This window comes from Strix aluco, chromosome 4 (genome assembly GCF_031877795.1).
Source record: "Strix aluco isolate bStrAlu1 chromosome 4, bStrAlu1.hap1, whole genome shotgun sequence".
NCBI lineage: Eukaryota > Metazoa > Chordata > Aves > Strigiformes > Strigidae > Strix > Strix aluco.
Genome location: NC_133934.1, coordinates 31,062,967 through 31,204,385, shown reverse-complemented (window position 1 = coordinate 31,204,385; position 141,419 = coordinate 31,062,967). Strand labels below are relative to the sequence as shown.

The 141,419-nt window shown below is 42.1% G+C and overlaps 1 protein-coding gene across 1 annotated transcript; it reads right to left on the bottom strand.

Annotated features, from left to right (window-relative positions):
• Positions 1 to 61,925: 61,925 nt before the first annotated feature.
• KIT (KIT proto-oncogene, receptor tyrosine kinase) lies at positions 61,926 to 119,281 on the bottom strand. The gene is made up of 21 exons (XM_074822564.1): positions 119,160 to 119,281; positions 100,311 to 100,550; positions 96,449 to 96,727; positions 92,824 to 92,960; positions 89,970 to 90,129; positions 86,940 to 87,129; positions 86,357 to 86,472; positions 80,842 to 80,956; positions 79,443 to 79,636; positions 78,261 to 78,367; positions 78,042 to 78,168; positions 77,675 to 77,779; positions 77,477 to 77,587; positions 75,688 to 75,838; positions 73,792 to 73,880; positions 73,322 to 73,449; positions 69,614 to 69,736; positions 66,293 to 66,404; positions 66,096 to 66,195; positions 65,340 to 65,445; positions 61,926 to 64,182 (listed from the first exon to the last, which is right to left on the bottom strand). The coding sequence occupies exons 1-21, from the start codon at positions 119,224 to 119,226 to the stop codon at positions 64,057 to 64,059; spliced, it is 2,883 nt and encodes a 960-aa protein (XP_074678665.1). The 5' UTR covers positions 119,227 to 119,281; the 3' UTR covers positions 61,926 to 64,056.
• Positions 119,282 to 141,419: the final 22,138 nt, after the last annotated feature.

The window sequence follows — 141,419 nt, the reverse complement described above, 5'->3', positions numbered from 1 at the left end:
CCACAAGATACCCAGCTTCCGGCGAGAGGAAGGAGGGTGTGGGACAGCCAGCATAGGACAGAGTTATGTCAACTGATTTGCGTGACGGATGTACCACAGCATCAGCAAACATCAGTCAATGTCAAGACCTGACTTTGCTGGCATCTTCTCAGCATTGCTATTTTTGGTTGCTGAAATGTTTCCAAGGGTTGGGCTGGACTTGTCTCCTGTGTGTGCAGTGTCGCCCCATTCCCAGGCTGTTTGTGCTGGCTCCTGGCTGGCTGCGGGGCGGGATAAGATGCAGAAAGCACAGGCTGTATGGCTCAAACACGGCACAAACAGGGGCACCATTTACCACCGCAAACTAGCAGAACAGAACGAAAGCAGGGCCTATCTTATCAGTTACTTACTGAGTCAAGACTTGGGGGTATAAAAACTCTCTTTAAACTCTGGGTAATACCCATAAATGGAGCCCTTAGGAGATAACTTCACAAGTGGAACTTTTTGGCTGCACTTATGTGTAGTTTTAAATTACAATCACAAAGACATCTTTATATTGTCTGATAAACTTCTTAAACTGGCAACAACTATTTAACATTACAGTTTAGTTAAGTACTAAAACAGCAGGGAGTGTGCAGCTAAAGCGATACAATTATTAACGTATGGTTCAGTAACGCTATCAAAACAATGGCTTTAGGCATTTCAAGCCTGCTCTTAGGCTAATGTCACTAATTTTTCAGGAGGATTATTAAGTTTTATTAGCAATTTGCATCTCAGTATAATTATATGGATATTAAAGAAATCAATATTGTATAATGTGGAGTCCCTTAACGGCTATACAGTTTGTTGAGTCTGTTATGGGACCAGCTTTGAAGTCAATTTAAGGAGGAATCTTTATAATTCTGCTGGAATTGGGCTTTGCATGATGAGATAGATGCCTTAGACATTGAAGAGAGGATTGCAAAATCTGTCCTCAGTCTTGAATCTTTGCATTCAAGTGACAGTTTTACAAGCAGACTACAGAAAATCATTGCTGTATGTTTAAACATCTTCTCACCATTCCAACTCCTAAACATCATTAAAAATCCTGACCACTATATAGCTTTCAAGCAAATTGATGTATTCATATAAATATGTATATTTAAATCACTACATCATAAACATGTTTGTCACTCATTGCAAAAATTCACTGACCTAAGGTCATCTAAGGTGGAGAACTGTCTGCCACAGAAGCATCTGTGAGAGATTTCTCATCTGAATTGATTTTTAGTTTTCATTATATAGTGTTTTTTCTTTTTTAAGAGCATCTCATTAGGTCTGGGCATGTGACAGCTAATCAGAGCTTAAATATTGTGACTTTCTTTTGTGTAAAAAGTATATATGCAGTATATATACTTACAGCATAGCTCAGACCGGTGTTTCTCTGACACTCTGACATAAGGTGACAATGTCACCAAACTGCCCTACCTTTCCTCAGGATCCTCAGGCTTAACCCTTACCCTGTGCTGCATGTTTTTTGCACCAGAAAAGCAGCTGCCTGACCACAGAGTGAATCCAGCCAAACAACAGAGCTGACTGAAAACAAATAGGGGTTTTTTTTGGTTGGTTGGTTGGTTGGTTTTCTCAGGTTACTTTGAACTCAAATTTAAGTCCCAGGACACAATTTGCTAAGCACCGCAGCTACAAAAGGACATGGCAGCCGCAGCAGGGAAAGCATTGGGTGCTGGCAGTGGTGGAGAGGCTTCATTCCTTCCTCCAGCTAACACTGCTTGTGAAACTAAAGCTGTTGTGGCCTTTCCCAGAGACAGCACAGTGTGTCTTGTGGCTGTAAGCAGGTACCAGCAGAGCTGCAAAGGGGGAAAGTGACCTGCTGCTCCATCTGGAGTATTTTTCAAAATGTCAAGAAAGGTATCTTTCCCTGTTCACTATGTACTTCTTTCTTCTTCACTGGCTGCAAGGATTTCAAATCAACTTGGACATATTCCTGCAGATACTTAAAGTCCTCAGCAAAACAATTCTCTGAATGTCTTTTATTTGTGTTACAAAGAATGATAACACTTTGCTAGCTCCTTGTGTAACTTGTATCTCACAGAAGGAGAAGAGTTGTAGGAAAAAGCTGTTTTCTGTCTCCCCCAGCACAAGAATTATGTGGTTTTGTGAGAATAACAGGGGACAAGTTCAAAACAAATACAAGAATATAGTTTTCATCTGTACTCAGTGAACATGTGAAATTCTGTTCCAGGGGCTGATAATATTTACATCAGTTCAGAAAACTGTGAAGCAAATTAATGGAAAAGCATTCAGAGGTACTTAATATAAAGATGCTATCACAAATTCAAGAAATGTCTGAGCTGCAAATCGTGGGAAACTGAGTTAGGATATTTGGGAGAAGTGTTCTATGTGCTTATCCTACACTTTTCCTTAGGCTACCATTATCAATGGCTAAAGCTCATAGAAGGATGCTTTGGTATACTGTGGTATGACCCCCCTGAAGTTTTTAAGTTAACTTGTAAGCTCTTAACAGTTAACTAAAACATTGGCTTATTAATTCTCTGCAAGAGTTACAGTTTTCAGGCTGCACGTAAAAGATCATAAGTGTGTGTTTTTCATAAACTGCTCTGCACTGAGCACCATGTAGGTTAGTAAAGGGAATTCTGCTAAAATTACTCTGAATGGTCCTTGGAAAGTTTGTTTGTCTCCAAAGAGAGAACGAAGGGGCACTGGATCAGACACAGTACCTCACATGTGTGGCTGCAGCCCGCAGCCTGATTTCAGTGATGCTTCAGTGCCACTGTGTACCAGCTGCACAGCTCATACCTCATGTCAGCAGCTTGTTGAAGAGTCTTGCAACCTCTGGGTGAGAGACTTTAGGCCCTGATTTTCAGCCTTTTTGCTGCAAATAAACAATGCATTCCTGACATTTCAAGTACACAGTCAGAATATCCTCAGCTCCAGCAGGCTGCTGACAAGTTGTGCAGAGGAAATCTACTACAGCCTCAGGAACTGATGGGTTTCCTACTCATTGACTAGTGCTAAATATATATATCCTGTATTTCCACATAATCTTGGTGAAGAAGTCAACCTGTTTACTCTTTTTTTTTAAGACAGCAAAAAACATAAGGTGAATGTAAAGTGGTAATTAATAAAGGAAAAACTAAATCACATTTTCCTTACCACTCCATGCTTCTAGCTCAACTCGTTGTTCGAGTGAACAGTACAAAAAAGTTCGCTGAACACTACATCAGTCTGTGCTCAAGCAATGCACAGAGAGGGAAAACTCATTGTCATCATTGGGAATGTGCAGTTAGTAATTTTACAAGGAAAAATTTTCTGGAGACTAAAGCATGGACGTGCTAAACAACTGCTGAAAGTCCGTGAGATGTACTTCGGTGTCTTTGGATGTTGCCTTGCCATATTAATCTTTAATTGATACTCAGATATTCTGGCCTTGGGAAAATCTCCAGCGACAAAAAAAAATGTAGCTAGATATAGTGAGCTCAGTCCTGAAGCTGCTGGGACTTGCACATCCACAGTTTCTCTGCAGGCAAATAACTGCGCTGAAGATGAGACTGAGCAGAAAAACATCATCAGATCTGGAGCTTGGTAGTTGGTGCTTGGTATGTGAGCTCAACTGCACCAAATTCCTGGCAGTATTGCTACATCTCTGTCAGACAATCCAGGGATTGTACAAGCTGTGTGTGATGCATACGAGTAAGAGAACTTCACAGGACTGTAACACAGCAATTAACCTGTATGACTTCTTCCAAGCCTTTCTTGTAAGGCTTAAGAAACTGAGCGGACAGCCTAATAAAGCTGCACTCCAGGAAAATCCAGCTCCCTGTTTCAGTTTACGCCTTGCTATCTGTGTGCTTTTCCAGCAAGCCACTGTCTCACTTGAAGTCTTGTCCTGTGTGAGAGATATATGAGCTTGTATACAAGCTTCTTCTGCAAATATGGCTGTAAGTCTGGGGTGGGGCCCCAGGAAATTTCAGAAACAACTTACTTTGCTCCACCTTTAAAAAAACTTTACCTTTAAAAGTTTAAGATTAGCCCTTAGGTTGTTACTATTCAAATATTTTTTTCTTGCTTACTCCCTTGCTTCACATACACACTGACACCTTAACATTTCAGTCATCCTTCGCACTATCTTTAGACACAGCCTTTAGAGCAAGGCTGTATAAACTTGGTCTGACTTTCCTTAATTGTTGCTGGGGATAGATGGAGATGCAAGTAAGGCTGATTGGCATTGTCAAAGCAGGAGCTAATCAGCCCCTGGGAACAAATGTTTACTGTTCTGCTAGGAAAGCAGTAGAGGAAACTCAAGTTACAGCTGGATTTCTCTAAACTCAGTCCTTCCCAGATAAGGGTGTTTTAAAATAAAACTCATTAGAGGAAGAATATATATACTATTACCTGAGATTGGAATAAAAGGGGAAAGCAGACATGTCTGCCCTCTCTGCCTGGAACCAGCAAAGGCGAACTGGCTGTGACTCCCTGTCTTGTGGTCAGATTTCTTAGTGCATAATAAGTCATAAACTCCATTCGAAGCCTTTGACGAGCACTGGAGTATATATAAAATAGTAAAATGGAAAACTAATGGATTAAAATGGTCAGAGGCTTAAAAAGTTACTGCAGGGGGCAGGAAGGGAGGATAGGCAGACAGTGTGGTTACATGACAGTGATTTCCTGCCTGGGGTCTGCAAGAATCATCAGAGCAATGTTAGGCAAAAAGTTAAATGCCATACATAACATGCCAAAACCATTGAATACTTTTTTTAGAGAGGCCAGGGAAAACTTAAGAGTTTTCTCTGAAGTTCACTGGATTTTTGCCCTCATACAAACCTCCTCCCTGTAAGGAACATCATCCTGCAAAAGGAACTGGGTGAAACTCTGTCCTTATTGAAATCCAGGAGTGTTTCACCTTTTATTTTAATCCACCCAGGATTTTACTTGTTGCTGTCTCTGCAAGATCTCACAAACTGTGCATAGAAAAATCACCTTTCTCACAGTTTCTGAAGCCCATGGGATGGTATCTGTGGAAAAAAACAAGACGAATTAGACAACAATAACCCAGGCTTCTCCCTACAAAACAGCAGTCCCCTCCCAGTGCAACTAAAGGAAGCAACAAGCCAGATGAGGAAGGTAAACTTAGGATCTGAAAGGAAAGAGTCTCTGGTATTTATAAAAGTCAGAGGTTCACACGGAAACTTAGTTACAGCACTGATCCTCTCCAGTCTATTTCAGGACACACAGCCCTTTTTCAGCTATAGTATTTGACTCATTAGTGTTGGAGTATTTCTCCTCTTTTTAACTCTTTGAGTAGAAAACCTTGTACTGATTTGAAACCGTATTGACAGCTAGAATATATGAAGTGAGAGATGAGCACTGAAATTCATTGCCTGAGTAGTAATGGAGAGAAAAATAAATCACAGCTTCAGCATGTGATCAGTAAGCAATGGAGCCATTTGATCCATCAAGGACTTCTGTGATTAACAAACCCATGGCATGGGAAAAGAGAAAGGGAAACTGCCTGAAGCAGGTACTGTGATGAAGTGCAAAGAATGCTGATGCATACTGTATTTCAATGTTAATATCATCTGAAGGAACAGCATGGGCTGCATTTAATGCCTTCTCACAGGATCAAGGGGTAACTCAGGTTTGAAGGGGCTGCAGAAGGTCTCTAGTCCAGGCTTCTGTTGAAGTAGGACCAGATCTGAGATCAGATAAAAGTACACTTCACCACCCTCTTTGGGTCATTGATAAAGATGTTAAACACAAGAGGTTCCAAGATAGACCTCTGTGGTACCCCCCTCGTTATCAGCCTCTAGGTGGAAGATGACCCATTAACCCTCTAAGCCTGAGTATCTGACCGACTTTTTAGCCATCTAGTTATCCAACCATCCACACTGTAATGTACTAACTTGGAATTCAAGAACATTGTGAGCAACAGTCTCAAAAGCCTCACTAAAGTCAAGGTAAATGACATTCACTGTTTTCCCCTCACCCCTAAAGCCAGTTATTTTACCACAGAAGACAATCAAGTTGGTCAGACATGACTTACCATTGGTAAATTCATGCTAACAGTTCCCAGTCACCCTCATTCCCTTATACGACCAGAAATATCTTCAAAGAGGTCTTGCTTCAAGATTTTCCCAGGGATCAAAGTGAGACTGACTAGTCTGCAATTCCCTAGATTGTTGTTTTGGCCTTTTTTGAAGATGTGTGTAGCATTTGCTTTTCTCCAGTCATTAGAGAGAGGCCTCTCCCAATTTCAATGACTTTTCAAAGATGATAGAGAGGGACCTTGCAATGACAACAGCCAGTTCTCTCAGCACGTTCAGATGCAGTCCATCTGGTCTCTTGGTATGACCATCTTTTATCTGGCAAACATTTAGATTCTCTATGTATTGGTTGTTAGTACTAGCAACCTGCACTACCAGTGACAGTACTGAGAAAGTGCTAAATAGGGTGCTGGAATTGGAAAAACATACACAAAAGAATTTTTCTTGTGACAGTAGGTGAGTGGGGATAGCTTTCTTTATCATCAAAGAAGTCAAACTAAAGCAAAGGTTGATGTCATCATCTGTTCCTTCAAATTAAGAATGAATCCTCTACCAAGGCTTCAGAATGGTCTAAATCTGTAGTGGCTCCACATTTTAACCAAAAGCTTTTTCACATGTTTTCACCTCATTTAGTGGTATGGGTACCCTCCCATGCAAATGCTGTTTAGGCATAAAAAAGATGCAGGCTCAAATTTAATCTGTTGGAAGGTAGGTAAGTCTTTCATCATCCCGGAGAATATCTCTTGGTTTTTCTCCATTGTACCTGGGCAATTTCATGCGAGTAAGTACTCTTGGTTGTGTCGACCAACAGAAATTGTCTATAAGGCTATGTTTGCATTAGCATCAATGCAGCTCTGTAGAGTCAATCAATTGGTGCCAAGGACTCAATGACCACATTGTATGTGGGGAGAGGAGTTTACTTTGAATTGTTTCTAGTCTGGTCTTGCAGCTTGAATACCCATTAGTGGCTGGGACATGTCAGCTGTGTTTCTAGAGCTCACCTTTCTGTCCATTGTCATCTGAAGGGACCCCAGTTTGCACACTCTGTGATAGTGCCCCAATGTGACCAAGGTGTTCACCAATCAGGGGAGTGGAAGATTTGTTTCCAAAATGTTCCTTCAAAAAGGAACAAAAATAGTAATGTCAGTGCAGCCTGAGTCACCCACTGTTAATTTTGTTCTTCACTGTAGGACTTTCTATATCACTGTTAGTCCAGGTCTCTCTCCTTGCCAAGACCCTTCCTGAGACTTGTTAATATAAGCCTTTAGCTTTTCTCAACAAATTGGTTTGAACTTTCTAACCTCAAAGGTTAAGCCTGCTACTCAGTGAGTATCTTATATTATCTGCCTTTATAAACTGGAAGAGGGCCTGTGTCATCCCAGCTGTAGATGTTTGCTCCACTCCTGGCAGGTTTTTAAAATTGCAGGTTACACCTGTTTATCATCTGGAATGAGAAAAGCAACGTGACTCTCTGTGGCAGCACTGTGTTTATCTGAGAGCTCAAGCTCAGGATCGTGAGATCCTCAGGAGACCATGTTTCAACTTGGTGTCCTGATTTGTGGGCTCTAATTGTTTGTTTTGAAAACAGAACTGTCACCAGCATCCCTTGAAAACAGAGCTCCGGGCTTTAACTATGTTGTAGCAGTCACTTGATATTACTGCTAAAATGAGAGTGCATGTCAGTGTTAATTGAGGTCAGCATCAGATGTGTTTTATTGGCTTCTGATTGCTACCATTACAACAGTTATTACTACTGCTCACCTTTCTATAACCTCCTTGCACATCCATAAGGTTGGATATCAGTTAAGCTGTTTTTTTCCCATCATAATAAATGGTAAATGAGAGATAATAAGAAAGTTAGGTTGTGGTCCTTGAGATTAATGGAAGTGTTGTCATTTCACCAGCATAATATCAAGCTAATAGTGCTGAAAGAGATATTACAGCATTTTCCCCAGTTTAAGAAAAAAAGAAATGAAAGAAAAAAAGGGGGGAAAAAAAAGGAAAAAAGGATTATGCACTTAAACCGGTCCTAAAACTTAAAAGCCAGAATCCAAAAAAAGAATAAGGGAGAGGGGGGCACCTGTCAGCATCATGACCTTGAGCAATCCTGCCTTCTGGTCTAACAATAAGCACTTTTCTCTGCTTTAACTTTGGGAAGACATCCTAGTTTCTGTATGCCTGAAAACAGTCACAGGGCACATACATTCAGGTATGGTTGTGTTGTAGGGAATTTGATATATAAGTTTTTATTATATTTTAATTAAAATATTATATATCAAATATATTTTATATTTGATATATAAATTGATATATAAGTAGCGTGACGTGTTGGACAGAAATGCTGGGGACTGTCATACCATTCCAAATCATTCCAGGCCATCTCTAGAAAGATCCTGAGATGGTGGAGGAATGAGCTAACATGGGCTAACAGAAACCTCACAAAATTCAACAAAGACCTTCAAAGAACCATGATGTCCTGCGTCCTGGTGCAGTAACCCCACACAGTAGCACAGGCTGCATCCAGTTTTAGGGAAAAAGGGAGACTTGCTGGATGAGAAATTGAACACAAGCCAGCAGTGAGGAGATGCTGAGGGAGCTGGGTTTGTTTATCCTGTGGAAGCAAAGGCTCAGGGACACCTAACTGCTGTCTTCAGCTGTGGCATAGAGAGAAGTTAGAGCTAGGTTCTTCTTGGAGGTACAGTATGAAAGGACAAGAGGCAATGGTCACAGGTAAGAGCAAAGGAAATTTCAGATGGGTATAAAGAAAAGCTCTTCACCATGAGCACTGGAGCAGGTTGCCTGGAGAAGCAACCTTGCAGATTTTACAAATCTGATGGAGACAAGGCCCTGAATAATCTGATCTAACTTTGAAGTTAGCCCTGGTTTGAGCAGAATGATGGACTAGATGACCCCCACAGCTCCCTCCAATCCGAATTTATTCTATGACTGAAAGTGTTAGGCTGTACTGGGAAAATATTTCAGCAGAAATCTTTCCATAGAACACTTCTGCTCTAGTAAAAATGAAACTATTTCATAGGACCACGTGTATTTTGACATGAAGCTTTTCAAAAATCTCAAAAATGCTTTTGAACAACTTCAAACTGAAATAGGACATATTATTTCATAGTTACATATCATTTATTGTTACATTATCTATATGAATTTTTTACAAATTCATACTATAAATATGTTTGTATATTTTCTATTGTAACACTGAACTACTGTGGAAAGGATTCTACATTATCAAATGTCTGTGATAAGGTCTGGCTGTTGTTTCCAAATTCACACCATTTGAAATACTTTCTGCAAAAATGTACACACTTTTAGTTATTTTCTGAGAAAAAAAGTCAGACTTACCTGAAAAGGGAGAGATAGATAGAAATTCTATCATCTATCAATCATATGCTAACACACAGAAGTGATAAAATGTATCACACCAAATATATCCTACTTGTATGTTGCCTCACACAGAAGCCACCCATGTTTTTGTTCCAGAGAGAAAATCTGCTGTTATTACCAGTTGCTTTCAATTCTGATCTCTGTATCATCTGAGCGATAAAAGGGATGTGCCACCAGACTGAAGCAGGAAGTCTTTTTCTACTTCATGATTCAGAAGCTATGCAACATCCACTTTTCAAAACATTTAGTGAATTTCTCCAAAGGAATAAGATCTGCTTTTGCATCAGCTAGTGAAGTCCCAGGAATGCATCCTTAAAGGGAATGATGAACTCATCTCTTTGTAAGCAGGGCAGTTTGAACAGCTCTAGGTTTTGTGCATGGCATTGGCACTCTAGCAGTTGAAAGTGCTTCCCAACACTGCATTCCTCATTCAGTAAAACAGATGATTTCTTCTCTTTCTGCTCCTGCTAGCTTGCATTTATCTGATCATCTGGTTTTGCTTCCATTTTTCTAAGTCAAGTTCCTGTTGTGTTTTTACTCTTAGCAGTAATTTTGATTTATTTTGATTCAAGATTTTATAACGGAGCATAAGAGGAGACAAGTTTTGCAATAACCCAATTCACATTTGCAGGGTCATAATGGAGTTTGAAATCATGCCTGAATGTTCACTTCTCTGTCCCTGGTAGGTAAGGCTGAGAAGTCACCAACCATGGGCTCAGAGGCGGAGACAACTGGCCTGGGAAAATTATGTCCTTCACCTCCTGGATGAAGTGAGGACAGGTAAAGATCAGTAGGCAGGGTAGCAGATATGTTTCTGCCTGGCTGGCCCTACTACCCAAAGAGACTGGAGGAGTGCAGTGAAAAGGAGCCAAAAACAACAGTGGAGTGAAGGCTGTCTTGTTGCATTGGTCAAGATGAACATTATAGTTAGGACAATCTCTTCAAGAGGCTTGGGAAGAGATAATAAAGTGCAAGAGAGAGCCCTCTCATTACCTTTCACCCAGCCAATTTGGGTAGTTGGAAACCTAAATTTTTTTTGCCTTTACTGTCTTTTCCCACACAGCACTAGCAGCAAATTAACCGAAAAGTGTGACCAGGATGGAGCTCTCTCTGGCTGGTCAGGGCTTTATGTCCTAAGCAGAAGGGACAAGTCCCAGGGGCTGAGGGGTGTGAAATGAGATATTCTTGGAGGGACGAGATTTTAACACTGAGCCATGTCCAAGCACTTCAAGGATAAGGGTTCATAGACTTGCATGTGGGTAAACTGATTTTACCATCGCCATTTAGATGTCATTAGCACTCACCTCATCTCTCCTGGAATTAAGCTACATGTTTTTAAAATAAAACATTGTGTTTACCTTGTTAATAAAATGACTGGCAATGTCCTAATCTTGAGTTGTAATGTTTTCACAGGAAAACTGTGAAAAATAAAAACTGGTAATTAATGGGAAGAAACAAGTAATTCATACATAGAACAACTGAGCATAACTGAAGAATGGCACCTTAAACTGATCTGTTGAAAGACCCTTGGAAGTAGAAAATCATCATTCATCTTTGCATGTCTTTGATTGAAGTTACTTTAGGGATCATCTTTCAGAAGGAAAACAACCTTAGCATATAAACCACTTTAGCCAATGTTTATTCAAGACAAAGCATGAGGACACAACTTAGGTGTGTATAAACAGTTAATTTCATGGGGAATTAGTCTGTATTTCAGGGATCAACAGGGCAGCAAGGTACAAAGTGCTTCAAGCTACCACTGAAACTCAGAAATGTCTATGACAAGAGTTTTAGTAGAATATGTAATGTTATTCTGAATATTTATCTTTGTAGTAATTTTTCCACTGTGATATAAGTTTTTATCTGCAATGACACCCAGCAACAGCTGAGGTAACAGCAAAAACAAAAATAAAATGAAAGAAGTTGTACTTGTGCAGGCTCCCATGAAGCCATTCGTGTCAAGGTTTGAAAAGGTCCTCTCCCCCTTTCTACAGGTGGGAAAATGAAGTGCAGAGATTAGAAATGACAGGCTGAACCCACCGCTGTTCTGGCAGCCGAGCCCCACACTTATGTCCATGCCTATTCTGGAGCTAGATGTATCTCGGTGACTGAGTGAAAAGACTCCCACATACCAAACTCCACAGCCTCTTTAGCGACATTTGCAGACTGTTAGGTTTTGTAGGCTGGAATGTACTAGGAACCACCATTGTCTTCAGCGGTAAAAGAACTCTGTACTGCAGAAAAAGTTGCATGAGAAATGTCTTCCTGCTTCCTTATGGGTCTTCTACACGGTGATCTTACTGGGAGCAGGAGAACCCACAACTACCCAGTGGCCATAGGAAAACTCAGAAAACTCACTTTTCTTGCCTTGAAAAACCTGAGAGAAGGTCTTGAGTAGAAACTGAAAGAGGACAAATGTTTAAGACTAAAATAATTTTTAAAATAACATTTTAAAGAAAACCTTATATTTAAAGAAAACCTGTATCTCTTTTAGGAAAAAAATATCCTTCATTTTAATCCTTCCCAAGTAGAAAACAACACGGCATGAATAACATCTTTATTGATTTTTGGCCAAAAAAAAGGTGTATTTAAGATATAACCAATAGACAAGATTATGTCTGAAGGGACATAAATTTTAGGAGTGTATTTTCTATCTCCACTTTTTCAGAGTAATAGAAGTAGTTGATAGGAATTAGAGCCAAAAGCCACCTCCAGGTTCTTCCTCTAGCTGCTCTGTTTTCACTTGTAATCTTCGGTACTTGGGAAGGCAAAAATCAGAAGAAAGAGTATACAATTCAATTGGGAGCATGACTTTTCTCTGCCTCGTCTCTGCATTTAGGTGACTGTTACTCACTGGGCATTTACCTGCTAGTGTGTAAGTCCTCATATGTTGCTGATTGCCCCAATTTATAGCAAGTTTGCACTGTATTTGTTTGTTGTGTCTATGAAATAGTAATGAACTACTACTGGGATGAAGTGGATTTTCCACTTCAGCTGATGCTGAGAGGTAAGATTTGTCTGCTGGAATCTGCACGTGAACTTCACAGTTGCAGAGAAAGAGCTGCCCTCCCATCTCTGAAGGTGACCTTTTCCTTCAAGAAACCTCTGCCAAGAGCTCGCAATTACCCAGTGAGGGGGCTGTTTCTCGCATTCAAGCTTCAGGGCTTTGACATGAAACCACACATCCGAACCTGCCTTTTGCTGGCTAGGAAACTGATAGCGACAGTGGAACACGAGATTGTTGTGGTCTCAGTGGCTTCTGCTAGCTGGGGTGCCATGCTGTAAAATCATAATGACAAATGAGGTGGCTGTATGTATTTGCATACATACCCTTGATGCATATTTTAAATTGGAGTGTAGCCGGTATTTAATGGTTTTTACATTTTTGAAAATCTCTGCCATTTCCAGCAATATTCCTTGTGGGGAATTCCCCTGGAAATACCCAGCTTTTCAGGATGACACTTATTTTCCTGAACAGTAATTATCCAGGGGAATATTTATCTTGTTCCTACTTATTTATTACTTTTAAGACTAAGATATTCTCTGGGGTTCAGTCTTTCACATCGTATCCTATAACAACAGTAGCTTTCATAGAAATGTATTACATAAAAATAAATACAAAAGAATCAAAAAAAGCATAAAATTTACCATATAAATTTTATATTTCAGGCAAATATCAAATAAAATCTGGAGCTGACCAACTGTGCTTCTGTATGATATGGCATTTAACATGAAAAAAAACAAGTCAACAAGACCGTCAGGGTTCTTACTTCCAGGAAGCAATCTATTTTTAATATTACAAATGCTTTCCTGTTTTCTTTTCTCCAAGATTTCTCCAGTACATATGAAATTCAAGGGTTTAAATATTTATTTTTTCCCTTGGCCATGGTATGCAATCAGGGAGAGAGATCAACATTTGTTATTTATTTTAAGAAAGTCTCTGCAGTATATCAACTGAGTAGGATAACATTGATAGGCTTTATGGTTCACAAATGTCACCCTTGTTCTAGGTGAAAAGCTACTGCTGCTAGAAAGCTCATGCACTGCATGTGCATCTAGTGTACGTGGGATACATGTTCTGAGTCTGAGAGCAGTCAGGATATCTACTGATCTGCAATTAGATTATCCATGTTATTATTTTTAGTTCTTATTGAATTGGAAGCAAAGTTAGCTCAGAAATAAACCACCAAATGGCTCCAACTGAGATCAGTGATAAACAGTTGTTTTTACACACAACAAAAAGCAAAGTAAACACAGCCCAGTTTTGCTCTGGTAACGATGCTAGTAATACAGCAAGAACGTCCTTTTCAAATTCTTGTCCAGACTGCTGCAACAGGCAGAGAGCAGAGTGCATTTAGAGCGACTTCTCCAGGCTTTACGCAATCTCCATGGCAGCTGCAGCACAGTCTGAGGGTGTCAGGGGTGCAAAGAGAAGTATGGATATGCATGGCTGCATGTACAGCAGGTACTCTTCTCATATACATGGTTGGCCAACGTGTGAGGTCCTGCAGACTAGGATGAAAATACAGTGATGGAGTTGATTGCCTTTGCTGGATACTGAATATCTGTAAGAAAATCACATTCCTTGTTTCAGCTCCACAAGAAGTCCAGCTGGCAAAGCCAGCCAAGATACTGGTGTCAGGATGCATCTTGATCATTCTCTGATTTTGCTTTGCAAAGTATCTTTCTCAGGGAGCAGATGCTATAACAGTTTCCAAAAGCAGGTTAACTGGTTTTGCTGAAAATTGCCCAAACATTGCACAAACCACTTTTTAAAAATAATCTTCATGTTTGGATTTGCTAGTGTGTTATACTACTCGTGGGCTTTATTGCAAAGTCAGAAGCTGTAATGATGTCCAAATGGATTTTTGAGTTCACCTCCGCACTGAGTAATGAGATGTCTGGTTTTCAGCCCATTTTTGTCAGAATCCTTCAGTATCCAGAAGATCTTGCATGTCTTGTCTTAGGACTACAGTGTTTGCTGTTCTTATGTATTGTGTACTCGGTAGAGAAAAGCCTACATTTGTTCTTTACACATCCAGACTTAACCATAAAGCTGATTTTCATATCCTCAGATGCTTCTCCTTCTGCTCAGTGTCCACTACAGAGAGTGATTTGTATTTGTGATGCTTCATCCTCCTCTGCTTTGTTACCATTTCTTTATTTTTGAAACTGAATGGTTGCCCATTACGAAATGAATTTGATTGTTTTCTGGTTCTTCGTGCTTTGTCATGAATCATACCAGAACTGCTGATTCTCAGCAAGATGCAGAGCTGGAGTTACTAGGCTCATAATGATCTGCACCCATCTTCCTTGCTAGCACCTGCTTCCTTTTCTGATGCACTACTACAACAAAAAATGTAAGTAATGTGGCAAATTCCAGAGCCATTTGGAGTCATCTGGCATCCATCCACTGACCTTGGTCCACAAGCTGAAGACCAGCTGAAAGCCTGTGAGTTGGTTCATTGCCAGTATATCCTGGAAATCCTTGGTAGCTTTCTTATCCGTTATGAATACGTGACTTTGGTGGTCCTCCAGCAGCTCAGATAGAGTCATCTGTTTCCCTCCCAGCCCTAAGCCCCCATGCCTTTGTCTTCACCCTCAGCTGTTTCCCTGGGTTGTTCATATTGCTGGCTGTCTCCAAGCCACACGCTGATGGTCTGTACACAACCTAGGTGATTCAGTCTGTTTTCCAGGGGACTGTTCTGCAACACCGTGAACACAGGCACTCCTATTTCTGTTAATCTTCCAACAGATTACAATGAACAGAGATTAGCAGATTTCTCATCTTCAGGAATGACCTAGATGATCTGACAGAGTGCACACTCAGCAAGTTTGCAGGCAGTACAAAATCAGGAGGGGTGACTGATACACCAGATCATTGTGCTGCCATCAGAGGGACCTGGACAGGCCAGAGAAATGGGCTGGCAGGAGCCCCATGGAGTTCAACAAGGGGAAATGCAGAGTCCTTCACCTGGGGAAGAATAACCCCAGATATAAGTACAGACTGGGGACCAAAAGGATAGAAAACAGTTCTGCAGAGGTGACCTTAGATGTCCTGGTGGACACCAAGTTGAACATGAGCTAGGAATGTGCCCTTGCAGCCAAGTTCAACAGCCTCCTGGACTGTCTGCACTGGGAAGACTCTCTCCAGCAGGTTATAAGGGAGATCTTTCCCCTCTACTCATCACTGGTGAGACTGATCTGGAGTGCTAGGTCCAGTTCTGGTTTCCCCAGTACAGGAAGGACAGGGACATACTGGAGTGAGTCTGGAAAAGGGCCATGAAGATGATTAAGGAACAGGAGCACCTCTCATATGAGGAAAGGCTGAGAGAGCTGAGAGTCTTCATTCAACCTGGAGAAAAGAAGTCTCAGGGGGATATTTGCTATGTGTATACATACCTGATGGGAAGGAGTAAAGAAGAGGGAGTCAGGCTTTTCTCAATGATGCTCAGTGGCAGGACCAGAGGCAGTGAACACAAACTGAAACATAGGAGTTTCCCTCTGAACATCAAGAAACACTTTTCCCCTGGGAGGGTGACCAAGCACTGGCCCAGGTTGCCCAGAGAGGCTGTGGAGTCACCATGCTTGGAGATATTAAAAATCTGACAACCATGGCTGTGAGCAACCTACTCTGAGCAGAGGGGTTAGACTGGGTGATCTCCAGAGGTCCCCGCAAGCCTTGCCCATTCTGTGATTCTGTGATCTTTGCAGTATCTGAAGTGGGGTGATTCAGTCTGTCTCCTTTTCATGGTTAGAAACAGATTGGAAAACAGTCATAACAGCCATAAAACTGATCTGGTCCTTTATTCTTGTGGATAATGTCTACAGCAGCTTGCAAAACTGCTGGCTTCCTTTGAGAAATATTTCTGTTTCTTTCTTACGTCCTTGTAGGAGCTCCTTTCTTCTAGCAAGAGTCGAGCTGGGTAAAGGTTTCCTAGTGCCTCCATATTTCTAGTCCATATCAGCCAGACTGCTGTCCTTGCTTTTCCAAACTGGGAGTATTGCAACTGGGCTTCTCATTTCTCCAAGAGTTTGTTGATTTTATCCATGTTTAAAAAAAGCATCCCAGGCAAAATAACTTTTCTGTGCTATTTTCGTGAAGCCTTCGGATTCCATTTGAATCTTTTTTGCTAAACAGGTCCTTCTTTAAATTCATACATCATGGACCAATTTTAAGGTATGTGAGAACCTCTACTATTTGTTCATTCTTGGTTCAAAAGGACCACAAAGTCCTGTTATTTTTCCACAAGAGACCAGTCACAATTCTTGACACTAGCTAGTATTAGCTGAAACTCAGGGTTCCTCAGGAAGAGAAAACCAAGGGATGGAGACAGGTATCAGATAAAACCTTGGTTTCTCTCAAGAAATGCATTGCTCTCTTTTCCTGAATTTTCCTGAATTCAAATAGGAAAGAGATTAGGTCTTTTACCCCGAAGTCATTCCTCAAACATATGACTCATCCAGTCAACTTAGCTGCTTCTGAGGGCAGTGATAGGAAACTTCAGTGTCTAATGCTCCTCTATCTTTATTATTAGTAGCTCTTGCCTTTCTGCTGCTCTTCTCCCAATACCAGTTCAAAGAAGCAATGCTTGGCCCTTGTCATTGCTAGGTGACTTCCTAGGACAAACAAACATACGAGGTGAGCCACAGAAACAGGTGAATGCTTTGGTTAAAGCCGCCTGTGTCCTCCTGTTTCACTAGTGGCTGCTTTGACTTGACTGCCTAGAAGAGTTTGATGGCTTCTTTTTATTTTTCTTCATTAAAAATAGACCAAATCTAGGGAAATTATCCATCATATATTAAGGTGTACTTTACTATCATGGACCTGGGTTTGACAGACTCTGGACTTAGTGAAACCCAGATGTCACAAGCAATGCTCTGTTCCCCAGACCTCACCTACTTGTGTAGCATCTGACAATCTCCAGAGAGACTGCACTTTCAAACAAGAAATCACTAGCGACTAGATATACCAAGCATTCATGATTAGCACAGAATAACTCCCAAACAAAATACAATGAAATAGCAATTATTAAGCAATAATATGGACCTTTTTTCTTTTCACTGCTCAGGAATTTACATGGTAGAAGTAACCCATGGCTCTACCTGGTTTTAAATTACTGACCACCTAGCTGCAAAGATGTAGGCACTGACTATGGCTATTTAATACAAAATACTGCTCTGCACTGGCATTTGCAAGCAAGTTTCTGTGGCTGACATTCTCTGCTGTATGCATTAATTTTTAATTCCTTCACTTTCATTATCTGCAAGTAGTGATTTTTCCATTATATTTGTAAAGGTGCAGCCAAAAAAAAAAAGTATGAAACAACAAATGGCCGCTGGGCAGGAAATGAATCACTCTGGCTTTGAGTGTGCTAACTACAGATACTGCAAATATACAGAAACACTTTGAAAACTTTCCAAGGACAATGCTCTGTTAAAACTATAATATGTATTCTGGGGATCTGGATGTATTATTACACAACTCTGAAAACAAAAAACAAATGAAGCACGCAGTAAAAAACCTGGGGATGTGTTTGGATGGAAACTTTTGTTTCAAATAGGCTGACATCTACTACTCTCAAACAGCACTCTATAGCCAGATCTCCATTCTCCTTTCTAGGAAGGACTCAGCAGACTACTGAATGAGAGTCAGATTAACTCTTGCCAGAGAACTGTCTTTTTTTCTGCACATCAGTATCATCCCCAAAGGATGCTGCAGTAACATGTTGACATGTTTTGTCAGAGAATATGTGACTATTTTTTTCCAAAAGAAAAAGCAAAGGGTTTCTCCATACCCTGTTGTGACACTTGGCATTTTTCAGAGCACGGCTCTGGTCATTTGCCATCACATTGATGGTTTATGTAATGTCCCCAGCTTGATTTGCTTGATGGGATCCCACTTGCTCAAGAGGGCTGAAGATATGTAATTAAGATCAAAGTTTGTCTTGGAAACTTTTCAGTCTCCTCTACTCCTACATTGTAACCAGAGTAGAATATTTAAATAAAGGCTGCAAGCTATGGGCAAAATTTAATCCTAACTCAACCTCATTGACTCAATTTAAGTGATGGGGAACATAAGCAGTTTGGGTAGGATCCATTAATTCCCAACATTTTACACCACGTCATTAGTAGAGATTATGTTTATTTCATTATCTTTTTAGGTATTTGCAGAGGATTATCTAAAAATCAAATAAACTATTGACCTTCTGGAGACTTCGTTGTGACTCCTGTTTGAGCTGCCCAGATCTGGCCTGGATAATAGGTGACTCAACCAGGGGGGAAAAAACCAACAAAGTAAAACATCTGTGGTTCATTTTGAAAACATCATAACAAACAGTATAAAGTGTGAAAGTTCAAGCAGCTTTATTTGAACAGCCTAACTGAGACCAACCTTGCTGTGTTTCTTTCCCCTCAAATTGCAGCACAGAATTAGGTTTGTCATAGCCGTTTGGCCTTCACTTGGGGCTGCAGCTGGGTCAGCTCTCAAATGCAGAATTGCTGAAGAGTTTGTTATTTAAAAAAAGCCCAAGGGGATAAAAAACAGTAAGTAACAGCTGTTACTTAGTCAAAAGAAAATTTTAAACTAAGATATTTTGGCCATGTTTCAGACACAAGCATGGCAGCAAGAGTAAGGAGTATGCGGGTTTGGTTGCTAGTCCAAGATACGGGACAGTGTCCCTTCCTCACTTGACTGCATGCTTCTCTGTCACATGGAGTGAGGAGTGTTGTGTGCTACACAGCCTGGGTGGAGATGGCCAAGGAACCATCACACAAACTAGCTCAGGTTCTTTGACAGACGTTACCTTAACCTCTATCCAGCTAGCACTCCTGGCTACTCAGCAGGATGCAATGGCTGTGATGCCTCAAGGACCTTCAATGACTCCTTTGTAACCAGCCTGGCTCTACTAGTGAGCTAGAGAGGACCATTACTTCATGATAATAATTTGATACATGTATGAGAACCTCAAGTTTCACTGAGCGATATTTACATGGAGTCTGATACTCACGGTATAGCCAACATGAGGACTGATAGACCTATGTGGGTGGGAAGTGACATGCCATCTGCCTCTGGGTGCTGCTGGGGTGCTCCCTCTCACTCATCGCATCCCTCAACACAACCCAGTTGAGCAGGGGTCAGTCATGCAGCACGTTCACCTCCACTCTTGCTGTGTGGCCATTTCTTCTCCTGAGGGTGCTCCTGCCTCAGCAGTTGTCAGAAGGAGTACAGCACTTATGTGAAGTCAGCAAGAGGTGGAGAATTCACCACTTCCCAGCAGTCTGCTGTCACTGATAATTGCCCTTGATCAAACACTGTGATCAGATGTATATGACTTTGGTTTCCAGCTGCCAGTTCTTGCTATGCCTCTGGACCCTAGATTTTTCTCACTGTGAAGGTAAATTCACCATAATCAAAACACCTTTCATTTTTCCGTTCTCCCTCTTTCATTGCAGTCCTCTTCTGCACTTTCTCCTGAACTGCAATGTCCCTCCTAAAATGTGATCACATACCCATACATGGCTTCCATTATCTCTGCTTTACCCACAGAAGAATGGTCCTCTGCTTCTTCTCCCTTGTATATGCCATCAGAGTTCATACTAAACCTCTGTGGCTGCTACAGATCAGGATTATTTTTTGTGCACGTTAATCCCTATGGTATTCCAGGGTACTGAATCATCTGAGCCCAAGGTAGTAAAGCAGTGTCTTTTCTTCATTTTATCTGTTAGGCTGTGTTCAGCACATGGAAGAAAAGCACTAGCTTCAATCTGATGGTGCTGATGTGAAACAGGTTGGTGTAAAGCTTTTAGATGTAGGGATTGTGTCTCACTTAGCCATTTTGCACAGTGCTTGCTGAGTGCTGTGGGATTCTATCCTGCTTCTGTGCTCTGGCATTAGTATGTACACAAAATAATAAAGTCGAGACTAATTAATGGGACCAAAAATTCTCCATCAGCTGCTTTACATTTTTATTCCACAGCATCGAGACTGGGGCTTGATGCTGTAATGACAAAACTGCAGTTTCACAGGAGGGCTCAAGAATCTGACTAAAACACTCCAAGAAATACAAAACTAAATATTATTTCTTGGAATACAGAAATCTTGCCTGGCCCAGGAAGAAGTACTTAGTACTGTATATGAAACTCTACTTGGGATTTTAGGAGGAAAACAGTGGCTATTTACTAATTGATGCAGTCTCTGAGTAACAACAAAGCGGAGGTTGTTAGTTCAAATCTTATCTCCCAGCAGAGCACGCCCTATATGCACATCAGAGTCTGGTGCTTTCAGCAAGGATTTCGCTGCTGGTAATGCAAAAAGAGGAGATGGAAGGTGGATAGAAGGTGACTAACGTAAGCAAGTAGCTACAAAAGTGGAATCATCTGACACAAAGAGAGGGGACCAAATGAAGTTATATCTCTGCTGTACTTAAATCCATACATACAATGCTGAACACTCATAAATGGATTTGAGTATATATACTCAAATATACATACTCATATACATGAAGGAGACTCCAGAGGAGTTGTGACAGTCTCATACCATTACACACACTGATCTCCTGCCTGTCTTTGTGCAGCCTCCAGTGCATCCTGCTGTCTCAGAAACCCCTTCTTCACTCAGATTGCTCCTGGACTTTTATTACACATTTCTTCACTCTGGCACACAGCATCAAAACTCTTTTTAATTAAGTCATCACTAACAGATTATTACAGAATGCAACAGGTAATAGCACAAAACTAAGAGAAACTCTACCTAGAGATGATAATCATAGAGATTTTAAACTTCACAGTCTGAAGAAAGTTTCTCTCTTAACCAGATGTCTAAAGAGTGCAATGAGAAAACTTTTATTTGTAAATCACAATCTAAATAACAAATTCAGATGTCACTCAAGTATATCATTCATGTTATTGGCAAATATTTGCATTAGGAGCTTTAATGATCTTCTAAAAAATAAGCCATTTATGCAAGCCTGTGTAATTTCTCTTCATAAAATACAGAACCTGGATACTACAGGTAATAGTAGATAAGCCCGTGAAAATGAGAAGATAGAGATTTGATATGATGCATCAAAAGACAGGAAGCCAGTGACAGCTTCCAGAGTGAGATGACAAAGGAAGGTGACCTTCTCTTGCAGCAGTGGTTTGGATAGATTGATAAAGGTGTAGTGCCCTACCATGACACCAACAAAAATACAGAAAGATAACTGGAAAGTGACAAAAATCTGAAGAAGTTTTTAGTGGCCTAATATAGCACACTAAGATAAGAAGGGTGGTCTCCGTGCCAAGTGATTCTGAATTCTTCCAAAATTAAATTACCTTCATGCTAATGGTTTTCTGAGCACTGATGTTTTACAGTAGAAACTAGAAAACTCTGACTTCAGTGGATCTCCTTCTACATCTCTGATGTAAGTAAAAACATTTTAAAAAAATAAAAAATAAAAAGCATGTAGATTTTCAGCAATGAACATGTTTGTTTATGGAGTTAGACTGTTAGTTGTTTAAAAATTTTGTATCATAGCCAGATTATTAAAGTTCCCCAAACTCAAACTGTGTTCAGTTCTCCTGGTGTTCTTGTACCACATCAGCTCACTGATTGCTCCTCCTGTGAAACTGAACATACCTGATTCTTATTAAAATGCTTCATTCTGCAAGTACTGTATGGACTGTGCTGTAAGATCTAAGTCATCAGTGCACTTCAACTCTGTTAAAACTAAGCAGGAGAAGTAGATCACATGTGAAAAAAAAAAAAAAAACCCCGAAAGCTGACAATACTTAATGTTCAAATTATTAAGTCAGAAGTTGAAACTCGTTTTCTCTTGTATTTTAACTAGTTTACATTTATATTGTATATGTAGCAATGCAATGCATACTTTTATGCAATGCCTGCAATAACCTGTAAAATATTTTAATAGCTATTATGAAGGACAAAGCACATGCAATCAAGCTATATTAGTGTAATTAAACTCGGTAATGTAGAAGAGCAAATCTGCAGTTGCAGTGTTGCTCCTCTTTATTAAAGACAGACTGGAAGCATTCTTATCACCATTGTGCCCGTTTGCTACTTTTATGTTCCCAAGAGAAAGGAAGCTTGTCCAGCAAGACAAGCTTTCCTCGGGGTTGCAGAGCCATCTAGTGTCAGAAGGGCAGGGTTCCCGCATACATAATTTCTATTTGCTCTTAATTCCTCAGACGTTTCCCCATTCCACACTTCAAAGATTTTATCATCATTTCTCAGGTTCGTTTTTGTTCTCTGCATTACTTTCTCTTTTTTCCCTTTTCTTTTCAGTCTTTAGAAATCTTCAGGCATGAAAGAATTGCCTGACCACACTCACTGCCCCATACCCATACACAAACGATGGTAGGTCCAACTTTCTGTATTTGTTTCTTCCTTTAGGATAGAAAATACAGGGATGGAGCTGAGCAAAGATCCTTTTGTTTATCCAACCCTCTGCAATACCTAGGGGGTCAATTATACTTAGGCTAGCCTTAATGATGTGGGTCCATCCTGTCCCTAAAAACATTCAGAACATCCCCATTTCAAAGGTAGGAATTTCATATTCTCTGGTCAGCATTTTCCCTGTGGTTACTCATTTTCACTTGGGCAGTTTGCTCTCAAGTCTAGGTTCAGTCTGTTTCTTGAAAATTTAGGTGGCTTCTTTTTGTCCTGCCTTGGAAAAAACAGGCATTTATTGTAACATTTGCCTATTAGTGGATGGACGTCTTCTGTTGCTTTTTCTCCGTACAAAGAAAGTGTAAATCTTACAGTTTTTCTTGGCCAACAGGGTTTGTGGTATTTGCCATGCTTTCTGCTCTCCCCTGAGTTGTCTCCTTGCCTACCCCTTTCTCCAAGAGCCATGGCACAGCTGGATGCTGCTTCAGCCAAGGCTTCACTAGGGCAGCATCAGGGCAGCACAAGGGCTGCCCACGCCTTACTGATGATACAGATAGTTCTGAGCGTGGGTGGCCACCTCAGGTCGGGTAGAAACAGTCTGAAGGGCTGCAGAAAACCCAGAATACAGCAAGTAAAGAGAGGTCTGAGTGCAGGGTGCTCAGAAAAACAGGACTACAAGGTCAAATGGGAAATATTATGAGCAGTTCCAGGCAGTTGATGAACACTGGTGGCCACCTAGGTCAGGAGGAGTGATACATGTAACATGTATACGCACATGCACATTTTCTACATTCGTCAACACTGAATGTTTCAGTTCACTCTATACAAGATAATGCTGAATTGTTCTAGAGATGGAATAAAATTGTGTCATTTGACACACTAGCTGGAGAACAGGTTAGCTAAATGTAGGTACAGTTTTATTTTGCAACCAAAGTGCTTGTTTCAGGCAGCAGAAAGGGTTTATATTAATGTCTGTCCTGGGTCTATTAATCAACAATTAAAAAAGATGACAAGTTTGGATCTAGGAAGCTTCCCTATTTCAAAACTAGGTTCGACTGCATGACATTTGGCTACTGGTGATGTGTTTCATTTGTATGTATGGTGGTATATGTTATTCAATACAACCTGCAAAAGATAAGCTGCTCTGTTCTGAGGATAGAGACCTCCTAAGACAGGAGCTCAAAGGGATGCCTTTTATACTCAACTCCAGCTAAACCAGATTTCAGTGATCCACTTGGGAAGTGACGAAGAAATAAATGATATACACAAGCTGCCATCCAAGAACAGGGGCAAACATAAATAGAGAGCTGAAAGGGTTCAATGATAGAAGGGATATTGTTACCTAAACATATGAGTATCCGTGTTAGATAAAAAGAGTCATTTATCACTCCCGCCTCTGTTTAAGTATCTGGAAATACCAGGTCCAACAGGATTTTGGAAGCAATCTGGAAGAAGGTGGGTAACCTCAGATTTCCAGACTGCATTTATTTTTAGGCTGGTTTCCTGAGAAACAAAGTGTGTGTGATCAGACTGTCTGTCTCCCAGTAATAACTTCTGAACCTGCTGGCCAGGTTTGATAGAAGGCTAGAAAACTCAAAGATATGAAATTCCTGTATGTTCCATGAAAATCAGTCATTGTGTGGAGGAAAGAGACCCAAACGAGTATCTCCATGGAGAGACAAGTCATTGAGTGAAGTCAGCTGTTCTTGGTATGGTTTGGTCTACCAGCTGGGCAGTGAGTAGGTACTGGGCAGCCAGTAAACAAATAAATGTATGCAGATTGCAGACCCCGGCACAGCACAGCACTGGCTGCTGCCTTTTGGGGCTGCATAGTGTCCAGCTGCTGGGCAGGAACAGGGTGTCCCAGGGGGAAAGGGGGAATATGAAACAGAGATGGTGGCACTGGAGAGGGGAGCACTTACCTAGAGGAGTATGAACTACTGCTAGTGTTGCTGGTGAGTGGAAGATGCTGGGCCCTCTGCACTGATGTAAATAGGACTCCTGCTTCCTCCTCTATTATTCTACCAAAAGGCATAATTTGTTTTTTTAAAAAAAAAGTCTTAGATTTGTCTTAGCTTTTGTTTGTGTTAGCTACCCAGCAATAAACAATTTTATTAATTGGAGATTACGATTTTGAGAAAAAAAAATCACTCGTTGCCTCATCTTAAAATAAAAGGTGTTTGTAAAAACCTTTGGCTCACGATAACTTTTAGGACATTTTAGTACCATGGGAATGGCTGTGCTTTCAGACAGACAACTGCCTTGCAGGCAGAATACGTTAGCACACATGAAAATGACAAAAATAAGGTGGTGTTTTGCAGATCTGTCCACTGGAGGCCTCCCTCCCTCGGAGTGCCGAGGGGCGCAGGCTGCCCGGCTGCCGCAGGTTCACTGCTTGGGAGAAAGGAGGTACCGCAGAGGTGCTAATGACCTTGGCAATATAAGGCTGTGCCAGTAGTTGCCCAACAGCATCCGACAGTAAGTGAAAGTATTCATTTGCTCCAGGCCTTCCTTTAGAGGCTGCAGTTTCACTGGGTTATTAGGACATAAGAAGTCTCTGCCTTACAGCTTTTTTTGTGGATTCCTGATGTTTCCGGCTAGAGTGAGGTAGAGAAGGTATTGCTATATCCTCCCATGCTTTTTCACAGAATCATCTAGGTTGTAGAAGACCTTGAAGATCACCTAGTCCAACCATTAACCTAACATTGACAGTTCTCAACTATACAATGTTCCTAAGCACTATGTCAACCTGACTCTTAAACACCTCCAGGGATGGGGGCTCCACCACCTCCCTGGGCAGCCCATTCCAACGCCTAACAACCCGTTCTGTACAGAAATGCTTCCTAATATCCAGTCTAAACCTTCCCTGGTACAGCTTGAGGCCATTACCTCTTGTCCTATTGCTTGTTACTTGGTTAAAGAAACTCATCCCCACCTCTCTGCAACTTCCTTTCAGCCTCCTCTTCTCCAGACTAAACACCTAAGCTTAACTTGTTGCTGAAGAAAGATCAGAAAGCAAAGTTTAAGATTAGAAAACGTTAAACCACAAGGCTATTATCATTAAAACCCTAGTGAAGAGTTGCTTGCAATTACTGAACAAGTGTATGGATTATTACAAAAATATAAGCAAAACTGATGTGTTTCCCCCCCCTTATTCTTTCCTATCCTTTCTGCTGTGACATATCTGAGGGGAAATGTAATTTATCAATGTGAAATCTACATTTCTGCACATTGTATATAGCATACACATATGGAAACCTCTTGGACTTTCTTTGTAGGTGAGTTCTCTGCATTTATAATGGACCATGTAATGCCAGATGTGTCATGTGAGCTCTCCCAACCTTCGAAAAAGATGACAGCAGGTCCTGCTCTGTCTTCCTAGACACACCTGCTGGGCAAGCCAGTGGCTGGGAGACCTCCTCAACCAGCAGCACCATCAGCTCTTGGCTTGCTGGTGTCCACCCATGCCAGTGAACTTGGAAGCTTTTGTGGTATCCAAAGTAGAAGAGGTATATGAATCAGCATATTCTCACACTGCTGGAATGTGCAGCCACTAATTAAAGACCAATCCTTGATGAACCCTTCTAGTGGCTAACCTTGTGGTTTTGTGCTTCCCCCCTCTCAGCAGTCTGTGTTTCATCTCCCCTTTAGCAAGCTTCTTAGGCAGCTCACAGTTATGGTATAGCTCCTCTCTTAATTGATATTTTTTCCATGGCACCATGTCAGATGCTTCACTGAAATCAAACCAGAGCAAATCTGCTGGGAAAATCAGCTGTCTTGTCAAAGGAAGTTACTGGGTTATTGTGGCACTACCTGCCTTTCAATGAACCTGCACTGCTTTTTCCCCTGTTTGTGGCTTACCTTTATATCTTGAATTACAGTTTCCTCCCTACCAGGTGACAACTCTTGGGAGGGAAGAGCCCTGTACTCAGACCAGGCCAGCACCAGTCATCATCCCTCTTATAAAGAATAGGAACCTTGAGCTAGAACAAATTGTGAGTGTTCCTCAGTAATTACTAGCACCTTTGGTCATAAACAGGAATTAATTTATCATGAAAAGTCTACACCAGTATCATAGCCTCATATACCAGCATTGTTTTTCCTTAAAATAGAGACAAGTAGCACTAAGGAGTCTTACTGCCACTGCTGGCTGGACTAACCCATCACTTTATGGGCTGGAAAGAAGTGTGTATAAACGTTTTTCTTTCCAGCAACAGTAGTTAGATGAAGAGATGAATGAAATTTCTTTTAATCAGAAAGGTTCAGTGGAGATATCAGTCAAAACTTGAGCAGTATCTGGAACAAGCCATTGAGATGACAGTGGTAATATAACCACCATTCACACCATCCGGTACCAAATTCCTACCTCTGCAAAGTGGCGGGGTGTTTTTGACTTGTCTGCTATTATTACCAGGCACTAAGAGCCTGGTCTCACCACAGTGAGTGCCACAGCTTCCTGGGAATCATGTTCGACTTGCAAGCAAAATCTGTTCAGTCCATTTGAGATCCTTACAGACCCACCAGCTGCAGTGAGAGCTCTCTTCCCCTTTTTCCACTGAGGCACAATTTTCATTCCCAGCATCATGCATCTCTGCGAGTAGACAGAGCTGGTGTAGCCAGGATGGCAATTCACTCCCCTGGATGTGTCCCCGAAGTAGGGGATTGTTCTCTTTGCTCTGCACCTGAAGGTTGTGTCACAGCCATGTGATGCACGGAAGTCTGGTTAGGTCATATGAGATGTTCAAATGCTGTTTGGCCGATGGACAAGTCTTGTTTCCCATGAAAAGGAAACAATGACTGGACTGTGAGGGCTATAGTTTTGTGCCCTTGTCTCCACAGGGTATGGGGTAGATAACGGGAAAGAGGATATGGTAGCAGATCACTGCTCATTTTTAGTAAAAAGCCCAGCACATTCGAAACAACGTCTTTTGTCTTTCAAACAATGTCAGCAGCTAATACAGGAGAATTACTGCAATACTGCAGCCCCACACAGTGGGTGCTCCCTTCTCCCAATACACTGGAGTGAAGTGATTGTTTCTGAATAAGCATATGTAACCAGAGCCCTGAGTTTCTCTGAATTAATAAAGAATTATTGGCAGTGAGTTTCACTGCCATTCTTCTGGAGCTTTTCAGCTGCCATTCTGCAGCAAGGAGATTAACACAAACCCTAGGAGTCTTACAACTTTCCCACATACTGTAACATATTTTGGAGATCTAGAATAACACAACAGAGTCCAGTGGAACCGAGCAGCACTGCAGAACTGCTGAAACTGGGGAACTGGTGTGAGGGACTGCTTCTCTTACATTGCAAGCTTAAGTTGCTTGGTGAGTTTTGCACTGCCCTTCAGCATTTTTAACCAGACAAACGGTTCTCAAACATTTAAACAAACTTCAGTAAATACAGCAGACTACAAGCTCCGATTTTAAAATGTTTGGGTCAGCAATCAGATGACTGTTATATACAGCAGAGTAATAGGAGAGAAATGGCTCTTACTTGACTTTAGGTGCCTCTGATGCACATCTACATTCCAGCTTGGCAACTAAGCACCCTTTAGAGTCAGCAGAGTTAATGAAATACAGAGAGCAATTACTCTTGCCTAAAGTAGTTGACCAGATTTGGTCAGATGGATTACAAGATCTCAGCTGATGAAATCTCCTCTGGCAGGATGGGCACCTAGGCACCAAGCTGGATGCAGGCAGCTAGCACTACAGTCAATGTCTAATGTTTGGCAAGATGAACATGGTCCACATATCTAGTCCCTCCTCAAGGTACAATTGTTACAAGAATAACAAATAAGATGCTATTGGCAACAACTAATACAGTGCCAAAGCAAAAGCTTTGCAAAAGCTTTGCAAAAGCCAATACAGTCCAAAAGCAAAATCTTTGAAAGAACAGATTTCTCCACTGCTTACTGACAAGAATAGGAATCAGAAGGCCTGAAAACAACAACAAAACTCCGAGAGGGCCTAAACAGAGGAAACTAAAGGACTTGCCTGGACATCAGAATTCAATTATCTATAATCCACTGAGAAAACAATGTCCCCCCAGTAGCACTCATGACATACCTTCACTTCAGAGCTAGCTCAGGGTGATTGACAAGTTATCAGCATCTTCCCAAAGCAAAGTCCACTCTGAATTGTCGTGTCACCTTGGTGAGGCCTATGTCGGGCTGGGGTCATATTCCCCAGCTCCCTGGGCTTCGGCTGCTCTGTCGCTGCAGGAGGAGGTAAGCAGGAGTGGGAGAAGGAAGGGGAGGGCAGATGGCACTTGGTCATCTGCAGCCTCAGCGCAGGGACGTGGGTCTAGGATGAAGAAGACACTGCCCATTGACCACTCCCAAGCCCAGGGAGGTCCCCCAGCATTAGGTGTTTCCCAAAATCCCTGTGTGGTTTCCAGGAGCTGCTGTACTTATGTGCAGAATCCTCATTAAGAGTAAAGAGCAATTAGGTTTTTCTCTTCACAGGGCTGTACTTTTCTTAGTTGCTTACTAATTGAAGCTCACCCTTCCTTTGCTTGCACCTTCCTTTCATGGGGCTTTCAGGCATAAGCAGGTATCCTTGCTGCCCTTTCTCAAGAATCCCCTTCTTTTTCTTTCTGTTCATGGTGGGACCTGCATGAGATCTGAAGTAGAGATGCTCCATGGTCACAGGCTGACAACAAAGCTTCTTCTTTGTAAAAGAACTGCATTTTTTTCTTAGATATTTCTCATTTGTCCCCTGCTTTAAAGAAAAAAAAAAAACTGAACCATTTGTAGGTGAACTAAATTAAGCAAGGACCACAAGTTACATATATATATATGTGTGCGTGTATGTGTGTGTGCATATTCTGAATCCATTTCCTCTCCTGAATTTTTTACATCCTAGCAGTGAATAATTTAAACATTATTAAACTGCCCATGATCATGGAATTACTACTGGCCTGCACAGAATGCAGATATTTACATACATCACTTCTTTTTGTATATGACATACATTAAGAAGTATACCTAAAGCAATAATCAGTTCTGTCCACATTTTCTTTTAAGAAACAAGTGAAATCAGACAGACAGCATTAGCATATTTAGGTTGTTGTTTTAAACAATATCAAGAGATTTAATTAAGGAAAATCACCCTATGTTAAGTAACACTGCATTACTGTAGTGTGGACAAACCTAAGCAATTCTTTGATGAATGCTGCCTCATAGGTTACTAACGCCAGATGAATAAATAATGCTATCCCATGCTCCTGAAGCCTTGTTTCTCAATGAGGAGCCTCCCTAAGTGAAATGCTAAAGAGACCAGTAGGTCAGGATGTGAATCTCAGGGGAAGTGACAGATTTCTTCAAGCAAAGAAGCAGGAAAGGGAAAAACAGCAGCTTTCCTTCTTCCGGGTGGGGAAAACAGATAAAGCGTCCTGGTGGCTCCTGCCAAGTCCTCGTGCCCACTGTGCTGCAGACAGTCCTGCCTTTCATAGGCCGTAGAGCAGTGGCCATTCATTATTAACAGAGAATTAATTGCTTTACCCATTTATTTTGTCCTTTTGAAATTATAAAAACTGGCCCGTGGGAGAAGCTAACACTTCAGTTTGCTGTATTCTGCCGATAATGATCAAGCAAGAGCATTAAAAAGGAGAAGCAGTGATACATTTTGTTTGACTGGGCCTTCTCTCCCACTCCCCTGATAATTATAAGTCTCTGTAGTTTGATAATTGAGGTTATCGTTCTAGAGACAGAGACCATCGCCTGCCGAGGAGCCGTGGGTGTTGTGGTTTAACCCCAGCCAGCAACTAAGCACCACCCAGCAGTTTGCTCACTCCCCCCTGCAGTGGGATAGGGGAGAGAATTGGAAGGATAAAAGAAAACTCATGGGTTGAGATAAGAACAGTTTAATAACTGAAATAAAATATAATAACAATTTTTTTAAATTGTGATGAAAAGGAAAATCTAAAAAGAGAGAGAAATAAAACCCAAGAAAAACAAGTGCTGCAAGTGAAAAACTATTGCTCACCACCAACTGACCAATGCTCAGCCTGTTCCAGAGCTGTGGCCTCCCTGCCAGCTTTCCCCCTAGTTTATGTACTGAACATGATGTCATACTGTATGGAATATCCCTTTGACTAGTTTGGGTCAGCTGTCCTGCCTGTATTCCCCTCCCAGCTTCTTGTGCCCCTGCAGCCTCCTTGCTGGCAGGGCACCATGAGAAGCTGAAAAGTCCTTGACTTTACTGAACAGTAAGCACTCTCAGCAACAACTAAAACATCAGTGTGTTATCAACATTATTCTCATCCCAAATCCAAAACCCAGCACTATACCAGCTACTAGGAAGAAAATTAACTCTATCCCAGATGAAACCAGGACAGTGGGTCATGGCAGCCTGATCTCCCCAGAAGCCCCTGAGGCCAGCGGGCAAGTGTGGCACTGACAAACTGAGATGTCAGAATGGATGAGTTTCCTGAGAAGCCCTTCCATCTTGATGTCTGGGCACTTTTCCACACAAGACACTTCAGTGGAAAGTTGATTCATATCTGTTTACAGCCAAACTCATCCCTGTAAGGCAGATATACATTAAAAGCCAAAAACGCTTTGGTTGACAGTCAGGGTTTCTATTGCAATAGCAAAACGTTGACCCTTCACTGGTCTCATTGCTCTGAAATCTTCTGGTGGTGAAATGTCCTGCAGCAGCTGGAGAAAGGAGGCCCCATACCTCCCCAGAGCATCAATGCTTTTTGTGATCTCAGGCTGCCAAAAAACTTATCAGTTTTAAAGCCGCAGAGATGTTCAGGGCTACAGCCAAAAAAAGACCGAAGTGCTCAAAGCAAAGCTTTGTGGGACTTTAATTGATAGAATGAAAGTTCATCTCCCAAACTTTGCTCTCCAATCTGTTGGTTGGGTTTGGGTTGCACTTCTAAGGCACCTCACTTCCCCCCTACACGAAATGAGAGGGTAGGTGCCCAGGTCTGGGCTTTGCATTTCCATTCTTCAGGTCAGAATGTGCAGAGCAACGTTTGTCCCGCAGGGGAGTCTCTGCAGCTTCATTTCTGAAGCAGGCTTGGCTGGTGGCTGTGCAGCGCTCCTGCCTCCTTCTCCACCCTTCAGATAGACAGACTGTGGCCATTCCTCTGCTCTCACCCAAAGTCACCCAGAGCCTGAACTCCAACTTTCAGCTCACTCTCTTCTGTTTGCTTTCAATGCCATGTATGTCTCATCCCTTTTCATGCTTGTGAAGGCCCTGCATACTGTGTCTTTGTGGCAAACACAATGCAGGGCGATCCTCCTCGGTTAATAACCAGGCGATGCACAAGCCCTCAGCTCCTCAAAGCATGGTGAGAAGTTTCTCAGGTGCTTTCCAATGTTTTGTTGCAAATTCATGAAAACTGTCCCAAGAGTGTACTAACACCCTTGCATGTTTCAGAGGCTGCAGGCAGGGGGATTTTGCAGAACCTCCTTGCATACAAGCTCTTGCCACAGAGAGGCAGCCTCCGACAGTAAGACAGAAAGAAAAAAAAAAAAAACCACCAACAAAACAAAATAGCAAAAGGTAAGAGGAGCTTCGTAGGAAGCGTCAGCAAATGGAAAAATAGGGACAATATAATCGAGAGGTAAGGCTTTGCCCAACCTACTCTCAGAGTGCCCCTGCACTTTGTACTGCGGACAGAGGCAGCGCTTCAGAGAGATGTTTTCTATACAGTAACAAGGTTAAGTTTTCCTAACCTGTGAAGGCAAAAAGAAGTTTTATCTGGTGTAAAATGACCGTGGTGTTCTTGCAGCAACTGGTTCTCAGGACCAGGGCAGCAGTGGTACCTATCCTGATGGTTTCTGTGCCCTCACTGAATGGCTTGAGGGACTCCTGAGCCCACCTTCTGCAACCAAAGGACTTTGCCAGTGCAGACTAGTCCATTCTAGCACGGTGGGCAGTCTAAAGAGAGCGTGAGCAATAATTTACAGCAGGTAGGGATTTACTAAAACCATGAAAATCATATATAAATTTTGTTCCTTAGACTAAAAGGCCAAGTTGAGGACTTGCTGGGTTTTTTTCTAACTGAATATATGGACTTTTGTTCCTTTTTTTTTTTTTTTTTTAACTGGAAACTCTGTGATATCAACATTCTTGAGGACAGAAGTCCTTAGCTTTCCACCTGCAAGTCAAGGATGTTTTTCTATTAAAATCCTAATTGTATCAATGAAGTTTATTCATTGTTTCAAAGCTACTGGTAACAATTAGCATGCTGATGTTCACTGATTAAGAGAAAAAGGAAAAAAGTCTAAGGTAAATAAATCAACTTAAAAATTATCCCTTTCTGCAAACAACAGCTGCACAGGAAAAGGAAGACTGTTAGCCATCTTTCACTGATGTACTAGTCTGATCCAGTAGATGCGTTTCAAGTACTCTGCGGCTGCAAGTTAATATATCCTACACTCCACAGGAAAGAACCATGCAGGAAAACAAAACAAAAAAAAAGGCAGAACAATTGTGTGAACTGAAGGTCCCATCTTATTCTGAAAACATCTGGGCCTCTGAACATTTCATTCATTCATTCAGTTTATTTGGTGTAAAAGCTGCCCAAGCATTAGCAGCCTGTCTCGAATAATAATAGAAAAAGCAAATGTTGGTGTAGAAGTCCTTTGCCTTTTATTTGGTATGACATAGACTGGGAAAACAGGAACTGCTCAGGGGCTGAGGCTGTATGGAGTATGACGAGATTCAGTACAGGGAAGGACAGCTGGGACATGCAACCCTGGGATTATGAAGGGGATAAGAAATGCCAGGAGCTTTGGAAATGGAGACCCTCAGTTTAGCACAAAGTACAGGAATGCTGGAGAAAAAGACTACAGGGCTGAAAGAAAAAAATGGAGGATGAAATGCAGACTCAAAAAGTCTGGGGTGATTTTGGCACAAAACTTCCAAAAAGCGAGGATTTTACCAGTCAGGATATCACAGTTTCCGACAACTTCTGCCAAGCTCAGCCATGAGACTCTGCTTCGGTGATGAGGAGTGTCCTGTAAAGGGTTAAGCGGTGAAAGAGCAACAGCTTCATTTACGTAGGTAACACAACAAAGCCTGGAAATGCAAATGCTTTCAGAAAAAGCCTTTGAACAATTTTTTTTTTCCTCTCAAAGTTGTTACATTATAGAGGTTTAAGAAAAGTCCTCACTGTTTATTGTCAAGTGTTTATTACTGCAGACGTCAGGAATGGCTGACAAGTTTACATAAAAACTTCTGGATCTTAACATTTTGCCAGTCGTTACTTTTCCTTTTCTACTGCTTCATCTTTACAGAGGAAAGGGATTAAAGTGATGTATTTTGTCTCACTTTTTCCTGTGGTGAATTAACCCTTGGCCAACAATAACAAGGAAGACAGCACAGCTATATGGAAATTAACTTGACAGCCCATAAATACGAGAGCCTGTTGTTCACTGGATTTTATTTTAATAGTCATTAACAAGGCTTTTGGGTTAAGTGAGAAAATGGAACTGGTCCTGAAACTATCATTTAATTTCATAGCCCTTTTCACAGGGATTAGCTATCAGTCTGAAAGGCCTGTGAGGTTTCATCTGTTTTTTTAATTCAAATTGTACTGAATCCATCACAATTCCCTTTTGTTCCTAAAATGCTACAAGCAAGTAAACAATATCCACTGTGGATCCTTATATTTCTTGGTACATGTGAGATTTTTAATGAGAAATCTGAGGTTGGAATGGTACAAAACTGCACTGCTCTACTAAGGGTAGAGCCTGCCTATTCCCAGCTCTTAAATTAGTGGAATCTTTATTCTGCAATGATAATTTTGCTTTAAAACATGTCAAAGGTGCATACACGAGTTTAAGGAACAGCTTAGGCACAGTTTGTGCTTCAGCTGAACTTGAATTGGCTACAAGCTCTCTGGGTTGGGTCAAGCTTGTGTTACTCTTCAAGTTAATTGAAGTGACATCTCACTACAGATGTCAGTGCTATCATTCTGCTCATCCTCCTCAACTATCTTCCCCTCTCAGAAGTAGACCAACAATTATCAACTGGCTAAGAACAGGAGCATGCTGTGCACACTTTATTTGGGGGTAAAAGAGCTTGCAGTAGCCACAGCACTGAAGAATCAAGATGAGTAGTTTAATAATCACTTCTGACTGAGATCAGCATATGGGAAAATAAAATAATGCTTTTATACATGCTCCAGCTGAACAAATCTTCCAGACAAGAGAAAGCACAGAGCTTCCTAATGGGACAGTCAGGAGCTTGCTGTAGGAGATCCCATCGGGCCCATGGCTGGTGATGGTGGTCAGATGCTGCATGGCTCCAGCTTTGCATGGAGGTACCAAGACTTGAACGCCCTGGTGGTACTGAGCAGTTTAATGGAGTTGTACTACATGGCATCTGGCACACCTGAGAGTAGATCCCTACATGCTTCTCAAAGTATTGAGTGGATGGAGTTGGGTGATTGATAGAAAATTGTTTTCCCAGGGACTCACAATTTAATCAACCATGCTTGCATCCTTTTCACATGCTTTCATGCAATTGTTTGTTTGTATAGATATTTGTGAAGTCTTTTATTTATGTGAATAACTATTATTCAAACACAAGTGAATGTATTGACATATGAACAAATGTGTTCCCAGAAACACAAGCACACTCTCTCTGGAAGTGATCACCCTGCACCCTATATGTACCCATTTACTTTATGAGAACGTGACTAGAGAAATTAGATGTAAAACATGCAGGACAGACAATAAATGTCATTAATGTGTCCTGGTCAGGAAGGAAACCATCTATTTTTAAAACAGGGATCTATTAATATAGCCAAATGTAAGGCATGTTCTAAAGAGGACAAGCAGGAATCGAAGATGCTCAGTAGCTTTCCTGGAGCACACAGCTTATTCACCATCACTATTACTGGCCCAGACCCAAGTAGACCTGAGCCTTCTAACATCCTGTTAATGTGAGTGTCTTCTGCTCCTTTAGCTAATAGCATCAACACGTCAAAAAATTCTGTAGAAATATGCAGGATAGGGCTTAGCACTTCTCCGTGGCTCTGTTGCAGATTTCTGACTCACAAGCAGTGGAGGGGTTGAGAGTGGAGTTTTCTGTGTGTCTTCCTCTTGGTTTCATGCTTGTGGCACATAGGAACCTGAGGATGGCTCTTCACATGTTGAGCCAAGACAGCATCTCTCCACTTTCTTTCGTCTTTTCACGAATTCAAAAACATTCAAATAGGTTAAATTGCCCTAGCAAAATCTCAATGCAAACACCTGTGCTTTACAGCTCACTCAACGCTCTCAGGTCTCCATCAGAACCTCCACTGGAGGATCCTGCCATGCAGCTCCTGTAAGAAGAATGTCCTCCAGGGAGGTACATGAACAGGATCCTCGGATAGGGATGTTGTGTGAAACTCAGGAAGCCAAGAAGCTCAGTGTCTGGAAAAGTCTGTATTTTTGTGCTAAAGAACAGGAATGTAAATATTATATCAAGATCTTGTATTTAACATCTGTGATCTCAGCAAAGGAGAGGAGGAGGAGAAGGAGAAGGAGGAGGTTGTCATGAAGAAAACAGAAATGCTTACTACCCGAAGGTTTCTATTTCAAAGATTTTGAAAAATATTTTATGTGTTATTTGCAAAGTTGTATACTAATTAAAACACACACTGAAATATTTATTAATATACTGCATCTCTCTCTTGGCTCCCTCTCTCAAGATGACTTGGAACTATTATATCAGCTTTTGGGGGGTTGTGTACAACAAACAGCCCAGAGGCTTAATTTTGTGCAGCACATCTTGAAAAGCTACGACTCCAAGCTGTGCTTCAGCAGAGTGTGAGGTTGAAATGTAGCAAGATATTGCTGTTTTAATGTTCCTATCACATGGGTATATAAGGCATGGGAGGTAATCAGTAGCTGGTTATTAAAAATCAATTTACTCCAATGTTCTACAGTGCAGACATCCACCATCATAAGTAATGTAAAAAAAATTCATTTTGTTGTGAATTTCCTAAAACATGGATTAAATTTTCTTACTTTTTTTCTTGGAGCTGCAGTTCCTGGAAAAAAGGAGGACTTCAGAGGTGTTGTGGGAGCATTAAAACATTTCTGGACTGATAAAAAGGACACAGATGTTGTCTTCTTAATCTCCTGCTTTGAAACCATTACTACAATTTCACAGCTTTTATTAGTGAATTCACTTCTTAGCGAATTTTTGGGTTTCCCAGTCCCACCTGCATTGACTACATCCAATAATTAGCAATTAACATGATACTTATGTTTTAAGGTGATTTTTTCCACTGTTCCTAAATTTGAAGACTTGATTTTATTCTCTAAATTACAGTTATAGCCCATAGCATGAGCTTTTACTGGGGCTGTTCAAGAATTGTATTTTTAATATCTGTTTTTAATAACTTAAAAGACTGTTGAATTTCAGTGAGTTTGGGGATGTTATTTTCCAGTGTGGGAGTCCATCTTCTCTGAACAAATTCTGAGAGAGTCTGGAGGAAGAGAAGAAAAGTTTGCCCTCCTTACTGAAAAGTGAAGATGTCCCTCAAGAAAACCTATTACCTTCATGTTTTGAAATGATGGTTTACTTTCATGCACACAACCCCACTATGTTTAAATGGCATTATTAAGATGGCAAACTCTTACATGCAAAAGGTCAGAAATGTCAGAATTATAATAACATATTTGGGGGGGGCACTTCTTTGTGCATTGCGATGTTGACCCTATGGATAGGATTGTGTGCTGTTTCTCATCTTGCCTACCAAATTGCTTTCATATGACTCAGATACATCTGATTTAGTTATAAATACTGGAATAGAGGAGGCGAAGCTTCTCTCTTTTGTTCTACAGTGCACTGGACATTCCTTCTCATTATCGTTACAAATATCCAATGGTATTAGACCTTTGTGTCTCCTACAAGCCCACACAGTGCTGTGGAGGAACCATTTATTGTGAAATTACAGGTATTTATTTAACACCAAGAAGGACATTTGGTATTCTCAGAGCTGGATTGTACCAAGGTAAGTGAAATTTCTTTCAAAGCTATTCTAGATTCACATCAGTGATAGTCTGGGGAGAGGCGAGCCTCAGCTACAGGCTCCTTCAAGGCATTTCTGCAGCCTCATGGCTCCTTGGACTCGTGCTCTCTACAACTGTCTCCTTTAGACAAGGAGCAGGCACCGTAGACAGTGGCAAGTTCTTCTCCCCCTTCCCCTGTGCTCCTCACACATCACCATCCCAGCAGCTGGGCAAGGACTGCTGCTGCACAGGAGGGGTTCAGTGGTCACATACCTTTTTTTTACCAAAAGCAGTCTCAGACTAATCACCAGTCTGAATAGCAAACCCAAGGCAGACAAGTTAATGCAGGTATGGCAGGAACCTCATTCAGAGCCAGTTTGAAAAGCAGCGAGCCCACTGCCTCCAGATTGTGCGGACTGTACTACTGCATGTGCACGCTGGTTCTTAACTGTACTTCTTCACAGATGACTTTTTGCTTAGCTTAGTTAAATGGCAAACAAATGCCAAATAAAAGATCATTGCAAAAGGTAACAAAATAAAACTACTTTCCAAATGTCTTGTGATTAGGACAAGAAATATCAGCAAAGGAAACTGAAGTTAAACTTTATTCCGTACTTTCTCCCCATACAATGAAGTACTGCAGTACCAGTGTGGGAGACTGTGGAAACACCATCCTGAAGGGTTTTAAGGATGGGTTAACAAATATCTCCCAGAAATGGATTAGAAATCATAGATCCTGCACGGGACCAGAAGAACAAACTGAATAACTCTCAGCATTTTTTCTAGCATTCATTTCTATAACCCATTGCACACCAGAAATGGGGCTGCTATCCCAGTTTAATAGGGATTCCCAGAGAAACCCATATTATTCACTGGCACTGTGATGGGTCTTCCAAATCCCACGATGAGAAGCCTGCCTTGTATGGTCTCCAGCCCTTGCTGCTGTTTCACACCGTCACTGAGCCATCAGAGAGAAGACCCTGACCATCACCAGTGGGGAAAGCGGCTGTGCCAGCCTGGCTCCAGCAAAACCTTTGGCTGCAGTGCCACAGGCAGTGACTCCAGCAGACCCATTTCAGGGGAACATGCATCCTCAGCCCTTCAGTGGCTGCAGACACCTCTCCCTGGCAGAACCACGTTAGCTTTCTTCTTCGTTGCTTGTGCAACGCAGCACACTGAAACAGCTCAGAGCCAGCCATGCTGCACTCTAACGTGGTCAGGTGCATCCAGCATCCACTGCTCTGCACTGACTTCACTGAGTCACCGCTATTGGAAACTCACACTTTGGAAGAGAGAGGAGTCCACTTCTCTTTGCCTGCAAACTGGACCAATTGTCTTCCAACAAGGAAGAACAAACAAAACTCTCTTTCAGGGATGAAATTTCAATCCTTCCTTCATCACACTCTGTTGTTGCTATGGCCATTACAATAGTCAGTGGTGTAAAGGGATATAGAAGCTTTATAGCTTAACTACTGCACCATGCTAACAGTAGGCACTAGTGAAAAAGAATAGCTGATTTTTTTTTAAACTCTTTTAAAATCTCATTTTAGGATTTTAAATCTCAACAGAAAAAGCCAGTGCAAGTGTGTCTCACACCGTTTTGAGGGGACAAATGAGCTTAGACAACTCGATAGCAAATGAGCAGAAGATGGGGAGCTACGGAACAGGACAGCTCGATGCCAAGAGCAAGCAGGGAGCTGATGTGCCACCAGCTTCATCTGAATATTCAGGAAAGTTAGTTAAACGGTGACACCTTGTCCTGGCACATGTCCCTATCCTCTCCTGTAAAACAAACCCTGGCACACAGCACATGTCGTGTCACTTGCTTTTTTTCTTTTGGAGGAAGAGCGAAAAAATTCTGTACATTTGTGAGACATCTGCATTTAAAGCCACAATAACAGGGAATGTAGATGACTGTGCCCTTCAAAAAATGAATCCTAGGACATATTTACATAGAATGCTTTGTGCCCTGCCCTCACTAGACCAGGGAGTTTTAAGACTACAGTCACATGGATTAAGGCAGATGCATTGCATAGACTAAAGGTATCTGTCAAACTAGGCAAAGATTTCTGGATTAAGATGAGTAAAACTAGCGGTAACTGAGATGGCAGAGATTTAATAATGCTTCTAAAATTACCTATGTGAGTTTCCTGGCGGTTCATGGACTGGAGGAAATGCTTTCTAGGACCAGGGTGGTGTGTGTGAATCAGCAGTTCACACCTGCCCAAGAATTTGTGGGGGAGCTATGTAAAAGTGGGATGTATTTGGGAAGCTGTGGGGCGAGGTGGCAGGCAGGGTAAGTGCAGCAAGAGCAGATGGAGGTGTGGTCTGTGCCAGGCTGGGCAGGACACAGGGAGGCTGGCAGAGGAGCCAGGCTCCTTTTTGGAAATAACTCTGAGGTGAAGATCTCGGTGGGGCAAAACAGCTGCTTTACTAGCGCAAAGCAAGGGCTGGAGGGAGAGTGGAAGCTTTAGGGGAGCTCACCCAGACCCGAGTCCTCTTTGCCCTCTGTTCACTGCTTTCGTTTGCAGACCTGGAAAGTGCTTTGCAGTGCTGTGTTCCTCCTCCCCCAGCTCACCTGGGAGAAACCCAGGCAGTGGCCACCAAAATGCCTCCCGTAAATCCTTCCTAACACCCTCCATGCCCATGCACACCCCTCGGCACAGCTCAAGATGCCCGGGAAGCTTGTGTGGTGGCTGGACCCTGCACGGGATGGTCATTCATGGAGCAGTGACTGGAGACTGCCAGCTCCACAGCAGCGGCTGCTGAGCTGATGTGGTCACCGTTAGCCAAGAAGTATGAACTCAGGAGTAAAGAGTGTGTTTTCCAAGGGGATTATTTAGCACTTAGTGGTTTGCCTTCCAGATGACAGTGTTGGTCATCATAGCAGGGACTATGCATTAGCTGGCTTCAAACACAAGGTTCGTCTCACAAATTACAGATGAAACCAGAAAAGGTGATGAGAAAGAAGCAGTCTTCAAAACTCAAAGGTCATGTCTCTGGCTTGATGCAGAAGCAGGTTCTACTCTAGTAGTAGGTAATTATTCTTCTGTGGAGTATAGATTTTGTGAAACATCATGAAATACTGTCATAAATCAGAGAAGGCTAAGCCCTAAAACCCCACATCAGAGACACTGGGTTCAGACTTCCCCTAGAAACTTATCCCTCTGTCTCCTTATCCAGGGCAAATCCAGGCTGAGGAAGTGCCCATGTTAATCCATTTAAAAGGGAGGATCACAGCAAACATCTCATGACAGCAGCTGACCTTAAAAGAATGCCTTCCTCATCATGGCAAAGACTTGACATAGATGCCTGAACTTGCAAAACATTTGTCATTTTGAACTGTCACGTTAGGACAAGAGTTCATAACATCCTTGGGATCCTCAAGCCTCATTCTCTAATTGCTCTTCAGCGTGAAACCCAGTCTGTTCAGAAGAATTCAGGTAAACATTTCGCAGTATTTATCTTCAAATATATGAGCTGATTTGGAGAAAGCAGAATCTTTTCATCTCTGCAATAGCCATTTCTCAATGGAAACAGAAGGAAATTGCTTTTAAGGTAAAGAAAGAATTGCTTGGTTAATACTGAAAAGAAATTCCATATGAGAGTTTGTATTGTCAAATCCTCCTGTTAAACATAGAGAGGCAAGGGTTGCAGAGCATGGCTCCAAGATGGGACAGTGATATAGCATTATCCCTGTTCCCCTTCTCTTACAGCTTTAAAAAGGATCTACAAACTGCACCTCAAGACAGCTCAAGATGAAGGGTCTCATGGAGTCAGAGGTAAGCACCATGTTTTATCACTGCATATTTCTTCCATCTCCTGCCTGACTCAAATAGATGCAATCTAGACTGGAGACCTAATGTTCATGTACCTTTTGATATCTTTCTGACTGTGTAAAGGGACCGCAAATGAGTCATAAGTATAATTTATACATACTATAACCTCACTTTTCATTGCCCCTGTGGAGCCTTGCTAACTATGAGACTCAGGCCAGAAAGTTCACATTAATTCAGGCATTTGTTGTTTCTTCAAAGTGTAAAATGGCAGTTGTACAGCTGAAAATCCCAGTGGCAGCACAGTGGCTTCACAAGAGGAGACAAATAAAGCATTCGGTGTTCAGAAAATACCACAAGGGCCAGCCTTGGTGCATCTGCTGATCTCCCCAGCATCCATCAAGCAAAGTCTTCTCAGAGAAAAAGCATCTGTGTTTGAGATTTCTCATACATCTGATAGCTCAGGAGGTGACTCATACACTGGGGGAGGGGCTGGTGTAGAGTCAAGCTGGACAACTTTGGTCAAAACCAGTGCTGAGAGCAGACACAGGGGTGGGAAGAAAGAGAAATGGCCCTGTTTATACAGCCATGCTGTGTGACCCAGGCTGGGGCCAAGGCAGTGGGGAGGCTGTCACTGTTTTCTTTGCCTCCTCCTAGAAAATTGGGGCTTCTAGATGTTTTGATATCCTTGATCATGGAGCAGCCAGTGCCACTGGGCTGCACAAATGTCTGAGTCCACACAGCCGAGGGATCAGTGGTGGGCAAAGTCTGACAGCGACTGCTTAACACCCGACAACTGCTTTGCCAGGAGGTACCTCAAGGATCATGTGACTTGATGTCACAGTAGAGCTAGGATCCCATTTGCACTAGCTGTACCCCAACCTCAGTTACCTGAAGTGGGGAGGAGGAGGTCCATGAGGAAGGGAGATCCAAGTGGTCAGCACAGAGTGAGGGAGCCTTCTGGGGTCAGATACTGCTCCCCTTAGAGCATCCATCTCACCCTCTTTAGTCCTCTGCACCAAAAATGTTCACAATTAAAAGCAGTTCTTAAAGGCATGCAGCTAACTTTGCTGTTTAACAATAGATAGTAGCAATGCATAGATAACTTCTATTTATCTTCTTAATCTTACATTAAGCCAGGAATGTGTGTTTACATTTAGGATTTCTAAGTATCACACTTTTCATGTGTGCCTGATTTTTAATGATCTACTGAATAATTCATTCTAAAAGCCTTTTTATTTTCTTCTCTCCAGTTTAATTAACCTCTTGGTGCAGTCGGTGGGATTTTACCATAAAAGCATAATGCATTTTGCATTAGTGTGTAACTTATGCTGGAAGAATCCGAGTACAGCCACTAAAGAGTTAACAGCAAGATCTGACTTAATGACATTTTATTATGGATGATGAATAATAACAGAACATTTTCTTTATATGCCTGAGCACTACCTTAGATTACCCAGGAAGGAGTACTCATCCTGCCCAACGCCACTGGTCAGACCTTGGTGCATGCCTCCCTCCTTGCAAGGAGGCAAGGGCAGCATCCTGCATTAGTTTGCTATTGAGTTCTCCCTACCCTTCCCAAAAAGCTGAAGAAGGGTCCCAAATGTATGCTAGTCGTCTGCCAGAGCCTCAGATGACAAAAATTATGGGGGATGCAATTGCAATGTCAGGAGGCTTTTGACAGATACGTGCTTTTGGGCTCCCAGGTAGAGCCTTTTTGACTCCATTGACCATCCCATCTAAAGACTTGGTCTTCATCAGCAGAAAAGAGCATTTCTCCTTTGTGCTGCAAGCTGTCAGTGATTATCAATAACTGTGTGAGCTAAAGCTCCTTGTTCAAGGAGCTAGACTGCTTTCTGCAGTAAGAAATATCTTTTTGCTTTGCAAACAGAAGTTGCTGTAACATGGCAGTGGACAAGTCTTTATGAATGCCCATGTATAAGGTATCTTCTTATTTCCAACGTGTCTTCTGTTCCAGGGTTTCTAACTGCCCTATGAGTGCCTGCAAATTCACCTGCCTAATTTCACAAAGTTGGGGATATTATTCTTTCTCTTACAGAGATTAGGAAACGATGATATAGATAAATTAATAAAATTGTCCCCAGTTCTGTCACCTGGGTGGGGACACCAAAGGGAACCTTTGCTTGTTGACTCCGCCAAGGTGCTTTAACTGCAAAGCCAGCTTTGCTGGAAAATGTCCCCTGTGCTCATACACACTCTCAACAGGTGCAGGGGTAGCTCACATCTACAGCCACTTCAGGGGCAGAAGACCCCTCTGATGCTTTCTGCCATTTATCCCATCTCTGGGCAGGTTTCTGTATCTCTTACTTGGTACAGAGTCATACTTGACCCAGGTCATGCCTGGGTCCCCTTAGTGCAATATATTTGCAGTGGACCAGCCAAGCATCACTTCAGTCCTGTGGTGAGGGATGGCATGGGGCCATGCGAGGATGCACTGGGCCAGGACCCAGAAGATGTGCAAGAGGTCACAACAGCAAGGAGCTGTGTTTTTCCCTGAGCTTGTGAAAGACAACCCATCATTAGATAAAAGCCCGTCCCTGAAGATTAGAGAATGATTCCTAAAATAGGCGAATGATCAAGCCCCAGCTGGTTTGGTCTGGACTAATTAAAGCTGAGTCTTTGGCTGGGAAAAGTGACATGGGATTTAAATCAGCCCCATACCATTTCAGGAAACAGATTCTCTTGTGTTGTTTTTTTTCCCCCGTAACTATTGTCCGGGTTCAGATTGTCAAAACATGCAGTGGCAGTTATTCGCTGTTAATTATTTGATCCTTTCTTAAGATCCTCTTATGCAACTGCTTCGTTATGCAATTAAACAGCGGCAGGTTGCCACACGCCATGGGGGTACGAGGAAGTTGGCCGTACCTTAGATAAGTGTCAGGGGCTGGGGGCTGTGGGTCAGGATGAGGTGGGTGCAGGGAGGGCAGTGCTTCCTATGCACAAGCTGCACCAGCGCCTTGGCTTCCTGAGCATCTGCGGCTCATGGGATGGGCAGGGCTTGCAGCTTTCCCAGTAAAGGCCTTTTGCTTCCTTTCCACTGAGACAAAAATATAATAAACCACCTATGTTTTGCAACGGGGCCAAACTGAAACCGCCTGGGTTGGGGGGTTTCTCTTCTCCCTCTCTCCTTGTGCGCACACATGTGTATGCACAAAAATACATCCTAAAGAGTGCAGTGTAGCAGTGTTCTTCTCAGTGGCAGTATATAATTTTGAGAAGAGGCAGTCCAGTTCCTACATTATCTTTCATAGTATTCTGTTTGAAACATTTTATAATTCTCTTTACCAGATCTTTTAGACATTTATTCTTTCCTCAGTGCACAACACAGCTCAAGCTTTAATCAGAGATGCAACTGCTGTCTCTATGAGAGAAGAAATGACTCTAAATTATTTTGCTGCCAATGGTTTCTGAAGACATTTGCATGGTTTGCATCCCAGCTTTTTCCGAGCAAGGATGAAAAGCCAACACTTGCAGAGTCTTTGATATTGCAGACTGCAAAGTGTCCCCCTCATGACCACGGGGACTCAGAATGGGACAGAAATGACACTTGAGCAGCTCCATTCCCAATGATTTGAGGGATTTCAGAGAGGAGATCACAGAAGCTGGAGCTGAGCTGCATTTTGCTGCTCAGGCTCTTGACATGCAGGACTTTCACCTGCCGTGGGCAGCAGCTGGCACTGGTAGTCTGACTGGAGATGGAAAAGCCTCACTGCTTTCCGTCAGGTGCTCTCTCCTGGCATGTAAAGCCTGCTTTGTAGCTTATTTAAGGAGAAATTTGAGGGACAGGTTTTATCTGTGAAACCTTAAGTGATGCGGTCCCTGTGCACCAATGCCTGCCTCGCTCCTCGTAGGACAGTGGGGCCAGCTGGCACTCCTGCTGGGAGCCACATGTTTCATGGGGAAGGTGCTGGCAGGTGACGCCTCCAATAATCCCTAACATTTGCTCATCACACTAATCCGTTCCAGCCTGAATTTGTGGGTCTCGGTCCCTGCCCTTCTGGGGAGATAGTAGGGCCTAGCAGGCAGGGGGATTGTTTTTAGGCACAGGCATTTGTCCAAGTGTATGATGCCAGGGTTTAGTTTATTAGGATACCTACATGTATTAAAAGGCATTTTATTTTAATGTATTTTAATACATACCTAAATGCTTCCAGCTCCTAAGATTTCTCTAAAGACTAATTTAAAACTTTTTTTTGCATTGTACATGAAGACCATCATACTGTTCCACAGAAGGGAACATACTTATGAGGACATTATGAAAAGCTGTCTCTTGGTGTCCCTCTTTATTAATTTTGGTAAGACCTTTTCTGATAATACACATCAGTTCAAAAAATTAGAATCCCATATCTGGATCTTCAAAATTAAGAAAACATTCAAAGACTATTTGCCTCTGAGGGCTTCAGAATGGTCCCAAGCAACAGTTCTTAGAGAAAAGAAAACAGCAATTAATATTTTTTACTTGTTAAGTAATTTTAAAATTTAAGGAAGTTCAAAATTTAAGGGATAAACTCTTTGACTCAGATCCATTAAAAGCTGAACCGTGTGTAGAAAATATATTTTTTAAAACTTTTTTTTCCCAGTGTAATCAAGTAAAGATTCTGCAACCATAATTCAGACTGTTTGTGTTTTTGTCTTGTAATAAGATGCTATTTTTTTTCACTTTTTTTCACAATAGAAATTAGAAACTTATGCCAAAAGTATTGCTTAAATTCCACCAATTTAGATTGTTTGGTCTTGTTTGTTCCCAACTTTCATTCTCAGCCAAGAAAATTAGATTTCTGTCTCCTAGCAGATTATTATTATCATCTAAAATTATTTGTACTGAATGAAAACATATAGGAAATGCAGAGAGCTTATGGGCTTTACAGTTTGCTATAGAGGAAATTCCTTCAACATATAATCTGACTGTCCAACTGTAACTTGCTATGTGTTGAAACCTTTATATGCTAAACATATGGTATATGGTTTAAGTCTCTTCACGCTATGGAGAGCACATCTTTGAAGGCATGACTTTAAAATGTTCCTTCGCTTGGGAGATCTACCAGTGCACAGCAGCATTCCTTTGTTGAGCACATCCAGACAACGGTCACTGAGTCTCCATTTTTAATAGCAAATGAGAAGAAACAGGTTTAAGCCCTGCGTTAACATGGTTTACACATGTCATGGTTTAACCTCAGCCAGAAACCAAGCACCACACAGTCACTCGCTCACTCACCCCTGGTGGGATGGGGGAGACAATCAGAAGGATAAAAGTGAGAAAACTTGTGTGTTGAGATAAAGATAGTTTAATAGGTAAAGCAAAAGTCGTGTGCGCCAACAAAGTAAAACAAGGAATTCATTCACCACTTGCCATCGGCAGGCAGGTGCTCAGGTATTCCCTGGAAAACAGGGCTTCGTCAGACATAACAGTCACTTGGGAAGATAAACACCATCACTCCGAATGTCCCCACATTCCTCCTTCTTCCCCCAGCTTTATATGCTGAGCATGACATCATATGGTATGGGAAGTCCCTTTGGTCAGTTGGGGTCAGTTATTCCAGCTGTGTCTCCTCTCAACTTCTTGCGCATCCCCTGTGTCTTCACTGGTGGGGCGTTGTGAGAAGCAGAAAAGGCCTTGACTCTGTGTTAGCACTTCTCAGCAATAACAAAAACATTTCTGCATTATCAACACTGTTTCCAGCACAAATCTAAAACACAGCCCCATATTAGCTAACCTGAGGAAAAAGAACTCTATCCCAGCCAAAATCAGCATGACATGCTGCAGGGAACCCCACAGCAGAGACCATTTATAGAAAACCTCAGTGCTGAGCAGAGCAGGTGTTTATGTACCAAAAGTGTGACTTTTCAAAGGAAAAAAGACACTCAGAAAGTTTCCATTGCTGAAGAGCAAGTTTTCCTTACCAAGGCATTTGTGCCAGTACATACACTGCTGCGTTGTATATTTACAGGTTTTCCAGATCACCCCAACATGAACCTGCTTGCTGAATTTTCTAGCTGGGGATCAGCTTTCCAAAATCTCTAACTACTCCATGCATCTCTTTATGGGATAGTGTTGTGATGTTACAGGGAATCTCATCTGAAGAGCATAGCATAATCCTCCACCATAAATTATGTTAGTCAGTCTTTTGGAAAGCTGAATTGCCAAGGGCAAAACACCACTTCTCTATGTCTGTCAAACTGGGGTAATAGTAATACTTACCTACATCACAAGGGTGCATTTAGGACTAATTTCGCCTCCTCATGCCAAGGATGAATTTATCCCATGGTATTTGGTGCTGCCACCCATTAGTGGTAATTTGTATAACTCATTATTGTGAGGCCTGCCTGCCTAAGTTTTCACATACACACACATGCACATACTCTACATTAGCTTCTTTCTAGTAGACTTTCAGGCACTAGCAGAAGTTTTGGGAAGATCTTTCCTAGCTAGGTCTTGCTCGTGTTTTCTTTTAAAGAAGCTTATCTGTAAAGCAATCTTGACTGATGAGTCCCCAAGCAGTCTGGACTATTTGTCCATAAGACGCAAGTATTTCCTGCTGACATTTTAAGATACACTTTCAGGCATCTTTTAGAAAAGGAAGTAGAGTAGGACCCAGAGAGATCCTGCCCCAAAACCGGGTTGCAAATCTCTCTTCCAGCTGGTAGTGTTAGATTACGGCATGCAGCTCAACAAGCAGACAGTACAGCTCGGTCACGTCAGGGCTGAGGTATCACTCGTTTCCCAAAATTAATTGGAAACCTAGTTTCCATTTCTAGAAGTAATTTACAAACTGACTGAAACTGTTAATGATTAAAGGATTCACCTCCCATAGCTTCAGCAGTATAAATGCCAGCTTTGTAGGCTTGAGTGATGCATCCCATCACAGGGTAAGTATCCAAGACAGGTGAAACAGTTTCACTGTCAGGGGCAGAAATAAAACCTGGTGTGGCAGGGGAGCTTGGTCAGGATGTCTAACTTTCAGACAGCCAAAATTAACTGAAATTAATCCCACTGTAAAATGCTTTTGAAGACGGGAATTAGTTTGTAAAGTCACAACAGCCCAGAACATCAAAGGTCAATGAGCACCTCACTTGGGCTCTTTTCCCAGTTCTGAAAATGTTCTCTCTGAATCACATGAAACTCTGGTGCTCAGTGAAAAATGCCTGCCCGGTTATATATCCGAACTTGTGAATACAATGTCCTGTATATAGCACAGTGCACTATACTGTTTGCATTCATTCAATCCTTTTCCACTGGAAAATTGACTCTCTGGCTTGGGATATGCATGACACATAGGAAGGATGTCTGCGATCACTTACACAAATGTCCATATCCTTCTGTTTTTCCTGCTCCCTCCTTACTGTCTCTCATCCTCAACCAAATTGCATCTTAAACTGGGAAATTACAAGCCACGAAGTATTTTCCATCAGTTAGAATTACATTTGGGTCTCGAGTGTCATAAAAGCCAGAAAAAAAGGCATTTACTAAAACCTTTTTCTCTAAAAATGTATTAATAATGCATGATCATACTTTGTAGATAATGCAATAATTGCTTGCTTGATTATGTAGCCAAAATAATCATTTTCAGAGATGTTTGGTTTTTGCCTGGTGACTACATTTTGTATCATTTTCAGGGCAACAGATGCTCATCTATTTGTTCTGGTTCAAAAAACAGCTCTAAACTGAAAGTGAATTACTGTAAACCTTCCACAGGCATCTAATTTTAATTTAAAAATACATGCAGCCTAAATGGGCTTATACTCAGGAGGGAAAAATCCACACATAAAGTCCATGTTCAGAGAAATCAGTGCACTACAATTAGCTTCACACCCTGCCAAAACGGAAAAATTACACACCCAGAGAATATGCATTCGCACACATGCGCAAAAACATGTGCTGTCTTTCAAATCTGGTTTTTAAATGGTGAGTCTGCTTCTTTGCCCCAGCATGTCAATATTTTATGTTTTTCAAGTACATGACTATTTCACTAACTAAATAAAAGTAAATAAATAAACTGAACAAATAAATAAATAAGTATAAATAAATAAGTAAATACATAACTAAATAAAAGCTAATAAATATAAGTTGTGATCTTGACTAGGCCAAAATGTATTTGAAAACCTGTTTGGGTAATTATCTGGAAAGTAATGAACTATGCAAAGAGGACCAATACAAACATACACGTAGGGATAAAAAAGTACTTAAAAAAAAAAAGAGAAAAAAAATTACTATATTTCCCTAAAGAAAAGGGAAAAATCCAACACTAGAAAGCAGGGCAAAGCTGCAGCTGGTTAACTTATCCGCTTCACTTTTTGGGTTGTTATAAAGATACTCTACCTAAGGTTTTCAAAATTCATCACCTTTGAACTGACCAACCTTGTCCAGACCAGCCTTCTTTTTAAGTGTGTACATGTGTTTTCACTGCTCGAATCCAAGGGCAAAGCTCTCTGCAGAAGAAGTTTTCCACTCATGACCTGATGCTGTGCAGCAAGAGCATCAAGGAGAACACTCTGCCATTGGGTAAAGCCCACCCAGAGAGGACATCCATCCTCACACTGGCTACACTGGCACAGCCAGTACATCATCTGGTGAAGCTAAGCCTCTGATACGGGTATTGCTGCCCCAAGCAAGAGGCTGTTTGGAAATCAGATTACAGCATGGACTGTTGATTTTTTATCCTGCTTGGTTTTTTTTAAACAATGGAAAAAGTGCTTTATTTTTTGCATAGATATGGGTACATTGTTTTCTAGTTGTCTTCTCCCTTATTCAAGTGTATTTTCACCATGTCCAGGCCTGAGGTAGGAAGCAATTTAGGGCTTGGAGATCTGCGACCAGATGTAGCCAGCAGTGTAAATGGGCTCCCTTCCACTCAACCCCACTTATTAGATCTTCATTTAGGGTGTTGCAATTAGATGAAGTAATGTCTGAGACTAAAAGATGGAGAATGACCTGCTCTAGAAATTATTTTGTAAATAAATGAGAACAAAGCAATATCGCACTGGAGAGGAAAACACAACAAAGAAGTGGCCGATCTGGTTAGTGAGAGGCTACTTAAAATCTGTTTCTAAACAGGAACTTGGTATGGAAAAGGAGAAGGAAACACCCCAAAAGGCATGGTCGGTCATGGCATGCAGACTAAAGATAAGAGCATCAAAAAGGGAATCATTGGAATCTTTGTGTGGCAGGTGGAAGAGGTCAATGCTCAGAAATGACCTTGTGTGGTGGTTTAGCCCCTGCCAGGGTCTGAGACCACGCGGCCGCTGCCCCTCCCCCACAAAGGGAGTGAAATACAAAGCCCCAAGACTGAAATAAGGAAAGGTTTAATACAACAGTGCAATAGCAACACAACAAGCAACAACAATAACAATAACAGTAATAGTGATAGCAATGAACAGAGCAAAATAGCTACCAAATACAGCAGTGAGAAGCACGATGTACAAAACCATGAGTGCACTGCGCTCCGCGCCAGGAAAATGTGACCTGCCAGGATGTGACGTCCGCATGGTATCTGAATAACCCGGCTAGAGCTCCCCCCCACTGCTGGGGAAACTTAACCCTATCCTGGTTAAACCAGGACATCTTGTACATTTTAGGTGGGAGGCAAGGAGGAGCCGCTCTCCCCTCTGCTCCTGTGGGCGTTTCTCCCAGCCTTTCTGCACCACGGTGCCTCCTCCTTGTCCTGCCTCTGCCCAGTCCCCTGAGACCATAAGAAAGATTTCATTAAAAATGCTAAATCCTGGGAGACAAGTTTAAAGAAAATTAAGAAAAAATAGTTGCAATCTATGCAGTTATTAACCAGCTGATTTAAGAGGTGATTTTTGCAGTCATTATCTACATGATTTCCATTCTTAGAATATAATGAAAGCTGGTTTAAAAAATTTCTTAAATGATCTGCCTCCAGTCACAGCCACAGGTTGCTGTTCCCTGAACAGCAAGCAAATATAGGTTAAGAAACAAAGTAGGAGTCAAGAGCTATGATGCTTGATTTCAACTGGTTCTTCATATGATGCAGCACAAAATCCTACCTGCTAAAGGAACAGATGCTGGTTTGTGTTGTGTCTAAGCATGAATCGAAACCTTCTTTAAACAAAATGTAATGGGAACTACCTCTGTTTCAACAAGTCCCTTAATGGAATGGTACAGGCATCACAATTAGGCCTGTTTTTATTTAATATATTTCATTATTCATGATCTAGAATTTTACAAAGGAGTCAATTAATTACAGTTGCAGAAAAAACAAAACTGGAAGGTGCATTACTATGCTGCTGCCAGTAGTTGAAGTCAACTATTTCTTTTCCAGGAAGATTCTTTTCCTTCCAGCCTAAATTATCAGTGCAATTACCCCAAATCACTCTGTCTCCTTGCCCCCAGAGCAACTCCTTCTGGTGGTGGAGGAGGGTGCCATCAACCCCATGAGGTGCCTCCCAAGGGAATCATATGTCTGATGGTGATGCCTGTCTCAGGAGCTGTGTGACTGTTCTTCGAGCTTGCTTGCTCAGGCTGCGCAGACAAAATAGTACAGAATCCGTGCCTCCCGAGCCTTCAGCACATCTATCCTATCTACATTTATCCTTTCTGTATACTTCTTCCCACATACTCCTGGGGCAGACGTGGAGGAAAAGAGAAGCAGCTGTGCTGGAAAGCACTGGTGGGGACATAATGAAGACGATGCTTTGGCAGGAGCCATCCTAGTAACAGTGAGCATCCTCAGGGGCAACTGGTTAGTTTAGCAAGTTGTATCTGTGGACAGTTGGTAAAACAGTTCTCTTGACAGAGTTCTTAAAAATAATCACATCTTTTTTTCATGACAAAAGGCCTCTGGACAGCAGGATGAAAAATACTGCACAAAGGCTAGGTAGAAGAATAATGTGAATTCTGAAGTATTTCTTCTTCTTGTAGAGTCTCCATGGTAAGTCTATCATGCATAGTCATGTCATAATATGCATAATATGCATAAGTCATCATGCATAGACTTATAGCTGGCTGTCATAGCAGCCCTGTACAGCCCACTTTCTATACTTGGGCTGAAATGCTAAAATCTACTGGAAAAGACTTATATTGAGTGTGTCTGCTTGGAAGTGATAGACTTCCTGAAGCCGTACTGATGTTCAGGAATGGTCTTTTCAAGTTCAGCATATACTTAGCTGGGAGAGAGGATTTGGACATTATTAGACAAAATGAACCATATTCATATGGTGTTTATAAAATACATTTGGTTGTTATTTCCCACTGCAGCAGATGGTACCCAAAATAAGAAATGACCTGGAACCTCATTACCAACTGCATAAAGTCTGCACAAAACTGCTCGTGGAAGTAGGTAAATATTTGACTCATTTTCATTTGAAGAAGACTTTGCTTACTCTCATTCTCTTAGAAAAAAAAAGTTTGTGGAAGATATTAATCACAAATATCCACCGTGACACTGGGCAGGATGGAAAGTTAGAATAAATACCAAGTCTTATGCTGCAGCATACCAACCACCAGTCACTGCTTTGGGTTAAGAAGACACATCCCTGCCATGAGGCAGCTATTCCCGAGGTGCGTGTGATGGATGACTTGTTTCCAGTCTCCCCTGAAGCAGCTGATGGGACCATTTCCCAAGACTGCAACACTAAATGCCACCATTCATTTCCCAGGGAAAATGGCTGAAGTCTGACATGTCACTAGATAAGTGTCCTGGTGTCATAGGATGTGACCATCCCACCTTCCCAGCCATGAGGGCTCTTGAGGGATGCAGATAAGGATAATTATACAAAGATCCAACATTTGAGGGGGTGTCCATCTCTAATACTTCCCTATTTTTGGTATCATGCACCATAGATTGCTGGAATTAGCAGCCAAACGTGCAATCTCCCATTTCCATTGGCTTCTGCCACTGTCATGAGTTATGGAGGACAAGGACAAGGACAAAGCACAGGACTGATGTGGTGTCAAGCCCAGTGCAAAGAGCAGTAGGATGCAGCTAGGGAAGAAGCCTGAGCCCTTGCAGCAGCTCTTGAATCTGAAGCTTCTAGTGACCATCTGCAGCTGTGTTTGCACATATAAATGTCCAATGCAGACTTGCCTGGTTTTACTTCATTTGCTCTTACTGGTTGACCCTTGATGGTGACTGCCCTGAAGGATAGCAGCTGCTGTCAGCAGGGGCTGATCCAGCAGTGCCCAGGGCACGGGAGCCCTGAATTTCTCCCAGATTCTGGGAAAGCCTTTTCTCTTCCGTCTAAGTTTGCTCCCTCTCCCGCGATTGCTGTAACCTGTCTATATAGATGATAAGCTTTGAGGCTGGATCTCCCCATGCTTTGGGTCTTTGTTGGGTGTTGTGACACCACAGACTCCGTTCTCATTACATCTCTTACAACTCAGCCTTCACTCCTTCACTCCTGCAAACTGCTGCTTTGTTGGTTTCCCTTTCCACATGAGTTCATAAGAAGTCTGCCCCTACTTCCCCACTGGGTGGGAAGGACCTTCAGCTACACTGGGTTTCATGGGAGGCACAACCACTTGCCCGTGTACTGGCTGCTTGTCTGGCTGGCCAGCTGTCCACCCCCTGGGAAGGATCCTTGCTGCCCTCTCAGGCAGACTCAGCCCAGCCCAGCTAGTCAGCTCCAATGTTGTGAAGTTTGGCTTTCCTCCCTCCTCTTCTTCCCACTTCCTGATGCCTTGTGCAATTTCATATTTTGATAAGAATTTGAGCCTAGACAAATGTGTGCCAGTGTGTAATTCAAGTTTCATCTGCCACCAGAAAAATTACTCTTTTTCATTTAAAATAACCATCTATCTAATGGTCGAGCTCTTTAGTAGTTATAACTGGAAAAAGAGCCATCCCAGAGAATAATAATACTTCAGTGCAGGAAAGCTGTTTTTAGCCTGTTTTCTAAAACTTCCACTGAGCCCAGAGGCTGTTTTTTTGTCACAGAGGAGAAACAAAACAGTTTTTGTTCAAGTTCCTTGTGCAAAGGAGCAGAGACATTTCCTTCTCCAGCTGATATGTTGTAGATCAGCTTTAACCATATTTGCAGGTATCGCTGCGGTTAGGCTTGTACGTAACCACAGATTACAGTTCGGGTGCCAATCTAGATAGCTCATCATATGACTGTAACGATCTCATGGTGCAGCTCAAGTGGCGTCCATGGTTTTCTGTGCCATCTTCTTTGCTTTTGCACTGGCTGCACAAAAGTATAAAACTGCAACTTCTACGTATCTGTTCTTCCATTGGAAGGAGAAGGCTTGGGTGAGCAAGCAAGGTCCACTGGTACTCGTTCACAGTCCTAACTTGTGCATACCTGTAGGCTTGGGTGAAAATTAGGCTCTGATCCAGAGAGGCTTTTGATATCAGAAGAAGTCTTGAAAAGATGACGAATCTGCACATACTCTCTGGGTTGGTGACAGCGGCTAGGTGTTTCTCTGGCAGGCATCAGGCCAGAAAATATCCTTGGTGATACTGTGATGCTATTTCTGAAGATATTTCTCTTCTAATATAAGTGATTTAAGATATTTCTCATGTAATATAAAAGTGGCTCCTTGGACTGTCCAGATACTTGATGGTAGATGAAGGGGTTGAAATTCTTACTTTCCAACTGCTTAACAGATATTTTCTTCATTATTTGTAATTACATTACTAACAGCCCTGCACTTTACAATGCAAAATACTTTGATCTTCTATCAGAACTGTCGCTTTTCTGTCCCCAACTCTGAACTAAAGGTAATGTGTGAGGAAGCAGGTGTGATAGATTTAGTCCTAAATAATTTTCTGCTATGAAAAATGTGACAAAACACAGTTCCCCTTCAGCCTTCCCTCTCCCTCCCCTCCTTTCCTTCAGGGAGTGATGTTTTTAATGCTCTTTGCTTTGAATAGACAACGCGAGCAGGTCCAAACCACCATCATGTGGTCATTTGCACAGGCGTTGCTCAGGACAGAGCTGACAGTGCTGCTCTGATCCCTAGGAGGTAGATCCGTCTATTACTTGTGATTAGAAAAGTGCTGGGGTGGTGATCAGCACCCATGACCATCACACGGCCTGGAGATACTACGTAGTTGCAACAACAGCTTACGAAGATGATTAAAAGGAGATTTGTTCCTAAAGCTGTTTAAAGCAGATGCCAGAGGCGCTTGTGTCAAACAGCGCCGCCTGCCTCAGCAGCATGTTCGTGTGCAGGACAGTGCTTTCTGCTGCTGCCCTACACTAACAAACACACATACACAGAACCCAAGGAGCGAGCTGGAGCCTCCCTGATGCTACAAGGGCCTTGGGCAGTTTGCCTAAAAACAGGATCTTCCCCAATGTTGTACTGCTAGGCCTTCATAGAAAAATAAAAAATATTAAACACAGCAAGAGCCAAGGTTGGTGAGGCAGCTTTATTAAGGAGCAATTAAAAAAAGCAAAGAAGCATTAAATATCATAAAATATTTTTCTTTCTTCCTAGCTCTTTGGGACAGAGGCTTTAAGGAAGCAGTTAGTTGCTTCCTGCTGGAATCAACTCACAGAATAACAGCAGCCACCTGGGAGGCAAATCCTCTGAGTTAACTCCTACCACTCCTAGGCAAATTCGTGTCCCCTGTCAAGTGCTGGTGGTTTCTCTGCAAGGAACTGGTGAAATATAGTGCAGATGTTCTCCTTGACCCTTGAAATGTCATACATGGCCCCAAAGAAAAGCTGTCTGGTGAGCCCAGGGCCAGCACTGATGGGGATGCTTATCCCTGTGCTGGGATCTCAGTACTCCTGCTGCCCTGGGTCCTGCTGATGCATCCCTGAAGGGGCCATGCAGCAGAGTGCAGGCAGCACAGTGTGACATGCAGTCACTGGAGGGATCTTGCAATAATATTTTTATGATAAAAAATAGTTTTCTTTTGTTTTTCCACTTAAGTGGCCAAAATCAGCTTGGCTCTTTTTGCTGCAACTTTACAAGTGAAACCCAAACAACTGCTGCCATTCAAAGGAGCCTGAGAAATACTAGGCGGTCTCTAATGAGTTGACAGGCAAGGGCTGGAGGGGACGCAGAAAGGCGATGGTCAGCCCTGTCCTCCGGGCTGCTTCTAGAGCTACCTCCCTGTAACCCAGGGCTCTACTTCAGCACAGAGGCTCCCCATTGCCAGGCTCAGACACTCCTCATTGCCACTCTGAAATCTCCAGTGGCATAACCATGAGCTTTTGAAAAGTAGTTATAATCGTGGGATTCTATTAATTTCCTTGGGAGATTTTTGCTCATCTCATATTTGTATACTTTCTCCATGCCCCCAAATGCCAGAAGCTCTAAAAGAGAAGAATGGAACTTCCAAAATGAGTTATATAACTAATTGTAGTGAAGCAATTTGATTTTATCCTGCTTAATTATTTTCATCAAGATAGTTTAACGGATGCTGACAAACACGCTCTACAAACATTTATTTCTGTTATTAAAAGGTATTCTAAAACATACTTAATTTTTCCCCCTTTTAGTATCTTACTTCTCTCAGATTGAATAACTAAAATGTAATTACACCAGTAATTTCCTTCTCTTCCCTCAAAACAACGTCACTTGTGAACACCAGGATGAGTGAGGACACCTTTGAAGGCCTGAGTTATGAAGGGATAAAGCCCATGTTTCTTCCTCTGCTGCTGCTAGGCTTGGCCGTGTGCTGGTACCCAGCCCAAGAGGCTCGTTGCATTTCTTCTGGTCTTAGCAATGCAGCAACTCAAGGCTGTCCTCAGGCAGGCAGGGGACTGTGACACTATTTACTGCTTTTGGTGGAGCAATTGCCATTTTCGATCTGTTATTTCTGGTCCAAGGAGAAGTCTTTCCCTTGGTGCTTTTGTTCAGAGACATCCTGTCTAACAGAGTGAGTTGAAACCCAAAACATGTTGCACAAGAACTCTGGATATTTCCAGATAATACTAATCTCTGAAACAACATGACTAGCTAATGTTTGGTCCCAGCAAAAGAAGAAAAATGCAAACAGCTTTTGAATGAAAAATGACTTAATGTATAAATACAGAAATGTTTTCATACCATAGATGAGTTTGGGAGGTTGCTGCTGCCCTTCTAATATTTTCTTTTAATGCACTGAATGGGCTGGAGACTTAAGGAATGTCTTTCACTCCTTTCCTCCCTGGCCCACCAGGCAGCTTAGACCCGGGTCGGCTGACCTGCTCAGCAGCCCTCTCCGCCCACGCTGAGCAGGCAAGTCAGATGTCGCATGTTATTTCAGTAACCAAAACTGAGTACTCAGATGTGCCACTAAGCCAACTTCTTTTTTGATGACCGCACCAAAAACCCCCACAATCACATATTAAGAGCAAGACCCCCTGCCTGGTAACAATACTCAGACCAGCCAAAAGCACGTGCAGTATAATCCACAGAAGAAGTGCATCCAGCCACTTGTGCTGGTACTTCTCAAAATGTACATATTTAGGGGAAGTCAAAGATTATTTTGCACCTTCAGCAGCTGGAGAAAGTATGGGGGCAATTTGCAGTACACACTGATGCATATTGATCTATAGGGGAGGCTAGACACTGTGCCTTCCCATGTGGCGACCTGATGGTTGGATAGCGTTAAACCTGCCACGTGAACCCCTTATCTGATGCTGCTGACATTGCTTAACAAGGAGTACAGGCTCAAAGCCCAACGGGCCCTTCAGGGTCAGATGGCTTCTACTGCCTGTCACAACCTAGCTAAAATGATTTCCAGAGCACAGACAGAAAAATCAAGTCACTGGAGCGATCTCTTCTAGTAAATCACCTCTGCTGCCTGGTTGGCAGCTGACAGATAATAGTTATTACCAAAAAGAGTGACCGATAATCAATTTATGAAATATGGTCGATCTTTTAGAAAACATAGTTTCAGAGCAATTTTTGGACATAAACTTATTAGTTACGGAGTAATCTTTTAAGGAATTAGTGCTCAGGAAACATGGCAACTGAAGGTCATCTGTAACCATTATTTATATTTACAGAAGTTTCTGGAGCTTCCAGAGAACTGCTGAGTATTTTTTCATATTTTTGTTATAGCTTCAGTTCTAAACTAGGGGCTAAAAGGTCTATGCAACTGCTCCTTGTCTTCTGTTGAGACTCAGACCTCCCCAGACGACAAGTAGGAAGTTTCCTAATCCATGTACAGGAAGAGCGAAACGTTTCATTCTCTTGGTTTCAGCCTGCAGCTCAGTAGAATAAAGGATGCTGTTGTCCGCCCTCTCCAGTGATTGCTGTGAACGTTTCGGTCCAGGGTGTGATGGTCATTCCCTGGTGACTTGGCCAGGCACACCGTGTCTCCATTTACAGACAACCTCCCCAAAGACCTATACAGCATACAGATGTGAAGGAGAACCTGGAACAAAAAATCTGGTGGTAGTGCTGCATGTGATACTGGTCACTAACTCCATGTATACTGTTGTGTTTCCATGATTTTTCTTATTCTCTCTCACAGAGCCTACAAGTATTTTCTTCTCTAGCTAGTAAAGAGAACGGAGGAAGAATCATTCTGTAGTGTTCAGTACAAGGGTGGGATTTTCTTTTCTACTTCTGGCCAAATGAATGTTACAGATGAGATTTTTCCAAAGTGCCCTTGCTGATTGCAGAATCACGGAAGTGTTGAGGTTGGAAGGCACCTCTGGAGGTCATATGGGCCAACACCCCTGCTCAAGCAGGGCCACATAGAGCCTATTGCCCAGGACCACGTCCAGATGGCTTTTTAGCATCTTCAAGGATAGAGACTCCACAACCTCTGGGCAACCTGTGCCAGCGCTCAGTCACCCTCACAGTAAAAAAAGCGTTTCCCGATATTCAGAGGGTGTGTTTCAGTTTGTGCCCATTGACTCTGGTCCTGTCACTGGGCAGCACTGAAAAGAGCCTGACTCCTTCCTTTTTGCACCCTCCCTTCAGGTATTTGGTCCATGATAGTCCATGGTCCATGCTGGTAACATGGTGCTCGCTTTTCTTTATATCTGGGTACAATAATGCTTTGAAGGACAGCTAAAATACATCTTAAATGCCTTCCTGATGTGTTTTTCTATGTAAGCTATTGCTTAGAACTGGCACAAGAAAATAATTTGGGGGGAAATGTTCCACGTGACCATGAACAGGAATAGAGGTGGTAATCATTGTGAGCTCTGTAATAAGAAAATAGGAGAAAGATTTTTTCAGAAAGCAGAGATGTTGTATTCTAGGTTGCTTCAGAAGGGGAAACATTTCAGGAAAATAGAATTAATTATGTGCTAACTGAATAAATATATAAAATAGCTCCTTTATCTATGCTAAATGAGAATTCATGAATTATTTGTACCAATTCAGATACTGGGATGCCTCAGTGTGAAGTCTCCTTTGCTTGAATAGGAGGGTGGACAAGACAGGAGAAAAAATGGTTCAAAATCAGCCACTATCTTGGTATCTTCTGAAGCATTATTAGAAAATGATGGCAATGCTATCTATGGCAAAGCTTGCACCTCCTGGAAGCTTTTATTAGTTTTTAATTTCCTTAATTAGTTTGAACAAACAGAGCCAAGACCTGGTGGAAGAAAAAAAGAAAAAAAAAAAAAAAAAGCTGTTTTTAAAAGGAAACTCTGAAAGAGGGAAGATCTTCAAGGAGGTCATCTGTTGACAGAACTGAAATGTTTACAGATCAGAACAGTCGAGGTCTGTGTCTCATATGAGTTAGTAGGAGGTTTTGGTAGGATAGTTCTAGAAACTTTGGCTTGCATGCTCTGTACCTACTATTAACCACACATTAACCATGCTGATGCAAAGCCTTATGCAGCAGAGGTACAAGTGTGAGCAGGTGAGTCACAGATTTCAAACCTAGAGTAATTAAAGCAGAGGGTCTCCCATTGAGATGTGTACCTGCTCAGCAAGGGAAGTATTACATTTTCTCTTTATGACTACCCAACCCAGGCAGCACTCGGTATCTCATGCTGCTGGTGTGCAGGAGGGAACAAGAGTGTGTGTGCATGTGTTTGAGTGAAGAACAGCGTTTGAGTGGCTCCAACTGCCTCTGCAACCATACCCTTAATAACACTGAGATATTTTTGTTCATTTTTAAATACTGTTCATGATATATAGAGTGCATCAACAGTCTACAGGATCAATCTTCTAGTTGCAGTTTTTTCCAGAATAAAGCTGCATCCAAGTTTCTAAGTATCTGTCCCATATATTCACAGGTAAAGATGTTTCATAACAAATAAACATTAAGGTTTTGTGGTGGGTTGACCTTGGCTGGATGTCAGGTGCTCACCAAAGCTGCTCAAAGCCCCTCCTCAACTGGACAGGGGAGAAAAAAATGAACGAAAGGTTCATGGGTGGGCGGAGACAAGAACTGGGAGAGATCACTCACTGATTACCATCATGGGCAAAACAGACTCAACTTGGAAAAAGTAACTTGATTTATTGCCAATCAAATCAGAGTAGGGTAATGAGAAATAAATCTTAAAACACCTTCTCCCTACCCCTCCCTTCTTTCTGGGCTTAACTTTACTCCCAATTTTCTCTACCTCCTCCCCCAAGCAGTGCAGGGGATGGGGAATGGGGGTTGTGGTCAGTTCATCGCTTGTTCTTTCTCAGGGGGAGGACTCCTCACACTTCCCTGCTCCAGCGCAGGGTCCCTCCCACAGGAGACACTTCTGCATGAACTTCTCCAACCTGACTCCTTCCCACAGGCTGCAGTTCTTCATGAACTACAAGTCCTGCCAGCAAACCTGCTCCAGCGTGGTCTCCTCTCTCCACAGGTCCACAGGTCCTGGCAGGAGCCTGCTCCAGCACCGGCTCTCCATGGGGTCACAGCCTCCTTCACGCACATCCCCCTGCTCTGGCATGGGGTCCTCCCCGGGTTGCAGGTGGAGATCTGCTCCACCGTTAACCCCCACGGGCTGCAGGGCACAGCCTGCCTCACCATGGGCTGCACCACGGGCTGCAGGGGAATCTCTGCTCCGGTGACTGGAGCACCTCCTCCCCCTCCTTCTTCACTGACCTTGGTGTCTGCAGAGGTGTTTCTCTCACATATTCTGACTCCTCTGGCTGCAGTTGCACTCCCACTGTTTTTTCTCCCTTTTCTTAAATATATTATCACAGAAGTGCTACAACCATCACTGATGGGCTTGGCTTGGCCAGCAGTGGGTCCATCTTGGAGCTGGCTGGCATTGGCTCTATCAGACACGGGAAGCTTCTAGCAGCTTCTCACAGCAGCCATGCCTGTAGCTGCCCCACTACCAAAACCTTATCACACAAACCCAATACAGGTTTTCTGGCACACATTTGCAAAAATGTTTCAGAATGCCAAACTTGACCTCTGTGTGGCCAGACACTGAGATTTTCCTTCAACCCATTAATTTATTAAGACTTACATGAAAATACTCCGTCTTAACATAGTACACATTGGTAGCATTTGAATACGTATTTACAGATTTATTTGAACTTTTCTGAACTGCAATTCTACAACTGATCAACATATCCATAAGTGTTTCATAAACTTTCAAACACTTACATATTTATACATATAGTTTTTGCATATATATATATAAAAAAATATTTTTGAGACTCAAGGACTGAGAATAGTCAAAAGGACATTATTGCTACATTTCCATATTTACAAAAACAATGCATAAACCCATTTAAAACACCAAGCCATTGCAAAATAAGTTTCAAAAATCCCCAAATTATAAAAATATAAATTTCAAGAACGAAAAAACCCAAACCTCTTTCAGCTAAGTGTCCGTAAAGTACCGAGACATCTATAATTATAACAACTAGTTTGTCTACAGTTGCTCTGAAAGCCAACACGTTACAAAAGAGCTTTTATAGCATTAAACTGAAAATGCTCAACAACAAGTATGCATGAGTGCCTCCAAACAACTGGCTAACTTTGGAAAGGTGCAACAGCCTAAGTAAGTTCAGTGCAAATGGCTAATTTTTGACTTAACTCTGAAAGACAGATTCCTGTAACAACCAAATGCACAGTCACAGAAGGAGCGTGGTATTCAACATAACGCAAAATATACTACCAGTGTGTGTATTTACAATTACCTTGCATTTGGGCAGTTCGTTACACATTTAAATTGCATGTAAACTCAACCAAAATCCTGGTAAAGTATAACTTACAGAGTGCTTAAGTGCATTGTAAATAAATAGGTGCTCAGCTAGTACTCTGCCTCTGACAAATGCTTCTCTCAATGCCTTTACTAATTTCTAGGTGACAGAAACAAAAGAAGAAGAACTAGCAGTTTTACCAATGGGAAGAAGAGGGGTTAGAAGATACCTGAGCACAACCCTGGGCTCAACAGATACCGACCCCAAAGCCTCATGTCTGTCAAACAAGACTGAAGGGATTCTTTCTTTTATCCCATTTATAAATTCAGCACTTCCCAGTTAGGCTCTTCTTCATTATGATCTCTGGACTACTACAGGAAGATGGAACAACTTGGGGCAGGGCAAAACAGCCCTTTCCAGTTAGCACTATCCAAGCCTGCCTGTGGGAAAGATTCACCTGGGTAGGGCAACATAAAGAAAGGGCCCCCCAGGAAAGAGTATTTTGCTTCTGCTCTTGCTTAGATAAGATGACTCGTTAAACGGCCTCTCTTCCAGACACACAGTTTACTGGCAACAGCCCTCCTCCTCTATTCTGACCAACTTGGCAGGGCCCACCCATCTTTGGTGAACACTTTTGGACATAAGTATTAGCAAACAAGCACTGAAGCCCTTGGGCTCCCAAGGCAGGGCGGCACAGGAGTGGTCAGACTCCATGGTGGTGTGATACCCAGCGATGAGCAGCTCCATCCCTGGTGGGGAACAGGCCAGTGGGAAGTAGTGCATATACCCATGGAAACCTTGTGACCGGTTTGCAAGGCTGACAGCACAGGTGGGAAATAAAGACAAAGATCCATACTTTTCTCCCCTCCTCTGGTTCAAACCCCAGAGCTCCCAGGAGGGTTGCTGCTGTGCAGACCAACTATGGAAGGGACTCAGACCCTTCACCTCTCTTGCCCAGGTAGATACAGCACCCTCGCTGACCTCCAACCTACGATACCTGACTGGGAAAGCTTTGCAGGCTTGGCTGGACATGGAAAGGGGTTTGCAAAGCCATTAGGTTCATATTAGTTTATTTCTTAAATTCAGCAAAACACTATTAACTAGAAAATGACTGTATGCCTCCCAGGCACAGATCCAGAGAAGGATCACTGCAGATTTGGTTTAATATGCAGTCATCTCGTTCCACACCCTGGCTCAGGATTTCTTTTGTTGGTTTTTTTTTTTCTTCAGATCTGGCTCTTTACTGCAAATACACACAATATAGCAAAATATATATACAGCTTCAGTTAACATTGCAATGATGCCTGTAACCGTGCTCAGCAGATTAAGTTTATGTGTAACAGTGTGTGGTAAAGGACAGTATTACAACAACGTTTCAGCTACACAGTGGTAGTAGTGAGTAAAAGTAAAAGAAATTATTGAAATTGTCCCTCTCTCACCCCCTGCACAATACAAACAGTTAATACATCTGGGCTCCTCTTCTTCCAGATGCCACTCAAACATCTTCGCGTACCAGGAGAGGCTGAGTAGATGAAGCACTGCTACCCACTGAGTTAATCCTCACTGAGTGATCTGGAGCATTTCCTTGACTGGAAGGTGGACTTGAGAAGTTCGCATAAACCTGCGGAAGCCAAAGACCAGTGTCAATACTCTGCAGACTGCTCCTTCACGCATACTTGAAGAGCTCTCCTTTCCTAGCTTTTTCCCACTGTGTACCACACACCACAGTGGAAGGGTTCTAACACAGGTGTTTCTTTGAAAACCTAAAGAGAGTTTCAAAAGGTCTTGGGCATAACTACTCTTTTAAAGAATCAAGAACCTCAATCTCAGTTATTAACAACACCACAGCTTCCAACCACATGCCAAATTTCAACGGAGCTTGAAAAAATGCAGCTCAGGTTATTACTAAACTCCCCCAGAAACCTCACTAATACTTCCTTCACATTCTTGCTTTTGTTTCAGTAATGTCTCCACCTGCCAAAAATACGCTGCAGGATGCAATCGAGCACCAGCAGCTTTCAGTTTCCTCTTTTCTCAAATTGTCAGGAAGCCATGTACTCTGTGCCCAAACAAGGCATCCAGAAGGTAAAAGGAAGCTTTATTTTTACAGCAGGTTTTAAATTTACTTTTTTAAACCACATTAACACACAATGTTATTGTGAGATAAAATCCACGTTTCTGATATGCCTCCAATTTTTCTTTGGACTGTCTTGTCCAGTTACCCTCTCAGTAAAAGCTTTTACTAGGGAACGGTTGAAAGCGCAGTTAATAGTTTGTCACGACATACCTCCAAGGTCATATAAACAGAGCTAGGGGAAGCAAGTGAGAAGAGGCAGAAGAACACCGAAAGCTCAGCCCCTTTGTCCAGAAAGCTTTTCTAATAAAAGCTAAATATACTTCAGTTCTGAGATTTTTCCCAGATTAGTAAAATTTTTCATAGTTTACAATAGGATGAATTTATGTGGTACCATTGCATTTTGTGACATCAAAATTGCTGTTCCAGGTCTATTTTGAGTAAGATACATTAACATGCAAAGAATCTTCTCCAGCTGGTACATTTTGAGTATGGGCTTAGACAGCTACTGTCTAACGGCACAACTAAGCAGAAGTGAGTAGCTCTACCACTACTAGCCCTACCACCCAAACTGACAGTGCAAAGCTACATAAATAATAGTGGAAAATTAATTAAGTGCCTGGGCTCCTTTCTTCTCACAGCTCTAGTCTAAAATCTTGCTTGAAACTGCTTTAACTCCAAAAACCTGATAACCCATAACTTACCCGGGGGGCATTATCTGAAAGCTGCTGCTCTATCAGCTGTACAATTTGCTTAAATGTGGGTCTCTGTAAAGGATCAGCATCCCAGCAACTCTTCATTATGTCATACCTGCAAAGATACTGAAATTAAGTACCGCTCATGAGGAAATCCTTAGAGCTCTTACCTTGCCTCCATTATTATTTGAAAGAAAAGCGTGACCCACTCCCACAGTTTACCTTCTTTAAAGCACTTTTAAGAATAGAAATAGTGCTGCTAACACCTGTGCTTGTGACAACAAAGAACTCAATACTAATAAGAGGCTCTGGACACAGTTTTTGACAGCTTGCTAAGTGCCAATCCATTTACAAAACAGTCAATTAAGGATGGCTCATAAAGAAGATCAGTAGCCAGTCCTCTTGCTGTCAGGAAGTACAGCACAAATGCAGATGCTGTACAGTCTGGTGATACATCTCAGTGACTGCTTTATCTGAATTAAAAATGTTTAATTACGTTCTGTGATCTGTCAATAATTTATTGACACAGAGCAGATGCCATGACAAAGTGATCAGATGGCGCAAGGCATGAGTGTATTTCATTGCTTGTAACAACACAGGCATGTATTCTGCTAGTTAGAGTACATGAATTATTTAAAATGTGAAAAGAACTTCGAAAAAAAGACAATGGAGCAGTGCAGTGAGCCTTAATGTATGAATGGAAGCTTCTCTTCTTTTGCATCGTTGCTGATGTTTGGTGATTATAGGTGCTGGTTGCTCACTTACATTTCAGGTGGTGCACACTCAGGGCTGAACATCCGGTATCCCTCCTTGATCATTTTATAGAACTTGGAATCCACAGGCATCCCTGGATATGGGCTGCTTCCTGTTGAGAGACCGTGTGAGCAACATGATTTCTGCATCCGCAGTAAAACCAAGATGAAACAGAAATACCTTGAAGTACAGATCTTGAAGGAGTTTACCTAAAGAAAAGAGCTCCCACAGCAATATCCCGTAAGACCAGACGTCACTCTCAAAGGTGTAGACGCAATTGAAAATACTTTCAGGTGCCATCCACTTCACAGGAAGACGAGCCTTTCCAGGGAAAAGGGAATAAATTAAGACAATGGACATAAGGCATACAAAATTTACAAGATAAAATTAACCTTTTCTACTACTTATGTGCTTTAAATACTCATTAAATCAAGAAATAGAAGTATCCAACCAAAAACGGAAATCTCATCATTTTAAAGTCTCCAAGTGATCTGTCTTTCTGTGGGTCTACCAAACTCATGCAGTTCCTTGCACTCTGATTTTCTGTATATGGTGTGATTCCCTTGGTCGTGTTTATAAGGGATGGCAGGAAGTCAGAGCAAAATAATACCTATGACCATGGCATGGTTCCTTATACAAACATGCAAGTCTGCTTCCATGGACTGGCTACCACAGGCACACAAATGAGATTCACATAGTCAAGATGCTTCAAGGCTTTAATCAACAGTTAAGACATTTGCTTTAGCTCCTCAGTGTATCAGAAAAAAAATGAAAATTCACGTGAAGGATATATCTATATATTGACATACATATTTTGGGCAGGAGTGTTTATCTGCTTGAGGGAAGGAAGGCTCTGCAGAGGGATCCTGACAGACTGGATTGATGGGCGAAGGCCAACTGTATAAAGTTCGACAAGGCTAAGTGCCAGGTCCTGCACTTGGGTCACAACAACCCCATGCAACACTACAAGCTTGGGGAAGAGTGGCTGGAGAGCTGCCTGGCAGAAAAGGACCTGGGGGTTTTGGTTGACAGCTGGCTCAATATGAGCCGGCAGTGTGCCCATGTGGCCAAGAAGGCCAATAGCATCATGGCTTGTATCAGAAATAGTGTGGCCAGCAGGTCTAGGGAAGTGATCGTTCCCCTGTACTCAGCACTGGTGAGGCTGCAGCTTGAATACCGTGTTTGGTTTTGGGCCCCTCACTACCAGGAAGACATTGACGTGCTGGAGTGTGTCCGAAGAGCCACGAGGCTGGTGAAGGGTCTAGGGAACAAGTCTTACGAGGAGCGGCTGAGGGAACTGGGGTTGCTTAGCCTGGAGAAAAGGAGGCTCAGGGAAAACTCTACCACTCTTCACAACTACCTGAAAGGAGGTTGTAGCAAGGGGGGTGTTGGTCTCTTCTCCCAAGTAAAAAGTGATAGGACAAGAGGAAACAGCCTCAAGTTGCACCAGGGGAGGTTTAGACTGGATATTAGGAAAAATTTCTTCACTGAAAGGGTTGTCAAGCATTGGAACAGGCTTCCCAGGGAAGTGGTGAAGTCACCATCGCTGGAGGCATTTAAAAGACATGTAGATGTAGTGCTTAGGGACACGGTTTAGTAGTGGACTTGGCAGTGCTAGGTTAACAGTTGGACTTGATCTTAAAGGTCTTTTCCAACCTAAACAATTCTATGATTTTTCGTAAGTTTGTGTGGGGACAGGCATCCCTTGGGAATGCTTACTGGAGCAGAAGAAAGGGCACAGAAATCCTTTGGATTTGCTTCCACCTTCCTCTCCCTGCTTTGCCCTTTCCTTGTCTGACTGTAGGACTCTGTAAGGCTTCTGTCCTAAGCATCTGTCCTGCTGTGGGAGAAACCAGATCTCTTCCTCTTAAGTGGTCTTGCAAAAATGTGGCCGAAGATATATTTCAACCATACTATAAAGAAAAGCCTTGATGTTTTCTAAGGAAAGGAGACCCAACAGAAAATGAGATAAACGGAAAGGAAAAGAAATGAAGTGGAGGAAAGGCAGCATGGGCTGGCTCACCAGAGAGACAGCCAGAGTTATTTATTTCCTGAACAGCACAGACATCACACACTCTTCCTGGCCAAGCCCCCAGCTGCTGTCAGCAGCATGGCCTCCCAGAAGTGTCCATGGCCAGTGATGCCCCAGTGCTCCTGATAAGCTTTAAGATCAGGCCAGATGCAACTAGACACCTCCTGCAGCCACTGCTGCCTCTCTCCCCAGGCAGCTGCAGCCTATCCTCCTCTGACCCTTTCAGGCTACGTAAAATCCTGTTCTCAGGCAACTCAGGAAATTTAAAGGGTAGCCTAGACAAGTAAAACTTAATTACTTACTGCCCACTTTCCTCCTAAACTGCTGGTCTGCACTTCCCACTCCCAGGAGCCTTGTCTGATCAAGCAGCTCTTGACCTGACCGTGAGCCTGAAAGCAGTTTTCTTACACTAAATGCTACTCAGTATTTTGCCAGGACAGCCATTCCTGAATTATTTCAGCTCTTATTGTTCCCTAATCTCAAATTCTAGGCACCCAGTGGTGGCATCAACATTGGTTTTGAAAACAAGCAATAAACCCAACTCTCCCATAGCTTAAAATAGGGATGCTCTAGGTACCTGGGACATCAGGGACTGCTGAATGACAGCAGAACAGTGGAGATATCTCAGATACCTGAGGTGCCATGGACTGACTGAGGTTAACTGAGCATGGCAAACCACTTCAGTGAGAAATACTCAGGTGTGGGACTTTCCCTCTTCGTCAGTTTGCCCGAAGCCAGGATGGGCAAGCTTCAGATCATGTGTTGTCAAGTCCCTAACTAACAACCAGCCCCTGACCATGAGGCACTCAACTGGGCTGGGGAGGAGGGCTGCCTTGTTGAACATGGATCTTCTCTCCCCATTACAGGGTTTGAACTATAGGTTAAAGCTGTATTTGTTATACATACAAGGTTAAAATCTGTATATTGAATCAGAGAAACCAAGGCTTTTTTGCCTCCCACTATGCCCTGATCAATAAATTTACATTTCAGAATTCAGTTTCCATTGTCTGAGTGATGCTTTATAGCAAACAACAGGATGCAAACCCCTGATTATTTTTAAAATAAACTATTTCAGTAATTGACAAATATAACAATGGCCAGAGAAAAAAAGTTTCAAAATAATTGTATTTAGGATTGGGCCACCAGAATATTCCAATGGCAAAACTTGCAATTACTCACAGAGCTGCAACTTTTAGTATGTTCAGATATAACAGAAAGACTGGGCGTTATACTGGTGCAGCAAAAAACATCTCCTCCACTACAACATACATTCAGATACCAGCATGTTTTTTTCCAGTGTAACAACATGTGTATACCAAGGGTTTTTATCAGCACACACATCTACATCAGCAATCACCCCTCCTAATGTTCCTGACCAGCAAGAATATATATCATAACTGAGAAATTTAGATTTCTGCCTGAGACTTTTCTTTCCAAGTCAAGACAACAGGAAATCCCCTAACTTAGAACAGGTGGATAAAATATCATATATACTTACATTTCCTTTGACCACATAATTTGAGTCATTCCTTATATCTCTTGCCAGGCCGAAGTCACAGATTTTTGTTATTCGACCATGAGTGAGAAGAATATTTCTTGCAGCCAGATCCCTATGAATGCACTAAATAACAAACAGACAAACAAAGCTATTTTATAATATCCATATCAGGCTGTTGCTTGGATACGTGCTTACTTAGCAATATTAGTTACTGCATTATGCATTTTATGGCAAGCTGAAAGTCATAATGAAGTCATGTGTTAATAAGCTTACTCAGATGATTAAACATTCTGGTGTAGTATCTTTACTATCATGACATTGATTCACATGGTTAAGGTTGTCTATGCATTTATTTTAGAAAAGACCACTTGCAGTCACTTTGAATTTTCTAATGTTTCCCATTTGCAGCTAAAGTTTAATATACTTTTTCTCTGACTTTTTATCAAAAAATCACTGGCTTGTTTCCTAACACTGGACACATAAGGGGAAAATGTGGTTTGTTTCTAAAATAATTCCAACCTTTTATTAAGTAGCTATTGTGGTTGAGGAGAAGGTGTTGAAAAGCTGAAAATAGGGAAAATTATGGTAACGACTTCAAAGCACGACTACAAGCCAGGCAACTGAATTCCATTTCAAAAAAACTCGTCTGGAAGACTTGAATTATTAAGTACCTAGGAAAGTTTTATAAGCAGGCCTAAGTATTTGAAAATACTGGAAATTTTCACATGCCAGTATTTTCAATAAATAGTCATGCATTTAGTGACCTAGCTAGCTTATACTCCAGTTTTCATTTGAGAAGTGTGCATGTGTTTGTAACTGCAGCTCCAGAAGGGTGCCTCAGTTTCCCAGTAGCTGCATTTTTTTTGTATGCAACTGTGGAGCCCACATGCATTTGTTAGAGAATGGAGGTAGTTCTCTAACAAAATGATCTCTTTTTCCATCTGGTAAGGAGAGCATTAAGCTCCTGCTTTACTGATGGTATATAGTCAGCAGGCCACAGCTTTCAAAAAAATAGCTGAAGATGGTTCATTTTTTCTCATGTTTTCCTTAAAATACAAAACTTTACAAGTTCCCTACAAAAAATGACTTAAAAAATCAAGAATTATACAAATCTAACTCAGAAAATGATACCTGCAGGTTGCATAAGCAACTTAGTCTCTGTCTCTTTTGTATGCTTACATGACAATTATTGTCTCAGGGGACTCTCCTTCCCCTCCCAGTCCAACATATTCTTCACTTTGCATATGAAAATTGCTGCACTTGAAGCAGTAAAGTGAAGGAATGGCCAAGCATCCACCATGGATGCACAGAGGCTGGAGCACCTCCCTTATGGGGACAGGCTGAGAGAGTTGGGATTGTTCAGCCTGGAGAAGAGAAGGCTCCGGAGAGACCTGGAGAGACCGGAGAGGCCTTCCAGTACTTAAAGGGGGCTACAGGAAAGATGGGGAGGGACTCTTGATCAGGGACTGTACTTATAGGGTGAGGGGTAATGGTTTTAAACTGAAAGAGGGTAGATTTAGACACTGGGGCAGGTTGCCCAGAGAGGTTGTGGATGCCCCTTCCCTGGAAGTGTTCAAGGCCAGGCTGGACGGGGCTTTGAGCAACCTGGTCTAGTGGAAGGTGTCCCTGCCCATGGCAGGGGGGGTGGAACCAGATGACCTTTAAGGTCTCTTCCAACCCAAATTCTTCTATGATTCTATGTCCCTGCTTTGTTCCTCCAGAATCAGTGCAGTTTGCAATGAATAAAGACTTTGTTCATTGGAGGAAGCCCTGTCTTGTGATTAAGGCACCGTGTGCTTAATAAGAGAATTATCCCCCCAGGACAGGCTCTTATCCTGACTCCTGCACAGAGGCACTTTTATGCCTCTGAGCCTTGATACGCAAGTTGCAGAAGAACAGCTGTGTACTCTGCACTGCTGGTCTGCATGGACCTTCCTTCTCTAAAGGCGTGAGGCATCTTATTCATCAGCCCACACTACTCTACATATACTCGCTGGAGCTAAGAGCGTGTATATACACAATGACTTAAGAAGAACAAGCACAGTAACATGTTAGTGCAGTGCAACTTAATTCTGTGATAAATCTGTTAATTCTGCACTGCCGAAGCGATACTGCATGGTACTTCCCAATCTCACAGTGAGGTGGTGTTACGTTCATTGTTGCCTTTGCTACTCAATGCCACGGTGTCTGTATCAATGGAAGGATTATAAAGAAAACAGTCACCAGGAATGATGCATAGTGAATCCTGGGGCTATTCTATAGGAAAATAAGAAGAAATAAAGAATATGTGTGCTGAGCACTGGATGTCCTGAACATTGAAGGATGCAGGATCCTGGTGAAAACCATTAAAATCTGAAATACAATGTGTTTGCCTGTCAGGCCTGATTTGAAGCTATTGATAGATGAAAAATAAACTAAAGGGTTTGGAAAGAAGAACAGTGGGGGAAAAAAACAAGTGCAAGAGCAAGTTTTAATGTGGACTTCCTTTGGAACAGAAGTAGAGTCACACTTCCCACTACTAACACATTTTCCTTAAATTGCGTAACTTTGGTTTTACGCTCTATCCAAGGTGCACCTGTACTATCCTGTGTCTATATTAGTTACAATGTTGACATGCTAAATGGCATTTTTCCAATAAAATGTAAGAACAACTATAAGAAGATCATAATTATGCCATACTCAAGACTTCTATTCTTTATAAATCTCTTTCTGTTATGCAACACCTCTCCTACAAAACCCAGAGTAATGTCTATTACACTCAGGGTAGCCAACAAAGATTCTCTGTGGGTCTCTAGACTGATTTTATCTTTCCAGAAAATTAAAAAACAAGACATATCCTGTGCATTAAGCCATGCTGCTAAAAAAAAAAGCACACAATGTGATAGTTCCCCTGTTTAAAGAAGTTCTGCATGAGAGAAGTAGCAAGTGCAGCGTTAAAACTCAAGCAAATAGATGGCTTTGCAGCTGTCTTCATACTGTTCTTTAGTTTGCAAACTTTCCAGCAGTGCCACAGAGAATAAATCTTAAACTCTTGAGATTTAATTGTTTTAGAAGCTGTTCACATGTTGGGTTTCTGGTTCTTTCCCGAATTCCATTTAATTCCTATATAGCAGAGAAGAGTGAAGTAATAGCTCCTTGGGGTTCCTATGGGTTTCACTGCCTCCAAAGTCACAGTAGTTCTCATGAAACTATCTGTGTGCTCCAGGAAACGAAGGAAGGGCTGAAGATCAAATCCCTAAGAGGTACCACCCAAGCTAGGCAGGGTTCAGCTGCACCTGCTGTCTCCCAACACATGACATTATCAATCAGTGGAACCTCGGGGTGCAGCAAACATACTTCGCTGCAACTCTTCTATGTCTCTTGTCTTGGTATTTCTATAACTAGTTTCTGTTCATGAGCAAGGCCACTTATTCTACTACGCTGTACTGTGGATATGCAATAGCACTGCTTCACGTTGACTACTGTGCACCCTATATTATGTTTTATGGGATATAAACCATCACTTTTGGCTAATGAGCACAGTATAGAACTCCTACATTAGCCAAATCTTCAGGTATGAGAAGGAGCATATCACTTTGCAGTGCTTGTTGAAAAGAACACAGAAATATTCAGCATTTAAACATGGATCACGTTAAAACACTGAAAGTGATGGTAAAGGAAACCAGAACTCTACTGATTCTGTCTGGCTCTGAAAAATTCTTAACTTACATTTTTGGAGGCGAGGAAGCTCATGCCCTTTGCCACCTGGTAAGAAAAGCTTAGTAGATCTTCAACATCTAGAGCAAGTTCATCATCTTCTGACATAGAAAGGGTAACATCCTGATCGGTGTAGGATCCTATGCAATATAAACAACAGCTTCTGAGTGCAGCAAGTGCAATCATTTAGAAAGAGTTGTCTTAACATTAAACAAAACAGTGATCTGAATAAGTACCTGACTAGAGTCACATAAATAGCCCATCACCAAAAAGCAAAACCGAATCCTGATACTCCATTTAAGTGTGGAGAAATACAAGACACTGTAATTTAGCATATTGTTCTTTCTCAAGCCTTCTCATATCAATTAATGAGTTTTCATTGTCTCTATCCATGAGAGAAAAGTATGATAAAACAAAAAATCCATGAAGCCCTTCTCTCTGCACTCCCAAGAGCAAATAGAATTCCTTGCCACTATACTCACCAGACTTCACTGGTCGTTTTTTATCAGCTTTTGGGGGGACTGCATATGACACTCCTGGTTTCATGTCCATGTACTCATTGGCAACATCACTGTAGAGGTAGCAGATTAAATGAAACACAGTTTAGTGAAAAAGGTCTCAAAAGCCATCCAAACAAAAAGCCAAGGTTATGCCAACCTTCTGAATATAATGCTTTACAAATGACCAATAGATTGGAAACTCATAGGTGTGTGAAAAAAATGAGGAAAGGCCTGTACAGAAAGAGAGGTTTGTCAGTACAGCTAACAATACATTTCAAAGTTTGGAGTTTGGCTCAGGTGAGCAAACAAAACCTTTCATACATATATTGTTTATAAAGACTTTATTCTCTATAAATTAACATGCAGATGTTTCACAGGATCTGCTAGTGTTTCCTTCTTCTGCTTAGGCCAACTTCTACCAGAATATTTCAGCAACTCAAGTGGCAATTGCAATGCAGAAGACAAATGGTAAAAAATGATAAATTCAGAGATTCCCAAGTTCCATAGGGTATTCGTATGTATTTTGAAAAATCAGCTGAGGCTTGGGACAGCCATCTGCTACATTTTTTAAGTTTAAGTTTTCTTATTGCTATATATAATTCAAATGTACAGATTTTCATACTATATGTTTTATAAATATAGTTAGGCACCTTTAGAAATGATGGATATGTTTTGGCATTTTTCACTTTATTGCCATTAGAACTCATATATATAGCCCTTCCTTAGCCTGAAATATCTGTTTAGTTTATGAACAATAAAAGCAACCACAGAGCTAACATGGAGAGGAGTAATGAGATCACCACTATCTTTAGTCACCACCAGAAACATATCTGACACACTTAGCAGCTGCAACTTTACAGTGAATACTAATATGAGAGTTATGGTAAATACTCCACCATTAATACCTCAATTTACAAAATGTGCTCAAACAGTGAGATTCCTTCACTGAAAAGAGGGAACACCTCCAATGGCAAATCACAGCTTTGTGTTCATCGCCTCAGTGGTCCCAACCTCTCTGGAGCATCACCAGCTACTCATATATTACCACAGCACAAACAGCTTCATCAGTACTATGTCTTGCTGGGACAATGGACTTTACCACCTCCTAAGGGTCTGCCTCGTTCTTTTGTGTCTGCCAACACAAAGTAATGGTCCCACTGGGGTAATAAATAGACTAAAAATAAAAATTGGCAGGTATTGTAACAGCCTCTAGGTTTTGGTAAGTTATGTCTCCCTCACTTCACAAAGGGAAGGAGTGAGCAGGAAATCTGCTTAGAAACATACTTGGAAGGAGCTCTGGACTGGTATCTAAAACAGAGCAGTTAAAAATATACAGATGAAGTAACTGGAAAAAAACAAAGTACAAGAGCAATTTCAGAATCGTGACATGGGCCATGTCATCATAAAATCTAGTGAGCTATCGGTGGCAGCTTGCCTCTGATACTGTAAGGTGATGGTTTGATTTTGTAAGAATTCATTTCTGAAGGCAGGAACTTAGGAGAGTTCAGAGTATTAACATCCCAACACTGGGGGAATTGTCATTCAAGCTGCTAAATGAGCATTGCCAATGTTTAACAGGAACGATAAACACAAACACGTACAAAAACTGAAGCCAAGGAATTGCATGAAATAACTACAGGAAATTTGATAAAGAAGTAAAACAGAGAGTGCATATACAATCAGTCGTGCTCTGTTAGAATAAACCACCCACTGTATAAATTGTCTCTTTAATTAAATTGTTTCCTTGCACAGCAAAGAATCTTCAAAGTCTGCTGTTATGAAAGGTTTCTCCACATCTTTTATACCTAATAATACTCTGACATCTCCTCCTTCCCAATCTTCTAAAAACACGAGTACATTTCAGAAGGTCATACTTACGTTGCAGGCTCTGCCTGACGCAAAAGGTTCTCATAAACTGCTGTTTCTGCATGTTCTTCATGTTTTGGACAAATAAATGAATCTCGTTTCCGTCTCAGAAAATTTAAAAGATCACCATAGCAACAATATTCTGTAATGACCAGAGTGGGACCTGTAGATGTACATGAGGTTGAGAAAGCACTGTTTTTAAAGTAGAAAAACTTAAATAAAGATAGCATTCAACCAAGCGCACAGGCTGGACTATTAAAAAATCACACTGCCTAGCACTGTCTGGATGTGAAAAGTTATAGAAAAGTAACCCAGCATCTTCCTTTTCACAGATCAGCAACTATGGTCCAGCTAAAGCCGTGCCGCTCCCAATTAATTTCCCCCCCACCCCCGCCAATAGCATTGCATTGTACAAAAATTAAACAAATAAGTCTTTTTCTCTTTCTTCATGTGATAATGTTTCTGGCCAGACACATCTGTTTGATTTTGCTCACTTCCTGAAGGAAGTTATTTGTTCCAAATGTTAAGAGTAATTCAAGCTTCAAACATTAATCCTTTTGATTCACTTCTGTTTACAGTAGAGCTTCACACTCCTTCAGTAATGTTTTGGAAATGATGTAGAGTGTTATATTCTGCAGTGTAATAGGAAAAATCATTCAAACAGAACAGCCGGCTGCGACAGAAAACTACATTGCACAAGGTCTTAGAATATTAAAATGAAATCGGAAAGGAGAATCAAGTCATCTCCAGCACAGATGTTTATAGATCAAATGTATGTTTTCTGAGTGAATGACTCCAGCTATGGCCCTTGAATATGTAATTGCACAGCGTGTTATTTCATCTGTAAGGTTATTCTAATGTACCACCGTTTACTAACCTCACTAGTTTATTTCCATTTTTCTGCAGTTGAAAATTTTAGCTTTCATAATAGCAAAAGCAGTGTTTGTGGCGGGATTTTCTTACAGAGGCTACATTTTTTCAGGCCAGTGAGTCTACTTTGTCGACTGCTTAAACAAAATCATTTCATCTATTTTTAAATCATTAAATGTGAAAGTGAGAAATATCTTGCCTCCATCTAAAGCTATGAATTTTTACAAGCTTCTTTTCTTTGAAAAATGAAGCAAAAACTTAAAGTGCAAATCTCTGTGTAAGAAGCAATACCATCTTTCATATTAAAATGCATATAAATTAAAAATACAGGACTGCATCACTCTGTATTGACACTTCAGCTGTTTCATAGCTTTTACTATGTTCAAACCCCAGCTTATTAAGTTTGTGAAACTTTTGGGTTGCGCAATAGTTTATTTGGAAAATTCTTTTTCTCAACTTTCTGCTACTTAGAATTTGTAACTTCAGTGGTGCCTTAACAGATACATTTACAGTTTAAACAGAAGGCTGGAAGACTATACAAGACAGGCCTGTTGACTTCACCTTGGATACCAACAAGTAACCAGTTCACATATCTTTTCCTGTTTGTGAAAAACAGCGTGGCTGAGGAAAAAACTTATGCTGTACATTTTGTGTCATCTCTCAAGAAGAAAGTGCACAATGGTTCACATGACAGAGAATAACAGCAACCTTCCTACTCCAGCTACAGTGGTCTCATTACTGCTTTTAGCATAAGCCTAAAATCTAGATTCAGAAATTCACAGGTGATAATCACGATGACCTGCAACCTGCCTAAGCAAGAAATGTATTTAAGATTTCTATACTTAGCAGCGCTGGCTTCTTCTTCACAAGGTTCCTGCTTCTGGCAATAAAAAAGGAACAGAAATAATCAATAATCTGTTGATAACCCCACCTCCAATAGTGCAAGCTCCAAGCAGATTCACGATATTAATGTGGTTTCCAAGGTAACTCAGCACTTTAAGCTCTGACATCAAGGCTTCTCTTTCTGTTAAATGGGCACTTGCTGCAAAAAAAAGCACAACGTTCAGTACGTAACATACTGACCAGAAGGAAGCAAGAAAAAATTGTACAGTATATTAGAGCAACTTACTTTTCAACATCTTTACTGCTACTGTCATAGCAGCATCAGATTTAAATAGACCATAAGCAGTGGCTTCAACAACTTTTCCAAAAGCTCCAGCACCAAGGGTTTTACCTAATAAAGCAAAACAAAAGATTCTGTAACACCTTAGGGCACTTCTTCCTGAAGGGTTCAACATTTTATTTTATGATTATCAAGGAATAGGAATTTATTGTAGATATGCCTGCTTGGCTTTTGTCCCAAGGTTAAGTATGAGCAGTTATCACTATTTGCATTATTGGACTTCTTTTGGACAAAGCCCTGCTGTGCTTGACCAGTCTCATATGAGACCTGAAGGTTTCACCTTGCAGATGAAGTTAAATAAATCTAAACTAACCAAAACTCAACCGGTTTCTAGGAAATTCCCATTTGTGATCATAAGGAAGTTGCGTTGGGTCTATGTAAACATAGTTGTTTCCATTTATTTCTTCAACAACTTTCCACTGAACTTCGTATTTGGGTTTCTGGAAAAGAAAGAGAATGGCTGTCACTACCAAAGCCTCCACAGGCAGCTCACACACTTTCGTGACTCAGGCAGAGTGGCTTCTGATTTTACCTGCAAGTATATGTACACCAGGATCATGACTATGATGCACATCAGTCCTGCAGCAACTCCAAATGCGATTAGTAAAGGGGTGAAAAGGGTATGGGTACGGATTTGTTCTGGAAAGAAACAAGAGAAAATTCTGCTTAAATACTGAACAAGAAAAACTGTATTAAAAAGATGCAGGTGAAAACCTTTCCTTAGTTCTTCCTTGTGAAACACAGTTTGGGGTTCTGACTTTCCCAGATATGCTACAGGTATATCTGTGGGGATCAGAGCTGGCAAAGAAACCATCCAGTTTGTTGCATTGGGAGTCTCTGCTTCATCAATTCAGGAGACATAACACCAAGATCAATTAAGGCAAGGGGTTTGCATGATCTCAGTCAAGTTAGGTTCAAGAAAGAAGCTTTCTTCTGAAGTCCTAATTCCTTCTCTTTTTTGCTCCTGCCCCTCCCAGTATGATGTCTACAGCACAGTCTGTACAAGTAGAGGTTGTGCCAAGTAGCAAAGGAATACCATTCCAGTAAAACCCATCTGCCCCAAATCTGGCTTATTTGTTTATATGTTATATCTGGGTGTAACAGAAAAAAGAAGCAGCAGAACATTTGATTTTGCAAAGAAGAGCACAGATTTACAAACACATTTTGAGTCATCTATGTTCTAGTGCTTTTTTTTCCCCCACAGACCCACAAATACTGCTACAAAACTCATAAGCCCTTTTGCAGTATGTTGTTGTTACTTCTTTTACAACAGCATAGCCCTTAGGCTCCAGGCAAGTTCAGGACTGCATTTTTCCTGAGACATTGTAAAAGCAAAAAAAATGCAGTCTTTCCTTGAAAGTGATGGCCTAAATAGTCAAAACAGACAACAGGAAAAGAAAAGGGAGAGAGAGGGGGAAAAGCCAGTGTAATGCTGTAAAAAGCCTATGTAAAGAAGTGGTTGTCCCTCTGCTGCACAGACAGAAGAAAACCAGCTATCTACTGCACTGCAGATCTGGAGCCATAAAGAGACAATACCACAATATTCATTGAAAAATTAAAGCAATGCTTTGACAGGCAGAACAAGTAGCGTTATCATATGCTCAGCCACAGTACTGTAAACTTTCTTATGGCAAAGGTAAACCACTTAAAATCCTCTTACAGAAAGAGCTAAACGGCACCCACGTTTTATGGTCTCATTCACTCCAGCCATTACCTTTAATAGCAAAGTTGAAGAAAGCAGAGCTCCTGTCCCCATTGCTGGAAGCCTCGCAACACACGGTGCCGGTGCTCCTGAACATGCTGGCGTTAATGGTGCTTTCAACCAGGATTCGTTCAAATGATGGCACTGATGAATTTGTGTAACTGATTTTGACATCCATGGGGGATATTGTTGGTGAATCAAAACACCTGGGAGAAACAATACTGACAGTTACCTGCCACGGATTGCTACCTGGAATGGATGACAGGTCCTGCTGTTGAGGCAGACAATCACTGCCAGACCATGAAATAACTAAACAACACTGCTCTGCAAAGGGGTTCATCTGAAGATCCTATCCTCAAAACTTAGCCTACTCACAATATCTCACTGTCTTCAATGTAATGGGAGAAATGGATACATACACCAAGCCTGACCCAAATGGACACCATGAGGTCTTTGAATTTGCTTTTGGCTAGAGATACCTACAGGTCTGTAAGCTCGTTATGGGTTTTGTACCATTTAATCTGCATCTCCAACTTCAGCTTTGAGCAGCTGTGGTCTATTACCTACTCTTGAAAACTTTCCCTAACAAAAAAATCCATGATGTACATACAACACCATCAAGCTTATATGCAGCCAGAAAATAGCGAGTTCTGTTCTCTCAAGATGCTGCCTCCCCTTCATATGTCACATATTTACTACATGAGCACACAGTTAAGATAAAAAAAAGTGCTATTTAAAAAAAAATTAAGGAAATAATAATTGTTTCAGGCATAAAACAAATTATGCAGGTGGGAGACCCATGACTTGCTAGTACAAGATCTACAACCACGGTGGAAGTCAACCAAAACCTTTAAACATGCTCCACAGATGCTCACTTCACAGTGAAACTCTACAATTGTTTTAGAAACATGGTAACTAGACATCAGGTTTTATTCATAACAACTCTGGACTTGTTTACTTGTCATATGCTTCATGTGAATAGAAATCTAATTACTTTATGTCTTGAAAAATTATATCATTACACAATAAAACAAAAGATAACAGCCATATTCACAAGTGATTCTCTATCTGTCACTCTGTGAAATTGCATACAGAATGTGTGTCATCTGGGGGCAAATCAATATAAACCTTAGCGAGCCTGCAGCAGAGACAAAGTTTGGCTTTTACTTTTCCGCAGCAGAAAATGCTGGTTATTCCCCTTTCAAGGATGGAATGCAAAGGGGAATAATGAAACATACCCCTGCCTTCCCGCAAACGACTGCAAATAATGCAATGACAAAAATTATGAAAACAGTGATGCAACATTTGAACATAACTGTTACTGAGTCATTTTATGTTCTTAATTTTTAATTATAAATTGGGTGTATTGTATCTAGAATAACCTTTGGAGACACTGGTTAACTTAACTCACCTCTGCTCAGTTCCTGGGCAAAAATACCAGTATATGGTAGGGGCTGGGAATCCAGCTGCTACACACTGGAGAATACCATTGCTAAGTATATCCAGAGTGAGAATCTCCGGTTTTGCTGCAATAAACAAAAACGAGAGTCACACATCAGGGGAACACAGAATTTGCACTCCCATTTGCTCTTCACCCCAGCAATTTATGTGCATCATCGTCTGTCGAACTCCTCAGGTGAACAGAGCTTTGCATGTTCAAGGGTCTCAGGGTCTGAAATGGTGTCCTGCTAGCACTGACCATCTGTGAAAATATCAGTTCTTACACTGTATGCTTGGGCTGGATTTCAGAAGAATACCTTACCTTCACCAAGTATTTGGTTTGATGGAAGATCCTAAACCAGCAAAGCTTAGATAACCCAAAGAAGTGTGTGTTTGGAACAACACTGCAGTTCTCATCCCTGCACAGCGTGACTTTATGTGCCTCTAAAAAGGACAGTTTCTTCACAGTTATAAGCATACTAAATCTGTCAAACCACATCCCTCTTACATCTGCCCTGCGTATTAAGTATTACCACCGCAGCCAGAAAAGGAACTACAGTGCAAGGCAACCAGTGCAGACCTCCCCATCCCCACAGAGGACATATGTCTCTCTATGATACTGCTACTGAAACGCCCGACTGTCTGACTCTCTGAAACATTGCACATAGAGGAAGCTAATATTTGGCTGAATATATTAGCTTTCCAAATGATAATTTGTGATTGCTTTGGTAGTTTAGAAAGCAACCCAGCCAGACAATGCCTCCTGCCATGTCCTGCAGTCAGTTCAGGAGCTACTGTTTCAGGTATGGCAGGAAACCAGAGCAATCAGACAGACTTTAGAGTCATAAGTGTAATGTCATAGGCTTCAAACAAGGGTACCACCAACACAGCAAGATGGTTTTCTTGGTGAAACTTGAATTAGACGCCTTATTTCCCATAACTACCTTAGATTCCTTGCAAAATCACCCAAAAAGAAGTTAATGGAAAAACCATACTATACTGCCAATGATGCTGCTCACCTGACAGGTACAAGTTAAGAGTTCATTATCAGTTAATACTTTACAGAAATGTAAAATGAACTTCTAATATTCTAGAAAGTAGTGAAGCTACATAGACTACAGTGGGAAAATGCAGATATATTTCAGATAAAATCCACGTACAAAGACTGCACAGTGTTAGTTTTTAATGAATATTCTACTTGCTGATTAAATTAGAGGCAATAAAGCACACGTATATTCTCAATCACATAGCATCTCCTCATGACTCACGCTACAGGAACCAAATGTTCTTTCATTTCTAAATCCGCATGTTGTGTTTTATGCAAATGACCAAGAACCAAACATTGTTGCAAAATGTTGAGATGGATTTTCAGCATTACTCATTTGGTGAGGAACTTTTTGAGAGCACACAGCATCTCACTCAACCTCAGTGTTCATGGAATACACGTAACTCACATTTCAAAACTCGTATCAAAATGGTTGGATTGCAAAATTGTAATTCGCTAATCTACTACCCTTGTGCAATTTGTTTAGGTGTATGCAATTTTTTAGGCAACATTACAACACAGTGTAACTCAAGAAATGAGAGAAATGAAAAGTCAAATATAAGAGGAATATGAACATTAAGCCCCAGAAAAAATATCGTGCCAGAGTTGGGCTGCATCTACCATCATCTGACTTTGAGTGATGAAACAAAAATGTCCACGTTAGTAAAAACCTCGTGCAATAAAAGCCGTCTACATGGCCACAAGTCCACTCTGCAGCAATGGAGGGTGACAACAGGCTGCGCAGGGTTAACGCATCCAGCAGCCTGGGCAGAGTGGTCCTGCCCTGGGGCCATGAGAAGCAGAGCTGCAGCAGCATAAGAACAGCTGACCAGAGAGCAGCTCTACCAGTGATATGCCTGATGAAGTGCTTTGGCCTGATCAGCCTCCCCCCACCAGCATGGAGGGCTCCCAAGACTCCCTGGCTCAGAGAAGTTAAGGGATGCGTTTCACTTGGGTGTGTTTCACTTGCGGCAGCAAAGAGCCCCCCCTCAGCCAGTACCCAAGGGGACTGAGGTGGCTGCTACTGCCATGCCTGGTCACTGTGCCCCTGGTCCCTGTTTGCCGGCTCAGGCCACCCACATGTGTCAGCACCTGTACCCCTTTTCTGGCATCCAGAGCATCTTCCTCACCCACCAGCGTAGGTGCTCCAGGTGATGCTGGAGCAAAGACAGAATGAGTTTTGCAAACAGATGCCAAGTTGTCACTGAGCATCTTCTTTTAAAAGAGATTTTACTGTGCTAGATTTTATAACTTTCACTTCCTAATTACCCCTGGTGTCAGACAGGCTCTTAATGACTAGACTTTGTTTGCTGTTTTGGCTTTAACCCTTTAAATATTTAATGTTTCATTACACTGCTTGGGATATTGCATATTGCCTTCCATAATCAGTCATCAGATGTCTTAAAACTTCTAATTTCACTACGTTTATTAACAGCTTTTCAGCTTTTATTAATGTGGACTCTGAATATATCAAATATGATTTATAAGAGTTCAGTCCTATTTTAATTCAACGCTCTGTACAATAACAATGTGCATTTAATTGCTTTCTATTACCAATTTCCTTTTCTTCATTGTTAACAAAGTGTATGTCTACAAAGTAACACTTAATAGGTATTGTCTGTTAGCGCAGCCAAAGAGAGAGGGATCTCCTCCTGAAGCTACGTTTTCTGGGTTGGAACAAATCTTTTCATAACATCACAGTGACTCCTCATTTGTTTACTGCATAGTCTAATGACAGGAAAACCACTGAGCTTGGCTTCATGTGATCTATAACACCACGACCAGTTTTCTCTTTGCAGCATGAGCCCCAACCGCATAGATAATATTTTGTTGACTATAATTAAACCCAGAAATTATTTTGCACTAAACTCAGATACTACCTGAAAGATTCCTCTACTAATTGCTATACGCACTGTACCTTGCCACTCTGGAGATTTCTACAATTTCTTAATTGTAACTCAGTTCAGCATGCTGCTTGTCAAGTTGTAATTTTCTTTTTGCCTCCTAATTTCAGAGCTCCTTCCTTACTTACTTTATGTCACATTTACTATGAATTACTACTACTTTTTTTTTTTAAAGCAATTTAGTATTGTTTCAGATTAGCATATGCAATTGCTAAATGTTCAAATCCAAGGCAAGTATTTCTGCACTGGGTCTTCTGTACATGAAGCCTTTCAGCAAATGCTTCAGCATTGATTTTTGTTTATGTGAAGACATTCTCCTGATTATGAATCCTGTTTTACCTGTTTGATTACTTTCTGCTGATTACTTGCCCAAGCCAGACGTGTAAACATCACGAGCTACATCCCAGCAATTTATGCAAAATCCTTGCTGACGACAATGTCAGGTCAGGACACACCATTAGATCAGGATCTGCCCACCCACGCATGACTCACCTTTGGCAGTTACTCTGCTATGTCAAATAATATGGTATGTTGTCATGCAGTTTGTGTTTCATACCTAAATGATGAGCATTTTACAAGCCACTGAAAACAGGTTATTTGTCTTAAAAACAAACCCCTAGAAGGATCAATCTATTTCATCTCCTCTTTTCAAAACAAAAATATATTTGCAGGAGCTTAGTCAAAATGCCAAAAGAAACGCTTTTTGAGTCAAGTGTGTCATGCTTGGGCAATGGCTGCAGTCAACCCAAGGCCACAGTGCATGGTAATGTGAGCTTTATGAGACTGCCTAAATGCCCTCATTGCATCCCAAGACTGATTTTACTACTTACAAGACCACTAGTTGAAGCAAGAGGAAAGAAGACTTGAACACTACTGGTTGTATGGATAAGCCATTAAGAACTAAACTGTCTATGCTCCCTCTTGCCTTGGCCATCCTGCTTCACCATGCTCTTCCTAGTCTGGTTTCCCAACCATGATCCACATGGGTTTTCAGCTTTTATCAAGTAGCATGTTTCTCAGAAGTGGCAACATGGAGCTCTGCACCAAGAACTGACACCTGATGGTGACAAAATTGTGGGTTGTTTTTTGGTTTTAGTTCTTCTGCCTAGACTGCTCCCAAGCAGCCTGCAGAGCCTGGGAGAGCTGGGAGGACCATGAACAGCCCCTTGCTCCAAGCGCACGTATGATGCTGCAAGTCAGAAAACATCATCCAGTGAACTGACGCTCATGTGAACTGACAGTTCCACTGGCAACCTGCAATTTCTTCCATTGCTTCCCAGAAATTAAACTTCTGGCTCAACAATTTGCTCTGCTCATCTGTAAAATAGTAGAATTATCCCTCGTGACAGTAAACCACACTCATCCACAGAGACAAAGGACATCTGAGGTCACCAGGGGCTTCACCTCAGAAATCACAGCTAGGAAACGAAAAAGGCACAAGAATACAAATGACAACATTCACAGATAAAGGAAGAAATGCCGTGTTCTGAAAGGAGCCCAAGAAGACATTTCTAGACCCAAAGTATGGCATTGCTAATCGTGACACTACAAATGCTGAACTTCAGTGATAAATGAGAATTCAGAAATTAATATCTAGGATTTTGTGCATTTGTCTCAACAGTCCTCTGCATACCTATGCCTGGAAAAGGACACATTGCTGCTAAAACAGAGCAGCACACATAACTGTATTCGCAGCACATTTACTTACTTTCTATACAGTTCCTCCTGCTGGGCTTGAAGGCATCATAGTCTACCACACCTTAGTTTCTCCAGTTTGCCAGCAGTTCCCTCCTGGCTTAATTTTCCTTAAGCATGGCCTTTAGTAGCTGCCAATATCTGTCTGCTGAGAGTATGAAATGCTCTAATAGGATGGCTCTTCTAAGAAGGACAGGATTTCCTGAAGGTTTCATTGAATTCATTTTGAAGTTTAGCTTTTGTCCTGAAGAACGCTGTTTGGAACTGAGACCAGTGCTCTTTTTTAACAAGCATGTCCCAAAGATAACAGCACAAGTATTTGGAAAGTTATGCAAATTTCTCTAAAACAATGGTGATCTATATTATTATACAGAGGTATTTAGATGCCAAAGGCACAAGTGAATAATTCTCCTGACAAACTTTCAAACTCTACATCCAACTCAAACAAATTAAAGACAGTTAATAGCTTAACTTGGCTGTCAAAAATGCCAACTATAACCCTGTATACCCTGCTTCACCTCAAATTATCAAAGGTTTATGATACAGGGTTATTTTTGAGATTGCGTTTCCAGGTGCTACAGTTTTTTTCCTGGATAAAGCACCTAGCTGGTAACCTCTGGAATATGTTCAGTACAATGTAAGGTCACGCTGGATAGTAGGTCGATTTGTGTAAGTACTCTGTACTTTTGTATCTTGACTTTTAAATAGTTTTCCAGCATGTGCTTCACCTCAGAAAGCCTCTCATATGCTGAACCACACTGTGACATCTTGTGCATACATTATGTTGTATAAAATACAATGACTGTGATAATGAAATATTTCAAACTGTTCACTTTACTTACTTTTCACATAGACATTAAATGTTACAGAGGAGCTGGCATCAGAATTGGACACAAAAAATGTGTAAATGCCTCCTTCTGTTCCTTTTAATCGGGTAAGGTGAAGTTCACTTGTATAACTGTAAAGAAAAATTAAGCATTACTGATGCTCACAACTTGCGGTGAACAGGCAACTGCTACATGGAAGCTGTGTGACTTACTAGCGCACAGTCTTCTTCTGCACACACTGTCCATGCAGACACTTCTGCATTACGACTGCCCTTGCACTACAACGTCCAAAGGTTTTGCCACTTCTAACATCCAGATGTGTGCCCAAGTGACAGCTCAGCACCAGGCTCAGACCCTGAGCACGCACCACCACCTGCTCCTTTTCTCACTGAGCAGGGAACCCAGATACATAACCCAGGACACACGTGTGTCGTGGTTTAATCCCAGCCAGCAACTAAGTACCACATTACCGTGGTAAGCCACGTGTACTACAAGGTGTTTTATAATCACAATTTTCTCGCCATCTCCACTTTCCTCTTTCCAGAGCACACTCTAGTTCCAGAGTGAAATCAATAGCACTTACAGTCATTTATATTACCTGTTATTGCCCACAGTCTTGAACTTGACATAATGGTCTGATGAATTCTGTAACGTTTCGTTCATGTACATCCAGACTTCTTCCTTCGGTTTTGGATATGCCTCATATTCAACTGTTAAATTTCCATTTTGTCCTGCATTTATATCTATTGTGGTATTCATTGTTGCAAACAAACGGACAAATCCTTTAGCTGATGGCCATAAGAAGAGAAGAAAAACAATTTCAGAACCATTTAGAACACTGTCAGTACTCTAACCACAGTTAGACTACTTCAAGATCAGTGATCAAACATCCAACTGTGAAACAGGAAACCTTATCTACAAAGCAGAACTTGAGCTCTCACCTGCCAAAACCAAGGCCACTAGCTATATATATAGCAATGAGGCACAGGACTTAAAGCAGCCTTAAGTGCCTTAACAGAAATAATTCCATCTTCTGGTGATAAATACCCTTGATTTGCTTTTGGAAAAATGCAAGCACATGTTTGATTCTACTCAAGTATTTATATTTTTCTAAAAATCAGAGTCACTAACTGGCTGGTACAAAAGAAACACTACGAAAAAAGCAAGATAAATTGATCATTTATGACAATATACTAGAGTATTTAAGGTTTCTTTGTCAAGTGTAATTAAGAATGACATTACAAATGAAGCCATTAAAAACTGTAATTAGAGAAAAATGTGCTAAGTCCACAGGCCTGGATACCAACTGTCTTAAAACTAAGGCATTTCTGTTCATCTACTGCTGGGTCTTAATCTTTTATTTGGCAGATTGTATTTATCATTGTGCAGTTCCTTTCCAAAATATCATGTGGAGCAGTATCCTTACTGCAGTGGTTTTAATTTCATTAATAAACTCATCAGCTTCAGGATTATTCACTTTGAAAAGACAAATTTTTCAGTCCTATTACACAAATTCATATGGGAATTATCGGTTTGACAGGCAGATTGCAATTACAAGGAAACACATTTACTGAGAGAGCTTGAATTTAGACCAAAAGTCAATCTCCGATCTCTGCTTCTTCCCACTTTCTAGTAATCAAACTGCTGTGGCCAGCTGGGCACCTGAGCTTGGGAAAACCAGAGCCAGTGGGGCTTGGTGAAAGCATATGGAGCTGCCAGAGCACTTGACAGATGCTTTGGAGAAGAAAGGATGAAGTAAACTCACAGGAGGCAGGTACACTCTAAAATGCTCTCCATCATTAGAAAAGAGAAAATGGTTTTAAATCCGGAAACTGAAGATTTTTAGTTCCTTTGCAGAGCTTTTTTCTATTTTCTGTATAAACACAGGAACCCCTATGCAGCCTAGATTCAAAATCAGACCCAAGAACTTGTAAATAAAATTTTATGATTCTGCTACCAGTCCCTGAAATACAGTTCTAGAAACTGTTTACAGTTAGATAAACTGTTTAAAAAAGTAGTTAGGAAATTTACAAAAAATACTCATTTTTTTCTTGTAAACCTTTTGGCTAACATTAAAGCCACATTGATTTAGGATCTGATATAATCCCAGGATCTCTCCAGTACATGTCATACACCACTTCCCAGGACCCTGGGAGCTGGCACAGTTCAGGAAAATACAGTCAGTTTGACAATGAATGGTGAAAGGCATGCAGGAGACAGAATTTATTTTAAGTCAAATTTGAGAGGTTGGGGAGAAAACGTATCTCAAAAAGGAAAGATTTCAGCTTTTCTCTAGCATTTTTTATTAAATACAAACTTTGCACTTTACTAAATACAAACCTGTTACTTTATTGTCTATTTTTCATAATGCTGTGCTTTACTTTAGTCCCCAGACCTTCCAAAGTCAATCCTTTTTAAAGCCACATTTGCATATGTAGTAGTCCTAAGAATTTCTGTCATTAAGAACTTCCCTCCTCTTATAATAAAAGCTTTCATACTGTTTTCCTTGGGGAAAAGATTTTCTTTCATACTTCACACTGATTCACTCTTTTACATATGAATTTAGTCTCTCCTGTAAAAAAAAGGAGGGGGTTATGAGCCCTACTCCCTTGAATGCAAGGTTAAGGGCACTCAAACCTCTGCCACTCTGCTGAAAATCTGACCTGCATAGGTCAAACACTTCCTTTTTCTTTAAGTTACCAGGGAAAGCAAAACAAGCAATGCTGCAGGAGTTCCTGTGCAGCAGAAAACAAGATTTGAAAAGGAAAAAGGATCCAAGGCTACACTTCCCTCAGTTACCTCACCCTTGAATGGTAAAGAACTGAAACGGTTGTAGCCAACTACACAAACTTCTCCAGAATTATCTTATTAACTATATGAACATGTCCTTAATTGTCCTTCATTTATCAAATGAGCAGGTTTCAGCAGCTTTAAAGTTCAAAAGGCACTGTGTGTCACCCAAGTTAATATATAGGAGACTCTAAGCGCGTCTGTTATTAAACAAGAGGACGGAGGCAGTTCACTCACTGTTAAGAGACAGGATTCAAAAACCTGTGGAAGTGCTGGATAGTAAGTTTAACAGGGGGGTGAGCTCCGGAACAATTTCATGCTGTCTATGCACACTTCAATGTTCCTCACAGCATTATTTTAAATAGAGGTACATATATAGTGTCTACGTAAAAAACACTGACATGCCAATGTCAGCAAAATTTCCTGTGCTTGGAAGGCAGGTATTAAAGATACGCTTTGTGCTTGTGCTGCCAAATTACTTAAGTGTAGGGATAGTACCAGGCAAAGGTAAATTACTTGCTTCATTAAGACTGGATTAAATTTAAAATTAAACCAGGAAGGATGAGACAAACCAGAGAGATGGAAACACTGTTAGGTGATTGTTCTAATATCACATTCTAATAACGTGCAAAGGGTTATAGAAATTAAAGTAGTCATACACACCACAACACTTCCTGAGCTATCCCATATGGTACCAGTCAGCAATAACCTTTTAATAAAGCAACTTCACTCATTGAGATTTGGGGAAAGGAAAGAGATGGAAGGGAAGGCTCTCCAGTGTTCTCACTTTCCACATCCCGCTCTTAGAAATGTTAAGATTCCTACGAGAACTACTTACCTAGTGCTTTCAAGGTTACTGTGGCATTGGTTTTTCCGAAAGGGTTTTCTGCTTGGCATGTGAATTCTCCAGAATCATTAACTCCCACTGAACGAATGTTCAATGTTAATTTCCTTTCGTATCCATAATCACCCAAATTTCTGCTTTTGCTTGTAACAATCTGTTGGTAAAAAACAATTAACATCTAAAACACTGTGTATGCAGCATCTTTCCTAGATAAATTAAAAATGGAAGTAATTATAACTTTGCTATATTAATATTCATCACTTTAAACCGGAATAATAAGCCAGCACGACAAACCTGTCACTAGAATCTCTCCATGCAAAACAAGTGTGTGATCAGTTGTCTTTGGGAGATAATGTCCTCTCCTAAGTCCTATCCCATCCTCTTATTCTTCATGTTTTTCCTCCTCAAGCTCCACTGTAAGGCAAGAGAGTGTGTGTGTGTCTGTGTACATGTGTCTGTCTGTCTGTTCACCTGCCCCAAGAGAGCCAAATGGGAGAGACCAGGCCTAGCCACAAAGCTGAAACTAATTCCTTCAAATGTTTCAGTTGTATGAAGAAAAGGCTGTTGTGCCCAAGGTCAAACTCAGCTCGCTCTGGCTAAATTTTTAATGCTGATAAAGGTAAGGAACCAACAGAAGTTTTTATTTGCACTAACGTTTCCAGTTGTAGGGCTTGATACAAAATGATCACCGCGTCCTGACTTTCCTAATGCTCAGAAGCTGCAGCTATTGTAAAAAGTCATTGCAACTCTGCAGTGTGGTTGACCACTGAAGTGGTGCCTAAAAATCACTGAACTCTCTAATGGTTGCAGTGCTTCCCAGTGAAAATTTATGGTGCTGGAACTTCATTTTAAACTGGGTTGCTCTATGTCCCAAGTCCACAGCAAGTCCTGATTGCAGACATACTGCAGAGAGACCTGCTGGCAGCAGGTTTTACATGGCATCCTTCCTCTGGTACCTGCTCTGATTCCTGGTCTATAGCAATCTAGATTTATTAATCTTGAAGGCAACTGGAAACTTCATTCTCTTTTCAAAGCACTAAGTATATCATGACTCTATGCCTATGTATGCACAGAAAAAATAAATGCTTTGAGATATTGACTTCAGTTTCTGTGAGAATGCTTGGTGTGGTTGGAAAGACTGTTAAATTCACATTGATTAATCCAAATGCAGGCCTGGACTTGTTACGATTTTCTAGTAGAATGATTTCACTTCTTGAAGGTTCCAAGAGCTTCTAGATAAATCTCATCTTCTCAACACAATTTTGATTCCTCTTGAGCTATAATAATCGCAAATAGAAGTTTGTTTTTTATGGATGTGCTTGCTTATAACAAGTCGTCTAATTTTCAAAAGTGGTGATAACTTCAGTCATGCAAGGACTGAAGTTTTGGGTTTTTTTCCTCTCACCTATTCAGGACAAAATGTAATCCTGCATCTATTTAAACATGATTTTATGTATTCTATTTCAGTACAAAATTTAATTTGATAGTCAGTATTTAAAAGATAGCATCCCCTGCTATCTATCAGAAAGGACAGAAAGGTCAAACTTATTTGGTCAAAAATATTTTCCTCGTGGCTTTTACTCATAAACTGAAAAGTGGTAAAGCACAAAAACTTAAGGGAAGGCCCTAATTTCATCACACTCTAACAAAGAAAAGGGAGGGGAAACGAGAGAAGAAATGAAGTTTCTCAGATGAAGGACTTGCAGTTGACCTTGGCACAGGACCAAAAGCCCCATCTGCATGTCCCACACCGCCTTCATGTCACTTAGACCTCCTCAGCCTTCCGAGCTGCGAGGTAGGATTTCTGGAGCAGCAAGCACTTAGCAAGAACAGCTTTGCCAGAGCTGTTGGATTAGCTAAGCATGCTATGCCCAGCCTCAGGGAATGGGCCTCCTGTGCACTATCTGCCTGAGGAGATGTGATTTATCCAAACATCACAGCATCACAGAAGCCTTTTTTTCCTTACACACATGGCCTGTGAATTACATATTCTGGTCACTGCCACTAGCATTAAAAGACCATCCAATTAGCACGGGAATATATACGGCAGGAGTTACTAAGAGGTCTTCACAAGGGCTTTTAATTAATTTAAATTTCAAGGTATACCCAGAAGACCAAGAAGTGGCCTTAAAAAAACCCAGAGCCTGCTGCTCATTTCAAAGGTAGAGCTGGCAGCACGCTGACTGACCAGGGGAGGGGATGTCTCTGCCCCTCATCTGCAGAATAGCCGTGCTGCCCGTAACGAACTCTCCTGGAGCACTTAGCCTGCCAATAATTTAATTTGGTGATGCCAGGCAGTAACTTCATCTATCACTACAGACAGAAGCCAGTTCACTGGTTCATTTTTCAGAACTTCCTCAGTTAGTGAGGCACACCATGTAATTTAAATGAATTAATCATTCCTGCGAATGCTTACTACTATTCCTGTCACACACAATCCCATGCTAATTAGCAGGTATTTTACTGTTAATGATAACGACTAGAATATGTAATTTGCAGTCCATGTGTTGATATTTGCAGCTCCCATTGATTGCAATGTGATGTGTAGGCACTCCGTGCTTCCGTATTTAGGCAGCCCAACAGAAGTCACCTAAATTTCACACTGAAGAGACAAACTTTAATTTCTGTTTAGGAAGAGAAGCCCGTGCAGATGCTTTTCCTCCCAGCGATCCGCATGGGCATGGGACAGCTATTGCTGGCCCCTCACCAGTCTGTGGGATGCATTACCTTTGGAAATACATCAAATCCAAAGTGATAAAGGATCAGGTATCCAAGACAAGCACATGAATGTCTACAGAGAGTTTGTGTACTGTGCTGAGGCATACGTGATACAATTAAATGAACTCACCCCATTTTTGTGAGAAATCCAACTAGCTTGTACACTGCTATCCACATCTGTGATTATGCATGTAACTTCAAATTCTTCCCCTTCTTTGAGAAGCTCGTAGCTTTTGGATAAGGTGATGACAGGAAGAGTTTTGTGAACTGGAAAACAATTTAGAAGTGCGTTACTTTTCATTAGCTTCAGAGTTTCCAAGGGGGGATAAAAATCAACAGTCATTAACTTTCCAATAAAATTTCAGGCCTCCAAGAGGTATTCAAATTTCTTGAACGTATTGCACAGTTGTTCCTTTACAACAAGCATATTTCTGCTTCAGTCTCCCTTCAAATTACACTTGAAGTTAGATAATACTTGTTAGAGCATAGCAACTTGCATGAAGGAACTTCAGTGATGTTGAACCATCAATGAGATGATTCATTCCATGACAGTGATTAAGAAGTTGTACTTTGGAACCAAAAACATGGTGAGGACCAGCCACTGAAGAACCACAACCTAGCATTAACTGCAACTGTTAATTACAAAATACTACAGCGGACAGGAAGTACTGTTTGACAGGTCCGTGAAAAGCCCCTGATGGACAGCCTAGGAAGGACAGGTACAGCTCAAGGACTTCAGCATACCTGCCCCTGAAAGCACCACAACCTCTACTCATGGTGATGGTTCACAGAGGTGGCTGGAACCAAGACCACAGACAAGTTCGTCACCCAAGAGGTAGGTGATTACAAGCAGCTGTGGGCTAGCTGTACCCCTGTTCTGCTTTGGGGTCTCTTTTGTCAACAGTCATGTATATGTCAGGACTATGTGTCTCTTATCTCTGCAAAGTTTTTCAGATCCCCCTTTGTTCCTTTCACAGTTTTTCTGTTTTCTTCATCCTTTCTTCAAATTTTCCTCATTTATGAGACTCCAATGGACTACACACTAGAGCTTTTATGCAGGAAGACTCACTTTCAAACTGAATGCAACATATATCAGATAAGGTTTTCCAGACTCTTCCTGCCTCTGACACAGGCTTTGTAGTTGTCTTAGGTAAATTATACGAAACTTAGGAAAACGCCACACTTTTCAGCCATTCATACATTAACAATAACGTTTTCCTCATGTTGCTGTAAGTGGCTAAGGAAGAGAACAAAGAAACATGTTTGCTCTCTTCAGATATAAAGGCTCACATAAAAATCCCCTCTGGCATTCAGCAGTACCCAAGAGACAGGAAGAAGCCAGTGCAGAAGGCGTGCTGTGTTCTCACACGCCAGAAACATCTATGGACAACCAAAACAAAGCCATAAAGTCACAAAGCCCCTCATTGTTTTGCGAAGGGCTGGACATAAACACTCCCTGTCCTATCCTAGCAAGGCTGGTGTACATCTGAGTATGCCTTCACAGCTCCCTGTTTCATGGATACCTCTTCTGTTTTTCTGCACCAGAAGCTCAGGCCTGGAGGTCTGAGTGCCACAGTTATGATTACAAAAACATTGCCCACCACAGGGTCTCTAACACACTTAAATCTTCAGCCAAGGAGAAAGTGGGAATTTTACCTGGTGAACTGAATAAGAACTGAACACTACAGCACAGTAATTACAACACTGAGGACAACAATGCTGCTTTGCTGCTGATGGCCTTCAGCAGAGGCTCCACTTACTACACACTTCCCCTCAGATGGAGAACATGGGCAGAACCCCCAGGTCTCACCAGCCACCTATGGCTGCCCACCATAAGTGGGCTACTGGCAATGGATGCCAGGTCAGCACCCTCCCATCTGAAGTCACCACTGTATTGAGCAAGTACAGATTTTTATCCTGTAAAAAATGAAATACTCCAATACTACAATCTGCGCTCTCCAATGTCAGAGAAATGTCAGTTATGCCAATCAACTGCTTGCTTTCTTTGGCCATCACTGAAAAAAATGTTGAAAAAAAAAAACTTGTTACAGAACAAACAAAAGAGACAGCAAGAACGGACTTGATTTTTATCATCAAAGGAGAATGCCAAAGATACCTGTACTAATTAAAGTTTTGTTCTCTTCTCTTTAATTGAAATTTAGTATTCATTAAAATTCACTGTAACAGAGTTTCCAAATCACCAGAAAAAGACTTCTTCAATTTGCCACAGCAAACTGCACACTTGAGATGGCCTCCGCTGCCCACCCCCTGCCCCGAGAATAGCACCAGGCAGGTCACACAGCCCCAGGCAGGTCACACAGCCCCAGCCATGGAGCCAACATCAACACGTCTCCACATCACACCACGGGGCAGCCCTCCTTCACCAGCGCTAGGGGCGGTGCTGGTGGTGGCCTGGCCTCAGTTCCTAACGCCTGGCATGAAACAGGCAGCAGGGAGGAAGCCCACCAGCCCACTGGCCCAAGCCATGTACCCCCTCCTGCGGCGGCAGCCTCAGCAGCACCAACTGCAATGGCATCGCTGACGGCTGGATGCCTCTGAAAGCACAAAGACAACCAACGCAGCCCCTACCCAGTGCTCTCCTTTCAACAACAAAAACCCAATGGGACACCTCAGCTACCTGAACAGAAATGACCTCGCAGTCAACAGAAACTCCCTGTGCACAACCTACGCATGTGCACGGACAGGGCATGCTCCCTCCCCAGACTTTACTGCAGCCTTTGCATCGTGCACACACTTTAGCAAAGACACGCTCTCGGCTGCAGCAAGGGGTTACCTCATTCAAAGAGCCCCAGAGCTACGTGCAGAACAAACTCATTTACTTGCCCCTGAGGAAGTGCCAAGCCAGCCTGGCTTGCTGAACTGCTCCCTCCACTTCTCTCCTGGGTATTTATACAGCAGATTAACGACACACAGGGTGACTGTAGGCTCCAAAATGCCCAGACAAAACCAGTCTGTAATGTACTGCACAGCCAGGCATTGGGCTTCTCCTCCCCAAACCTACCTAACCACCCAAACCTACGGCACAAAGGTAAGGCATCATCAATGGGTTTGCAGTGGAAAGAGGTGCATCTGGCAGCTCAGCCACAATGCACTCATCATGAGCTGGGCACACGGTTGCTGTTGTGACCATCCTCACTCATGAACATGGAAACAAACAAGGGCCCTCTGCTCCCCCAAGCTCTGCCTCTCCATGGAATCACTCTTCTTCAATGCCATCAATCAGTTCCTCCTGCTGTCACCTGTGGGCAACACACATATGAGTCAGGCACCCAAATCTCCACCTTGCCTGCACAAACCTGTCCAAACCTCAGGGTGCTGGTTTGTCCTCAAAGTTTAACAGCATAACCCACATTTCTTAGAATGGTGAAAAAAACACCTGGAAATCACCCAGAACAGAAAATCAAAGAGATCACAGCCAAACCTGCTCAGCACAGCCACAAACCAAGTGTCATGAGACCAGCCTGTGCCCTGACACAACTTGCCCAGAACAAGCTTTCTAAGCTGACCGCCTTCTTTTGGACAGCCTGCAATGGCCACAGGTGCCACAGAACAATCCCCTGGTGCACAAAACCTCTGGCTTTGAGTAGAAGACGACTCCAAAAGCCTCTAGAGGAGACCACCACTGCCAGTCACCCCCTGACAAGGTGAGGATACAAGGTAAGACTTCCCATCAGCTCCTAGGAGGTAAAGGGTAGAATCAGGTGCTCTACAAGAAGGCAAAAATCCTGTGTTACCTGGCCTCACATTCAGGAAAATGTGCTCCGATATTTTATCAACTCCATTGTGCCGGGCCAAGCACTGGTAGCAGCCCTTAAACGACCTCTGTACGTTCTTTATAATGATGCCTTTCTGAGGATTGGGAATGAACGTCATATTTTTGGGGAGACGTTTGCCATCACATTTTCTCAGTGTGAAATTTGAAACATCTGGATCTGTTAGCGGGCACACTAGCACGATGTCACTGTCTTCTTTTCCATAGATCAGAGAATCAACAAGGAAGAGCACATTTGGATCTGTGAAGAAACACAAAGACCTGTCAGAGAAGCTGACATTGCACAGGGAACTTCTGATGATCCTAACTCTGCAACGGGGCACTTACATCAAAGAAAGTTTTACATTCAGCCAGTAAAACTGAGTATTACCCAATTCATGGTTACCAAGAGACATTAAATTTTGTCCTAAAGGAGCAGCAGAACAGGAGGTGTGCAGTAGCATTCAATACCAGACACACTAAAGAATCATGTGCACTAAAAATAATCTTACTACTTTTGTATTTGGAAATGGAGATTATTTTTTGCCTTATTTAGTTCCAAAACCCTCCACCCCCAACAACAGTAAACAGATTTTCACAGACCATTAAAAGTAATTCGCTTTTAGCTAGTGGCAGGGCTGTAAGGTTTCATGCCCACAGGAGGATTTTGAAGAAATTTATGAGCAAATGGAAGTTGAAAAGCCCCTAAATTATGGTTTTCACTTCTGTAAAAGACATATCTAAATGAACACACATTGCTACCAGAGGAAGCACCAAACAACTTCTCTTTCTCTCTCCCCTCCCTGAAAGCAGGGGTTATTTTTAGCCTCCTTAGAAAAAAACTGGGCATACCAACAGCATATCTGATTGAAAAATCATCGTGTAATCTTTCACAAGGTAACTTTCCTAAAGCATTTCATCTTGGCCAACCACAGCACGCAAACACAGAGTACTCTGAATACTTCTATAACCAAAGTCGAAACCCATGACAGGTGATGACCTTGAAATGCTAAGAACCTGCCCGTTAATAGCACAAAATAAAGGATGGTGTGGTGACAAACATGCTGTAAAAGCTTATTTCAGCTCCCATCTGCCCTCCCTACAGAGTAGTATGAATTAGAAATGTAAAAACAGAGGGCAGAGTTTGCTTTCTTTTTTGGAAACTGGCTTTGTACAACTTGAATGATTAGAGATAACAAACCATGACTTAACAAGGAAGACTGAAAGAATTTGGGTAAGATGATGAACAATGTGTATTCAGTTTAAGACAAGAAGTAACAGGCTGAAAAAGAAGCATGGGACATTCACATAACCAATTAGGAAATGCTAAGTTGAAGGGTGCTCATCACTGAACAGAGAAGTTAATGGCTGGTTTCTAGCTTAGAGTCAGGGTGTAGTTTTCACCTCATTTGATACTGCTGCCCAAGAAGCCCCCACAAACTAAAAGCTTTGAAGCATCAGTCTAGAACTAGAGGATGGAGACTACTAACAAATGAAAAGCAAACCATGTCTGAACAGAACCAAAGCATGATGTTTTGCACATGAAGATACTTAAGACAAATGCTATGGACAGCTGTCACTCCTGAGCTGGAAGACTATGAACTAGAAGAGCTCATCTAAATGTCCCTGCTGACAGAGGCTTAACTGACTGGTTTCCTCTCAGTCCACTTTTTCTCCATTATGGACAGAGCCAAGATATCTTGACTATGCAGAAGGTATGGCTTCCCAAGAACAAAAAGACATTTTTGAAAATAGAAGGAACAAAGACCTGTTTCACTAACAGCTGAAGTTGCAGAGAAGGTCTTGGCTGGGGTAAGCAAAATTGCTGAGGTACTCCCCTCCCATCTTCCATCCCCCTCTGGAAGGCTGACATCATGGTGAGAAGACACGCAAGGATTTGGTGTAGAGAATCCAGGCACAAACAAGGCTGCTAAAAGTCATGCTCTTCCCTTCACAGCTTTCCATCCCAGGTACATCTTGGGTAGCACTTGCTTTCTGCACATACCTTAGGTTTTCAACACAAGATGCGGTGGTGCTTATCACTGCTTGTGCCTGAAAAGACTTGAGATCAAAATCAAGAGATTTTTCTCTCTTATGTAGGTGTCTGAACCAGCTTCATCTTCACTAAACTTGTCTGGATAGGGACACAAACTGCTTCTATAGATACAAGACAAACACTTTCTGTCAAAGCAGAAAGGTGAAAGAGGTAAGCACCTACAGTATGTCAACACTGTGACATTCTTGGTCACAGAAGCATAGAAAATTTGGTTTTAGTTGATCAAGATGGACGTAAGAGATAAACAGCTGCCACCACTTTATGTTCCATTTGCGACTGCGCAGATTGAGGTTCCTGGTCGTGTTCTCTCTTCATACCCAGCTTTACAAGCAGAAAGCATATGCGGTGCTTGTGGCAGTCCCACAAGCAGCTGAGCTCATGGTAGCATCTTCAAGGTGATGCAAGATGTCATTTAGACACAGTCTACTGCAAAATGATGGCCAACCTCACAAACATTTTACTGCTAGGAACTTGTCAAAGTGAAGCTTGCACATTTTTCACACAATTGAGACAAATTAACAACATGTTGCATGAGGGCCACACAACTTCACTGATGCTTTGGTAATCATGCTCCGTGGGAGGGTTGCCTGCTTTCCTGAGGTGAAGGAGTCAGTCACATAATGGAAGGCACAAACACATCTATGATCACAGCTGTCTGGGATAAGTACCATCAGGAAAACAGGCATGGTAGATAAAGTCAATAATATAGGTAACACACATGCCAGATTTCCTTTAGTCATAGTCTCAGAGAAACACAGGAGGTCAAGAAAACTCATCTGTGGTAGCTGCATGGCTATTTGGACAACTCAGGAGCGATTAAAGGAGCACTCTTTAAATTGTGTGGCCACTATGTCAGGTATCTTCCTTTGGGAAAATATTCTTCGCTGTGCTGTGCTGGTGTCTCCCTGTCTTGGGAGAACAACTTTGCCGTAACTCTCAAAGGATTGGCAGGGTTCAGAGGAGACTCTTTGAGACAACCCCTACTGGACAAGGAATGCTGTCTCCAAGAAAGTAGATGCCATAGTACTTTTCTCCATCAACAGGGAAGAAAGACCACCAGCGCTATGTGAAGGAGAATCAAAGTAACTGTCTTCCTCGGAAAGGAAAAGGGAATGCCAGGAATGGTAAACTGTCAGCTTGAGGGCAGATCACAGATCAGGAGCCAACAAAAGAGAAGAAATTTTTAAAAACACTGCGTAAAGAAGAAGGGTACTAACGGATTGTGAAAATGTGTCAGAGTAGAGGCACTTTTTTCCAGTCTGATACATTTCTGATTAGTCACGAGGTAGATCAGGAGCTGGAGGCAGAGGAATCATTGCTGCCTGCTGGCTTAAGCCTGAGAGCACAGTCTCAAAAAGCAAAATTCTTTAGCTAACTGACTCAATAAATGAAGAGCTTGGGGCCAAACCTTACCTGACTCCATGCTAATGGATGGCATGGAATTAAAAAGACATTTCTACATACTTCTTGCTTCCTCACAGCACAACTGACTCATACAACTAATTCAGGTCACTTGGCTACCTTCCAGAAAGAAAGCTGAGGTATATTTCACCATAAAAAAACATGGATGTAAAAAAAAACTCATTCAGAACTTTGCTCTGGCAACAAAGGCCATTGCAAGCAAAGCTGGGAGTGAGTTTTCTTTCTACTGGACAGGGAAGACTTCTACGAGACTGTGTTCTCCTTCTGTACCCCAAATTCGTCCCCTCCTCCAGCATTTACTGTCCTATTATTTTGGGAGTGGTAAAGTGGGGTGGAAAGCAAAAATAATGCCGTCATTGATACTTACCTTTCACAAAAACATAAAAAGACGTGACAATAATCCCTTTGCTTTTGCATATATATTTGCCTATGTCTCTGACTGTTGCATTTTTGGTGTACCACTCTTTCTCATTGGAACTCTTTGCTTTTGCCGACGGGTCAGAGTTCTGGAAATTCCAAGTCACAGGTCCATCCTCATTGCACCTCAGCCTTAATTCCTCCCCTTTATTCACAACCAGTGAAGATTCTTCATGGGGCAGTGAACAACCTGGGAGAAAAAAAAAAAAAGCACAAAATACAATGCCTGTCAATACAACACTCTCTCTTTTTTTCTGCAACAAAATTGTCATTTATAGTTGTATATATGCATTTAATATTTTGGGAGTTATTTCTTAAAAATACTAAGCCACCATGGCACTGTGCAATTCTACAGACACCTTCTGGGTTGCAAGACCTTCGTCAGACAGAGCAAATAACCACTGCAGATGGAAATTAGCCTTTGAAAAAACATTTGAAACTAGTTTCAGAAGCACCAGTTTCTGCAATGGTTTGGCTTTTGAATGGGAACAGACCCAAGCTATTTAAAAATTAAATTCAAGAACATATGAGCCTGATTCTACATGGCAGCACTTTTAATCATTCTTTGTCATTTACTCAGTATGTTGCCAAGAACTGAAGTTTCCTTGCTCAACAGTTATCTTTTTTTAACTGCTCTCTCATGTATTCAGAAGCTTGACTCACACTCTTATATTAGAAGTGTCCAGTTCAATGAAGACATCAGTACATGCTTTCCATACTTGCTTATTTCTTTAGTTGAAGTGCTAATTCGTCATTTCTTACCTCCAAAAAAATTTCATGCCAGCGCTACCAAATTAGTTTCACTGAGGCATCAATCTCCCAATCACCAAAGCTGCTCTAAATGACCTCTTAGCTTCTTTTTCATGGAATATGCCATAACACAACTTTTTAAAAGTTCTCAGAAAATAAAGCTGTGTAAAATTAGCAGCTTCAAGTCACAATTCCCAACCACTTCCCAACTTACACTGCATACCTGGAGAAAGAAGCACATTCAGGCTTCTCTGGCTCAGCTGTAAAGATAAGTCAAGCAGGGGGGTGCTGAGTTAGCATACCCCTGATGTGGAAGTCTTAGTGAACCTACAGAAGGGGAGTTCATAGGCGAAAATGAAGATAAATTCTTACTGCTATGGACCTACTTGAACATCATGAGAAAATATGAGAATATCAAGGTGGTCTTGAAGGAACAAACTCTTCCCCTTTCAGAGTAGCTCTTCAGTCCTACAAGCAATCCTCAGCTTAGAATAACTGCTGTTAGCTAATGTCCCTCTCATGTGAAGCACAGTTGTACAAGATTGTACAACATCCATATGTAGTAGCAGAGTCATGCCACTGAAAATACTACTTGCATTCAAAAACACACTCTGCAGCTCCGTTCAGAGCCTGAATTTCCCTACCCACACAGATGACAACAGACGTTCAACCAAAACAATCGGATTAATTAGTTGGGATGAGGTTGTATACTCCAGACTTAATTCACTCACCTCACAGCTTTAGTTCTTCTTAAGGCATATACCGGATTAAGACCAGGTCAGGTAACTGCTCCTCTTCCTGACAAATCCACCACAGAGCAGGAAGCAAAGGATGGTCAGACCACCTGCAGAGTCTAATTAATTTGTTTGTGGTCTGGGTTTTGGAGAGAGCCCTTGTTCTTTCCCCATCTCCCTCAGATTAAAATTTATTTACCAGTGCTAATCACAACAAGCAGTCATTTTTCCAGCGTCACCAGAAATTTTCCAAATGAGGTCCACTAACCTTGCATATACGCTTCTGTGACCGAATGCATAAACAACCACCACAGAAATAATAATTGCCAGAAAAAGGGAGAAAACCCCCACTTTTCAATTCTGCTACCTCAAAGCGCAGGTGTGAGCCTGAGCCATGACACAGCAGCTCAAAAAAGGAGAGTGCAAGTCTAACGTCTCAGGAGACCAGGTCCCAGCCAGCAGTGGCTCAGCAGGCAGGAGAGCAGGAAAAATGCTTTGTCTTGGACCCAGGGGTGCCTGACAGCAGGGGAGAGGCAAGGAGAGCTCTGATTTGCACACCCCCTCAGATCAGTGTCAGCACTTTTGGCACCTGAAAAGGCAGTGGGCAAAGACATCTGAGAAGGTCTCATGAAAGACCATGCAGGTCCTTCATGGGGACGTCTTTGGAAGACTTCTCTGCTGCTTCCCACAGAGCATAGGGTATTTCAAGTGACAAATGACATGAGCTGCATAAAACAGCAAAAGTGCAATGTGGTATGCCCACTCTGGCCCTAGGTCCTCAGATGAGTCAGGGAAGGCTGGGAAAGCAGAAGATCAGGACATCCTTCACTGGCATCACTCCCTGCCTGCGGCGAGCAAGGTCTCAGCCTGGGCCCTGCCAAGTGAGGTGGGCATGTAGCCGGGATGTGACGGCCCCCACTGCCCACCCCCTGCCTCACCACCGAGGACAACAACACCAGGCAGGTCACACAGCCCCAGGCAGGTCACACAGCCCCAGCCATGGAGCCAACATCAACACGTCCCCACATCACACCACGGGGCAGCCCTCCTTCACCAGCGCTAGGGGCGGTGCTGGTGGTGGCCTGGCCTCAGTTCCTAACGCCTGGCATGAAACAGGCAGCAGGGAGGAAGCCCACCAGCCCACTGGCCCAAGCCATGTACCCCCTCCTGCGGCAGCAGCCTCAGCAGCACCACTGCGATGGCATCGCTGACGGCTGGATGCCTCTGAAAGCACAAAGACAACCAACGCAGCCCCTACCCAGTGCTCTCCTTTCAACAACAAAAACCCAATGGGACACCTCAGCTACCTGAACAGAAATGACCTTGCAGTCAACAGAAACTCCCTGTGCACAACCTACGCATGTGCACGGACAGGGCATGCTCCCTCCCCAGACTTTACTGCAGCCTTTGCATCGTGCACACGCTTTAGTAGAGACACGCTCTCGGCTGCAGCAAGGGGTTACCTCATTCAAAGAGCCCCAGAGCTACGTGCAGAACAAACTCATTTACTTGCCCCTGAGGAAGTGCCAAGCCAGCCTGGCTTGCTGAACTGCTCCCTCCACTTCTCTCCTGGGTATTTATACAGCAGATTAACGACACACAGGGTGACTGTAGGCTCCAAAATGCCCAGACAAAACCAGTCTGTAATGTACTGCACAGCCAGGCATTGGGCTTCTCCTCCCCAAACCTACCTAACCACCCAAACCTACGGCACAAAGGTGTGTGAAGGTCAAAGGTAAGGCATCATCAACAGGTCTGCAGAGGAAAGGGACACATTGGAGGTAGCAGTGCATAAATTAACGTCATAACTGACATACTAAATGAGTGCAGATCTGTCAAACCATGCACACCGCTGTGATGTGTGCAAATGCTGACGGGCACTGCAGCAAGAAACCCTACCCCTTCCAAAGGCTGGCTCTTTAGTCCTACAAATAACCATCGCTCCACGCCCCTCTAATGCATAGCACAGTATTGCACAGTTGGACTGGATGTATAATAGCCATGCCTGAGCTGGGGGGGAACACTCCTCATACCAACACCACTTGCATGCAAAAACACACTCTGCAGCTCCATTCAGAGCCTGAATTTCCCTACTCACACAGATAACAACAGACATTCAACCAAAACAATCGGATAATTTGTTAGGATGAGGTTGTATACTCCAGACTTAATTCACTCACCTCACAGCTTTAGTTCTTCTTAAGGTATATACTGGATTAAGACCAGGTCAGGTAACTGCTCCTCTTCCTGACAAATCCACCACAGAGTAGGAAGCAAAGGATGGTCAGACCACCTGCAGAGCCTAATCGCTTGGTTTGTGGTCTGAGTTTTGGAGGGAGCCTTCGTTTACCCCCCATCTCCCTCAGATGAAGATTTATTTATCATTGCTAAATCCAACAGGCAGTCCACCAGCACTTGTTTTTCCAGCACCACCAGAAATTTTCCACGAGGTCCACTAATCCTCTACACAAACTCACATGACTGAACACATAAACAAGCATCCCAGAAATAATAATTGCCAGAAAGATTAAGAAAAACATAATTTCACATTTTTATGCAATGTTTATGACTCTTACCTACTCCTTCTCCTAGCACTCATTCTACCCATTCAGGTTAGGAGTTCAAAATTTTGCAGCACTTACTATCAGGACTATCTAACAAGTTGTTGGAAAGTTTTTAAAGGTGGTAAACAACACAGCAGAGCATGACTCCATCCAGAGCCACAAGAAATCCATTACGTACCGGAGATGAGGAACAAAAGGCAAAGAGGGAACAAGCATGCTGTGGCACTCCACAACAAAAGCCACGATATTCCAGTTGAAACCACCACTCGTATTTCGAGACAATCTTGCTACAGTTCCTTTTACACAGCCTACAAATTCTCAGCAAAACAATTTACAAATTGAATTAATGCCTCATGCAAAGCATTCCCACAATGTAAAGGGTTTTTTTTGTTGCCATCTGAAAATAATGTTTCTTCAAGAAAAGTATGGCAGTGTAGGACAAGAGGTTGTAAATGCAAGGACTATCAAATGTGCTTGGTATTACACACCTAAATATTGCCTGTCTTTAAAAAGGAAGAATTAAAATGGTGCTTAGAAAGATGGGAAAGACTTTGTTATCTTCTTTTTAGAGGAATAATTAAGTAACAGAAATCTGAGAGTTTAACCAACAATTTGTAATCCAGTGTACTAATCCCCACAGCATGTGTCCATCTGCTATCTCTTGACCTTTCCTCAGACTGCTAATGCCTCACGTCCGAGACTGCTCTATTTGTACTGCACCTGAGGCATGACAGGGCTCTTCCAGGCCCACTGTTGCTCTTGCACGCTCCAGTAACACCAGTCATGAGCATGTAACCATAACCATGACACTAATGCTAATAATTCGAGAATTGGTTGTGTTGACAGAATATACACCAAGCATGGTAAGAGATCTCTAAGTGCCAAACTCCACGGGATATGGCATTTGCTGTCTCCTCCCAGGGCTCCAGGCAGGACCATGACTCTACCAGTCACCAGCAGGATTGTAAACTCTCTGAGCAACAGGATGGAAGAACCCATCATTATGTCTCCACTGAAGATTTCCAGGTGTGGGTGTTATTCTGTTATCTGACCCACACCTGGGCATGCCTCTATCTCCTTACACCTTGGAAAAGAAGGTGGACCACTACTTCAATATTTGGCTGAGTGTCCCCACCTCTGAAGTACACCTGACCACAGGGACCCCACAGGACAAGGGGAAGAGAAGAAACCCATCCTCTGCCCCTATGGCTGATCAGTGGAGACAGATGATCACAGACGGTCACAGACTTTGGATCCTGCTGTGAAACACCCAACACTCCCCATAAACCGCATGCCCAGAGCATCACATTGGGGTTTTGGATGACCCTCTAGAGTTGGCCTCAAGGACAACCAGCAGGTAGTTATTATATGCTAACAACATATGCTGATAATGGCAAATATTTAATAATTAACAATGAAAAAATAAAAATAAATTGCAAAGCTCCGAGTTAGAAGCCCAAGATACATTTTGGATGTTCTAAATTTGTGTCTCCCAGAGAAGAGTACTCCACTACCCTAGCTTCTCCTTGTAATATAACAAATCTGAGATAAAAACTACAATGCTGGGATCACTTGTGAACAAGGCTGTGTAACTGAAAAAAGAAGCAGAATACATGAATATATTACAAGCAGCTTCCTAAGCCCTAAAAATGAAGGGAGAAGGAGGAAAGAGGGGGAGTACAGCAGTTGTGACTTCTGCATGAAGAAGGAACATCTGGAAAACCAGGCTGAAGGAATTAGAAAATGAAACAGCTCTAGATAATACTGATAGGAAATGCAGGTCAAATTGCAAGGATATGATTAAAGACAGCAGAATGTTCCTGTAACAATTAAGGGATGTGCAAACAAAAAAAGCTTTGGATAAGGAGTGCACCATCCTGCAAAAAAAAAATACAGTTTATGCTGGAGCTTTTCAGCCTCAACCACAACACTGCTGTAGCACGGAAAAGCACATCAGGTGCAAGTCTGTATCATGCTCACAAACAACTGGAAACCATCTTCAGCTGCTGAGCAAACAACGGACATGGGACTGGCATGGAATAAGATGCAAAGTCAAGCACTGTGGATTTTATTCCCAGCTCTGCCACAGATTTCCTGCGCAACTTTAGGCCAACAGGTTAGTCCCTCTGTGGCTGTTTCCTCTTTCAACTCTTATCTAAACATTAAAAGGAACAAGAAGTTTGTGGCAGCTCTATAACACAACAGATTGCTTTCAAAGAAACAAAACCAAATCAAACCAAACTCCCTGTGCCTTATCCCACTCACTTCCACATTAAACTTATCTCAAACATCTCCCAAGACAGGGGCACAACGCAGCTGCACCGTACAGCCACAACCTGCTCACACCCCGTAGAGCCTTTCTGCGAAGTCCGAGGGACTGGCAGCGACCTGCCAGCAGGTTCATTGCTACCCAGCAAGAGCAAATCCCCCTCCCTGCCTCTCCCAGGCTGGGACACACTGTCAGGACATGGCAGGCTCCTCTGAGCTTCTGCCTCTTCCCCCTGTGGTTGTCCATAACCTTCGTAATCATCAGCAGTCCCCATGTAAGCTGACAAACACTGCACAGCGAAAACAATGACCTGACCATGACCTGATCCTGACCATGATTTCTAAACCAGTTAACGTTTTTCTATGACAAATGCACTGAGAAGCTAAACTTCAAGGGACAAAATGCCCGTGACTTTCGTGTAAGATTGCGGTGATTGGGTACAATTAGAGAGGCTTTCTTTTCAGTGCCTATTCATTCGGGGCACTGGGTTCATTTCAAGGGTTATCGCACAGACCTCACTCACCACATTTTTCAGTTTCTCATCTACAACAACATAAGAGAGCAGAAACAAGAGATACGCTTTATCAGTTAAAGTAGTGGCACTGTTGTAGATGCAATGGTCCAGGGATATCAGCAAGACATAGCTTGCAAGGAAGTAATATCCTCTTTCAGTATACCCAGCACTGCTGGAAAAATGAACATGTTTTCAGACACACAAGTCTCCTGCAGATCTGAACGAACAGCAGAAGCTAAAACATCTCTTTCACACAAGCGCAGAAGTCTTAGCCAGAAGCCTGCCCAGTCTTCCTTACAGTATTAGTTGGTGTAATTGAAGAGTACTGCCTTTCCAACTCTGTCTTTTATTTGTTAAAATCACTATGACACTTGACATATGCTACGATGGAGATTAATTTAAGACCTTTTCAATTATATTTTCTTTGTCCTGCCATTTCATGCCCCAAGGAAACAAATAAAGTGCCAAACTCGCATGTTAATCACACTGAAACAACTTTAATTTACTCTGATGTATAAAATCTCCCAGATTTTTCGAAGGAGAGATGTTATCATATGCTTACTTGTTTTGTTCCACTTCACTAAACAGACACTCTCCCTTATGCTAGATGAAAAGTTTAGCAATGGCAAATGTCAATTTTAAATGATTTGATCTGAAAGCTACATCAGATCCCATTTCAGCTAGGCTGCGGGGGAAAAGAAGGCTAGCAGTGTAGTCTCTTACTTCACGAAAGAAACCATTCACACCAACACCCATGCTAGTGTCTTCTTCAAAGACATAGACCAAAAAAGACCAAAGACGTGATTGTCCCCTGCAAGGGTCACGGACTCTTAGCATATATGAATGCCATAAACCCTTGCTGACAGAAATGATGACCAGCTCCTCTGTCCCAACTTCATCTTGGAGACTGAAAAATAATTTAACTGTCACCAGGCATGTATTACAGGGTCTAGACTGATTAGGCTTCCCTGCAGAACTAAGTGGTTTGTTTCTAACCCATGTAACAGAGTCAGTGCTATCTGCTGATCAACAGACTCTTCGACACCATGCGTTTCCCAAGCAGAAATGCAGAGCTCCTGCACTTGTGCTTGCTCTGAAGTTTTCGATCCTCAGAGGCTGCACGTTACTAAGGAAAAAACCAAGGGAAAGAATTAGTGGGGGCTTTGACATTTACCCAGCTGCATGAGGGTAACCCCTGCCTTCTCTCCCAGCCTTCCCCCCCTGTAGACCCTTCACCCTGCACGGGAAGGGGGCAGAGGAAGGGCACTGCAGAGGGCAGAAGGCAGGAGCTCAACAGCCCAGCACTCAAAGGCACAGCCGAACCAACTCCAGGCAGTGTAAAGGAGAAACGGGTATCCCCCAATACAAAGAGCAAGTGTAGAGCCAGACAGCTGATTCCCACCCATGTCAAACCCAAGAGAGGAAGTGGAAGGAGGCTGGAACAAAGGTTGTCTTTATCATCTGTGGAGGCATGAGCATTGGGAACCACAGAGGCAGCTGGACCTTGGCTGTGGCTGAGACACCCCCCCCTGCAGCGACACCCCTTGGGAAGCTTTCAGCTCCAAGGTTTGGGATCGCTCCTACATGGACCTGCCTCACAACACACCTCACACCCTGGGGACGGCACTCCACAGGACAAGTAAAAGGCACTTGGTGCTTACCCCTTGCAGAGAAAACACCTCAGGTGACTGAAGAGACACCCAACTACACCTGAAGAGAGGTTATGCACCTCTCCAAAGGAGATGTGGCTAATCAGAAACAGCCAGCACCAGAGGCAGGTGGCAAGCAGACAAATCCAGCCAGCTCTCCAGCCCCCGCACATCCCACTCTCCAAGACCTTCACAGGATTTTCAGGCAGGACAAGCGTGAACACCTGGGCTGATCCCCTGATTGTGGGTGGAAGCCTGCAGAGGGTCTTATAGCAGCAATTAGCAATGTAGCTAATCGTACTTTGCTTCCTTATCAGAAGCAGGTTTAGAAGAGCAGATTCTGCACATGACCTTCTCAACATGTGAGACTTGCCCTATACATGCAAACACAAGACTCCCTCAAGGCAGGGGGCTGGGGGAAGTAACTGCACCTTCCAGAGACAGAGACGTACCTTCTTCTTGCCACAGCCGCTTTGTCTTCCCGTGCTGGGGTGAGGAAACTCCAGCCATGCAAAGAGGCCACCTTTCCTGTCTACCAAGCAGCTTGCCCTTTCTGACTGGCATGCCCCACTCTGCTAATACAGCTAATAGAGGAATTTGTCAAAGGCAGACATGTAGCTTAATATAATTCTAGTTTGGCATGCATATTAAATGGCCACAGCAGGATTAGATGCCATGATTCCTTTCCATGCCTGGGTATGATACCTTTCTGAATCCTCTTTTTCTGGGAAGTCATGGCTTTGGGGCTTTTTCTGTTGTTTTGGTGGGTCTGGGTTTGTTTTTTGAAGGAGCACCACATTTACAATAGCAGTCCAGTCACTCATCTTGAAGCACCATGATCAACAACCTATTCTAGGCAATTAATTCATTTTATTACAGCACGTTGACACACTATGGTCCCTTATACCTAAACTTCCCACCACAGAAGGAATCTACAGGCAATGGCAAAACCAAACCCAAAGCATGACTGACCTATCAGGTTTTTTTAAACCTGAATGGTCTAAGCTTGAAACAACTACCTGCTAATTCTTATTCAAAGAAAAATACATAGGACAGATAAATATCTATGTATGTACACACACGAGCAGAATTTGCAAAAAAAAGAGCAACTGTTTGCCACAACACTTGTCAGCATTGAGATTTATACATTTAGACTGATCCTTATTTCTACTGAATTATTGCCTTCTTCCCTCTAATTTCCAAAACTACTTATTAACCAGCTGTTCCCACAGTTAGTTTTATCAGCTGTTAGACACAAAAATAAACAAATTATAAAGTAAGTATGGAGAATGATTAGAAGGAATGGAAAAGAGCACTAATGCATAGCATATTCAAATTCAGCTGTCATTCATCCAGTCTATTCCTTTAATGGCTTTTTCTTCTCACTTCTCTTTGCTGACATTGACATTAAAAGGTGCAGCATCTTTCAACTTCCATTTTGAATGAATGTTCCTTGTAATGAGCAACATGAGCTTGAAAGCATGTTTTCAGAAATGCAGTGAAAAGGTAGTTTTAATGAAGAGAAATGAGAAAACTGGAGAACAGTGAATTGTTTTGCAATCTGAATTAATGCCTATCTGGAAAAGGCTCAACTGAGGAAGGAGATGTAAGACTTTTGGCAATGCGAATTCTAATTATTTCAAGTCTTGGCAGTAATTTTATCAAATAGTAGCAATTTCATTAAAAGGTGCACTGGTAATCATCTACGTAAGGCCTCCAGAGGGGAAAATATACCAATAATTGCATAATTACGTTATCATTGCTCTTATGATGGACCACATTAAATACCACAAAGAGGAACACTGCTTTTTACTTTCTCTAGATATTTAGTTCAGTACTTTTTCCTAGAAGATTACAGCAATAAACAAGACTTTCAGATTAATAAATATGTTCACCAAATTTGCAGAAGACATAGCTATCTTTTATGTCCATATTACTTTGTATTCTCTTTTCCTTCATTGAAAGAACTGATAGATTCATGAGAAAAATGATGGTTTTAGTAATAAGATAGCTGAAGTATTTATATAGCTCTATTACTGAGGTCATTGCATCACATCATGCATCCACATGGCACACGGATCCATTTAAAAAAGCAGGGTTTGGAGTATTTGCATATTTGTCCATATAAATTATCTATTCAGTGATTTTTAATAAGCCTGCAATAAGTTGCATTTCCCTTTTTTAACTAGTACACAAACTTTGCTACTAAGACATTGGTAAAAAATTCTTGTAGAAGCATTGTTTTACAGACAATACCAAATCTAATAAACATTTTTAATGGGGGACCCAGTATTAGAGAAGTATCTTTGCGCATGCCTTCTGAAACTGTGACTAGGTCAACTTCTGGAAGATTCATCAACATGTTCTTCTGAATCTCCCAGGGTGAAGACATCTTGCCTCAGGTAATCATGCTAACAACCAGCAAGATCTGTCACTGATGTTGTCTTGAAGTGCCTTGAATACAGAGATTTGAATATAATTCTGACAATCCAGTTTCACTTCCCCAGTCTTCTGGCAAGGAGATACATAACTCAGCTGTTGAGATTAATCTCCAATGTAAGCAGAAGTCCCACTTGCATTTTTTGCTTGCAAATTGTACTTGTTTCCTAGTTCAGTAATAAGCCGTCACAAATTGCATATACATGGCATATATATAGGTAGCTGCTTATTGAAAAAGTGGTCCTCCTTCCTACCCCAGGAGAGACACACAAGATGGCATCGCACTGTGAGCACGGTCTGAGTACCTGCCTACACAGGGAATCCCATTTCAGCATCATTTCTGATGTTATCTAGTTTGTGGGAGTAGACCAGAAATACAAGGTTTACTTCTGCTCCTTCCATTTGACCTCTTTTATTGTGCTGCATACCTCAAATCCTAGGTATGATGATATTAGCATTACTGCAAAGTCAGCAATTTTACGTATAATACCTGGAAATCACACGTGCTATGGAATAGGAAACTTCAACAGCTTGTGTTACAATGAACACCACCGGGAGGAAGCTTTTACTTTGTTGAAGATAACATAATTTCTTTACAAAGTTAGGCTCATCAGGCATAGAAAGCACTTCTATGCCATATAAAATAGCAAACAAAGAGGCAGCAAAAGTAAAGAAAAGAATCGGGTAGTCACTGAGCAGCAGAAAACAAATGCCTCAGTACCAGGTCTTAGTGCAGAAGAGCATCTAAGGCATACAAACAGAACCAGTTCAGGTAAAAATACCCTATTAAACTGCATATTTAATTTAATACTATATTAAAAGAAAAATGTAGCATTTTTACAATGCACATTTTCCTTTTAAAATGTAAAAAAATATCCAACAGTAATTTTGAAAATACAACATAAATTTAAATTTACAACTCCTGTAATCATTAAAAAAAATTAAAGACAAAAAAATTATTCAAGCCATTTATTTGCTGCCAACATTTTAAAGATAATCAAGGTACTGAATTCATGGAAGTCAGTCACTGAGCACCTCCAGGCAGGTTGTGCTGCAGCAATAAAGCAGCCTTTGGCATCTGGACTTTCCTAGCAGGTGCAGAGAAAATATTTTCTTTATTTCAGTTCATGCACTACAACTCAATTAAGCAACCAGTCCATTCAAAGGGGAGCTACTGATCAGGAGTTGAAAAAAAAGCCATGAATGTTTCTTTCCATTGCCATTCTAAGAATAAAAAGAGGAGATGGACTAGTTCTAAAATTTTACAGCATAGTGATTAGAAACCACCAGTTTTGACTACAGATAGGCCTTTCAGACATTAATTCTTTATTTCAAAACATTTCTCAATGAGTTTTTTCTTCTGAATTGGCTGGCTTCTATGTGCTGCTATTTATCTAACGGAAGAACATTTCAGAATTCTCGTTTCCTTCATTGTAATCGATGCAAATCATCAGTAAAAAATCAATTATCTAACACAAGAAACGTCAACACTTTCTATTTTCGTATTAAAACATACACATGAAGAATCAGAATAAGTGTATATATAACAAGCTACATAATTGCTTAAATACAGGCACAGTGATTAATCAAAGTAAGTATAACATTAAGTGCAAAGGCTATATTTAATTAAAACTCTATCTCAATGGTAATAAAGGAGGTTAAACCTTTCTTTACAAAATGATTAAGTACAAATGCAAAACAGTTAAAATGAGACTTACTGTTGGCTGATTTAAATCACAATTAAAATCAGATTTACAATGCTTTGAATCAAATTGAAGCACATAGTATATGGGGAGCTAACTATTTTGTTAAACCTGGGAGCACTGCGTTTCTTATCTGGAGTCAAATGTCAATTTTACACATCACATCTGGAGGAAATGCAAACAAGTTGGAGAGGGTTGAGAAGAACAAAAGGAGAGGAGGAGTTACAAAAGATGCACCAAAAGGCTGAAAAAGGTTTATCATAGGAAAGAGGAGTCAAAGATGTTATATTAATTGTCAGCGTGTAAAATGTTATTATAAAGAGGATGGTGATCAGCAGTTCACTATATCCACCAGAGCAGGAAAAAAAAAAAAAAAAGGATGGAATTAAGCAACCAGCAAGGGACATTAGGTTAGGCATCAAGAGAAGCTTTTCACCTTTAACAACTAGTTATGTACTAGAAGAAATGGGTGGTAGACTCTGTACCACAAGTCTGCCTTAGAGCAGGTTAGACCAAAGTCTACCTGGGAAGATCTGCTCCATCTGACGCTGGGGTACACCAGATAATCTCTGCAGGTCTCCTCCAGCCTTACTCTTACAGTTCTGTGGGAGCTTCCCAAGACTTGCTGTGTCTCTTAGAAACCCAGCTGCAGGAGGCAGCTGAATGCATGAGAAAAGTCAGATTTCATTCAGCAAAAAATGAAGTTTCCAGTCCTGACGGCTCCAGACAAAACCTTCAACATGTGACATCAGTGCAGCTATTAACTCCTGAACAAAAAACAGATTAAGAGAGCCAAGTGCAAATTTTTATAATCTCATGATACCCTTCAGTGGGAACCTAGTTAGATCTGAATGGCCTAGGTATGTGAACAAAAACACTTCTATTACACAGCTCATTGGGACCTTCTCTCCTGCCCTGAAACACGCAGGCTCTGCATGACAGGTTATAACCAACAAGTTTGATTTCTTTTTCCCATGTGCCTTTTGCACAAAGCCTTTCTTTAAAAGAAGTCCACTTCATGTCATGAGGAGCACATTCACCCAGCATGAGCAGAGGAGCACTACTTAGCTTAAAACAGTTACTGATGGGAAAAGAAAGGAGATGCAGGGCTAACCTGGCATTTGCCAGGCTTCCAAAGAACCTGTAAGACATGCATCTCTCTGACTTCCAAATTTCCCTGCCAGGGTTTTCATCTCTCCTTAATTTATATCAATCCATGCATGCTCTTTATCACTTAGATTTACAACCGTCAGTGCCTAGTTGACCAGCAAATTCTTCTCCGTATCAGATTATTTAATGATTATGTTACATGATTACAGACTCAGCCGTCAAGATGACAGCTAAAATCATAGACGTTTAATGCTGTCACCTCCCCAGTGACAAAAGCCCCTGTAGCTGATAATGTTACTAAATGATACTTCATTTTAGTTGCAATTTCCAGGAATGATCCCTATGGAGCAGCCCAGGAGTTGCATAGCATGGTAGCAACATTAGAAACTTCTCTGTTGTTTGCATGCCTGTTTGCTGTTAAAGATAATATAACCAAGAGCTTTGCAGTCTGTACAAAAAAAAAAAAAAAAATCGGTTGCAACCTGGAAAAGATCATTAAAAATCCATTTAAAGGTATATCTGAAAACCTACGTTTTCAGAATAAATCAATATAATCCCCAGGAGTAAATCCACTGAGAGATTAACATTTACTGTGCTTTCTAACTGGTATACCGTAGAAAACAGGAGTCGCGTTCTCCCTTCAAACACAGATGTTTACACTCCCCTTATGCTTTTATCACTAACGGCAGCAATCTTGGCTGGTGGACAAACAATACTCTTCAGTTGCCATTAGGTTTGGCAACCAGCCACAGAGACTGCTCACACACGTAAAATTACATTCATTTATGACTGCTTACAGAATTCATTGTCAAAGAGGGTCCTTTTGGAAAAAGTTCTTCTAGTTTCCTAAAAGTCACTGAAAAAGCCAAGCACAATACTTCTGCAGTAAAAAAATATAGAAGAGTAATAACTATTCTAAAATTCCTTTTATGCCAAGTCCTAGCAATCTGTATGTGCATTTTCTTCAGATTTTTTTTAATAAATGTCCAAAAAATGTAACTGAAATCTGGAATACAACTTTTATTAGACGCCTTTAGTACCAGCTCTCCTCTTTCACCTAAGATTACAATGAACACCTTAAGCTCTATTACGGCTGAAGAGCCTCAACCAGGGGAGCTGAGATTCTGAAGGACAGAAACCAATTTCAAGTTGTTTCGTGTGCAAGGGAATATTCAGAAGGACATTCAGAAATTACAAAAAGGCAAAGTTTTGTATGTAAAGTGAGAGCGTACTTACAGTAAATGCAATGCATTAGGATATTAGACCTCATTTCCTCTAGCCATTCTCTGAACAGCTGAAAGAGACTTAAGGAAATGAGTCAAAATCCTGGAAGATGTTTGTACTAGATGAAAAAGAAAACAACATCTGTAAAATCATGTGTCACATACATACAGCAAGACAATGTGCAACGCTTGATCTCTGCAATGGCATTCATCTTCATGGACAGAGAGAAAAAGCTGAAAAGTGGCTTAATCTTGAGCAATTACTGCCTCTCTTCTACAAGATTGATATGAGATTAGATTGGTTGTCATGTACTGTAGATAAATGTACATGTTGTCGAAACTCTTTGATGTTGTGTGGTTCTTGTTTCATCCCCAATTTGTTATTCCTTACCTTCAGATTACACCAGAGGGTTTACTGAAAGTTCAAGCTAGAAAGCAGCTTTCCTTCAAACTCCAAATGCGTAGTATTTGGTTTTTAGTTTGACAGTTCCAGATACACCCTAAAAATCTTTTGAATAGCTTGCACTAACAATGAATTATAGTTCAAACAGAAATCCAAAGAATACAGAGGTATCATTCTAGTCTCTCACAACAGACCAGAGAGAGAAAAGGACAAGTTTCACCGTAAGAAACCCCTACCAACTGGAACATGGCTCAGACGTTCTCCTAAGACCTGTCCTAGCTCGTGTTTACATGTGCTAAAGACATCCCTTCTGATTCCACCTGTGTCCTGGTGCAACATGTCCCTTCTGGAGGTGACTCAGGATCCCTGGATCAATCCAGGCACCTGCAAAGAAGCATTACTGTTTGGACAATCAACGACAGGTTTCTGAGAGAGCTGAAGCGAGGTGGAAAGCACACAGAGAGCCAGTATAACCTAACGGTACTACAGCTGCAGTCATCTGTCAACGAGAGGCTCTCTCTTGCAAAATGAGCACATGAAAATGCCTCCAGTCTCTGTGAATGGTACTTAAACGGGATGCAAATGGGAGTCTCACTTCTTGCCAAATTTATCACATTCTTTATTACAAAGCCTGAAGATAAATCGCTTATGCACTTGCTGGGAGAGGGTTCCCAGTTGTAACAGAAGGAAAAAAAGTCGAGTATTGAGCAATCTTTGACATTTCCATTCTGCTCCTGGCAGTGGCCTTGGGCCACGTTTCTGCACAGGAGAATTTGCACTGCTGAAGGCAAGGGAGGAAAAGGGAAGGAGAGAACAGAAACAGCAATGGGGGAGTAGGGAGGGCAGGATACTCAGATGGTTTGAGGGGGTCAAGGCAGCAACTGAGTGACAGCAATCAGAATCCTGATCAAGTTCTATCTTCCTCCTTCAAGTCTCCTCCCTCAAGGCTGACAGGTAGCAGGAAGCATCATGAAAACAGACATTCTTCCCTCTGGGCACAGGGAGAGCCTCCTATTACTCTGCAGCCGACTAAAAAATAAAGGCTGTATTGATGGATGCTGAAAGGAACCATGTCCAGTCTTCCATGACCATGGGATGGAAATGCCACAGACACTCTGGCAGAGTACTGGGGGGTGGGGGACAGGGCAAGCCTTGGGGGAGGACAAGGGAGGCACAGAGAAAAGATCATTCCAGAATATTGCAGAAAACGAGAACTAGGCAATCCCCAAACGTAAGGAAAAGTGGAAGCATATGTTAGGATGCAAGAAAAACAGTAAGTAGGAAGGGGTGTAGACAGAAGAGATGAATGGTTTACCCTCCAAGAAGCTACATTAAGCTCTGTTTTCTACATCCTGCTTCCCTATTTGCAAAACAAATGAAGAAGCTCTTGACCAAAGGCCAAAGAAAGATACTTAATATAAATCTGTATACCAATAAACAACAGGATAGGTCTCAACAGGGACCATGAGAGATCATCCAGTCCAAGCATCTGCACTGAGGCAAACCCAAAAGTAACCCAAGGTCACGCCAGCTCCAGAGCTATCCAGCAGAGCAGATCAGCTCTGTCCTGCCTGTCACTTCTGATGTCCCCTGTGCCCCTGCCAGGACAAGAGCCATCACTCTGGTACACACTCCAGCACAAAACTAGTGCTGAATATTCCTACATGCAATACACAGATGATGTGCATATGTATCCAAAGACAGTTCTCTTTTACAACAGCAAGTCATTTATGCCTACTACACAGTGTATTTTTGTCTACACCGGTTTGTCTGATGTGCCCCAGAGGTGAAACATCTCCCACAAGTGTCTGAACCCTGAACCAGAGGAAGGATCACGAGAAAGGTTCCTTCCTTGCCTCTCGAGTACTCTGAAGCCTGCATCCCATGTCTTCCAGGAGATGCTGACAGTCTGACCTGTTTCTCAAGCTTTCCTTAAGGACAGTCTTCATCCATATGATGAAGGATAACCTTCAAGCGCAGGCAAGAAATACATGAAGAAAGTTGGTGGGTATTAATAATTTCAACTTTTTAATTTTTATTTTATTTCGAGGAATAACTCATCGGTAGGAGACTTTCCCACCCCTGTGGCCACAGCACTAGTATTTTGCAGATGTATGTGGGTATTTCTAAATAGGAAAGTCCAGATTTTCAGATACCACACTCTAGTATAGATTATCAATAAACAAAAGGGACCAAACCCAACAAGTTACCCAAATAAAAACGTTCCTGAATCAACTACTGCCCCCTCTCACATCCCAAAGTAAAGCGCTTGCAGTGAAGAAGCGTGAATTGTCCCTAATGTTAGCTCCTGGTATTTTAGTTTTATGTGCTCGCCGCAGCGCGGGCGGAGGGGCGCGGAGCCCTCCGCGGCTGCGCTGGCCCAGGCTGCCCCGCAGGGCTCTCCTCCGCCGGCGGCAGCCCGCGGTACGCACCCAGCGCTGCGCACCGCGTCCCAGCTTCCCCTTGGGCAAGCAGCAAAATAACCTTCCACCTTATCCGCCTTCAGGCTCCGGTGCGCGGGGCCAAATCCCTCCCTGGGCGCAACTCCTCGACCACCAGCAGCGACCTCCTTGCAGCACCTTCCTCTGCAGAGCCCCGAACGCCTCCTGAGCCTACGAACCGTGCAACGACCTGCGCGGCGGCTCCGAAAGCCATGTGCAAAGTTGCTCCGCGCTGCAGCCAGATGCAGTATTTAAAATCACTAGCCCCGTGAGGGGAGGCGAGGAAACCCCCTTCTATCAAGGAGATGGAAGGGAACCTTCGAATTTACACCCGACACGCCGAAGTTGTGGCGCTGCCAGACCTCCCGAAGACCTGGGGGCACTGCTTGCCCCCCTCTTCAAGGCGGAGGATCGACAGTGCCAGAGCAGACGGGCTCTGACGCCTTGTCCCGCGGGGAGCCGCCTGGCCCGGCTCCTCCGGACGGCGGGCACCTAGCCTCCCGCCGGGGCACCCAGCCTCCCGCCGGGGCGCAGCGGGGCACCGGGCCGACCAGCCCGCGCCCCACCCCGGGAGACTTCACCTCTGCAGGGGAGCGCTGGACACCTGACGGCGGCGGCTCCTTCCCTGCCTATTGTTCAACGAGCACTTAACCGCGGGGACATTTTGTACTGATTACCAGATAGTTTATTGTCAAAACAGCCCGGCCCGGGGAGACTGGGGGGGGGGCTCCCTGCCGGCCCCCCCTCCCAGCCCCGGATAACCGCGCACTACAAACAAAGGACTTTTTTTTTTTTTTTCTCCCCCCGGCGAGGCGTCCCGCAAAGGCGGCGCGGGGCGATGCCAGAGCAAACCTTAGGCTGCCACCGCCGCCACCCCCGGCACGGCGCTGCCCCCGCAGAAGGGGCCGCCGGCGCCGAAGTTTTCCCCGCAGCCGCCCGCGCCTGCCCCGTTCCCGCCGCCCCGCGGGGCTCCGCGCCCGCCCGCGCCCGCGGCTCCCACCTGCGGGGAAGAGGCTCAGCAGCAGCACGGCGTGCGCCAGCTCCCAGGCGAGGTACGCGCCCTCCATGCCGCCGCCACCCCCCGAGCCCGGCGCGGCTGCCGCTCGCACCGCCCGCCGCGCAGAGATGCCCGAGCCCCCGCGGGAGGGCTGCGGAGTACAGCCGGCCCCGCCGCGCCACCGCCGGCTCCGCCTCCGCCGCCCGCCCCGCGCAGCGCCGCGCTGCGCTGCGCTGCCCCCCGCGGCGTTCTCCGCGCCCCCGCCCCACCCCGCCCCGCCGCCACAGGGATGGGCGCAGGTGAGGAGCTCCCTCCGCTCCCCTCCCCTCCCCTCCCCCCCCGGGGAAGGGGAGCGCCCTAGTTTGCCTCGATGGGGCTTACCATAAAGACCCCAAAGAGCCCCCCAAAATAAAATTATTTAAAAAAAGAAAAACCCCAGTGGCCGAATGTGCGCACAGTGCGGTCGCGGGGGAGAGATCGCCCTCCTCACGGAGTAGCTGCGAGAAGAGAGGTCGGGGCTGTGGGGCCGGGTAGGCCCAGGGGTCAGCGGGGGGGGGGCGGCCAGGCTGGGCCCGGGGCCTGGAAAGAGAGGGAGCATCCTTCGAAGGGCAGGTCCAAAGCCATTTGTCTAGCTCTGAAATCCTGACTGGTGACTCCTGTGTCACTGCAGATTCTGTGTGTGCCAAAGGTAACGGCACTGCTGAGACCTCAAACTGTGCCCACTCTGGGCCGTCACCTGTTAAGGGCCAGTCAGAGCACCAGAAGTGAGACTTAAAAGTGTATGCTGTGACACAACAGGGAGGATTGAAAGAACTGACTGGTTTGATATGGAAAAGAGAAAGCTGACAGACTTAAACATGGAAAAGATTCTTACAAAGAGGATTGTGAGCAATTGTTTTCATGTCCCCCAAGGGCAAGATAAAAAGTAATCCATTTAGTTCTCAGCAAAAAAAGAAATAGCTTAAATGTTAGGAAGGTACTTGCAAAGAGTAAGGAGAATTTGGTCTACAAATGCATTGCGGAGAAGAGGTTGTGGAATCCCACAGAGGGAGTTTTTTAAGCACCGATGAGACAATTGACAAGGAGAATGGAGGGGCACTTGCTCCTGTAGCTGCAGAGCTGGTGTGGAGCTGCTCTTCAGGCAGAAATAATACATACTACAGAAATCTCTGTCTTTAGCACTGCTTTGTCAGTCAGTGTCACACACTGCTGAGGTGAGAGAAAAGTATATAGGTGACTCGGGCGAAGGAGTCATCCATGCATTCACCAGCCGCGCTCTGCCCGGGTATCCACAGGCAGCACCCGAGCAGGCAGGTGGGGGAAGGATGCAGAGACTGTCAGAAAACCCATACCACCACTTCTGGATGTACAGAAAGATGTAGGGGACACATGGCAAAACCTTTACCCGTGGAAAAGCATAAATGTAGACTTCTTGAAACGTGTCGGTACAGATCAGAAAAGTTATTGAAGCTAAATTATTCCGTGGTTTTTTTTTTCCTTCATCTTCTTTTCTTTTTCATTCCTGTCAGATTTTTCCCAAGGTTAATAGCACTGTCCCATATGGTCCGGCATGAGATGAAAGTCTTGTCTTATATGTTTAAAATGGCTCTCTCCATTTCTTTACTCTCTTTCATCTCTGACAGCCAGTCTCTTTTGATGGGTGAATCTTTTCTCTGCTGCAAAACGGAATACATTTTTGTTAGCGCACCAACAATTTCAAAATCAAACATCGTTTTAAAATCGTATTTCTCACTAGGTGCTAGCCTCATCAAGTTAATTCTAGGTAGAGTAAAAGATAGCTGAAATACTTAAATTTTTAGTGCACTCCAGATTTTCCAGGTGTCTTTGGGTTTTGTTTTTGTAGGAGACAAAAAGGGAGTTGGAAATATTTATATAAATATGTGGAGCATTTACAGTTTAATTTCTTAAAGATGCAAAGGCAGCACACAATATGCTACGAGAGGTTTCCACTGAAACATTATCAAGGAACATGTGATGTTGTTATTGTGACAGGTTTCTCCCTGTTCTTCTTGATTAGTGCTCTTTCAGTTAGGGGCCTGCCTTTATGTGCACATCCCTGATCACATGAAGCCAAGCTCCACATGGCCCTGCATCATGTGCCTCATTTTCACAAGCATTAGCTGAATGTTAGACACCTCAGAATCAGAGCGACAACAATATTCTCTGTGTATTTTACCTGGCTATAAATAGCTACAGTAAGTGGGAAAGAAAGGTGAACTGGTTTTAACCTTGCCACTTCATTTATTTTTAATAATTATAATGATAAACACAGTTACCCTTTCCACCTCTGTCCAATGTATTGCAGTGAATGCTCTAAGTTGTCATCCGTATTCTGTTGGCATTATAGAAGAAAGTTTCTGAAGCAGTGGAGGATTCTCTTAGGTCTCTTCTACCTTTGTCCAAAACATGTGAGTTTACACCAGAAGGGGTCTTCTCTGCATTTGCAGTCAGCCTCACATGTTCCTCTCTTCAGTTGTCACTGTGGTACCGTGGCAGTGTGTTAGGACAGGTAATGCCATCTCTCCTCATCATCTGCTGGAACCAACTTGACATTGGGGGGGGGGAGTAACAGAAAGAGAGAGAGATTTACAGACTTTGGAGACAATGGATATGGATCTGGAGATAAGAATAAGCTTGGAGAAATATGTGAAACCCTGTATTTGGAAAGCTCACTTCAGCTTGAAATCCTTGAAGTGATTTAACATTTATGGACCAGCTCTTTTGAATAGTCAATTCACAAGATTGCTTTTACACATCCATGCGACTGCTTACTGGACTAAACATTGAATAGATCGATAATATTGTTAAGATTAAGTTAATGTCATTGAACAACTGGTGCCCTAATGAAGGACTTACATTATTTCTGTATCTGAATGAAAATGCATTTGGAAATTAGCTAGTTTGATGGTTTCAAGCAGTTTATTTGTCAGGGCTATGAAAACCTTCTTATTCTAAATCTTTACGGCATAAATAATCCGTGGGATCTGTTTTATCTATGGCACAACATATCTAATGAGAAGAGAGGAAAATACCTTTCTGATACAGGCAGTCAGTGCCAGCTAGAATCCCTCCTGATAACCCTGTGATAATGACTTCTTCCATAAGGTTATACTTTCCTTTTTCTAAATTGCAGATTGATAGATCTTAGTCTGGGGCATTGCTGTTTCATATAAACTGGCAGCTCCAGCAAGCTAGATAGCTCGAGAATTAACTCCACTGTGATTCCTGAAGGTTTTGAGAAATTATGAGAGTTTGAAACGTGTATCGATTTACCAATGTTGTTGTAAAAGCTATCTAACCATTGACATAAAAGTTTGTTAAACTTTTTGAAAGTGAAAAGTGATTAAATTTCTGCCTTGTGCATTCTTCTAAAACAGCATTTCTGAATAGTGGCTGTCAGGAATGTCATATGACTACCATGCAAAAATATATATTCAGCACTCTGCTCAATCGACAAAACCATAGCTGTGAATTTTCTGAGGCTCTTGTTTATTAATAAAAAAAATGTGTGAAATATGCTGGTCTAAACTGTTGGTATGGCAAGGTATAATCCAGCTGGGCCTGTTTTCTAGAAGCCTTGAGATTTCGGGATGTCCTGTTACATTTAGTTTTATTAATTTCCAGTCTTCTACATCCTCACACTGACATGTAAGGGTGGGTAAGTGGAGAAAGCTGGTAGTATTTGATAGGCATATGTCTTTAGACTTCATCTGTAGATGATAGGATTATTATGTTGTCCATGCAGTTTCACTGAAGAGACTTCCGCTATTTTTAGCAGGGATGATACTAAAATAAATGCAGATAAAGTGGACACCTTTATCTCATGAATATGAGACTTCAAACTGAATCCATTCAGTCTTACTAAAGTGGGAGGTATCTCTTATTCCCCTTTAATCCAATTTTGTGAAATACTCACTGAATTCCATTGTGCCCGTGAACTTAAATCATCATTGCCAGCCGGTTAATTAAAGAGTTTTCCACCATTGAATGTCAAGAGTCTAGATAAAATCGTAATTGAAGCTTGAAATATATGCTGTTTTTAAAGACATGTTGTATTATCACATTCATAGCACACTATTGTAAAAACTGTCTTATCAGTATAAGCTTAAGTGGAAAATAAAGGCTCTAATCTTCTTGATAGCATTTTTTGTTAGTTTATAGCCTGCAATCTTACTAAGAAAAGAGATTTGTCTTTATGAATTGCCAAGTACAGTTCTTGCCTTTATCGCTTGCTGCTTTATTTTCACAGGCCACTGTTGAGAGCTGACTCCATGCAGCAACTTAGGTCTTTTCAAGTGTTGTCTTATTTTGTTGCTGGTGGGTTTTTTTAAACAATTTTAACATATCAAAATAACTGTGGAGAAGCAGCTGATGTGGCTTCCTCAAAAGAGTTCGTTCCCAGCTCGCTGCCCTTCCCATCCTTCCCTGGCCTTCCCATGCATGGCAGCTTTGGGCTGCAGACCTGGAGGGCCTTGTCCTTGCCCTCTCTGCCTGCTCCAAACAGGATATTAATGCCTCAATTGCTGAAAACATATTCAGGCTCTGTATCTTGTGACAAGAACTGACTTTGCTTTGCGGTTCATAAAGAGTTCCTCTGTGTTTTCTCACAGTGCCTTGCCATATCTGAAATCTAAATAAATGGCTAGAGAGGGGTTTTATCAGGCGTTTTTCTTCTGAGGTGATTAAAGCCACATGAGATCCAGTTGAATCCTCTGGCATTTTTTGTTAAGCTTCACTATTTTGTGTGTGAATTTGGGGATCAAATAAGACGAAAACTAAAACAAAAGCAAAAGAACCCCCTTGACTGAGATGATATATGGCAAAAGGGTGATGTAGAGAACAGGGTGCTTGTCTTGCCTGTGTTCCCTGAGTAGGTAAACTGAAAAGCTTGTTTGTTTTATCACATCTTGTTTGTCACATTGCCTCTCAAAGTATCTTCCTTTAACATATTTTAATTTATCATTATTGAGGTGTGTCAGAAAATGCTTGGATCCTTTTTAGCCTTGCAGGGCATCTTCAGAATTCTTTAGGTCCCATTTTGTTTACGTCTTTGTGTGGTTTGCAGAAATGTGCCAGTTCCCCTTTATTCAGCTTTAAAGCTTGTTACTAACCTGGGTTGTACTTTATGGGTGAGCAGCCTCTCTTCACTCCTCCTGACAGTGCTTCTCTCACACGTCTGGCCTGGAGCACTCAGTGTTTGTCGGGGGAACATCATATGAGCCTCCCACTTTCTCCCAGTCCCATCCTCAGTGCCCGTTCTGCCCATCTCCTTGTACAGAGCAAAGCGGATTTGTCGCATCCCTGCCACCTCGTCTGGAACAAGGATATCAGTGTCTGGCCTTAAAAGCCACTGTTATATATTAGAGTCAAAGCATTTCAGAGAAGACAGTTCTTAAAATAGTAAACAAGCTGCACATGTGACCCATTTACTATTTTGCACAGAAAGACCAAGAAGCCTGGTCTCCCTAGCTGCTTCTCCGCAAAGCTTGTCTCTGTTTCTGTTCGGTTTTGTTCAATTCCCAGGATGGCCATGGGAACTGAACTTATTAAACAGCAAGGTGCTCTTTAGTTAGCATCTCTGTCTTTGAGCAGGCAACTCCCAGCTTTGGTAAAGCAAGGCTTTCAGTTTGCTGCAGATGGATGAAATATCCACAGAGTTAACATCTCCTCTATCGCCTCTCACTTCTGCCCCTGCAATTTTTTGAGTAATCCCTACTAAATTAAAACGCTGTAGACATTGTTGCCCTTCTGTATGGAGCAGGTAACCCTCACCAAGGCAATGCTGTGGTGTCTTAGGGGACCACACAGCAGGTATATACGTATTTACATTTTCATTACAACTATCTTCACAGTTCTTAGTAACCAAAAGTCTCTAGGAGATTATTTTCCTATCAGTGTTATTCCCTTTTCATACAGCTATCTTGTACTGCCAGAGGCCTTTGGGGCTTTTTTTTTTTTCAGCTATGTATATTTGCAAATGCAGTGTGTATTATAATCCACAAGCCCACAGTGCTGATAGACAGCAGGAAAAACATACACACCACTGGGAGAGTAAAGGGCAGTCAAAGGTGCCTTCCCATTGGAAGGTCATGACCATCACATTTATCATCCAATTCTCTATTTTTTCACCTGTAGAAGTTTTTCTCAGTCTTTTTGATATGAGTTTTCAAACTGAGATGATGCAGTCATCTTTGGAAATTTCTGTATGTAGCCTCTTACATAGCATAAGTGAACTTTTGTAGATACTTTCAACCACCTCCCCAAAGGATGCTAGCTGCTCGGCATCCTGGGAAGGCCTGGGATTGCACTTTGATGAATTTGCATTTTGATGACTTAGTTTGTCCAGGCTAGATAACCAGAAAGAAAAAAATCAGTTCATGAAGATACCCACGAATTAAAATGGTGTTTGTTGCTGTGATACAGGTGTTATAAAGCCTGCTGATATTAATGAAATCATCTAGCTTTAGAAGGCTTGTGAACGTGGACCTTAAGAGGCAATATTCTATTAAATAAGATGGTTACTTCTCCTTTTTTCTTCTCCTGTTCTGAGTTTAAGCAGATTTAGTAGGACCATATCAGTTCAGTATGCTCAAATTCAGCCAAATGAGTTTCAGGATATGTTTTCTGGGACTCTTTTCCTGTTTTATCTCAGCTCTTTTAGAGAGCTGATATTGAAATGAGGCATTAACCAGGTGTACAATCTTTATCTAGATGTTTCTCCACATCTTCTGTATAGATCTGTCTGATATGAAATAGAAACTGCATTAGTGTGAAACAATATATTCTAAAGACCATATCTGGTTTTGTCCTGGTATGTTCAGCTGGTTCCCTCTTGTGTGTTGTTTCTGCTTCCAAATTCAAGAGCACTGCTGGCAAACCCCTAATCCCAGCTGCTGACCCTTCATAAAGCCAGGCTCCAGTTTGTGTACAGGTTCCCATGCTCAGAGGACTCTGCTGTTAGGAGGTGACCTCCAGCAATGGCACCAAGGTGTGTTTTCAGAGCTCACCAGCTCTTCACGCCCGCAGTGAAAAAGCCCTACCTTCACTTCTGCCCATTTTAGATCTTACAGACATTTATATCTCAAAGCCTCTCTTCCCTGCCCCAGGTTCCTTAATTAACTGCCTATAGAGCCGTCCCTGACTCATAGGCAGCTACCTTTGGGGAGGGAGCTGTTGTCACCTGACAGCACACAGGACTGTTTTGGGACAAGAAAGTGTCCAACTAAAACTGAGATTAGGGATTCTTTGGGGTTCACATAAGAAATTATGGAGCATCCCTCTGCCATCTGCTCCTTGTTGAAAATAAAGCGAATGTAAATGTCAGTTTTACAGCTGACCCCTCTAGACTTACGGCCTTTCTTGGTGAGGGGACGTGCATCCACTGGGACTCAGCTTTCACAGCTGATAGTGTGGTTTCTGTGTCTGCCTCCATTCTGAACTACTCCTGCGTCATTCAGGCCTGTGTTTATAACATCGGTTTGCAAGACACTGGCTGTGAAATAGGCTTAGGGAGGTCCTGACCATTCTCTCCCTAATTCTGTCCCCTGCTGTGGCACTTTAACTTGCTAGCTCTTTGTTTTGCTGCCACAGCTATTTTGAGGAACTGCAGAAAAGGTTATTTTTCACCCCTAATCTAGTCCGTGATCTGGTTTACTCTGTGGCTTTGCAAACAGGTCTACTGCCAAACTGAGGGAGGAAAAGCAATGAGAACGAGCAGTGAGAAGGAACTTACGCTGGCTTGCTGCCAAAGCCAGCACCTTGCAAAAGCAAACCCGTTTATTTTACGGGATCCGGCCTTTAAATACCTAAGTAAATGCCATGATTACTCTATCTAAAGCAGGTGTGAAGGTACTTACAGGTGATTTCCCCATTGTAGATGGACACCTAAATAGCCAGGGCGGTTTAAACAATGCAAGGCAGCAGCTGGCTCCTCCTAGGAGTGGATATCTTGGTTATCTCTGAGCTATTTCCCCTGCCTCTTGTCAGCTGGCTGATTGTTCTGTGCCCAGTCTGGGCTGCTGCTACTGCCGCCTTTATTTATCCCTATATTAAATGTTATACAAGATGCCGGTTATAGGTACAATCTGTTAAATGCATGATCTCTGATGTGTTACCAGCCCTCTCTGTACAGCCCACATATGGCCCATTGTTAACACAGATGTCAGCCCAGGAACAGCTTGCTTATCTCGCTACACCTCAGAGAGTGGGCAGCTCTTCCCTCCCAGCTTTTGCTCGAGTTCGTGTGTCAGCAGCGGATCATTTGTTTGGGGCTTTGGGGATGAAATTAGTCTAGCAATTAGGACATGACTGTGGCAAACGTCCACTCATTAGTCCATGACAATGTGCACTAGATTTATGACAGTGACAAGAAGTCAAAATAACACGGTAGGGTAGCTCCTTTCAAAGACAAATTTAACAGGTGCTGTTTGCTGAATCTGAGTCAGAGTCTCAATATGGGGTTAAATCTTGGGGCATTATTATCTGTAGAACCTTGATGCCATGTTAGTAATTCTCACTGTACAAGCACTGTACAGCTGATAAGCAGAAATATGCAGAAAATGTTGTAAATAGTATTTAGAATTCTTCTTTCATTTTCTTTCACAGATGATTTCTCAGTTTCTCTAACACGATCATATGATGAAGCATGTGTCATTTTGACCCTTGAAAGCCTGGAAGAACATTAGCATCTCAAGTTGTTTTTCAAACACTGCAGAAATCCTTCTGCAAACAAACACTGGAGATACCCAGAACTAGCAACACATCACAGCCCTTGGGTTAATGTTTGGCTAATACTATCAGCCACCAATAAAATAGAAAACTGCAGCCTGTGTTCAAAGTGATAACAGGGTCCTGGATCAGCACGTGAAGTGTCCATTCATTTTGTATTCATGTCATAGTGTCGTGTGGTCAGCTACATTGGATAAAATGTTATTGATTAACAGCTCATTGAGTTTTGTTTCTATTAGTTCTTTAATGAAGACAGGATCCCTATTGAAATGAGCCAGTTCAGACTGATATTCACCTGGGTCTAAACCAGATGACTAGATGCCTGTCTATCTCCAGTGCAGAAATGCAGGCACCTCTGGAGTGATAGTAACCCAACCTGAAGCAGGTGGGGTGAATCCTCCTCTGGAGATGTCTTTCTCCTCAGAGGGAATCTAGACAACTATGTGAAAGTTGCACATGCTGTTTAGTCTCAAAGGTTAACAGTCATTTCCTTTAGGTGCCTAAAAAACAATAAGGTGGATGAATATGATCAATGAGGAGTTTCCTCTGTAAATAAATTCAAAGCAGTACTAAGAAAATATTTAGAAATGGAGACTCAGTCACAAACACAGATCTGCCTAGGTCTTGCGTAGTGATACCAGCTACACCTCATATCACTTCACCACTTTCAGCTGTGAATGGCACAACCTTAAACATATCTGCAGGTCTCCCTGCTCAGTGGGAAAAAAGGACCCTGTAGCTGCCATATGGCACTGGGATTTGGGATCCCCCTTGCACTGCCCCACTGGAGAACCTCAGTGAAGTTTTTCTGTGCCACAGTGTCTCCAGCTATAAAGTACACTGACCTCCTTTGCAAAATGCTTTGTGCTCTGCAGCTAATGAGGGCACCACAAGAGCTAGGTATTAGACTCCCAAAGCTGTTACTGAGCATCTCCAGTGCCTCATTAGCTGGCTGGTATGTATTCCTCCCTGAAGCTCCTTTCTTTGCATCAGAAGCAACATAGCACAAATGCTGCGGGTTACAGACACCCTCTCACTCAGTTTCCCACTAATACCTTGCCTGAACGGTCATCCTTCCATTAACAGTGATGTGGAGCAAAGAGTATTTCCTGATGCAGCCAGCAAGCCCAGCAACTGTATTTGTAGGTGAAATACTGGTGCACACCGCCATGCTTAGTCCTCTACATCCACATGTAACTCCGTGAGACAGGGTGTAGCTGGGTGTTGGTAAGCTGGACCAGCAGCAGCAGCAGGTACCAGAGCCTTCTGCATCCCTGCATTACTGTGATGGCCCAACACCATGTATTCTCAAAGCGATTGTGCTGCTCTGTCTGTGACTTACTCATGCTCAGCTCTCTCCCCTCCGTTGTGCTAGGCAAAGCTGTGTGTGGCCACATTGTGGATCCAGGCAGGGAACTAGCCTAGCTGAAGTATTGCTATAATACAGAAAAGGGAGGTGGAGAAGAGGGTTCCTTACATTAAAACCACTGTCAACGAGGTGCATCATGGACTGCAGCCCATGCAGTTGTTTTCTAGGTCTTCGTTGTCTCCTAGAGCTGACAGCTTCTGGCCGCTGCCACTGATAAAGTTCTCAGTTCCTTCAGCTAGACTGTGGTTCCACATAGATATTTTAATTTCCTTCTACCAAAGATGTTTGAGATAAATTGCAGCTCCTTTTTTGCAGACATTCTGAAGGAGATGCAGGGAATGCTCTTCTCAGCTCATCTGCACTGAATCTACTGCTGTCAGGTGCAGAGCATCCCCAAGCAGGATGCACTTTGGGGCAAGAGAAGGGGAGGGGCTGGAGATGGCTCCCCAAGTGGTCAAAAATACTATGGGATTACCTTTGCTACAGCTGCAGCAAGGGTCTGGCCTCAGAAAGCTCTGCACAACAGAGAGGCAGCATTGCATGTTTCTAAAAGGGATATCCTCCTGGCACTAGCTCTTGAGTGCGCTCCAACATATGCCCAAAGCTCTTGCATCTGTATCAGCTCACTGGAGGGCTGGGAGCTGAGCCTTGTGCTACTTGTGCCTAGTGCACATGATCCCTTTTGCAGGGGGTATTACCAGAAAGCTGTTACCTCAGGTTCTATGACCTATATATGCTGATGTAACTACATTAAATTGCATCATCGGAGATAAACCTGGCTTGGAAGGACCATGGAAACAAACCATTTGTGCATGAATCACTGGTAGACTTTAGTACATTCTCAGGTATGGTTTCTGAAAAGGCTCAATTTACATGTTATGTTTTCCACAGACAACTAATGCATATTCATTCATAGCCTTCTTGCACTTTTTGATTGACTGCAGCTGGATAAAAAGGAAAATGTTTGCTAACTCCTTTTTAGCCAAGTATGCAACCGTATCTCAATTTTAACAGCAACCATATCTTTAGAGGGCATCTTTTTGTTAAGCAAATTATTACAGATTTTTCCCAATCTATAAAAGAGCAGTTTCACTGTTCTTCTGATTCTCTTTTACTTTTATGATAATCTGAACGTTTATAAGACAAGATATCGTTTAGATGTTCAAAATAGAATCATATTTTTGGACCATGACATCGGTTTTTATGCCATTTCGCTCTATTTTGAGCTACAATTAAAAGTTCTTTTTTAAACAAACTGTATCTAATCTCTGTGAAAATCAAACCAGACAGTGGAGAATGTTTTTACTTTTAACTAGAATGTCATTAGACTCAAGACATGCAAGTACAATGCGGAATTGTAAGACATCTCTGCAAAAAAAATGAATTGACTGCAAAGTCTTTGTCTACACTAGAAGTGGAGTTTTTTTTGTTAGAGAAACACCGGCAAACCCTCATGAAGAACCACTGTTTGCACTAAAATATAGTGATTTCCCACTAGAGCTTGTCCAGTTTTCTGTGCAGAAGCAGAAATACCGAGAACAATTTTGCCAGCCCAGTGGCATTTGCAAGCACAACTGTGTTGCTGAGAGCTGCGTATTATGGACTCCTCCTTGACATCATTATTCAAGTAAAAGTTTGGGACTCAACTAATGCTGCGATTAGGAGCTTAAACCAACAGAAATAGCGCAGAAGTGACAGTAAGTTTTACACATGGAAATAGTATGCATAAAATATGCAACAAATATTTTTTCCTTGTAAAATACTAAGTTTTTAAATAGACCAATGGTCCAGTTATTTTTACAAAGCTACATGATGGGCCTAAATTTCTTTATGGTATGCCTTCAAAGGGCCACACATTGCATATATATAAGTTATATATAACTTTGCTATTTCTTCAAACATATTGTTCTCTGAGAATAAAGTCTGTGGCAAAACATGAAGTTTTGAAAAGCAACTTGCTTTTTGGGTTTGCTAGACAAAGAAACAGTGTATGACCAGTGTGTCCTGCTGTAACTGGCACTGCAGTTTGCACACTCAGCTAGCACAGAAAGGTTAAACTGCATTTAGCTAAAATCCTCCAAAAATTGTGCAGATTTCTCAGCCGCTGATGACCCAGGTCAAAAATTCAGCCCCTGTGGAAGTATTGTCTTCAGCATGATGCTTATACCTCAGGGCCCAAACAAAAAGTTAAGTAAATGTTGAATTCTTCCCCCAGATGGTATTAAAGAACTGGACCATTAACTGTGACCCAGCCTTTGTAGTATCTGGGACTTTGATGTCTCTGGCACTAGTCAGTGTTGATTAAAGACTGGATATGAGCTAAATGAGGCACTTGACTGTGCTTGGTTAGCTATAGAAAGAGTCAAACATTCAAAGCGTAAAATTATAGTCTTAGGTCTCTACCTTTAATACTACCCATGACTCACGACGAGGGTCATTCAGCTCTCTCTTGCATTACTCTGGGTCTCCGCAGCTCCTGCCTGCAGGAAGATGTATCTTCCAAGGTCTGTCTCAGAGAGCCATGCTCTGTGGTAGGGCAAGACCTGAGCTCAGTCTTTTGCGTTACTGATGGCTAGGACCTACCCATTCCTCTCCTCCACCTGCTGCCTCACTTCATCGTGATTTTTCTTGTTTCCAGCCTTTTCTTTCCATTCCCAGCTTCCCATATGCCTCTCCAGCCCCTTCTGTCACACTGCCTCACTGACAATAATAGCTTTCAAAAGCTAAAATGGTAAGGACTTTTCACAGGTTATTTCAACTCCTGATAAATATGAGTATCTCTGCAGGCATTCAGGGTGGGATGCTGCTGTGAGCTGAATGTGAGAGACTGCTTACCATCCTGACTTGGAGTGTACATCCACGTAGGGGAAAGTAAAGCCCTCTACTCCCAGTATGCCTAGCAAATCTGCATCTCTGCTAACCCTAGGAAATCTCTCCCAAATGCACATGAATTACCTTCTTTGTTCGACCTGTTTCCTATCTATTAAGCAGAGGGGACTTCCTCCAGTTTCTGTTTGGTCTCTTTCATCTTTTCTTTTTTCTTTCTTTTTTTTTTTTTTTTTTTTTTTTGTTTTGGCTTCTATACTCCATTATAAATAAGAATTTCCTAATTATTTCTGATCTAACCCTTTAAAAGTTTCATGTGATGATGACACAGTAAGGAAATGAAAGAAGGAAGATATATTTGTGAATTGATCTGGTCACCCTCAGGCTTTGAAGTGGGAAAAATTTAGGTCTAGGCAATACATTTCTGATGTAAATGTTTCAGTCATATATCTGGAGCTCCCATTAGTGAAGGGGCAATCTGTCATAGGCTCTCTCTATATGAGATGTTTTGTGCCCTTGTTCTGTGAAGAAAGAGTTGTAAACACAGGAGGTGACTATTAAATTGAGGGACTGAAAACACTACTAATAATGTTCATTAACAGCAAGGGAATTACTTTTTTTTTGTTGTTTAATGTAAAAGGGAAGCGGAGATATTTGTTTTTTATTGATATCTGCAAGATAAAAAAAAAAAACCCAGCTATTAAGTCTCCAGATAAATATATTTCCTTGCAACACAAGATGTGTAATTCCATGGAAACAAACATACAGACATAAACTGCAAAATGCTTGGGGGCATCTTTAACTTATCAGCATAGGAAAAAGGGAAAGTATAAATGTCACAGAAGCTATAACCAAAATTAAGAGAGCATGCATTGTGTTTAAATCCTATGGATAATGTGCTAAAGATTAAGTTGCATACTAATAGCAAACAGCACACTTTTTAAAGTGATAACACACAAATCGGATGGAAAGAACAAAAACCAATTTAGTAGCATAATATAAATCATGATCATGTTAATATAGATATGTATCTGGTGCAATTCCTGCTCACATTTTTAGGAGGCTGTTAATTAAGAAACTATGACATTACTCCCATTTTGCTAAGTTGTAGGCAAAACCCAAGGCCGCAGTTGTGTGTGAGAAGGATTTAATCTCTGCAAAATCCCACTGGGTACATTAGGCAGACAAAGTTTACTAAAACTGATGTGAGGTTATATAAATAATGATTCTAGCAGCTACTCTTCCTGCTGATGCACTTTGGCAGTGTTGTTTCATTGTTAATATCATAGGACAGAGTTGCAGGAGCTTCCCCATGGGAATCCTGCTGCAACCTCAAATATTAGCATAAACAGCTGAGTTTCTGCCAGGTTTGGTGACCCTACAAAGAGCTGCTGCAAGCTCACTCAAGCTTGGAAAGCAGCGCTGTCCTGTAAATGACTTGCTGATCATTCGTCCTGGCCTTTCATACCCCTGGTACAAGGTTGGAATAAAGGAAGCTAATAATTACATATATTCCTCCAGCTGTGATGGTGGAGCCTGTGGGCAGGTGTATTGCTTGAATCTCATTTGCTCGAATTGATTTAAATTTTATGGGGTCTTTTTAATGAGTAGGACTGGTGGCTGCTGCCAGGAATATAGGTGCATACATGGAAATGTGGCAGTAATTACTTTGTACACGTGAACCACACAGGGTCTTTCCTCATTTTTCTCTTAACTCCTGCACCAGAAAGGCCATGTTTTGAAAGACTTTTCATAATTCCTAGACAGAAACTAGTGAGGAGAGACTGTTTCCAAAAGCCCTCCTTGGAGCTTCAGCACAGGTAGATCTGTGTGATGCTACACAAGGTTAGTCTCTCGTCTCTGAGTCTTGACAGTAAGGCAGCAAGCCCCAAGTGCAGCATTTGTTCCAACGCAGGACCTGTGAAAAGTTTGGTTAGCTTTCAAATTCCTACATTTTCCTGCCTATTAAGCTTTAATACTTCTGGGGCAGCTTGATTCTGCAGCATCTACTTCCTGCAGAAATTTCTGTAAAGAAACTTGAAGTTACCTTTCTCCTCCAGTTGTCTGGAAAAGACACTGAACTTCTGATTCAAACATGTCCAGCATCATAATGTGCTGGGGAAGATCCTCCAGGCATTCACAGCTTCTTCAGGCACTGTCTGTCGTATTTGGATTCAGATATGCTGTAATTTATTAACTTTCCCTCTGCATATGCTGTGTGTCTCCAGCAGACCTAGTTTTGGAGGAAAACTTTATAATATGGTTTTGCAGAATGCTCTAAGATAGCAAGCGTTTCAATCAAAGGGAGGTGATTACGAAGGAAAAAGTGGGAGAAAAGTGAAATTGCTGCAAAGTTCAAAATGTTTCCAGCAATTACTAGCAGTCTTCTGATGCATCTAAGTGTTGCAGTATGAATTATGTCTTCAAGCAGTTCTTGAGCCTTCACAATACAGGTTTTCGGATATATTTATTTATGACTGAGGCTTACTGCATAATGCAAATAATGTGGCAATACAGCAAGCATGAAGCATGGCATAAAAAATACGATTAATGTCAAGCTCACAGATTCAGTGTCTGTGTGATACGTCCTCAGAGCGCCCTTCGCCTCTGAGTTACACATTTGAAATCAGGAAGACATAGCCTAATTTTCATTATCTTTGGATGCTCAGCAGAGTTTAATAAGAATGAAACTTATGCATACATTTTCTCATAAAGATCAAATCTTGCTTGGGAAACTTGATAGCTTTTCTTTGTTGGCTCTTAATTCTTTTGGTGAATTAGCAACTGAAAAAAACATGGTAGCAGTAATTTGAATTAAAAACAGCAACAACGTTTGATACACCGCCTTACAAAGTCTTACTCTCAAAATTAATTCAGAATGTCTTGGGCATAAAAATTGCTATGCAAATTCAAAACTACAAGCCTTAAGCATAACCAAACTGGACATCTAGAATGTCTTCAGAACCAAAAAGGCTTTCCTCCTCCATGAGAAAAATTTTGCAAAACACAGTAATTCTTTGTTTGTAGAGCTGTGGTCCAGACATGAGAACTCAAGACTTTTTAGAAAAGTTCATAGATTTTGCAACTGTTCTAGACACACAATCACAGTATGGTTTCCTATACTGATGAATTCATCCAAATCAATATTGCCTGACCCCTTTGGACTTCTAGATTTGCCAGGATTCTGTTATTTGGAACACCTGCAGGTCTCTGACAGACACACAGCTTATTCATTTTTCTTGCTGTTTCAAAATCCCCTACATCAGATTCCTCTACTTGATCCTGTGTGAATTGAATAGTATTATTGTTGATACCATTTATGATTAGTATAAATAAACAAGTACATTTTATGCACAGGGTGCCAAGTTTTTAGACATGTTCTTCTCTGTTCCTGTCTGCATGCCTGAAGAGGAGCCCTAATTTTCAAAGGAAGAGCCTTCCCAGCAACCCCCTTTGAAGTATGTTAAAAATACTTTAGAAATGCAGGTATTATTAATCACTATTATATCACTGGACTGCTGAGCATTTTCTGCATCTCCAGAGCCTGTGGCAATAAGGCTCAGATGTTCTTCCAGTAGCAATTATACCTTCAGACATATATATCTTTGTAGTTAAACACCCTTTATTATGAACATATATCAAATTAGATATGTATTTTCAGGTGTAGTTGTTTTGAACAGTGATACATTGCAGTGCAGTAATCATGACTTAAGCAAATAAAAGAGATATTCCTCACCTTTGAAATGTTTGCAGAATTACTCACTCCCTCCTGTAACGTAAATAAACAAGGCAGGAGGTTATTTGGATAGTCAACACTCCAGTCTGGTACAGGGGACAATGGGACAGATCTTCCCAATGCCAGGTAAAAGGCAGGTTACTTCTAACAGAGTTACAATAATTGATGGTAACTGCTTGCAATTAAAGAGGCTTTACCTGGAGGAAAAGGCTGACTATTTTGTCTGCAGAGGTGAGAAAACAAACATTGTGTTCCTAAACAAGTATTCTCCCAGAAAAAAGAGGAGGAGGGAAGCTGTCAAGAGGACAATACTTTTGCCCTTGCATTGTAAGGCCCAGACACCAAAGGTGTCACCTCTTCCTGAAACTTCAGACTGACTTTTGACCTCCAGAAGCAGTTCATTGTTTTAAGCTCCTCCTAGGGCCTGTCATTCAGATACGGAATAAGTTTGGTGGGGCTGGACATGGAGCTGCATCCACCCCTCTGCCCACTTGGAGACCTCACTGTGAGCCAACTCAGGCTGCTCAGATTAGGAATGATGCTCAGGAATGTCTCAAGGATTAGAGATGTCTCAGGAAACAAGAGTTTGCTGTGACTGAGGGATTTTTGAATGTGGGCGGACATTTATTAGTACCCCTGTTTGAAGTTTGTTCAGCAATGAGATCCCATGTGGATAAGAGCTGACTGTGAGAAAAGTTACCAATATGCTTTATCCCTGTTTTCATTGCGTCTGAGACTTGTTCAAATCAAGATCCCACAAACATGCAGCCTTGGGTGCTTCCTATTCCAACTATCTTTGGTACAAAGCTTGGAGGAAAGCTTTGAAGATCGATTTTACCATGGCTCTAGCATTTATCAGAAGGGACTTATTACACTGATGCTCTTTGATGAAAATCTATGGGCTTGCCATGTTGGTGGGGGCAGTCATGCATTAGCTGTGTTGGCACCCAGAGCTGGCAGGACAGAACCAAGCTCAGCTACAGAGGTCATTTAGCCATCTGCTAGACTCGCAAACGGACTTGCTCTGGTGCAGTCTGGGGCTCAGCTACCTCCATGGCTACCAGTGAGCAGCTCATGGGCTGAACGAGCATGCGTGACAGGAGACTGGCTGGAAGAGAAGCTTGCTTCGATAAGACATGGCAAGCCAAAATCATAAGATGCTTCTTCCCACCCCCCTTCCTGCAGCATTTTTGTTGCTGTTAATTTTCAGGTCTCTCCATGAACACCTTCAGTCACACTCCACTGATTCCTGTTGATGGTCTTCTGCCCCATAACATACCGCCTCTCTGATATGATGTGGGAATGAATGACTTGCAAACACGGACAAGGAGTGCATTACTGCTTTGTTGCAGGTGGCAAACATTACTTGACATGGTAAGTTTCCCTAACCATGATAGGGCTAATGACTTAGGGGAAATGCTCAATAATACTCTCACCAGAATTCAGTTGTCAGACTCACAAATTTACTCACTGCTGATCAGCAACACCTAAAGCCAGTTCTGTGCTGAAAAACTTTCCATCTAATAACTTAACTGCCATTTTCAAGCGCTGCATGAGCACTTGGCTGTGCTTGTTCTGCCTGAGTGTATTTCATTACCTGAGATATGCTTGAGGATGCTACCTGAAAGACACTCATCCCTCCCATCCCAGCCAACACTTCAACCATTGTGGGAGTCTCCCTCTGACCCCGAATTTCTATCCTGGTCCTAAACTATCTTCTTGCCCGATGTGTTTCCATGAAAATTTTCCATGTTTTTGAATCCACATTTTCTCATGAGAAACTGCTTCATCAAAACATTCCCTATCAGCTGCAGTTTTGTTTCACTTCAAAGACAAACACTATGACAAGATCTGCATGCTGGGAAATTAAGTCATATGTCTTGTCTTGAATGTTAAAAGGAGCCATTTTCTGGGGTTTGTACACAACACATAATGCCCAGCATTAAGTATTTGAGGTAAACCACATTAAACTAGAATAGCATCATGCCTGAACTGTGACACAGAGCCATGATTTTTTTCTCATCATAAACTGTCGTGTCAGCAAAGTGTTGACTGTCTAGAATAGTGCACAAGCCGATATACTGACTAAACTCCCCTAATTTGTTTGCAAATAAAACAGTGTGTGTGTTGGGGAGTAGGGGTGTTAGCTGTGGACATACTGTATTGTTAGTGTGTTTGTCTGAGTAGGGATAGTACAGGAAATGTTTGGTTCTGTCTGGAAACCTTGATATGGTTCTTGTTCTGGACACTTGCTGACTCCCATGTTATGTTGAAAATAGGGACCTGGCTAGTCTGACTTGGAGGAATATATACCTGCCAAGGCAACTGAGAAGAGAAGGTGGAAGCACAACACCATCAAAAAGGGTCTATGACAGTGACCCTCTCTAGATCACAACATTTGAAATTGTTCAGCTATGTCTGCTCAAAGTCACAGCTTTGCTGGTAGGTGGCTGGAGACTATGCCAGAGGAGACAGACCTTTGTGTCAGGTACATTGGGGATATAACTCTTATATGGCTTATCTTCATGGAAAGTACTACCAGGATAGTCATATTAACACTCTGACAAAAGTCAAGTGCACTCTCCTCTTCCAGAACAAGTTCATTACCCATGCTGAGATAAGGATTACTGTCCCTCACTGTCACAGTTCACATCTTACTGCAATGGACCAAACAGTCCATCTGGCTTCTCCAAGCAGTTGTCCAAGGCTCCCTTCAGCTTCAGGCACATATCCATTTCACGTTCACAGGATTTTCTTTCAGCTCTCACAGCAAAAGACTTATTCATTTACAAAAATGAAAGACAAGCTAGATTTTGAGATGTATGTATATGCTGTAGATCAGGGTACCAGCCCAGTCTAAGCTCTCAGAAATAGTGCTAAGCCTTTTATCTTGAACCTGGGCTACCTCTGATAAAGCCTTTTGGTCCATTGTGTATGCAAATTTGTGTTACTTTAAATCTGGTGATATCACAGCTCTCTCTGAGGACTGTCATTCCAAGCATGGAGCTAGAAGATGTTAAACAGCAGCTACAAAGATTAAACATTTAAAATCAGCAGGTCTGGATAACCTGCACCTGTGATTTTTAAGACAGCTAACTGAAGAGAACCGAGGAGCAGAAATGGTGATTTTCAGCATACTGGAACACTTCCAGCAGTTCCCAGAAGACTGGAAGAAAGTCAATGGCATGTCAGTATTTTAAAAACCTGTAGCAGGAAGCTTGGATATTACAAGCGTATCAGAACTATTTGGAAGCAAAACAAAATGTTGAATTGTGCATATAGGACTTGATTTTAAGGGCAGAAATAAAACTGTTTCAAATCAAAATTGGTTTATGGAAAACAAATCTTGTCAAACTGAAATAATATCTTTTTGTAATGAGACTGACCATTGCTGGAGACAAGTAATTAAAGGGAGGAGACACAGTACTACTGTTTTTGCAGGAACTCTAAAACATCAGAAATTTCATGATTAGACTGAGAATGAAAAAGATAAAGAAATATTTAAATTGCTTAGCCAAAACTTGTAGAAATAGTTCTTGGGTTCAAAAATGACTGAACACTTCTGACAAAAGCTTCTCTCCTTTGCTATCAATTTTGAAACATAGGAAAAGGTAAGCTCCATATTGCTCACCCATGCAAATGGATTTTTGCATAAATCAGGCAAAAACTAATGATAGCAGGATAGTGATGGCTTTGATTGCTGCTGAGCAGCTCAAGTTATGCAAATATACAAATACTGTTTCAACAAATGAGTAAAGGGCAGTGGCAGGTAAGTTCACCAATAAGCCTTTGTTTGGGATGTTCTTTCTCATATATTCTCTCTTAAATAGTCAGGCTGTGGCATTATGCTCCAAAATAAATACAAGTTAGTCATCTGCTGCACATCAGCAGTATGCACCAGATGTTTGAAAGCTGTGAATACATTTAAAATGTCATTTTACAGTGTCTGATTATTAAATAGGATGAAAATTTTGGGCTCCATGCAGGAAGCTGCGATGACTGTCTTATCTATGAAGGATTAATTTAATTTGTGGCAGAATGGCTGCATTTCCCCACTGCCAGAGAAAGTGGAGGAAATTAGCACGGCCACACTCTTGCTGAAGAGGATAGGAGCAAGCCTGTGTGCATACATTCATAGAGATGTTGGGTTTACATTGGTCCACATTCACCAGACCTGTAAATTGAGAAAAGTGAATGAATCCTTGTTAAATTCCTGTGTAGACATTCCCATGTGGAATGAAATTGGTCTTTCTGCATTTTGATTTAATTCACTGGTCGGTGTAGTAATCGCCCCTCAGTCTCAGCTGAGAGTTTTCACTAGCTGGTACCAATGTTTCCCATTGTGAATGACCTCATGAAATGCAGCCACAGTCCAGTGAACACAAAGGATCAAGTAATCACAATGTAAAAAGGTGCTGCTCGTTGGCTGAGAGTTGCCACCATGAAGGTGGGAGGTGTGGAGTTTATTTCACCTTTCACTGGTCTGGAAAGCCCAGGTTTAGGGTGGTCACATCTCCAGTTCTCTAACCACTGCCTGCCACCACCTAACACCAGCCAAAGGGTGTATGTCCAAGATCTACAAAGGTACTTGGGTACCTACTTCATATCAGCTTCCCATGGGTATCGCTGGAGACTGGAGATGGAGCCAACCCACTGTTCGCTGAGGATCACTCCTTCCCTGCATAAGAAAGGGGTCACTAACATAGCTGTACAGCAAGGACAGGTGTATTAGCCAACACTTGTAAGAGAGTCACAGCTTATTTTGGAAGAAAGAGAATTTTTGCCAGTTAGCTTAAATGAATAAAATGACCTGTACTTGCCACTGGACTCTACTGGTGGTCCTATTACTCCTGGTGTTGAGATGTACCCCAAGGCAGCTTGGGGTGCAGCTGCGCTAGTGTTTCTATTCGGATCAGGAGGGTGCTGTTGAACTGCACATCCCGGTTTAGTATGCTTTGTGAAGTAGTGTTGGAAAGCACAAGCTGGGTTCTTCTGGGATCAGCCTAAACCAGATGGTGCAGTTCAGGAGCACTCCCATGGGGTTCTGCCCACAAAAGAAGGAATGCACCAGACTAGAGCTAGTCTGAAGTAAAACCTCCATAAACTTGTATATCATGGACATCATGTCCTCTGCACCAGAACTGATTTGCTTTGCAATTCACCCTTAGTGCTCTGCACTGCTGCTGCTGCTGCAGATATTGTCCATGGACCCACACTAGTCTAAATGTCTCAGTGTAAAACAGAATGGCATTTTCTGTCTTCCAACTGTAACTGAAAGAGATACATACCCACACAAACTATTCTGTATGAAAAAAAATCTTCTATTTGGGACAAAAAAACCCTCTTCAAATAAATCTTGAAATAAAATGAGTGAGATATAGAGATACAGAAGAGAGCAACAGAATGCCACAAAGCATCCCTCAGAGAGAACCCAGCCCATGGAGCGTTTTCTGCAACGGGCTTGCTTATTCCTCACCAAAACCCTCAGTACCTCTGACTAAAGGGAGTAATTTTCTAATGTGCCTGAGGAACTGGGTAAGCAGGTGACAAGCATAACATCCAAATCTTTTTCATCAGGAAAATG

Bases quoted from the DNA above. Each gene is read 5' to 3' on its own strand.
- KIT (XM_074822564.1), bottom strand. From the start codon at position 119,226: ATGGAGGGCGCGTACCTCGCCTGGGAGCTGGCGCACGCCGTGCTGCTG. The intron at 77,780-78,041 runs GTTAGTTTAGAT...TTGCTTTATTAG, and splicing joins TAGAAACCGGTTGAGTTTTG to GTAAAACCCTTGGTGCTGGA. The intron at 66,196-66,292 runs GTAAACTCCTTC...GTCTCTCAACAG, and splicing joins GTGGGAGCTCTTTTCTTTAG to GAAGCAGCCCATATCCAGGG.